The sequence below is a fragment of the Euprymna scolopes genome, chromosome 27, assembly GCF_053919585.1.
Source record: "Euprymna scolopes isolate OS-2025 chromosome 27, ASM5391958v1, whole genome shotgun sequence".
Lineage (NCBI taxonomy): Eukaryota > Metazoa > Mollusca > Cephalopoda > Sepiida > Sepiolidae > Euprymna > Euprymna scolopes.
The window spans coordinates 93,741,028-93,868,955 of record NC_136508.1 but is presented as its reverse complement, the minus strand read 5'-3'; the positions used below and the strand labels follow the sequence as shown (position 1 = coordinate 93,868,955).

Below are 127,928 nucleotides of genomic sequence, written 5' to 3'. Positions count from 1 at the left end.
GATACGTGAAAGTTCCTGTTCTGATCGCCTCTTGATGGGATGTTATTATGTGCTCACTGTTTTAGTGTTTTATTACAAATGGCCAGCTTGAATTATCGAAAAAGCGAACCTACTCGATAATTCTATGAAGAGTTTTACTTATCTTCCACCTCTAATTGGTGTATTGTCCTTATTTAATAAACGAACAAATCTATATACATTAGTATATATTTTTTATATTGTCGTTTCTTTGATACCCCATATAAACCCCAAAACCCGATAAGTCTCCTCTTAAAGAATCGATCTTATTATTCTTTATACTCCCCCATATATATATATATATATATATATATATATATATATATATATATATATATATATATATATATATATATATATATATACTAGCTGTACCCGGCCACGCGTTGCTGTGGCTCAGTTTGTTAAAATGGAACACATTCCTCAAGAAAAATTGCATTTTGTTCGTTTATTTACTTTTATTATTTTTTGCAATTTTTTTGATCATTAAAAGTTGTTATTTCCCCCCCCCCCCCAAAAAAAAAGATTAATTTTTTACCATAAATTGTTAGGTGAAAGTTTTTTTCAGGAAAACTTGCACTTTTTTTTTTAAAGAAATTTGGCAGTAAACGTTTCTCTTTGAAAACGGAATTTTTATTATAAAAAAGAACAGATGAATGCTTTACATGAACACTGTAAATAGTTATGTGAATGTAGAGAAAATTTTGATTCTTTTTTCAAGAGAATGTACAAATTATTTTTTTTTAACAGATGTTCAGAAAATAAACAGAAAAATACTTCCATCATTAATTATGCAGAAAAATAAATAAAATGTTGATTTAGTGTTTCAACATTATGCTTATAAATTACGATAAAACTTGCTGAGTATGCGCTGTTTTACGGTTGTTACAAAAATGGAACGGAAACTTAAATTTCGCTCCGTTTTAATCTTTCTTAATTTTTTAATTGTGCCCCCCAAACGAATATAATCAAAATAGTAACATTCAACAATTGTACTTTATGTATATAAAACACAAAATATTAAAAAAAAATGTTAATAACGAAAGGGAAATAATTCCATTTTTAAACGAAAAAGTCAGTTTAGTATATCTTTTTGTTATTTTTTTACATAAGTCCAGCTTACCATTCACATTGGAAATGTCCGCATTTATAGGTTGTCGGGTACGTTTACAACGAATAAACACTCCAATCTAGTAGATGTATCAGAATTTTTGTAGGAAGTTTTGACACCCCTATCACGAAACTGCGAATAAAATATTTAAAAAAAAACTCGTAATTTCTCTTTTAAAAGTGGGTTGTTTATTTTCTTTATGGATTATACTTCCAAAATAAACTATTAAAGTTGTTTTAAAAGTAATAGAAATATTTTTTTTTTATTTTTTAAAAAACAGTAATGAATTTTACGAACTCAATATTTTTCAATTTTTAAACTTATTATTTAAATCTATCAAAATGCTTCTATTGATTCTATTTTTACGATATTTTCAGGATCAATGTGAAATTTTATGCTCTTTCCAATAAACCGAATATAATATTTTAGACAAACGTTTTTTTAATTCACGCCCCCCCCCCATTTTCAAGTATCTATTAAAAAGTAAATAATTAATTTACTCAGCAAAGTTTTATATATCACAAATTGAAGAGAAAAGGTCAATAAATAATATATTCAAATTTAAAACAAAAAAGTAATGTTTTTTAGAAATTTACCTGTAACGTTCGAAGTTTTTTAAAACCACGTTGTTTGTTTATTCTTTTGTTTTTTTTTTGTTAATGAAACCTTGGTCCTTGCTCCTTTAATTGAAAAAAAATTAGGGCTTGAATTACATTTTCGAGTAGTTATTAGCTTGGAAAGACAGGGGGTCGAATAATTCACGCCTCCCATTTTGAAATGCCTATTAAAAAGTAAATAATTAATTTACTCACCAAAGTGTTATATATCACAAATTGAAGAGAAAAGGACAATAAATAATATATTCAAATTTAAAACAAAAAGTAGTGTTTTTAGACATTTACCTGTAAAGTCCGAAGTTTAAAACTTAAAAAAAAAACACGTTGTTTGTTTTTTTCTTTATTTTTTTAATGAAACCTTGGTCATTGCTCCTTTAATTGAAAAAAAAATTACGGCTTGAGTTACATTTTTTCGAGGAGTTATAAGCTTAGAAAGATGGGGTGGAATTATTCACTATTTTTCACGAAATTTCTGACACACCTACCAATCTACCCATGTTAGAACGGCTTTCGGAATAGACACCCCTAACCTTTCCAGCATACCCGAAAAGCTATAAAAGTTGATGTGTCGAATGTGAACGATGAGTTGGACGTAATGTAAAAATGTACCGAATTTAAAAGGGAACGAAATTCAAATTTCCGTTCCATTTTTACAACAACCGTAAAGCAGAGCATTCTATGCAAATTTTACATAACTTACTGTATTAATGCTATTTTTTTTAAGCAAAAAAAAAAATTTAGGTTTGGCTATAAATTCCTAAACTCATTTCACCCTAAATAATTCAGGTGACTGAAATAGGAACCTAATTGAATCTTTAATTTCCTAAATAGTATGTGAGAAATTCATTTTTCTTCGAGTTATATCGAATTCATTAATACGGACTTTAGGGGCTTTTTTTTCGTAATTTTCCTGTAAAAATTATTTTTTATTGTTACAAATTACAATGCTTTATTTATATAAAAAAAGCAAAAATAAATTCTTGCGTTTTTTATTTACTACTGAAAACCATAACTTTAGTAAAGGTATTTTTTGTTTAAACAAAATAAAACATTTTCACTAAGAGTTAAGTAAAAATAATTAGTGCATTATATTCTGCGATCATTATTTGATAAATACTGAAATTTTCATTAAAATTGGTTAATTTTCTGATTTTTGGTGAATTTTTAAGTAAAGGGAGGGATCAAAACTTTGAGCGTCGGCATTCATTTTGTCTGTATCTACCATTTTTCGATGAATATTTGATAGGAAAGCGACCACGTGTGGTTAATTTAAATTAAATTTCAATCACATGATTACATTATCAATAATCATGTGATTAAAACCATTGAAAATTTACCGATATTGTAAACACATTCTGTGTAGTGGTGAGACCAAAATATCCTTTACATGCAGTGTTGGCAACTGAGATTTAAAAAAAAAACGCGAGATCAGGAGAAAGAAATCTCCAGAAAATCGCTAGATTTTTAACTTTTATCGTCTGAAATTTTCAAAAATCGCTAATTCCCCCCTCCCAAACTCCATATTTTAACTTCCTACCATAAAAAAAATTATAAATATTGTATATTCAATATATAAAATGTTCCGTGTTTTCTCACTATATGTTTCTGGAATTATATTGAAGCGGTTAGCTCCCCAGAAGGCTTATATATTTTATCAGCTAGTTTTACCTGTTTTCTCAGAGAGGGTATTTTTTTTTTGCAAGAAACAAATCATAAACTCAAACTTTTTATAATAAAAGTTAAATTGAAATATACTGCCAACTAAACATCACAATAATGGTTCAACATATTTTGAAATTAGAAAAAAAACAAAAAACTTTGTTTTAGCATGTTAAAAGTATTTAGGTTGGTAGATAATTAAATTCTACTGTATTGGTATAAGTTTTTTTTTTGCTGTTGTTTCTTGCTTTTTACAATTTTCGACTAAATACTTTTAAATTAAGTGGGGTTGCTTAGATCGTATTTTAAACTAAACTTCGATGCTTAGATCGTATTTTAAACTAAAATGTACTTGGAGAAATCGATTTTATAGCGAGATTTAAGAATGGTTAGCCGAAAAAAAGGTGAAAAACAAAACAAATAATCAATGAATAATTGTTACCAAAGGCAATAAATGCTACTTTTTTTTTACTTACATGAATGAGTTTATTTTATGTTTTAAAGTATTTTCAAGCGCTTTTCTTTATTTTTTAATCTAAAATTGCGGGTGTGTGGGTGCCAAATATCTCCAGATTTTCTAGAATTCCCGCTAGATTGCAAACGAAATCTCCAGATCTAGCAGGAAAACCGCTAAATTGGAAACACTGGTCACGTGACAGGAAGCAGTAATAAATAATTGTCCCTAAATAAAAAAAATGGCCTATCGGTACAAAGAAAACCACTTATTTATCATAGAAAAAATTGCCAACTCATCAATGATACAGCTGTAATGGAAAAAATCCAGGAAATAAACGAAGGTTATAAAAATGAAAACGTGAGTCTTCGAATTTTCAACAAAATTTTGCACTGTCCCTGTTAAATAGACACATTCAAAATTAACAGTGAAAGGTTTTAAAATAACAATCTAGACCCGTTAAACGAAAACGGTATACATTGAAAGTAACGACATTTCAAAAACAAGCTTAAAAAAAAAATTAAATATATATATTGTTGTGAAGACGCCTACTAATTAACATAGGCGGGTGAGTGAGATATATAAAGGTATCAATCACCAATACCGGGGGAGTCCGGCAACGACCGCCAAATAGGCAAGACGCCTATGCTCCATCCAGTAAAACATGCAACATGCCATCTGCCGGAATATCTCCAACTGAAGTATATCTGAAGACATGTAAATATGTATATAACTTTTCTTCCTAATATATTATTGTATACCTTTACTTTCGTGTTCTTGTTAATTATTTGTGCTGACACAACATATATATATGTATATATATATATATATATATATATATATATATATATATGTAAATTACCATTTTTGCTAAATATATATATATATATAGATATCATTCAAACATGCTAGTGTTTGAATATATGGTTAAGTGGCAGTTTTAGCCATTTAGAACTCCTTTAAAGCTTCATCACTCGCTCATTCTTAGACTAAATTTCAAACAATTATTACAATTTATAGATCACCTTCTCAACTATATTGTGAAAATTTTGTTTTCAATTTTCGTTCTGTAAAACAAAAGTTATGATGAATTTTCTGGTGTTCAAAAGCGTAAAAATATGTAAGGAGGTGAGCGACGTTTTTATAACTGGTTTCCATAGCAACCAAGTCGCTTCAGCGACTTCTGTTGCTACCAATTCACCATTCTCGCGATAAGAGAAGTAACAAGTGAAATAGATAGAATAAAAGAATGAAATGGAGACAATTGGAGGATTTTATTGAAAGCAGACGAGTGCCGTACATTGTTATTACATATGTGTATGTTATGTTATGATGTAATGGAATAACCTAACATCCCTTCATAGATGAAATGAACTATAGATATATTGACTCGCCCAGAGAGAGAGAGAGAGAGGAAAAAAAAGACAGGAAGAGGATGAGAAAAGATTTCGAGTAACTTTTATTTCACATGTATTCCCTTGTAAATAAACCCCTTTGTCTTTCACCCATAACCCCGTGTTTCTTGCTGTATTCTTATTTAAAGTAAGGATATAACAGTTTATTAGGTCAAGAAATTAAGACTGAAATTAAACAAAGAACAAGTGAATTTACTGGAAGCCTGGAAAAAATCATTGATTACAATAGAAAAATGCAAGCATGAAAAGTGATATGGTTAAGCTTAAACATGGAAAAGTAAAGGACTAGTTGTTAAAACTGGAAAAGAAAAGGACAAGATATTCTAGTAAAAAATATAATAAATGTATAACTTAAAATATTGCAGTATGGTCCTCTGCGAGTGCACAGTGAACGAAGCATAAAAAAAACTAAGTTCAGCATTTGTCCCCCCCCATTTATCCCCAAAAGTCCCTGGTGAAAATGAACAGACGGTACAGTTTTAGGCCTTAACATATGTAAATTTGAGTTCTGCACTATGCAAAAAAAGAAATTACTAAGTCTATCATTGCCCCCCCCCCCGCTTTTAGCCTCAAAAGTCCCCAAGGTTTTAACATATTTAAATTTGAGTTCAGCACCATGCAAAACTGCTAAATAGACATGCACAGAACATTTTGGATAAATATGGTAAAATAGTCCCAAAAATGGAGTGTTTTTATTAGCCCCAAAAGAGCCCCTGGTGTACACACAAGAGTTATCGCGAAGTATAGACAAACAAAATTATATAGAAATCAGTTAGTTACAACTTTTCAGAAAGTTTTATAAAAATCCAAGGCATCAATTTTTTTAATAAGCACAAAAGTGCAAATTTTAGCCATTTTGACCCGAAAGGCAGCCCTAGGGAATGCAACCGGAGTTTTCCCGGAAAATCCGTTCTGTTATGATTTTTACTCATATCATGTTTAATGTTTGTGCAAAATTTAAAAAAAATTCCAAGGCGAAGTTATTGAGAAAAGTGCAGACAGACGAACGGACGAATGGACGAACGGACAAGGGTGAATTTACAGATCCACCCTCCTTTTGTCGGACGACAAAAAAAAAAAAAAAAAAAAAGAAAAGAAAAAAGCACAACTAATCTTTCATCATTTTTCTATAATCTTTTTATAATTTCAACTTTTGTTTTCTAGTTGGTTTATTTATAGGAGGAGATTTTGGTAAAGCTAAAAGTTTGAACTTTTGAAACTTAATTCTTAATCTTAATCTTCATTAACAGAGTGGGGGATTTGATCGGAAATCTAAAGGGCTAAGTTTGTTGCAAAATATTAAGGACGATAACGAAGATAATCTTCTCGCGAACAGTTTGACCTTTCTTCTCACGTAAGTCAACATCAGAAAAATAAAATAAAGCAACGAAATGGCTACATACGAGAAAGCAGTAAAATTTATTTTATATTCTATTTCATAAGTATTTTTTATTAGAGATCACGTGTTTACAATATCTCCCCAAACAGGCGGTCGCCATATTGGATATGCGATCTCTTAAAACAAAAACAGACAAATGTCGGAAATAAACACTAAACTAACAATGATAAAGAAAAAGTCCTATTTTATATCGTTTATCTCCTCTCTATCAATCACGTGTTTGAAGTTTTTTTTTTTTTAACTCTTATTCAACCCAACCAAGCCACATTTGCCACTTTTAGGGGGCCAATATTTGTCTATAGGAACGCTATGTAAGAAGTTGTGTAATGAGATGTTTGTTTACATTACATTCAAATTTCTGCATTTTTAAAACAATCAGGGAAGCCGGAAGCAGAAAGAGAATTCTGTCGGAATTTTATCTTGCTTCAAGATAAATTCGACGCTAAAGTAACTAACCTGAAAAAAAAAAAAAAAAAAAAAAAAAAACAGCATGAAATAAAAGAGGGGGAGGGGTAAAGAATAAAATATAAAGGTCTTCACTTGAAACGGAGAAGAAATTTTATTTTCAATAATAAGTTGACAATTTTTCCCTTTGCGGGCATTAAACTTATGAAAAAAACCAACAACACTGGTTCTTATAAAGATGTGTGTATCCATTAACGAATTCAATAATAATATTCAAAATAGTATCTCCTAATTACACTCGCATATGAAACAAATTTTAGGAGCGTACTCATAAATTGAAAGCCAGTCAGGCACGTGCCTTTTTCTTTTCTTTTTTTTTGTTTAAAGTCCTTTTAGAATTTTCTCTCCCTCCATGCTTGCGTGCAAACCGTAGACACACACAGATGAATTTCAGAAGCAAGACCTCGTCGCTTGTCCGGATAGGAGATTCCAAAATTCCTTGTCATGTAAAAAGGTATTTTCTTTAAAATAATTTCACTCCTTCTAAAATACGTGCAAAAGCGTAGTCACGTAAATAGTTTCCAGAAGTACGTCTCGTCACGTTTCCGGATATTAATTTCTTGGCGGGTTTTCTTCTTTGAAGGAGGCTCGTCAAAATTCCATTTTTAGCGCCGGGCAATGAAAAACACGTTCACTCTCCACATCAGCAGAATTTCAAAAAAGTAAGAATCTCGCGCTGGGCTCATGACGTCATCACGGAGCTAGCATTTTCCTTTTCTCAAATTAAAGGGAGTGTCGTACAAACCCAAAATATACGAAACTAAAAATCATAAAGGATACGAAATACAGAAAATCATATATAAGAACCAGATAAAAAGTAATAAACGTAAACAGGGGGGGGATGCACCATTATTGGTACAAAAAAAATTCCAACAATTCCAAAATCTAGCAGTTCGCGGGAAGAAACTTAAATTAGAAGGCTTTCCGTCATCTAGGGACCTTTACAATGAAGGAATGGGATTTTGCTGCTTCTTATGATAGTAAGGGGTATTTATGTCGCAGGGGGGGGGGCAAAAATACTACGAGTTTGGAAATTGGCCCTTTTTTACGCTCTTTAATGGAACCATGCTTTTATCAGCCATATATTTTTGTAATGAAAGAGCGTAAAAAAGGCCAAATTTGGCCTTAAAACGGCCAAACAGTCAAACATTAGAAAGACCAAATTTTAAAAGCAATATGTCGATCTCAAATATCATTCATTTAGTCTAAAAAAAAAGTTATGAAAAAATAATAAAAATGATTTTTTTTTTTGGCCTTTGGGTCTAATAATGTGTTTTATATAAAAATAAATAATTTTTATAATTTTTTTGTTTGTCAAATAATTCATGCCACTAAAGTACGCATTTACCCTTCTTTTTTTAATATAATTTTACGCCTCTAAACTACACATTTACCAAAAGAAGCTTTTTTTCGAGCAATAAAACTCGAGGACATTTAATCCTTGGAAGGTTTTGTATATATATATAAAAAAAAGAGAGTTTAGTTGGAACCGACTTATTTGTAAGAATATGATTAAAAAGAAAGCAACACCTGAAGACAGTTTAATGAAAGACAATTTACAATGAACTGTTGTTGCACATGTCCTTTGTTTTTAGCCTTTCTTTTTTCAAGTAAGATCACTATTGTTTTATTGTTGGTTTTTTTTTTTGTTTTTTTGTCCTGCCCCCTTGTTTTGTAGTAGAAAGGCGAAATTACTTCCCGCTTTTCGCCATTATATTGTTATAGTTTTGGGGGCGATAAAGTAACCTTTGTTGCCCGAAGTGATAATTCATTCAAAAACTGTCGGTGCTTCTACACTACGAATTCCTCGTATTTTTAAGACGATTAAATCCAAAAATTACAAAAATTAATAAGATAGAAAATTATGTATTAAAGAAAATAAAAATAATAATTTGATGAAAACGATCGTAAGACACTGGAGAGTTCAAAAGATAGGTAATTTTCTGCGTCGATTTAAACAAGATGGCGGAATTTTTCACCTGCTACCACGATTAAAAATTTTTTTTAATAATTCAGCAATATTCAGGTAATTTCGACCGCATAATTTGGAAGCTACCATTGTAACTTATTAGAATTGACAAAAAAATCAGTTGAAACAATTGTTTTTTTTTTTATCTGAAAACTCCATTTATCGACTACAAAATCTCGTCCCAATTCTGTAGAAGAGCCTAATTGTCTCTTATAATAAAGACTCCCATTTTTTGTGTGTTAATTTTATGTGTTTCTTTGTTTTTAAATCGTTATTTTGGTTAACTTTGTTAACCATACTTTGGGAATCAAAAGCAACAACTTTTTTTTTCTTTGTATTAATAAAATTAGACTTAATTATTTTCAGGGTCCAGTTTGATATTTACTTTTTTTCTTTTTTTTTTTTACAGCTCCTTCGTTGTTTCCCTCATTTTCCTCATTTATTGTTACCTACAGACGAATTTTGATAAAAAAAAATAATAATCTCATCACGAGTTGGTCGGAGCACATTCCAATTAAGTACTTGTAAAACAAGCACATAGATTTTGTTTTGACAAGCTTCTGGGCTTGAACTTTACTCCCGATCTGAAATGGAGCACGTACATCAAATCCATTGCCAAGGCTGCTGGAAAAATGGTGGGATCTTTCTAACGCTCCAGTAGATATCTCGCTACTGATGCAATTCTCTACCTATATAAAAGCCAGGTACGACCAACGATGGGGCACTGATGGAGTACAGGAACTGCTGGGAGCAGCTTATCCTGCTTTGACAGTGGTCAAAATAGACTTCGTAGCTTAATGAGGAATGCCCTTTTCTCTTCTCTGCAACCCCTTTCCCACAGAAGAGACGTTGCGAGCCTGTCTCTGCTTTATCGTTATTTTCATGGCAAGTGCTCACCTGAGCTTCAATTTATGGTCCCCTCTCGCTAAACTTTCACGAAAAACACTCGTCTAGCCAAAACCACCATCAATAATTTCCCACACTCTTTATCTGTGCCTAAACCTAAATGTAGATTCCATAAATAAAGCTTCTTTCTTAGAACTGCACGCCTATGGAACTCTATTCCGATTGCCTGCTTTCCAGCTGACTACAATTGGATTGTCTTCAAGTCCAATGTAAACAAGTTCTTGATGAACCGTCCCCCTAAGTAAACTAATTTACAAAATTCCCACTACTTATGTTTACTACACTATAATCACATTGACTAATGTATACTCATTAACCCTTATCCTCGAGTGGCCTCCAGACCTTGATAAGTGGTTGGACAGAGTTTGGTTGAAGCTTCTTTTGTACACACTGTTGCCACATCTGGGCAGGAGCTGCTCTACACGCTCTATACTATCTTGATGGAGTTCAAAACCAGCTTCGAAACCTAGTAGGCGATGCCATTTTTTCTTCCCTGCAACCCCTTTCCCACAGAAGAAACGTCGCCAGCCTGTCTCTACTCTATCGCTATTTTAATGGTAGGTGCTCGTCTAAACTCCAATCTATAGTTCCTGTTTGCCAAACTTTCACAAAAAACACTCGACTAGCTACAACCACTAATATATATGATTTCCCCCATTCTCTATCTGTGCCTAAATCTAAACGCAGATTCCATGAACAAAGCTTCTTTCCCAGAACTGCCAGCCTTTGGAACACTGTTCCGCTGGCATGCTTCCCGGCTAAATACAGCATAGTAGCCTTCGAATCTAATGTAAACAAGTTATTGTTAGGTCATCCTCATAAATGATCAAATTCCACCCAATTTACATCATTAAGGATTACTTCACTACAACCTTGCATTCATTAACCCTTATACTCGAGTGACCTTCTGGCCTTGATAAGTGGTAACTCTTAAGTAAAAGAAGAAAAGAAACAAAGGAAAGAAATTCGTCTCAGCTTTTCTTGAGTTTTAACAAAATATATTTATTACCGGTGCTGTTCAACAACGCATTGCATATTGTTTTAAAAATCTTTTATTTCGCCATGTAGTTAATAAAACCCTGCGGTCTCAACACGTGCTTAAAAGTCTTTAACGCTATCTTGAGGCTACACGTCCATCTCACTCCAGCACGCCTTTTTTTCTCCTCCTCGCCAACTGGTACATTCTCTCTCACTCTTTTTTTTTCATTTCCTTCTCTTCGTCTGCTGTGACGTTACATTGCACACCGGCTTGGGCATTTGCATATGTATCATGCGGCGACTGTAGCTGCTGCTGCTGCTGCTGCTAAGCACTAGCAGCTCTGTTACATAGGGTCACCATATTGGATATGTGCTTCATTGGAAAGAGGCGAAGGTTGAAAATACACAGGAGAAATGACAACATTAAAGAAACGGTCATATTTGTTCTCCTCGTCTCTATCTCTCTATCAATAATCAATGTAATTAGGAAAAGAAAGAATAAAAGATCGATAAGAAAGGAAGAGAGTGATTGGCAAACACTTAAAGCAATTAAAATTAAATTATTTTCAAATATAACTCAATCCCAAAACTAAAGAATATTTTGGCATGTATTTTGTATGAGTAAGATATATAGTTTAAAAAAAAATGCGTTCACTTATAGATGAATGTAAACTAAGAATGATTTAGACGTTTTTATAGCGACCACGTGTTGGAGTTTTTTTCTCCGAGCAGGCGGTCACAACACTGCTTTCTTTAGAACACACGACAGCTGGAAGTAAACCGGGGGGGGGGCGGTAATAATATAGAAATAGTTGAATTTGCATAAATATATAGTGATGATGATGATCATGATTATGATGATTTTATTTATCCTTTAAAAACATCACAAGATTTGGCACTTCTGCATTAAATGGACCGGGGGGGGGGTGATAGCTCCAATTTCTTCTTGGTCAAATAACACGGATAATAAATAACAAACAAGATTTTTTTCCGAACACAAAAATATTTGAAAACGAAAACATTTATTTTATAAAAATGTATCAAAATATAATTGTAAAAATATTTATTGAAAAGTCTGCGTAAGAAAATATAATTTTAATAAAACAATGTTTGAATTCAATCAATATTGGATTTTGTTTTTCTCCGAAATATTTTTTGAATTAAAATAAAATTGGATTTTTTTTTCTGGAAAATTTAATAATTTAAATGAAACATTTTTTAATTAAAACAATGAAAACAATTACAATTTAATAATTTAAATGAAACATTTTTGCATTAAAGCAATTAAAACAATTAGATCTTTTTATTCCGAAATATTTTTTGAATTAAAGTAAAATTGTCACTGTAACAAAATATGATTTTAATTTTTTGACCGAGAAGCGAAGACAGTTTATTGAAACACACAAAAATGGTGCCGTCCGTTTAATGAAAAAGTGCCCAAGATGTTTGTTTTTTTTAATATGTGGCACAAGACCAAAGTGCATATGGGGGTCGGGGATCGTTCGTTAACTTTGTCTAGATTACAGGCATCACAATATCTCATTCACTTACCGAAAGAATGACAGACCATCGTATAGACCGGCCTATGAAAAACAAGTGATAATAGCCTCGCCGTCACCCTAGCAAACAACGGCGAGGGCAACTCAACTAGAACAATAGCAGCGCGCACAACGCATGATGCTCGTCAACCGATTGTCGACGCCTCAACTTCTCTAGACGAAATGCGTAAAACCCAGCTGCGTGCGCACGGGCACGGCCGTATAAAGGGCATTTCGGTTGCGCGCACAATTGTTTCCTACACCCACACAAATATTCCACCATAAATAGCAAAACTTGGTAATTGTCGCGGACAGTGTTGAAAGCACTTCACGTGACAGAGGTGTTCGAAAGAAAACGCATTTTTGTAAATAATTTTCTGACTGTCTCCACGAGGCCCTTATAAACTCACCACGCGACAAAAATAGGCAGTCGAGGCCAGCCCAGCATGCTGCAAACAAACAACATTAACTGCGTCCTTGTGATGTTAAACATGTGTGCACCTGTCATTTAATTCTCCACGTGGGAAAGCATTTTACCCTTATCTGATGTTTTTTTTTTATGAAGTAAGCAATTTAATTCTAATTGTTTTAATTTCATGTAAAAGAACATTACTTCACCAGCCAGGATGATTTTCTTGTTAAATTTAATGCTTTTAATTATTTCTGAAAAGAACTGCTTTACCCTACCTAGAATTTTAGCTTTTCCTACTTCATTTCCCAAAGAACATTTATTACCTCGATCACAGGAAGAGACACTCTATTAAAGGGAAACTTTCCGGCTTTTTCCATTTATATTTCAATTTTGAGGTATTAAATTTTATCCAAAATTTATTCTCCACTTTGGTCATCTTTGTGTTGGTTGTTTAACTTATTTTTTTTTTTTACACAGAGATCACCACTTATCAAGGCCCGGAAGCCACTCAGGGATAAGGGTTATTGCAAGTACATTACGTTAGTGTGGAGATTTGATGAAGTGTTTAATTAAGGGGGCGGTTCATTAGGAATTTGTTAACATTGGACTTGAAGACATCCACGTTGTAGTCCGGAGGGAAGCAGGCAGACGGAACAGAGTTCCACAGGCGTGCAGTTCTAAGAAAGAAGCTTTGTTCATGGAATCCACGTTTTGATTTAGGCACAGATATAGAGTGGGGGAAATTTTCACAGTGGATTCAGCTAGACGGGTGTTTTTCGTGAAAGATTGGCGAGGGGGGGACCAGAGATTGGAGTTCAGACGAGTTTAATTTTTCCTGGGTTTGCGGGGTTAACACCTGTAGCGACACGCAAGAAACATAACTTCTGTAAACACCCACGCAATTTCCACGATCATAAAAAACTAAAACTCTGCCTCTTCACGCGGACGTATTTCAAAGCAGCTTACGTCACAAAAATGCTGTGTTTTTTGTGTTTTGTTTTTGTTTTGTTTTTTTCAATCGTATTACGAAGAAAGTGAATTTCAAAAATATTTTTCCCAACAGCTTTGATGGAACCGGTTTGAAATTTATATTAAAAAAAAGGGTACCTTGCGCCAAACCCAGTCAGTCAGCCACGTCGAACCAGCATACTGTAATCACTGACTCCGTCGGGTCCGACGTAAAACAACCAACATCGTTTTGCACGCGTCACGCATCTCAATTCTCCACGTGGAAGTACCGGATTAGCGAGAATTAATATTTACCCTTCTTGTTTCATTTGCCTCAGTCAGAACAAGATTTCTCTCTCTTTATTTTGCTTTACGCATTTCATTCAAAACCTATCAGATTATATACAAATATATAGAGAGTCCCAGTGACCATACCAGAAGTTATAAACATTAACTTTATTACCAAAATATTCCTTTCCTGAACAGTTTAACTTTATCACCTTCTTGACTCCCGTGCTGAATCAGGACATGTACACACAAAAATAGGTCAACACCATAGCGCCATTTTTCCTTCTTGCTATGTTAAATAAAAATCGAATTATTGATTTTTATATTCGATCTTTGTTGTGATAACTGATTTTGACACCAGTTTTTTTTTATATTTTGATTGCGTCGAGGGACTAGAAAAACGTACCATTAACAGAGTAACACCGGCGATAATTGCCGACTTATAATAATTATTGGAATTACCGTGCTGGTACTCTTCGTTGATCTAGTGCAACACACCGATACACACAGTCCTGCAACACACTCTATGGACCTAAACTATTTAAAATATCCCCACATGTTATGATGTGCAAGTATTTATAATGCGCGCGCGTGTGTTTGTTTTTAATAAAATAAAACATGAAAAGTTCATTTTGTTGTGATATAAAAAAAATTGATGGTAAAAAAACAAAAACAGTTCGTGGTATGTACGAATGTGTAATGTAAGGGGAGATGATGAGAAATAGCTAAGCCTTAAAAGCACACCAAAAATAAGAAAGATAACAATAATTAAAAAATAAACGAACAAAATAAGATGCTAATTACAGTTCTGTTAGTGATGTCGGAAATTTGTCGCTTTCAGATAAATTTGACGCGAAAATAACTAGCCTGCAATAAATAAATAAATAAATAAATAAATAATAATAATAATAATAATAATAATAATAATAATAATAATAATAATAATAATAATAATAATAATAATAAAAGGATGAAATAAAAGAGGGGTGGATAAAGAATAAAATATAAAGGTCTTATTTCAAAACGAAGAAGACATTTTATTTACAATGAAGTTGGTTGCAAATTTTTCCCTTTGCGGGCATTAAATTCAAAAACAAAGAACGCCAAAGTAACAACATATAATGAAAAAAAACAAAACAAAAACAAAAAAAAATAAATTAAAAAAAAACGCTGGTTCTTATATTGAAAATGTCGCATCAATGAGCGAATACAATATTATGATTCAAATAGTAGTTCCTCATCACACTCTCATATGCAATAAATTTTAGGAACGTACTCACTAATTGATGGCGGTCAGGCATGTGCCTTTTTCTTTTTTTCTCAATTGAAAGTCCTTTAAAATTTTACACTCCTTCTAAGTACGTGCAAACCGTAGCCACGTAAATAAAGTCTTCAGAAGTTCGCTTTCGTCGCGTCCAGGGTATTCTTTGCCGGTTTACTTCTTTGAATGAGAGCTCTGGAAGTTTCCGTATCGGCGCTGGGCAATGAAACCACGTCCAATATCCACGTCGCTGGGATCTAAAAGAGGCCGAATTTTGCGATGGAACTCGGGACGTCATCATCAGGGGCTAGCAGCGCCCTCCCATTCAAATTAAAGGGAGTTTCGTACAAACCCAAAATATACGAAACTAAGAATCATAAAAGATACGAAATACAGAAAATCAAATATAAGAACCAGAATAAAAATATAAATGTAAAGAGGGGGATGTATAATTATTGGTACAAAAATTCCAACAGTGAGGGCTCTCCCAACCTATTTAATATCTGAAATGCTCGCTGTTTTCCGGCTATCACCGATTATAAGCCAGTCACTTCCTAACTGGAAGTGAGTAATGTCTAAAGGTTAAAAAGAAAAAAAAATGTGGCTCATTAGCGTCGTTGTAGTCGTCATTAGGCTGGAGATATCTCAACAATCCGGAGTTTTCTCTGACATGGCGATTAGTTCGCATACGCTCCAAATTTGGTTACTAAAACAAAACAAATTAATTGTCTATATGATTATTTTGGACAGGGACACTTTTTATTGGCTAGAAATTAATTTTATGACTATTTTCCTATTTTGATTGGAAGAATGTGTGGAGCCCAGCTACGCACTGACGTTTTTAAACATTTTGTATACGGCAGTTGACAAATTAACATCCGGTTGGGAGTGCAATTTTATTTACTAGTCTCAACAGTTTACTATATTTGAAAATACGAAGGTAGTTCCAAAAATGAAACCTTATATTTTTGTAACATTAAAAATTGAAGATCTACGAAGATGAGAGTAGTTCCACTAAAACGAGTGTTGAAGAATTTATTTTTTTACATAATCATCACCATTCTCAATATACTTTTGTCAGCGATAAACAATGGCTGTGCATGGGCATTCGGAGCATACTTTGTAATACGAGGGCCGTTCGATAAGTAAAGAATCCTATATTTTTTTTAATCAAAAAGTCGAAGAGCTACGAAAATGTGAGGTGCCATTAACACGAACGACCTTTTGTGCTCCAGAATTTATTTTTTTTACATAGTAAGCATCATTCTCAATGAATTTTGACAGGAATTCAATGGCACATCTCTGCTTTTGACGCAGACCATGACAGGAGTTGCTTTCTTAGAGTCTCTTACCGTCAATATCTGCAAGAGATGTTATGTAATGCTTGTTATTTTCGAAGTACCAAATACGAGAGTATGTTTCGTTGTTCTTATTTAGATGACGACTTATATATTTGTTGTTGTTCATGTTAGGAAGAGTCTTAGAGTGATCGAGACAGTCTTAGGAGTGTTGGAGAGATTCATATGATATATATTCATTGTGAGTGTTCATATTGTCTTAGGATGTTCATGTTTGTAGAGATATCATATTAGAGACATAAAACAGGGTATATATAAAGAGAGAGAGAGACAGTTCTCTCTCTCTCTCTCTCTCTCTCTCTCTCTATATATATATATATATATATATATATATATATATATATATATATATATATATATATATAGACAGTGTACATGTTACTACAAGAGCACCAATCCTGTAATTCAACTGGAAGAGATTTTTTAATATCTTGATAGATAGACTGAGAGTGCGTTTGGCATTTACGTTTAACATGTACATATTTATAACATGTACATATTTATAAACACAAAGTTCATATTAATGCAATTTCACTTTACCTTTGTTTTGGTGATGATGATTTTCACAAAGTTCTTATAATATAAATGGACAATACCTTTTCTGTTGAATAACAACACGAAGACGCAGATACAAAACCACATGATGGTACGTTTATTTCTTCTTCGACCGGTCGGACATGATTCTGTATTTCAGGGATTCAAAGTTGTTACATGGTCATTTCTAAACCCTATCGCTTTCAGAGGGTGCCGTGACTCTAACGGAGAATCGGTCTGATCTCCTCTGCTTCTCTGATCTGACTCCCTTCTCTGGCTTCTTCTTACTGACTGATCCTGATCCTCACTTATTTAACTAAATTCATAACTCATGACGTCATTGCATGACCGAGCACGTGTATATGAGACCCATGGCATGAATCCTTCTCTAACCTAATTTTACGTAACTCACTTTACAATAACATTTTCTATTCTCTTTTGTTTCATAAAGAAATTCAACCTATTTGTTAATTCTGTAACCCAAATTTTTATTATGTTTTCTTTTTTAAGAATATAAATAGTTTCCATCTAAATTGTATTTATTAAATATTTTAACAGAATCAACAATTTAACTGGGCATTCCATTTATAATAACATTCTGTGTTTATTTTAACTTATGATTGGAATTCTCAATTCCAAATCTAGCTTCACCAGTTCGAATCCTTGACTATCCTATTTCATATTTACATTTAACTAATTCCCTATTTTTTTTTTACTTACATAAAAAGGGGACAGCCCTTATCATGTAACACAGAGAGATGAAACTCAGGTCGTGAATGCATAAGTTCAGTCATCATAACAATGCTATTTGTAATCTCCTCTGAAACGACTGTATATATATATATATATATATATATATATATATATATATATAAAAAATTTATTTATACAAACATTAATGGCTAAATATGTGCATACATGTTTCTGTAATCACCCGCGTTGGGGGATTACGTCTTCAGGCCAAGAATTACCGTCGAGAACTGATATTTCATACAAAAACATTTTCTTATTTCGTTTACAAAGTTAGAATGTAACCTGGGTGGGAGTTATAAGCGGGGGGGGGAGGACATTGTTATATGCCCTGTAATTGCATTGAGCTTCATGAATTAAGGATTGGTATAAATAAAAGGTGAAATATAATTGAAAAAAATATTTCCACATGAATATATATATATATATATATATATATATATATATTAATCCTTCAGGGAGACTAGCCGCCCTCCTCACCAAACAAGTCTGGTGGGGGAACCAGTTTAGTCGCCGGTAACCCGACCATGAGGCAGGTAGTACTGGGTTACATGGTATCAGTAGCATATGACATGACCTGACATAAACAAGGATTAAAAACAAGACCTTCCAAAGGGCGAATGAACTCTTTTTCTGGGTCAACGGCCAACTAGCACCGTGCATATTTGTGTGTGTGTATATGTGTATTGGGGTGGAGAGGGCTCCCGTAAGCCGTAGTGAAGGCAACCTTTCTAGGAGAAGCAAATCTCTGATTTAAAAAACCATAAAGCGGAAGACCATTACCCGCATTAAGCTGGTCTGCAGTTTAATTTGTTGCTAGCTATCTTGCTCTTGGTTGTTGCTGGATCTCAACATTTTGAACCGAGAGAGAGACTTAACTGTCGTACAAAGCTAAGACTCTGTAACATCATATTTGTATAGATACTCCCTCAGACATTTGGGCTCATGGATTTTAAATGTCTGAGGGAGTGGCACTCGGCTGGCAAGACGTTGCAATCATCATAATCATCAGATATATATGGTATTTACAGGACAAAGGCCCAGTTGACTTCCGGTTCAACTGGGCCTTTGTCCTGTAAGTGCCTGCTATATATATATATATATATATATATATATATAGAGAGAGAGAGAGAGAGAGAGAGAGAGAGAGAAAGAAAGAGAGAGAGGTGTATTATTTCGGGAAAATATGTTTTTCAATAACATTTCACTCTTTGTGTATACCAATCCTTTTTGTTTAGCAGTTCAATGTATGTTAATATAATAACATATATAAAATAATGTATGTTAATATAATAACATATATAAAATAATGTATGTTAATATTATAACATATATAAAATAATGTATGTTAATATAATAACATATATAAAATAATGCATGTTAATATAATAACATATATAAAATAATGCATGTTAATATAATAACATATATAAAATAATGTATGTTAATATAATAACATATATAAAATAATGTATGTTAATATAATAACATATATAAAATAATGCATGTTAATATAATAACATATATAAAATAATGCATGTTAATATAATAACATATATAAAATAATGCATGTTAATATAATAACATATATAAAATAATGCATGTTAATATAATAACATATATAAAATAATGTATGTTAATATAATAACATATATAAAATAATGTATGTTAATATAATAACATATATAAAATAATGTATGTTAATATAATAACATATATAAAATAATGCATGTTAATATAATAACATATATAAAATAATGCATGTTAATATAATAACATATATAAAATAATGCATGTTAATATAATAACATATATAAAATAATGTATGTTAATATAATAACATATATAAAATAATGTATGTTAATATAATAACATATATAAAATAATGTATGTTAACATAATAACATATATAAAATAATGTATGTTAATATAATAACATATATAAAATAATGCATGTTAATATAATAACATATATAAAATAATGTATGTTAATATAATAACATATATAAAATAATGCATGTTAATATAATAACATATATAAAAAAATGTATGTTAACATAATAACATATATAAAATAATGTATGTTAATATAATAACATATATAAAATAATGCATGTTAATATAATAACATATATAAAATAATGTATGTTAATATAATAACATATATAAAATAATGCATGTTAATATAATAACATATATAAAATAATGCATGTTAATATAATAACATATATAAAATAATGCATGTTAATATAATAACATATATAAAATAATGCATGTTAATATAATAACATATATAAAATAATGCATGTTAATATAATAACATATATAAAATAATGCATGTTAATATAATAACATATATAAAATAATGCATGTTAATATAATAACATATATAAAATAATGCATGTTAATATAATAACATATATAAAATAATGTATGTTAACATAATAACATATATAAAATAATGTATGTTAATATAATAACATATATAAAATAATGCATGTTAATATAATAACATATATAAAATAATGCATGTTAATATAATAACATATATAAAATAATGCATGTTAATATAATAACATATATAAAATAATGCATGTTAATATAATAACATATATAAAATAATGCATGTTAATATAATAACATATATAAAATAATGCATGTTAATATAATAACATATATAAAATAATGCATGTTAATATAATAACATATATAAAATAATGCATGTTAATATAATAACATATATAAAATAATGCATGTTAATATAATAACATATATAAAATAATGCATGTTAATATAATAACATATATAAAATAATGCATGTTAATATAATAACATATATAAAATAATGCATGTTAATATAATAACATATATAAAATAATGCATGTTAATATAATAACATATATAAAATAATGCATGTTAATATAATAACATATATAAAATAATGTATGTTAATATAATAACATATATAAAATAATGTATGTTAATATAATAACATATATAAAATAATGTATGTTAATATAATAACATATATAAAATAATGCATGTTAATATAATAACATATATAAAATAATGCATGTTAATATAATAACATATATAAAATAATGCATGTTAATATAATAACATATATAAAATAATGCATGTTAATATAATAACATATATAAAATAATGCATGTTAATATAATAACATATATAAAATAATGCATGTTAATATAATAACATATATAAAATAATGTATGTTAATATAATAACATATATAAAATAATGCATGTTAATATAATAACATATATAAAATAATGCATGTTAATATAATAACATATATAAAATAATGCATGTTAATATAATAACATATATAAAATAATGTATGTTAATATAATAACATATATAAAATAATGTATGTTAATATAATAACATATATAAAATAATGCATGTTAATATAATAACATATATAAAATAATGCATGTTAATATAATAACATATATAAAATAATGCATGTTAATATAATAACATATATAAAATAATGTATGTTAATATAATAACAGAGCATATATAAAAGAATAACACTGTAGTTATATTCCAAGATCCAAATGCTTATTTTTCATGCAGACCAGCTCCTCCAGTGTGTTGAAATTTCGGTACATTTTTTATAGATCTGTTTCGTTATGCAGCAAAAAACGATCATTATTATTATGTCAATACAGGCCATTTTCGTGCATATACATTTCAGAAAATTTATAAATTCTTTGCTTAGAAATATGAAATGCATGGCAATATAATGTCAAAATAGCGTAATAAAAAAAGAAAGATAATTACAACTTCTCTTTCAATTTTCGTATTTTGTAGTCATGCTTATATGCATTTTATTTTGGTGGGTTGATAGGTGCTATTACTTTTGAGGAGTTTAGGGCAGAATAGATTCATTGGTTGATATAATAATTAAATGAATGATTTTGTGCTACGAAACAGGTGCTGTCAAGAATTGTGAATGTTATTTAAGTATAAAATAATAAATTGTAAGATGGTCAACATCATGAAACTTGGAATATAGACTTTTACCATTTATTTATTATATGCCCTGTAATTACATTGAGCTTCATAAATTAAGGATTGGTATAAATAAAAGGTGAAATATAATTGAAAAAATATTTCCACATGAATATATATATATATATATATATATATATATATATATATATATATATATATAGTAAGTTATATAATATATATAGCACTTACAAGACAAAGGCCCAGTTGACTTCCGGTTCAACTGAGCCTTTGGCCTGTAAGTGCCTTCTCATTGGCTGATTAGTAAGGGTGCGGTGAAAACTAGAAAGCTGATTGGCTAACTAAAAACACAATAGAAGGTGCGTATATAAAAACGCGAGACAACCACAAGCTCCTCGCATGAGCCTGATGAATCCTAGAGTGGATGAAACGCGGAATATTCTGTGTAGCCTAAGTGCCATATATATTTTATAACTTACTACCTAGCTCTACTTACGTATTGAGCACTGTTGGAGTAAATATTCACAGTTTACGCATAAATTTATACTTTCGTATATTAATTTATGTGATTAAATTAAGGTATCATTATATATATATATATATATATATATATATATATATATATATATATATATATATGAAAATGTTAGTTTGTTACTTACTTATAATTTAAATGTATATATATATATATTAGCAATATATATATATATATTAGCAATATATATATATTAGCAATATATATATATATATATTAGCAATATATATATATATTAGCAATATATATATATATATATATATATATATATATATATATATATATATATATATATATATATATATTGCTAATTCCTACCCTCTGATGAGAAGGAAAGTATTTCTTCGAAACTCCGCGGATTAAGGACTATCCATTTATCTAGTGTTTCCTTTTCAGATTAAATATGTTTTTAACTCATTTCAAAGTGTTTTTAACATATTTTATTAACTGTTTGCTCATATATATATATATATATATATATATATATATATATATATATATATATATATATATATATATATATATAAATTTTGTTACTTATACTTTTTTTTCTATTTCGGCCATGTTAAAATTCCAACACAACAATTTGTTGGTTCTTCGTTATTGTAGCGAAATTCGACAGTTGAGTTTTCATTAAAAAAACAATAACTACTTACTGCTTTTTGTCAGTTTCACCAATAAGCAATGTTATCTACCTAATTGCAATGTCACAATTAGTTTAATATTTCTGGAATATTGCATAAAACACGTATTTCCATGATTCAACGAAAAATGATTTTGCGATGTTTGTTTTGCCACACGTGGCATAAGCACAAGGAGAATAACTCATAGTTTGAATTGACCTAAGTTTTTGACGGTTTCAAAAATGAATTACCTCCCCTGTTAATATGTGCACTCTTCATTTTTTTTTTTTTTACTTTATTTATTTATTTTTTTTTTTTAATATTTTTTGCTATTTCACGCCAAACAGGGTTTTTGATGTAGGGGGTTACTATCAGGGACATAATTTGCAGAGATACTATGTAGGGAGTTGAGCAACAAGATGCCCGTTTACATTACACTTGCACTTCTGCATGTCAATACAGTCAGGGAAACAGAAACCTAAAAAGGAATTCCAAAGTCTAGCGGTCCTAGGGTAGAAACTATTAGAGTAGAAGGCTTTCTGGCATCTGGGAATCTCAACTGTGAAGGGGTGGGATTTTGCTGCTTGTTGGGCTTGTCGGGGGTATTTACGTCGAGGGGGCGCAAGGGCTTGTAGTTTACCGGAGCACCTATCATTAAAATGCTTGTAAAACAGGCTGATGCAACAGTTCGTCGATGGGACAGAGGTTGAAGCCTAGCTGACAGTTCGGGTTTGTTAATTTATTCAAAAACTATTTTCTTTAATAATTATTTTACCTTATCGTTTTCCGTAATTTTTAGATATTTTCATTACTACGACATGACAATTCTGTAGATACTAGTGCTTTCACTTGAAATTTACCATTTTGATTTTCGAATTTCGGTACAATTACGAAGAAGAACCCTTTTTTTTTACTATCATACGTGTACTAGTCAACTTGCTATAACATAAGCGTTTTTTACTCAATAAACAAAAATAATTACAATGGCGTAAATTGTTTCTGAGATAAACCTAAAAATAATATTGCCTCTTTTTTTCAAAGGCTATTATTATTATTTTTGTTTTATTTTTTAACTAATGCACCAGATTAGTACGTTTAGTACATAAATGCCAAAATAAATCTATTGACCGACAAAGTTAACTGCTCCGAATTCACAATAACAAACCGCCATCAATAGACTGTATCTCCTGCCACCACAAACGATAATGATAATTTGGTGATACAGAGGAATAGGCGACTCAAAGTCAGCAACAAACAGTACAAGATAAAAATTCGCGGCGCTTCTACACTATTAGGACGAAATTTAGGAAATTGTAATACTGAATTTCACATGAAAACAATGTTATCTACGTATTCCTCGTATTTTTTTTTTTATCAAAAAATGACGAAAATCGATAAGGTAGAAAATTTTTGTTAAAGAAAATAAAAAATAGAATTTGATGAAAACGATTGTAAAACGCAGTAGAGTTTTAAAGCGAGGTAATTTTCCGTTTTGATTTAAACAAGATGGCGGCAATTTTTCACCTGCTAACACGATTAAAATTGTTTTATTTAATAATTCAATAATATTCAGGTAATTCCGACTGCATAATTTGGAAGCTACTATTGTAACTTATTGAAATTTACAAATAAAATCAGTTGAAACCATTGTTTTTTTTTATCTGAAAACTCCGTTTATCGACTACAAAATCTCGCCCCAATTCTGTAGAAGCACCAAAATCGCATTCTACTTAATTATTTTTTTTCATAAAAATAATGTTATTGTTTCATTCTTAGTATTATAAAAAAAATATACCACTTTATGAAATATTTATTGTTTTCAATTTTTTTTTGAGAAATATTTGACATCATCATCATCATCATCATCTTTATAATTCCCTTCCAGCAGCCTGCTACTCTCCTGCCCTCTGGAGAGGGAGGGGGAGGAAGAAAGGGCCTTTGCACATTTTCATCGGTTCGAAGATCACCTGCCTGCGAGGAGGAGGTTTTATTTCGGGCTCCGTCAAAGAGATTTGACGTTAAATTCGTCACGGTTTTTTTTTTTCTCCTTTAGAAAGACTTATCAAAATTTCATTGTAATTTTGCTCCAGTTATTAAAAAACAAGGTTTAATCTACTGGAAAATTAGCCCCAGTTATTAAAAAGCACAGGGTTCTATCGACTGGGAAATTAGTCTCTAAAGTATTAACAGAAAAAAACTGGCCGTGTTTTGAGGATTTCTTTTCTGTAAAGAACAGAAATTAATTTCGCCGTCAAGTCGAGCAGATTATCGGCACATGTGACCTCCAGGAAAGATTATTGAACGGAAGTTTCCTTCAAAAACAAAATATTTCATTAATACCAGAATTTATCCGTGAATTATTTTATTTGTACATATAAAGCCTACCAAAGCGGCTTCATTGTTTTCGATTCTTTCCTTTGAATTTAAAGGCATCTGAGCCTTCACAAAGGAAAAATATTTTACCTCTTTCTCCAATTTCAGGTCAAAGAGGCTTCATTTGCTTGTGATTCCTTTCGGAAAAGAAAAAAAAAACATTTTGTAGAAAGACTGAACATTTTGTTAAAAGAACGACTGAATTGAAACAAAGACTTAAAAGAACTGTTTTCTGTTTTTTATGTTCTTTTCTTTCTGCCTTTTTTTTTACATAGGCATCACTACATTATCAAGGCCAAGAGGCCACTCAAGGATAAGGGTTAAAGAGTGTACAGTAGAAATTGGGTAATATAGTAATCATTATTAATGAAAATTTGGTAAATTTGATAACTTATATGGAACGGCTCATCAAGAACTTATTTACGTTAGACTTGAAGACAACCATATTGTAGTCAGCCGGAAAGCAGGAAAACGGAAGACAATTCCACAGGCGTGCAGTTCTAAGAAAAAAGCTTTGTTCATGGAATCTACGTTTAGGTTTAGGCACAGATAAAGAGTGGGGGGAATTATTGATAGTGTTTACAGCTAGACGAGTGTTTCTTGCGAAAGTTTGCCTTTCTTACAAGTAAGAATTGTCGTCTTTTTTGTATTATCATTTTATTTATTTTAACTGTCTCATAAGGGTTTCTTTAAAACCCTAGCTTTGGGAAATAAAGGCAATTGATAACTTTTTATTTGAATAAATTTGGATCATTTTAAACACATTCGGGTCTGTATTTCTTTTACTCATTTCAATTAGCTTCCTATTTCAAACAAATTTGTTTTCCCCCTTTTTTTTCTTTCATTTTTGTTACCATGGAAAACGGATTTTGGTAACGAACCAAACACATTTCAGGTGATAACATTATTACGTTCTTATAACTACTTAATGGCGGAAACTGATAACGGAACATAGTTTTGAAAACCGGTTTATAATAATGTTTTTGTAGGTTTCCGATTACTTTTTGATTGTATTTGAAAAATTAAAACCTAAAGTTAATTTCCAAAAGGAAAAAAATATTTTTACACGTGAAAAAAACAAAAAAAAAAAACAAGTTATAATGCAAAATGCTTTCACGGTGACATTTGGAAGCTGACAAATTCAGCTAAATGTTGAAGTTAAATTAATTCACTGTAAAAAATCTGTTAAAAGATAAATATTAGTTTTCTGTGACTATTTCAAAGATAATTAATAAAGTCTTTAGATATTGAATTAAATAAAAACAAACACCTTGTTTGTATAAAAATAGCTTAATTAGCCCCACCCACCCACACCACAATGCAATAGATTCTGGCTTCGCACAATCAAAACAAACAAAAAGTAGTGTAGCATGGTTGAAGGGAGTGAGGGGATGCAAAACCGACTCGTTTTCGTGTTTTTTTTTCAGCCGTGCATCTATACATTCCTGTCGTGAAAGTTTGTATAATTGTACGATTTTTTAATCTAATTATTTTCGTGTGTTCTACAGAAGCCTAAAATGTTAGAAGTCAAAAGGCTATCTAAAAGTCGGGTGGTTGAAGAGATTGAGGGGATGCAAAACCGACTTGTTTTCTTGTTTTTTTTTCCAGCCGTGCATCTATACATTCCTGTCGTTAAAGTTTGTATAATTTTACAATTTTTTAATCTAATTATTTTTGTGTGTTCCTGCTTTTCAATTTTTTTTTTTTGAGATTATATAAAAATTATGTTACGCTGAAGATTACACATTCATCCATGCTATGAACGTATTAGAGTCTTACATATAAAAATTACGCTAAAAATGTAATCTTAAATAAAATATTCGTTTGCAATTATATATTTTGTGTGTGTGCGAAAATATTAAATAGACAATGCTTAAGTCAATGATAACATCGATAGTTCGAGAAATTAATTTTTCTTCGTGTTATATCGAATTTTGTGAAGACGCACTTTAGTTGTTTTTTTTTCGTAATGTTCTTTAAAAAAATATTGTTTTATGGTATTTTTTTTTTCGTAATGTTCTTTAAAAAAATATTGTTTTATGGTATTTTTTTTTTTTCGTAATGTTCTTTAAAAAAATATTGTTTTATGGTATTTTTTTTTTCGTAATGTTCTTTAAAAAAATATTGTTTTATGGTATTTTTTTTTCGTAATGTTCTTTAAAAAAATATTGTTTTATGGTATTTTTTTTTTCGTAATGTTCTTTAAAAAAATATTGTTTTATGGTATTTTTTTTTTCGTAATGTTCTTTAAAAAAATATTGTTTTATGGTATTTTTTTTTTCGTAATGTTCTTTAAAAAAATATTGTTTTATGGTATTTTTTTTTCGTAATGTTCTTTAAAAAAATATTGTTTTATGGTATTTTTTTTTTCGTAATGTTCTTTAAAAAAATATTGTTTTATGGTATTTTTTTTTTCGCAATGTTCTTTAAAAAAATATTGTTTTATGGTATTTTTTTTTTCGTAATGTTCTTTAAAAAAATATTGTTTTATGGTATTTTTTTTTCGTAATGTTCTTTAAAAAAATATTGTTTTATGGTATTTTTTTGCTTCCCCACGAGAGCAAATTAGGCATGAGGCCGATTTTTAATGTCGAGAGGTGGAGGGGAAGGGAAAGGAGAACCAGCTCCCCTGGGAGGAGAGGAGGGGGAGCTGGTAGTGAGAGCATCTTGTCACCGCATCGTCTATTCATTTTACATGGATCTACTTTCTCAGGACAAATTCTCAAAAAAAAAAAATCAACGGCTAAAATATAGTAATGAACACCATCTCGGTGAGGCACAAGCCTATAATATATTCCTCTGCAAAGGGCGCTTTTAAAACAGGAGTAAAATAGGCACGTGCTTGGGTAGGTGTGTCAGAAAATTCGTGAAAAATATTGAATAATTCCACCCCATCTTTCCAAGCTTATAACTCCTCTAAAAAATGTAATTCAAGCCCTAATTTGTTTTTCAATGAAAGAAGCAAGGACCAAGGTTTCATTAAAAAAAAAAACAAAAAAAAAATGTTTTTTTAAAAAAGGTTTTAAACTTCGGACTTTACGGGTAAATTTCTAAAAAACACTACTTTTTTGTTTTAAATTTGAATATATTATTTATTGATCTTTTCTCTTCAATTTGTGATATATAAAACTTTGGTGAGTAAATTATTTACTTTTTAATAGACACTTGAAAATGGGGGGGGACGTAAATTAAAAAAAAAAACGTTTGTCTAAAATATTATATTCGGTTTATTGGAAAGAACGTAAAATTTCACATTGACCCTGAAAATATCGTAAAAATAGAATCAATAGAAAAATTTTAATAGATTTTTAAAGTTTAAAAATTGAAAAATATTGAGTTCGTAAAATTCATTACTGTTTAAAAAAATTTTAAAAAAATATTTCTATTACTTTTAAAACAACTTTAATATTTTATTTTGGAAGTATAATCCATAAAGAAAATAAACAACCCACTTTTAAAAGAGAAATTATGAGTTTTTTATATTTTATTCGAAGTTTCGTGTTAGGGGTGTCAAAAATTCCTACAAAAATTCTGATACACCTAGTGCTTGGCACCCCTAGCAGCCTTCTTGATAAAAATAGAATTTTTACTTGACTACTTGAAAAGCAATCAAATAATTCGAATAAATAAAATCGATTCTTTAATTATTTTCATTGTGCAATCATTTATATCGATTTTAATGTCTAAATTGAACTTAAAATGCTGTTCAAGACTGTTTAAAACAATCCACAGCTGGTTACATACGACCATGAATTTAGAATAGCGGCGTCTAGATAAGATAATTCTATATAACCAGAAAAATAATATAAAGATGTTATTCGTATGTTGAGGTTTTAAGGGAGTTGAGGAAGAACTCCAAATCGGGTCAGTGGAATTTCCAGCAGGACAATGCACCAGTCCAAAGCCCCATCCTTGTCACAGAATATTTGACGAAAATGGGCATCAAGACATTTCCTCGCCCTCCCTATAATCCAGACCTTGCTCCCTGTGACTTTTGTTTAAAAACCTTAGAGGTTATTGTTATGAGACAATTAAAGAGATGTAGGAGGCTGTGATGACACGCTCACAGAGGAGGAGTTCCATGGGGCCTTCCAGAAGTGGTTGGAACGGTACAAGTGCATTGCAGCCAGAGGAGATTACTTCAAAGGGTACTAGAGTCTCATGTCTCAATAACAGTGCCCATACGAAAAAAAGTCTGGAAACTTATTAAATACAACTCGTAGATGTTTAATTCTTGTTCATATTTTAAGGGGGTTTATTTAAAATTCAACCTAATTTAAAAAAAAAAAAAGGAAAAGAAAGAAAAATCTTTATGATGTTCGTATCTGTCACGGGGCAAAAAAGCGCATATTCCAAAAATCACGTAAATTGATCAGGCAATTTTTTTTTTTTTAACTAAGGAAATCAAATTTTATGAGTAAGTAAAAAGGCATTGTCTCTCGTCGCCATCTTAGAAAAAAAAAACAAGCGCAGATAAGTCTACAATAATTTAAACTTGCAAGATCAGCCTTGTTATGCTAACGATTTCACGTTAATCGCTTTAAATCATTTAAAATGATCTTTATGAAAATAAAATCACTTAATTGGCGGGATTTTTGAAATATAACTTTTTTTTGTGCCGTGACGAGCATGTACAGGGTAAGAAAGATAAATTTGCCGCCCTAAAAAAAATAATTTTTTTTTAAAAACTTTTATTGAAAAAAATGAATTCAGGAAACTTGATTATGTAATAGAACTGACATCTATTCAATGTAGCCGCCTTCAGCTTACGGCATCACCTTGATACAGGTCCGGAACTAGGAATATGCCTTTTTCACAAGTGCCGACAGAAACTCGGCAGATGGCGATAATCTGGCTGGCTTTGGTGTTGTGGTAGGTCAAGTTGGTGATGTATTTGACATATGACTAATCGAAGTAGTCCAGCGAGTTCAGGTTATGGGGAAGAGGGGTCCAGTGAGAGAATGGTACAAAGTCGTAGCACTCTTTCTGAAGCCAAGCCTGGGTCTCTTTGGACTTGAGGGCCGGCACGGAGTCCTGCTGCATCACTCAGTCTGCCAGCGGCCACTTGATTACAACAAGGAATCACCACATTCTTCAATACATCCAGGTACACTTTCATGTTGACTTTCAAGCCGATTTTGAAGATGTGAGGTGGCATGATATGGCCCTCATTTGAAACTACACCAAAGATCATAATCGTGACCGGAAATTTCGTTGAACTGTGCTCTCATCCGGATTTGCATTTTGAGGGTGCTGGCAATGGTCCTGTTGTCATAACTTGGATCGGTAGAAAGCATGAGTTGTACAGTGGCACAATTCCGATCTCGCTCGTTGAACATTGTGTCACTTTCAGACATGATAGAAGGCTCCGACTGCTCTTGGGATTCATACACAACATAAGAAGAAGAAAAAAAAAAAGAAAGAAAACCGGTTTTCATCAAAGGAAATGGAATCCTGTCGTCTTTTCTATGGAGATAATTTTATCGTACCACCTTGTACATCATAAAGATTTTTTCTATATTTTTTTCTTTTAAATTAGGTCGAATTCTCAATAAGAACCTTTTCTTTCTTTCTTTTCTTTCTTTTTCTTTTTTTTCTTTTTTTTTTTTTTTTCGACCGTTACTTACCTTTTTAACTTGTTTTTGTTTTGCGGAATACAAAGTTGTAGTATTAAGCCAGATTTGCAAAACACGAAAACAAAACAAAACAAAACAAAACAAATTAAAACAAATAATCCAACCTATTATATATTTTAAAAAAATGCAAACTAAATCTGTTGAGTTAATCTAAAGAGATTAAATATTTGAATTACTAAACAGCATTTGGCAAATCTACTAAGGATTATTGAGTACTGGTGCAGCTTTTGAACCAGCCAAACCGATTTTTGCTGATGTAGGTGTATCAGAATTTTGGGGGAATTTTTGACACCCCTAACAGAAAACTGCGAATAAAATATAAAAAAAAACTCGTAATTTCTCTTTTTAAAGTTGATTGTTTATTTTCTATATGGAATATACTTCCAAAATCAGCTATTAAAGTGGTTTAAAAAATAATTTAAAAATAAATATTATTTTTTATTTAAAAAAAACAACAGTGTTTACAAAGTGCCGGTGGGTGCGCGTTCAACCAGCCATTTTTTTTTTTTACGTATGAAAATTTCAATTTTATAAGTGAAATTTTTTTCAATTTTTAAACTTTAAAAATCTATCGGAATTTTTCTATTGGTTCAATTTTTACGATATTTTCAAGGTCAATGTGAAATTTTATGCTCTTTCCACTAAACTGAATATGATATTTTAGACAAACGTTTTTTTTTTTAAATTCACCCCCCCCCCATTTTGAAATGTCTATTAAAAATTAAATAATTAATTTATGTACCAAAGTTTATATATCACAAATTGAAGATAAAAGATCAATAAATAAAATATTCTAATTTAAAACAAACAAAACAGAAATGTTTTTTGGAAATTTACCTGTAAAGTCCAAAGTGTAAAACCTTTTTTTTTTGAAACCACGTTGATTTTTTTTATTTTTTTAAATGAAAGCTCATGTTATGCTTATATCGTCAAGTAAATACCCGACGCTGACGGCAATTTTTTTCTGTTTCATTCAAGGCTTTCTTTTTTGAGATATTAAAAACAAAATCCAGTCGATAAAGTAGAAATAAGATATAATAATCAAAAACTCGTGTATTTCATTAAGAGAATTAAAAAAAAAAAAAAACGGTCGACGGGATTTTTTGTTTAACGGGAAAAACTTATAAGTGAATGTGTGCTTTTTTTTCACTACGGAGGACCAAAAATACTAATTTTGGTTAACAGCACGCAATAAAAAAGAGACATTAATTATATCCCTTGACGAATCCGTATTTTATAAATTGCAAATTAGCAGCAGCAGCATTTTAAGCTTATGGCACAAAACGCGTTACGAAAATGCGATTTTTTACGACACTCGCTTTAAAAAATCCTTTTATTAAAAAAATACATGGAATATAAAATATAAACATGGACAATTCTTATAAATGAAGAATTGAACCAGTCATTGCTTAGTTTTTGTTTTTTTTTACAGGTAAGTACATCTATTTGGCATTTATATATACTTAATAGATTTAGGTACCATTTAAAATTTGTGGAATTTTGTGAAATCTTTTTTAAAGAAAAAAAATTGTATTTTTTCGATTAAACCTTTCATTATTTTAAAATTTGGTCTTTCCTCATTTTATTGAAAAAAAATTATGGTTTGAAATTACATTTTCATATTGATTATAAGCTTCGAAACAGAGAGAGTTTATATAATCAGATGTTTATTCAAGTTTTTAATAGCGCCTTCTGATACTCCTAGTGATGCAGAAATACGTAAACTGTCGGAAAAGGCCGAATCCCAACGAACCGCTGTCAAAATCAAACCGAAGCCATGGTTCTCCCCAGAATGTGCTGCTGCTATCGCGCACAGAAATCACTTTTTCCATAGCTACCAACGTAATAGATGCACTGAGACTAAAGCTGCTTTCAGGACTACCAGCAACCACTGTAAAAGAGTAATAAAAAATGCAAGAGAGCTATATGCCCAGTCTGTTAAATCCAAGCGGCTTGGTTCCCACTAGTTTTGGCAAATAGCAAATAGGATCCTGAACAGAAGTGTGCGTTCTATCCCAACCATTATCAATGGACCAGAGGTCATCTCGTCAGCGTCAGACAAGGCCAAACTATTTGCCAAGAACTTTGCAGCTAATTCTACCCTATGCAACGAAGGCCATCAACTTCCCATATTTCCTCCTATAACACAAAACACGCTAGGTAACATACAAATATCCGTGCATGAGGTCGCCAAGCTAATCAAGAACCTTGATTCCAGTAAACCAACTGGCCCTGACGGCATCCCAATTATAGTGTTAAAAAAGCTTCAACCAGAACTTGCTCCCATACTTACGAAACTATTTAAGCGCTGCCTTAAGGAGAAGTGCTTTCCGACTCCCTGGAAGACCTCATCAGTTTGCCCAGTATTTAAGAATTCAGGTGATAAGTCACCTCCCTCTCAGTACAGACCAATAAGTCTCCTGTGTGTTATGAGTAAGTTGCTGGTATCCATATTAAATAGAGAAATAGTCAACCACCTCAGCAGAAACAACCTTCTTAGTGACACACAATATGGTTTCCGCTCTGCAACATCTACCGCAGATGTGCTCACAGGATTAGTGAATCTCTTGACAAAGGCTTCCTTTCTAGGGCAATTGCTCTTGACATATCAAAGGCCTTCGACAAGGTATGGCATAAGGGTCTACTTCACAAGATTTCCAGTTACGGTATAACTGGAAATGTTTTCTCAATCATTAAATCATTTCTCTCCGATAGGCTCATAAGAGTAGTGGTCGATGGACAAAAATTGGAGGCCTGCAGTATTAATGCTGGAGTCACTCAGGGGTCAATCCTGGGCCCAACTCTCTTCCTGATCTACATCAATGACCTCCCTAAACACATACTTAAATCATTCGTTGACATCTATGCTGATGACACGACCATCTACGGCAACACATCAAAGGCTGTAAATGACAAAGTTCTCTCTAATTCTCTCTCCTCTGATCTCAAGCGCGTGGTTCAGGGGGGAAGACGTGGCTGGTTACCTTTAATGCATCTAAAACCAAACTCCTATCCATACATCATCAACGCTCTGATCCCCATCTGGCATCAATTGGGATGGATGGCTCTCGTCTGGGAGAGGCCCCATGTTTCGACAAGCTTCTGGGCTTGACCTTTACTCCTGATCTGAAATGGAACACGTACATCAAGTCTGTTGCCAAGGTCGCTGGAAAGATGGTGGGATCCTTCTACCGCTCCAGAAGATATCTCACTACATATGCAGTTCTCTATCTATATAAAAGCCAAGTACGTCCAAGGATGGAATACTGCTGCCATATCTGGGCAGGAGCTGCTAAAAACAGCCTATCCTGCCTTGACAGAGTACAAAATAGACTTCATGGCTTAGTGGGGGATGCCCTTTTCTCTACCCTGCAACCTTTCTCCCACAGAAGAGACGTTGTGAGCCTATCCTTGTTTTATCGTTATTTCCATGGCAGCTGCTCGTCTGAACTCCAATCTCTGGTCCCCTCTCGCCAATCTTTTACAAAAAACACCCGTCTAGCTGAATCTACCGTCAAAAACTTTCCCCACTCTTTATCTATGCCTAAATCAAAATGTAGATTCCATGAACAAAGCTTCTTTCTTAGAACTGCACGCCTATGGAACTCTGTTCCATCTGCCTGCTTCCCACCTGACTACAACTTGGATGTCTTCAAGTCCAGCGTAAACAAATTCCTAATGAACCACCCCCTTAAGTAAACACTGCATCAAATCTCCACACTAACGTAATGTACTTGCAATAACCCTTATCCCTGAGTGGCTTCCGGGCCTTGATAAGTGGTGACCACTGTGCAAAAAAAAATAAATAAATAAAAATAAAAAAAATACGGTATATTTATTTTATGAGAATTTATTTATATATGGCATAATTCACCAAAGTTAAGCAATGTTAAGCCTAGTCAGTACTAAAATGGGTGGCCATTTGGGAATTCCAGGTACCGTGTGTCCTCCGCTTATCTCGACATTGTTTCCAGTCGACTAGCACTTCTTGCCATTGGACCCAATCAGTGCCGATTCAGAAGAGGCGTGGTTGGTAATTACATGCGCAGCTACCCTTACAAGGGGTATCCATTGTCTCTTGAGAATGAATGGGGACATTGATGCAATCCTCCCAGGTATTATCTCTCATTACTAACTGATGCGTTATCATGACATTTTAGATTTTCTTTTTATTATTCACTAGCTGGGCGCCCAGCGTGGCCTGGTCGTACAATACGCTTAAATATGATATTTTAATTTATGCAAATTGCAGATGTATTCTTATAGAATTCATCCTCTATTTATTATTATATGTTACGAGGAATAATTTGCCCGGTGAACAACTTTGCGATTTAAAAAAATGATAATAAATAATGATAATGTCTTTCATCAAATTTCGTCTGTGTTTGTTTACAATATCACGTCAGCTGATATTTAGGTTTTATGATGAATGCCCTGGAAAAGTCACTTCTGATTAATGTTTAGTTTTAAAATATGCGAACGAAGAAATGATTTGCGGCGATTTTAAATCACATCTCTTCTATGATTGTGAATTTAACTCGGTAATAAGAAGAAATTGAAATAAAATGGTGAGATACACCCGGGCTTGAACGATGTGTAGTTGAATACTCTACCACTGAACCCAGCTGACTATAGTTCTGTTTTTTTTTTTTTTTTTTTTTAAGAAGAAATGAATTGCCAGAGTTGAATCTCCCTTGATTTGCTGAGAATTATCTCCCTTGGCCGGTGTAACGTAAAATATTCCCCTATAAAAATTAATTTATATCTATAAGAAAGACTATTTTTAGTATCGGGTTTTTTTTTTTTTTTTTCGATTTTCGATACGTATCGGATGAATTTCTATACAAAACATCAAAGTACACTGCCAGACATATAAATTACCTTTATGCAAATTTTTCAAAAGATAGGCCAGCCGTTTCGGAACCTATGAGTAAGGAACGTTCTTATACACACGCGCACACACACACACACGCGCGAGCGCGCACACACGCACACACACGCGCACACACACACACGCGCGTGCGCATGCGCACACACACACGCGCGCGCACACACACACACACACGCGCGCACACACACGCGCGTGCGCGCATACACACACAAACACACACACACAAACACGCACACACACACACGCGCGCACACACACACACAAACACACACAAACACACACACAAACACACACACAAACACACACACACACAAACACACACACACACAAACACACACACACACACAAACATTCGATAAAATAAAATAAAAAATGCGTTCCTCACTCGCTATAACCCAAAACAAAACTTCATCGTCGCTTACAGAAGAGGGGCCTGTATCTTATACAATAAATGCCCAAAACAAAATGATTTCAAACATGTCAAAATCTTTTTTCCTGACAAAAAAGCACTATTCATAGATGGAGAAAAAAACTCTTGCTGTTATCTAAACGAATTTTTTAGGTACGACAAAAAACAATTATTAGGTACGACAAAAAAAAATCACAAATAAAGACCAGCGAATACAGTTTTTCTATTAGTGATGACGTCCTATTATACAACGAGAGGGCTGGCAGCCTGAAAGTATCACAAAAAAGGATAATGAAAGATTTTCATATGGGCCACCCAGGAATAAACAGAATGAAGAGCCTTACGCGTAGTTAGGTATATTGGCCGATGATGGACGAAGATATCAAAAACATGATCGACTCATGCAAGGGTTGTGCTTTGACGGCAAAGGAACCTGCAAATCACGTTGAGCCATGGCTCAAAACAGATCAACCTTCGTCTAGAATTCATATAGATTTCGCAGGGCTACTAGAGGATCGGTATTACCTAATTGTGGTGGATAGCTACACAAACTGGCTAGAAGTGCTCAGGTGGAAAAGACTCACCAAAAGGGGTAGTTATTAATTTTCTCCGTGAATTAGTTGCATGGTTTGTAGTTGTTGATTGATTAGTAAGTAGCAATGAGACTCAATTTACGTCCACGAATTTCAAGGAGTTCTGTGAGACTTTCCAAATTAATCATGTCACTGATTAGAAAGGAAAAGGAAATTCATGTATCCTTTAACTATTGATCCATCCAAAAAAATGTACTAAGTACTCCTTGCAGAGTAAAAGGCTTGGGAGGAGGGGGGCAATCTTCTAATCATGATAAAAACTCCGTTTATACAACGTATATTTTTACTCTTCTCTTCTATCAATCTCGTTTACAAAAAAAAAAAAAAAAAAATCAGTAAATTTAAATGAATTATAATGATTCAAAAGGGTGTATACAAGTGATGGGGCGATATTAACATTTTCCTTGATTCCAATACAATTACCGATTCCAATTCTTTTAATATTTATAAAATATTCTGCTTGTTCCTTCTTTAGTAAACCCGTACGTTACACTTTGTTATTTCGTTATTTGCATGGCAGGTGCTCGTCTGAACTCCAATCTCTGGTCCCCTCTCGCCAATCTTTTACAAAAAACACCCGTCTAGCTGAATCTACCGTCAAAAACTTTCCCCACTCTTTATCTATGCCTAAATCAAAATGTAGATTCCATGAACAAAGCTTCTTTCTTAGAACTGCACGCCTGTGGAACTCTGTTCCGTCTGCCTGCTTCCCTCCTGACTACAACTTGGATGTCTTCAAGTCCAACGTAAACAAATTCCTGATGAACCGCCCCCTTAAGTAGACATTCTAAAATATCCACACTAACGTACTGTACTTACAATAACCCTTATCCATGAGTGGCTTCCGGGCCTTGATAAGTGGTGACCACTTTGTAAAAAAAAAAAAATAAATAAATAAATGAATACATAAATATAGTTTGAAGGCCAAACTGCTAAAAAAAAAACCACCAACTTCGCGAAATCTGGCTTTAAAAAGGCTAACCTGACAAGTTTGGACAAGAAAATGAGAATTACCTCCCTTTAATATAACATCGTTTTCGAATATCATAATAATAATATATGATTATTGTTGTAATGGCGTGAGAAAGGAACTCGTAGTAATTTCGATGTGTAGCGTGTGACGTTCCTGCGATGATCAACAAAAAAGCATTGCCATAAGACAAGACAGTCTCGTCACATACACGAAAAGGGAATTAAAACACGCCATCAATGACTCTTATTTGGTTGATTGACGTGCTGTCATCGGATGCCGGAAGATACGAAAACGTCGCTCGCATGCAAGAATGAAAGGGATGAAAAGAAAAACTCCACATGGACTAATGTCATAGTTTAAACAGAACAACCACTTATGTAATCGTGAAGAGGTTGATTCCCTAACTAGATGGTACAGAGCCATCAATTGGGACTACAGAACACGAAAAGAGGAGGAAGAGAGACATGGAACAATACTTCAATCCGAATTAAATTAAAGGAATGAATTCATTGCGACCTGAACTCCTCGCCAGGGCAATCAAACATTAGAGATCATCGGATTTTTTTAATTTTGTTTTGAACCAATAACTTTGCTGGATTGATTTTATATTACAGACCAGACTGTAGCAGAAACAAATAGAACTCTTTTCTTGTGTGTCAGTGCCTCTCCTGACTGTGCGATATGGCATATACTGACCAATCAGAGGCATAGTGCAGGGATCTTCCTTACCCCTTAAGGAATGATAACTGCTTCCGGCCCGGACGAATAAAACTCTTCCCTTTTCCAGCGAGACTTCAAAGAGAGCGGACCTGTTTCCTCTCTCTCTCTCTCTCTCTCTCTCTCTCTCTCTCTCTCTCTCTCTCTCTCTCTGCCTACACCGGTATCGACGATTCCCACTTGGGAATAACTACCGGGCAAAGGCAGACGAGTTCTATCCTAGATATATCTTTTTGGCATCTTACCCTTGCTTCAATAAACCTTTTCCTTGTGAAGTTTTACGAAGTTGTTTGCTCGTTTATTCAGTGGATTGTGTTGAAATATTTATTTTATTAGGGAGTGCCCGAAAAGCATTAACTCAACTCCTTAAAGGACTTACTCAAAGAGGCATAATGCCTCATACTTCCTATGAACTATATACATGGATTAATGCCCCACGTGAACTTACCCAATGAAACAAGTTGGTGGCTCATTGCACCTCGTTTTATATCTCTCTGAAATCTCTTTTCTAAAAAAAAACAAAATCTTGTATCATATTCGATGCTTGTTGATGAATTTAAATAACTCTGAAATTAACGTATTTATGTAATACGGTCGATCCACAGGTTGTTGATTCCTCCTGATATCTATACTTGGCTCAAAGAGAAATCCGTCCGGCTGAGGAAGTCATTGAGTGCCAGTTTCCGATGTCCTGTGAACTTTAGCCCCGATGGGTCTTCCTGGAACTGAGAATTTTGAAAGATTTTCTTTTATAATATTTGCGTTTCTTTCTGTTGATGTCATTTTGCTTGCAGTGCCATTGAGTTGTTGATTTTTCTAAAAGAATGAGAACAAGAAAAAAATATGATAGGACTAAATTCTCTGGATTTTGTGTCCTCCATTTTTTTTTTTTTTTTTTTTTTACTTTTTTTTACTTTTTTTTTTTTTACTTTTTTTTTTTTTACTTTTTTTTTTTTTTTTTACTTTTTTTTTTTTTTTACTTTTTTTTTTTTTTTACTTTTTTTTTTTTTTTTACTTTTTTTTTTTTTTTTACTTTTTTTTTTTTTACTTTTTTTTTTTTTTTTGCTTGTGTTGAACTTTGCTGCTTTCTACTCACCTGCAAAAATAATCTGACCCTTTTTTTTTGCGTTTTGTAAACGTATGCACAGAAGCTGGGGATACACACACTTTATCATATGAGGCTCTCTACCCCCATGGGTCTGACATTTGATGAGATTTAGTTAGGTGGGGAATTTCCGATGTTGGACTTGACCAAGCAAGAATAGAATGAAGCTATACCCTAAATTTTAGAGCTGGGACTTAGGTTAATCCAAAACAAGAAGAAAAATGTCAATGAAACATTACGTAAAATAAAAAGAAAGAAAGAAAACATTTGAAAAAGAACAGGGCAAAACAAAAGAAAAATACTGTCTACCAAGATTGTTGCTTACAATCTGATTTTATTATTTGTATTGAACTATGTACCACAATATTACTTTTGAGTATTTATTAGTAGTTATTAATTTATCTTAATTGAATCAGTTTTATATTTGAAATATAATGGACGCTATTTTCATAGAAATGTTAATAAACTCATATTTGCTGCGTGCTATCGAGTTTTCTGAAAAAAAAACTTTTATTTTTTTGCACAATCCAGAATTTTTCTGGGTCATGCAAAATATCAGCTTCATCAAAGCAGATTTGTTAATTAGATATATTTCTTATTCTGTAGAATTTTCATAGGTCATTCTAATTATGAAATACAGGGTGGCCCGCTTAAAAGAAGCCCAGAAAATGCAACAGAAAAGGTGTTCTTTTATAGTTTAAATTACCTGTTGTGTTACAAAAGATGCTGGAAGTGCTCCCCATTGACATCTATGTATTTCTGGGCACGTTTAACAACGTTTGCAGATACTGCCTATAGATCTTCTCTGGTGATTCTCATGATAGCCTTGGTAATGTTCTCCTTTAGTTGGTCTAGATTGTGAGGATTATTTGCATAAACTTTTCGTTTTCAAATCCCCAAAAGATAAAAATCACATGATGACAAGTCCGGGGAACGTGGTGGCCATAACCCTTTGCTTATTGTTCTCTCGTTCATAAACATGTTATGAACTCGTGTCAGTGATCTGTGAGACGTGGGGCATGTAGCGCCATCTTGTTGGAAAAAAGAATTTTAAGTGGACCACCCTGTAGTTAGCTATAATTTTTTTTTGTTTCTTTTTTATTTTTTTCGGATTACCATAAAAACCTATGTCATCTATAATATAAATCTCACATGTCTGTTTAAATGTATGTATGTATGTATGTATGTATGTAAAACTTTTGACAGACGCGACGGATTTTCATGAGATTGATATCATTTTGAAACTCAACGTCAAATATTGAAAAATTGGCTAAAAACATTAATTCCTTCGCCCTCAACTAGGCAGGTTTCTACAAGGAGGGGTCAATTTTTTGCGAGCCATTTTTGCAAGTCATCGTATCGGTTGGATAGATTTTGCCTTATTTTAACGTTCCAAACTTCCAGTTTCATCATAGAGTAACAGTAAGACGTCAGATTTTCTTTCACTTTCTTTTCCGCCTTCGCGTCACGGGTGCGAGTCTGCCTGCCTACTACCACATTTTTTTTGCTCAACACATACCTCCAAACACCCGGGCAACGCTGGGCACACAGACTAGTCTAATATATAAAAGCCTGTATGTCTGTCTGTTTATCTGTTTCCATATTTTCAAACTCTATCTCCTCTGAAACTAAAAGGAATAAATGGTAACACCTTAGTAAAAAAAATTTTTTTAAATGATGCACAGTTTTTAAGTTATCCTTTGTCAAATTTCGTACAGTCACAAAGTACAGGGGGAAATGATAAAATTGTCGTCATAGAAAAGACGACATGATTCCATTTCCATTTGATGAAAACCGATTTTCTTTTTTTTTGTTGCAGACCATTTACTAGTTGACCAGTTGTGTACACATCCCAACAGCGATGGAAGCCTTCTATCATGTCTGAAAGTGACACAATGTTCAACGAGCGAGATTGAAGATATGTTGCTGTACAACTCATGTGCTCTACCGATCCAAGTTATGACAACAGGACCATTGCCAGCACTCTAAAAATAAAAAACGGTTCAACGCTTGATGACACGGCTCAATGAAGTTTCCAGCCATGGTTATGGTCTTTAGTGTGGTTTCAAGTGAAGGTCACGTCATGCTGTGTCACATCTTCGAAGCTGGCTTAACAGTCAACACCAAAATGAAGAGTGCAGTGATCTCCTAGTGCAATCATGTGGCCGCTGGCAGACTCTGAGTGTGGCAGCAGGACTCAGTGCCAGTCCGCATCTCCAAAAAGACTCAGCTTGGATACAGAAGAAGTGCTACAACTTTGTACCCTTCTCTTACTGGCTCCCCCTTCTCCCCTGACCCGAACCCACTGGAGTACTTTGTTTGGTCATATATCGATAAAATCACCAACGTGACCTCCCACAACAGCAAAGCCAGCCTGATTGCTGCCGTCTGCCAAGTATTTACCAAGGTCCCACCGGCACTTCTGGAAAAGGCATGCTCCCAGTTCTGGACTTGTATTGAGGAAGTGATTAGGGCTGAAGACAGCTACATTGAATAGGTGTGAATAAATCTGTAGTGTTGTTTTCTTTATGCCACCAATTTATCGTTCCATTCTGTAAAAGCATGTCTGCCATTTTTGCTCACATTTTTTTTACAAAGTTTCTCCTGAGCTTATTAAGTACAGTTTTTCCTGTGCTTCTTAAGTAAAGTTTTTCCTGTGCTTATTAAATAAAGTTTTTCCTGTGCTTATTAAGTAAAGTTTCTCCTGTGCTTATTAAGTACAGTTTTTCTTGTACTTATTAAGTAAAGTTTCTCCTGTACTTATTAAGTACAGTTTTTCCTGTACTTATTAAGTACAGTTTTTCCTGTACTTATTAAGTACAGTTTCTCCTGTACTTATTAAGTACAGTTTTTCCTGTACTTATTAAGTACAGTTTTTCCTGTACTTATTAAGTACAGTTTTTCCTGTACTTATTAAGTACAGTTTCTCCTGTACTTATTAAGTACAGTTTTTCCTGTACTTATTAAGTATAGTTTTTCCTGTACTTATTAAGTACAGTTTTTCCTGTACTTATTAAGTAAAGTTTCTCCTGTACTTATTAAGTACAGTTTTTCCTGTACTTATTAAGTACAGTTTTTCCTGTACTTATTAAGTATAGGTTCTCCTGTACTTATTAAGTACAGTTTTTCCTGTACTTATTAAGTATAGGTTCTCCTGTACTTATTAAGTACAGTTTTCCTGTACTTATTAAGTACAGTTTTTCCTGTACTTATTAAATAAAGTTTCTCCTGTACTTATTAAGTACAGTTTTTCCTGTACTTATTAAGTATAGGTTCTCCTGTACTTATTAAGTACAGTTTTTCCTGTACTTATTAAGTATAGGTTCTCCTGTACTTATTAAGTACAGTTTTCCTGTACTTATTAAGTACAGTTTTTCCTGTACTTATTAAATAAAGTTTCTCCTGTACTTATTAAGTACAGTTTTTCCTGTACTTATTAAATAAAGTTTCTCCTGTACTTATTAAGTACAGTTTTTCCTGTACTTATTAAGTAAAGTTTCTCCTGTACTTATTAAGTACAGTTTTTCCTGTACTTATTAAGTATAGGTTCTCCTGTACTTATTAAGTACAGTTTTCCTGTACTTATTAAGTAAAGTTTTTCCTGTACTTATTAAATAAAGTTTCTCCTAAAGCACTTATAACAGAACCGGACTCTCCATGTGAAGGAAAAGTGATGATGGTGGTGGTGATGATGATGATGATGATGATGATGATGATGATGATGGTGATAATGATGGTGTAATTGGGAACCAACACGTTGTAGCCTCAGTTGCAAAGTAGACAAAGAATAAGAAAGAACTTCAACTTGCTTTTTTTTGTTGTACAACAAAATTTATTTTCTCATTCTCCTGCTACACATGACTTCTCATTATGGCTCTAACGCCTCTCACGTGATTGCCTCCATGAATGTGCTTTCGAACGTCATCCACATCTCTAACATAATCTCAAACATTATCCAAATCACTAACATAACATGATTTTCTCGAACATGTTCTCGAACGTTATCCATGTCTCTAACATGCTCTCGAACATTATCCAAATCACTAACATGATTTTCTCGAGCATGCTCTTGAACGTCATCCACATCTTTAACATGATCTTCTCAAATGTGCTCTCTCCATTTTATAGTTTTCTTATTTCTGTGACGTCATTTCGCTTATGGCTCAGTATTTGCATATAGCCATCTCTGCTGGTCTGAAACCGAAACCATACTATTAATTCTGAATCTGAAATTGAAGCTATATTATTAATAGTGAAACAACAAATCCTCTTAGAAAAAAAAGTACAACAAAAGGTTAATTTTGGTGGTCGAAAGTTTGGACTGTGTCCGTTTGAGCAAAAAGGAAGGAGTAGAATGTTCTTTGTTAGTTGCAGATCAGCTAGCAGTTATGTTCAGTGCAAATCGTCGATACTGGAAAGTCCAGTGGACAAGGACAGGAGAGAAAGGGAAAGAAAAAGGAGAGAGGTCTGTCTTTGTTGATTGCCGGGTTCTCTCTGCCTGCTGACCTTGGTTCCAAAATGGACTAAAAAATTCCTTAGGAGACAGATGGAATCAAATTTTTTAGTACAAGAACCAGTTGGGGTGAGTTTTGCTTCTGGGTCATTCCACAGCAGAATTTTCATTGCTTTTTTATTTTCTTTTATTTATTATAGTTATTTAATTAATAACGGGGGTCTATCTTCATACTTATCAACTACTAAAAACAAAATAAAACATAACAAAACAAAATTACCTCAGTCTAGAAGGATCCCTTTTTATTACAATAATTGCATGATTGATTCAAATATTTCTTCATAAACATTTTTTATTCATTACTTTCCTTTATTGGGGACATGCACATTTTTTGTCATTAAGCACATTTACTTACTGTTAACATGCTTTTCAATAAACCTTTGATTTTATTTGTGACTGCTACACTAGCTTTCAATTCAATTTACACTAATTCAATTTAATTTACACTAATTCAATTCAATTTACATTAACTCAATTCAATTTATACTAATTCAATTCAATTTACACTAATTCAATTCAATTTACACTAATTCAATTCAATTTATACTAATTCAATTCAATTTACACTAATTCAATTCAATTTATACTAAGTCAATTCAATTTGTACTAATTCAATTCAATTTATACTAATTCAATTCAATTTACACTAATTCATTTCAATTTACACTAATTCAATTCAATTTATACTAATTCAATTCAATTTACACTAATTCAATTTAATTTACACTAATTCAATTCAATTTACATTAACTCAATTCAATTTATACTAATTCAATTCAATTTACACTAATTCAATTCAATTTACACTAATTCAATTCAATTTATACTAATTCAATTCAATTTACACTAATTCAATTCAATTTATACTAAGTCAATTCAATTTGCACTAATTCAATTCAATTTATACTAAGTCAATTCAATTTATACTAAGTCAATTCAATTTATACTAATTCAATTCAATTTACACTAATTCAATTCAATTTACACTAATTCAATTCAATTTATACTAATTCAATTCAATTTATACTAATTCAATTCAATTTACACTAATTCAATTCAATTTATACTAATTCAATTCAATTTATACTAATTCAATTCAATTTACACTAATTCAATTTAATTTACACTAATTCAATTCAATTTACATTAACTCAATTCAATTTATACTAATTCAATTCAATTTACACTAATTCAATTCAATTACACTAATTCAATTCAATTTATACTAATTCAATTTAATTTACACTAATTCAATTCAATTTATACTAAGTCAATTCAATTTACACTAATTCAATTCAATTTACACTAAGTCAATTCAATTTATACTAATTCAATTCAATTTACACTAATTCAATTCAATTTACACTAATTCAATTCAATTTATACTAATGTTAAATTGTTGAGCCGTCCCCATAAATAATCCAAATTCTACCCAATGTACATCATTAACGATTACTACACCTTACATTCATTAGCCCTTACCCTCGAGTGGTCTTTGGGTCTTTATAAGTAGTGACTCCCAAGTAAAAAAAAAGAAAAAAAAGAGAAGGAATGCATGAAAACATGAACAATTTTGGCCCCTGATGATGAGGTCCATCAGAAATTTACATAATGAAACAAAATGTGAAACGAAAGTAAAAATCAATATATGCCAGCAATAAAAGCAAGCAATGCAAAATCCTTTTTGTGTTTTTCGAATCTTCATTTGTCTACAAACTTTACTGAAGGAATTACTTCAGGAAATACTAAGCAAATTCCTCAACTGAAAAACGACAAGTAAGCATCTCTTTTTAGTCTCAAGTAACGTGTTGTTCTCAACGAAGAGATTGGCTTCATGACACATAACTATAAAAAGCAACATCATGCCTAACCATTTGAGGAACTTTGCAAGTTTTTCTTATGTGACAACTGCAAAGCACAAAAGTGGCCAATATGTTACAGTAAATCAAAGGAACACATAACATTCTGAATATTCCGGCGTCGTATCAAAAAACGAAATCTTGTCCTTTTATTTTGGATGATCGTCTGGTTAATAAAACGTTCTCTAGCTTAATGCCTTTGGTGCAGGCCAGTTGATAGACGGGGCAGGTCCTCTTGCATGCCACATGCTTCGTTGGCTTGAACAAGGAGTTTGGACAGGAGCATGTTCTTTTACCACATTCATCCTGCCTGAGTCCTGGAGTGGGGTCGATGGCTTTTCCTTCTGAGTCTCAACACCAGATTTCGGTGACGCTTCTTCTGGATCTTTGAAATTAACACCTTGTTTCAAGCTCATCTCCCTTTCGGTAAATTCTTCTGAAGTCGGTCGGCTTGATTTCATAGTGGCATCAGGATCTTGCAGACCCAAAGGAGTTGGGACGGTCACTTTATTGAGAGAAGGTGATGTGTATTTCTCATTTAAAGGTGTCTTTGGTGTCTGTGACTTCGAGTCAGGAACCTTTTCGGCCAGTACCATCTCGGCGTCATTTTCGGAATTGCAAGAACCTGTTTCCTTCTTTGCTTTTGTGGACTGCTCCTGTCAAAAATATTGAAGAAAAGATGTTAGAATTAAGTGCATCAATTTATATATTTACGAGAAGTTCCTACCTAGCGTTACCTGGGAGAAGACATTATGCTAGGTGAAGGACCTCGAGGAAATAATTAAAAATATTTTAAATGTCATACACACACCCATATTCTTTGATTCTCTCTATCTGTAGCTAACAGGTACTATTCACTAGTATTTATTTCCTTCTCACTGCAAAAAGATGTGACACAAGGTCGGAAGGTGAAGTGAATCAAGCCAGTTCCCCCTAAATGAAAAGTATTCTATTCTATTAAAAATTGCCTAAGCAGCCCCGTCGGTATTCCTCAATTAGGACACCTAAGGCAGTAGACATAAACTTATTCTACCTCAAAGAGGGGAGGCAAGGACGGGGAATGTAGACCGCCTAGGACTTACTCAGGACCAATACCACATTATATAAAAGGTCACCATAATGGTCCAGTTTCTGATTATTGAGAACAGATTTTCGACTGGTACTTATCAGTTCAGAGAGACTAAATACAATTGACGCCGCATGAGGAACTGTTTCTTATCCACTTTTGTTCTTCTTTTTACTTTGCTTTCCTATTTTTGAAATTTTAATTAAACCAATTATTTTTCCTAAATATTATTTTTTTAAAATTATTTTTAAGCTTAATTTGAAAGTTAAATATAATCATTATAGCAGAGTTTGGTTATTAAATTATTCAACCAAATTCTTTTAAAACTCTAATTATTTGTAAGAAAATTCTGTCTCCCTCTCTTTCCTTTCCTTCTGTCACTCTTCATCTGTTTCTCCCTCTCTTTTCCCTCTGTTGCTCTCTCTCTCTCTCTCTCATTCTCTCTCCCTCATGTTTTTCCCTCTGACCATCTCTTTTCCCTCTGTCGCTCAATGAAGAGATCTTCTTTTTAAGATTCTAACCCTCTCATTAATCGTGTGTATCTCTCTTGCATTTGGTTCACCAGGTATATTTGCCAGGAAGTTTTGTAAATTCTTTTTTATTAGTTCGGTTGCTCCTAATAGAAATCTTCCTAAGATTCCAGTTTCTTTTCATGTTGTACATAAGACCTTGGTATTTTCTTATTTTGTGTACGTGTATGTGTGTATGTGTATATGTGTGTGGTATCTTGATAAAAAAAACATCATGCGTCAGTTTTACTTACGACCACATTTATAATCGAGCGTGGTTTCACTTTTTTATCAAATTCCTCTTTCATTATTTTCAAATTCTTTGCTGATGAAGGATGACGCGCCATTGTGTTTAAGACATTGTTTCCTGTTGAGAATCAAAGAGAAACACTCGTGAGATACGGAAAAATGAAATAAATTCAAAATTCCAGTAACCGGATTGGATAAACAGGTCACATGACCTCACACATAACTAAATCTATAAAAAAAAAAAAAAAGTGTCACATGACCAATTCAAAATTAATTGAATGCTTGAGTACCACTTTTTACTGTTATTTCATTTTTTTGTTGAAGACATTGTTTTTTATTGAGAAACAAAAAAGAAACACCTGAGAAATCAGAAATATGAAAGAAAATGAAAATAAATTCAAAATTCCAGTAACTGGATTGGATAAACAGGTCACATGACCTTACACACACAACTAGGTCTATCAAAAGAAAAAAAGAAGAAAAAGTGGCACATGACCAATTCAAAATTAACTGAATGTTTGAATGCGACCACCTCTTACTGTTATTTCATTTTTTTTCTTAATCTTTCCCAGCTGAAGTGTTGACTCAGAGCCAGAAGTTATAAATATAATCTTTAAAAAATGAAGCATGCAGATATGTAAAGATGCCCTTATGATGTCAACTCCTTAATTATATGCCCCAAAGGCTAAAGTATAAGTCCAAGTACTAGTAAATTTTATGAGAAAGAAAACTCATAGAAACTGTTACATAATGAATACTCGTTTTGGCTTGGAGTTATCTGCCTTTGAATGATCGTTAATTTGGAGTAGTGATTGTTAATAGGTTGCACTGTTGGTGGATTTGCATGGAAGTGACATTCCTGGTTTCATGACCAATCTCAGAGCAATCAATGCCAAAGTGATCAGATGAGACTTTCTCCATTTTACAGGGATTGGAAACGGAAGACGCCGTTCATTTGGAAGCATTTGCAATAAATTAATGTCAACATTAAATGAAATCTCAGAGCAAATAAAAAAGTAATTTGTTGTTCATTTTTAATTACTTCTATTATCCCGGCCATCAAGATGAGAAGGAAGAGGAAAAGATCAACACTTGCTTTATGCCTGCCACATCACCACTACGACCATCTTTACAACTAGACAACACCAACTACTTCAGAAAGACAAACAGCTATTTTCTATCAATAGAGAAGATGATGACTGTATGTATTGAAGAACTCCCCCCTCCTACATGCTTTTTTATATGTTTGCATGTTTGTACGTTTGTATAAAGAATTCAATCATTAAATCATTTCTCTCCAATAGGTTCATAAGAGTAGTGGTTGATGGGCAGAAATCAGAGGCCCACAGTATTAATGCTGGAGTCCCTCAGGTCTCCATCCTGGGCCCAACTCTCTTCCTGATCTACATCAATGATCTCCCAAAACACATACTTAAATCATTCGTTGACATCTATGCTGATGACACAACCATCTATGGCAACACATCAAAGGCCGTAAATCACAAAGTTCTCTCTAATTCTCTCTCCTCTGATCTTGAGCATGTGGTACAATGGGGGAAGAGGTGGCTGGTCACTTTTAATTCATCCAAAACCAAGCTTTTATCTTTACATCATCAACGCTCTGATCCCCATCTGGCATCAATTGAAATGGATGGCTCTCGTTTTGGAGAGGCTCCATGTTTTGACAAGCTTCTGGGTTTGACCTTTACTCCTGATCTGAAATGGAACACATACATCAAATCTGTTGCCAAAGACGGTGGGAAAATGGTGGGATCCTTCTACCACTCCAGAAGATATATCACTACTGATGCAATTCTCTATCTATATAAAAGCCAAGTACGTCCAAGGATGGAGTACTGCTGCCACATCTGGGCAGGAGCTGCTAAAAACAGCCTATCCTGCCTTGACAGAGTACAAAATAGACTTCGTGGCTTAGTGGGGGATGCCCTTTTCTCTTCCCTGCAACCTCTCTCCCACAGAAGAGATGTTGCGAGCCTGTCTTTGTTTTATCGTTATTTCCATGGCAGGTGCTCGTCTGAACTCCAATCTCTGGTCCCCCCTCACCAATCCTTTATGAAAAACACCCGTCTAGCTGAATCCACTGTGAAAAATTTCCCCCACTCTTTATCTGTGCCTAAATCCAAACGTAGATTCCATGAGCAAAGCTTCTTTCTTAGAACTGCATGCCAGTGGAACTCCCTGCCGCTTGCCTGTTTCCCACCTGACTACAACTTGGACGTTTTCAAGTCCAACATAAACAAACTCCTGATAAACCGCCCCCTTAAGTAGGACACTAACTAAACACCCAATACGAATGATTACTACAATACTATCTCATTGATTACTGTACACGCAATAACCCTTATCCCTGAGTGGCCTTCGGGCCTTGATAAGTTGTGAACCCCATGTAAAAAAAAAAAGATAAGAAAAATTAAAGTAAATTCGAAATTATTTTTTTTTTTAATTTTCTTATCAGTTTGTTCAAGCTGGGGATGGGGCATCCTACTGAATGTCAAACATTCACCCGCTAACTCAGATATTCCAGCCGAGAGATCTTTTTAAGATTCTGACCATCCCTTTAAGTGCAATTGTTTGGATCTCTTCTACACTTGGTTCACTGGGTATATATATTTGCTAAATAGTTTTTAAAATTCTTTTTCATGAGTCCAGTTGCTCCTATAATTACAGGAATGATAGAGATCTTTCTAACATTCCAGTTTCTTTTCATGTCATATATAAGACCTTGGTATATCGTTATCTTTTCATGTCATATATAAGACCTTGGTATATCGTTATCTTTTTATGTCATGTATAAGACCTTGGTATATCGTTATCTTTTATGTCATATATAAGACCTTGGTATATCGTTATCTTTTCATGTCATATATAAGACCTTGGTATATCGTTATCTTTTCATGTCGTGTATAAGACCTTGGTATATCATTATCTTTTCATGTCATATATAAGACCTTGGTATATCGTTATCTTTTCATGTCATATATAAGACCTTGGTATATCGTTATCTTTTCATGTCATGTATAAGACCTTGGTGTATCGTTATCTTTTCATGTCATGTATAAGACCTTGGTATATCGTTATCTTTTCATGTCATATATAAGACCTTGGTATATCGTTATCTTTTCATGTCATATATAAGACCTTGGTATATCGTTATCTTTTCATGTCATATATAAGACCTTGGTATATCGTTATCTTTTCATGTCATGTATAAGACCTTGGTATATCGTTATCTTTTCATGTCATGTATAAGACCTTGGTATATCGTTATCTTTTCATGTCATGTATAAGACCATGGTATATCGTTATCTTTTCATGTCATATATAAGACCTTGGTATATCGTTATCTTTTCATGTCATATATAAGACCTTGGTATATCGTTATATTTTCCTTCTGAGCTCCAAGGATGGAATACTGCTGCCATATCTGGGCAGGAGCTGCTAAAAACAGCCTATTCTGCCTTGACAGAGTACAAGATAGACTTCGTGGCTTGGTAGGGTATGCCCTTTTCTCTACCCTGTAACCTCTCTCCCACGGAAGAGACGTTGTGAGCCTATCCTTGTTTTATCGTTATTTCCATGGCAGGTGCTCGTCTGAACTCCAATCTCTGGTCCCCCCTCACCAATCCTTTATGAAAAACACCCGTCTAGCTGAATCCACTGTGAAAAATTTCCCCCACTCTTTATCTGTGCCTAAATCAAAACATAGATTCCATGAACAAAGCTTCTTTCTTAGAACTGCACGCCTGTGGAACTCTGTTCCGTCTGCCTGCTTCCCACCTGACTACAACTTGGATTTCTTCAAGTCCAACGTTAACAAATTCCTAATGAACCGCCCTCTTAAGTAAACACTTCATTAAATCTCCACACTAACCTACTGTACTTGCAATAACCCTTACCCCTGAGTGGCTTCCAGGCCTTGATAAGTGGTGACCACCATGTAAAAAAAAAAAAAAAAAAAAAAAAGTTAATAACCCGAGACACAATATAAAGATTTGAGATACGGAAAAAAATATTTTGTACCAACTGTATCACTTAATAACCTTCATCGACACGGTTGACTAATGATTTCTTTCTTTTTTTTTTTTTGTCAGGTGAGTTTAGTAATTATATGTTTAATAAAAAATAAGAAATGACAAAAATGATATCATTAATTTGTATCTTTACCTGGTATTTTTTTCGGCATATCCCAGGTACCAACAAAGCCACTAGAGGAAGACTTTTTGCTTCGGGCAGCAGTGTCCAGCAAATGACCACTGTCATTGGCATTGAAAACGCTGAAGCCTACATATTTGTTTGGTCTTTTCTGATTAAAAAAAAAAAGGAGAAAAAATTAGGAAATACATCAAAAGAAGATGGGAACGGTAATATTGTGAGCCATGCGTCAATTGATGTTTGATTTTCAGAAATTTAAAATGAAACTGTAACACAAAACGGAAGAAGAAAAAAAAGGCAAGAAAGCAAAATGACTCAGCAACACACAACAACAAGTCTCCAAGGATTCATTCTCCAACAAAAGTCTGCATTCTCCATGTAGCCTACTTTTATGCGGTCCAGACTCACCCAATCTGCACACAAACAGCAAGATTTTGCATCACTTTATGAAATCACTAGCAATAAAAGTTGTGGGTGCCGCCATCCTGATTCTCCCCCCCACCCTCCCAGCAGCTTGATTCCACATGATGCACACACATATGGATGCTTTAACGGTAAGCCCTGTTGTGGGTTCCCACAATTTTTCCTACAGAAACTAAGTCAATCATATTTGAAAATACTTTGTGGAAAGGAAAAAATACTGCCTCAAAGCCTAAAGTACTGATAAATTTTATGAGAAAGAGAGAAGCTCATAGAAACTGTTACATAATTAATACTCGTTTTGGCTTGGAGTTATCTGCCCTTGACAAATTTAACCTAACCTTTTAAACTAATTTTCGAACTGTCTATAGAGAGGCGCCAATCTGTTCGACACAACAGTCCAGCAATGTCTTTGCAATGTACTATATCGTTTTCTGAGTGAAATATGGCAAGAATTTAATATGGCGTATTCTATTGAAGTTTAGGAGAGTTACAGACTTAAGTAATTTTTTCCTTTAAGTCTTGAAGCTAAAAGTTTAGAATATTTTTTGGAAAAATTGAGATCTCTAATTAGATCATTAAGTTCTCCTTGAGAAAAAATGTTGTGATAGTGAAAAAAGAGGATAATCGGCGCCTGAAAATATAACAGCCTGAAGTTGAAAAAATATCCAGTGAAGGACAATTCTCAATGACTGATGGGAGAGTTGGAAGTAGACATTTTTTTGAGAGAGTGAAACTACATCCACTTCCTCTAAGTATGACTGATTTGTATGAGTCAGGATGGTGGGAACTAATGTAGGAAATTATAAAATCCCATTCCTGCATAGATTTAAATGTAATGTAAACAAACACCTAGAAGCCTATTCGAAAATGTTTGATTTTCTAAAATTTGGAAGGAAATTAAGTCAGTCAAATAAATGCTACCAAAATAAAATATAGTTTGGTTGAATATAAGATGTATGCCCAATTGTTGACAGTTATTAGTTTTACGTCTGCTTAAATTTCCATTTTTCAGCAATTCTCGAGACCTCGCATGGTCATCTGTCGCCATCTTGTTTTTTTTATTTGAATTTTAATGTCGTTGACACCATTTTTTTTTTTTAATTAAGTAAAAACGATTGTAAATAAGTCAAAACATACAAAAACAAACAGTTTTTTATTTATTTATTTTTTTTTTTATTACATTTTCACCCCAAACAAGGCACATTGCCACTTTATTGTAGGGGGCTACTATCAGGGACATAAGCATCAGGGGTAATGTGTAGGAAGTTGTGCAGCAAGATGTCGGTTCACGTTACACTTGAACTTCTGCATGTCAGTACAGTCGGGGAAGCAGGGACCCGGAAGGGAATTCCAAAGTCTAGTTGTTCTGGGGAAGAAACTACTGGAGTAAAAGGCTCTCTTGCATCTAGAGACCTCGACTGTGAAGGGGTGGGATTTAGCTGCTTGTCGGGGGTATTTACGTCGAGGGGGCACGTGCTTGCAGTTCATCAGAACATTCACCGTTAAAATACTTGTAGAACAGGCGGAGGGATGCAACATTTCGTCGATGGGACAGAGGCTGAAGTTTAACTGACAGTTCACTTAGGTTCAGTCAGGTAGAAGAGTAATTGATCTTGCCTTTGGTAATATTTAAATTGCTGCATATTTATTTGTTTTCTTATGTCTTTTTCATTTTTGTTTGTTTACTGTTAGATACTTAGAATAACAAAAATAATAAAGCAATTCAAAATAAAATAAATAAAAATCCTTCAATTAGAAAATTGTACTCTGTCTGATCATACTAACATAAGTAAAAAGAATGTTAAAAGAAGGAAATCAAGTCAATAATACTTAGTATGACAAAAATAATACAACCCCAACATAAAATAATCTAATATATAAACGACTATACGTCTGCCTGTCTGTCTGTCGGCAGTCGGTCTCCATATTTTCAAATTCTATCTCCTCCTAAACTAAAGTCAAATGATTGGATTTTTTACAAACCGCTATTTTATGGTCTGTAAAATCATTCTTTTATGACGGGTTAAAATAGTTTTTATGGTCTGTAAAAACCATTCTTTTATGGTCTGCAAAAACCATTCTTTTAGGGTCTGTAAAAATCATTCTTTTCTGGGCGGTTAAAATAGTTTATTATTGTCTGTAAAAAACATTCTTTTAGGGTCTGTAAAAATCATTCTTTTATGGCCGCTTAAAATAGTTTTTATGGTCTGCAAAAACCATTCTTTTAGGGTCTGTAAAAATCATTCTTTTATGGCCGGTTAAAATAGTTTTATGGTCTGTAAAAACCATTCTTTTATTGTCATTAAAAAATCATACTTTTATGGCCGGTTAAAATAGGTTTTATTGTCTGTAAAAACCAATCTTTAATGGTCTGTAAAAACCATTCTTTTATGGTCTGTAATAATCATTCTTTTATGGCCGGTTAAAATAGATTTTATGGTCTGTAAAAAACATTCTTTATGGTCTGTAAAAACCATTCTTTTATGGTCCGCAAAAATCATTCTTTTATGGCCGGTTTAAATAGTTTTATGGTCTGCAAAAACCATTCTTTTATTGTCTGTAAAAATCATTCTTTTATTGCAGGTTAAAATAGTTTTATGGTCTGTAAAAACCATTCTTTTATGGTCTGTAATAATCATTCTTTTATGGCCGGTTAAAATAGATTTTATGGTCTGTAAAAACCATTCTTTATGGTCTGTAAAAACCATTCTTTTATGGTCTGTAAAAATCATTCTTTTATGGCCGGTTAAAATAGTTTTATGGTCTGCAAAAACCATTCTTTTATGGTCTGTAAAAACCATTCTTTTATGGTCTGTAAAAAAATTCTTTTATGGCTGGTTAAAATGGTTTTTATTGTCTGTAAAAACCATTCTTTTATCGTCTGTAAAAATCATTATTTTATGGTCTGTAAAAACCATTCTTTTATAGTCTGTAAAAATAATTTTTTTATGGCCGCTTAAAATAGTTTTTATTGTCTGTAAAAACCATTCTTTAATGGTCTATAAAAACCATTCTTTTATGATCTGTAAAAATCATTCTCTCATGGCCGGTTAAAATAGTTTTTATTGTCTGTAAAAAACATTCTTTTATGGTCTATAAAAATCATTCTTTTATGGCCGGTTAAAATAGTTTTTATTGTCTGTAAAAACCATTCTTTTATGGCCGGTTAAAATAGTTTTTATTGTCTGTAAAAACCATTCTTTTATTATCTGTAAAAATTATTCTTTTATAGCGGGTTAAATCATTATTTCATGGTCTGTAAAAAACATTCTTTTATAGTCTGTAAAACATTCTTTTATCGTCTGTAAAAATCATTCTTTTATGGCCGGTTAAAATAGTTTTCTGGTCTGTAAAAAACATTCTTTTATGGTCTGTAAAAATAATTCTTTTATGGCCGGTTAAAATAGTTTTTATGGTCTACAAAAACCATTCTTTTATGGTCTGTAAAAATCATTCTTTTATGGCCGGCTAAAATAGTTTTTATGGTCTGTAAAAACCATTCTTTTATGGTCTTTAAAAATCATTCTTTTATGGTCTGTAAAAATCATCATTTTATGGCTGGTTAAAATAGTTTTTATGGTCTGTAAAATAATTCTTTTACGGTCTGTAAAAAGCATTCTTTTATGATCTGTAAATATCATTCTTTTATGGTCGGTTAAAATAGTTTTATTGTCTGTAAAAACCATTTTTTATGGTCTGTAAAAATCATTCTTCTATGGCCGGTTAAAATAGTTTTTATTGTCTGTAAAAAACATTCTTTTATGATCTGTAAAAACCATTCCTTTATGGTCTGTAAAAATCATCATTTTATGGTTTGTAAAAACCATTCTTTTATGGTCATTAAAAAATCATTCTTTTATGGCCGGTTAAAATAGTTTTTATGGTCTGTAAAAAACACTCGTTTATGGTCTGTAAAAACCAATCTTTTATGGTCTGTAAAAATCATTCTTTTATGGCCGGTTAAAATAGTTTTTATGGTCTGTAAAAAACACTCGTTTATGGTCTGTAAAAAACACTCGTTTATGGTCTGTAAAAACAATCTTTTATGGTCTGTAAAAATCATTCTTTTATGGCCGGTTAAAATAGTTTTATGGTCTGTAAAAACCATTCTTTTATGGTCTGTAAAAACCATTATTTTATGGTCGGTTAAAATAGTTTTTAAGAGGTCAAAAGTGGGTAGTTTGCTTTTAATTTTTAATTGGTTTATATGCGTGTCACGTTGGTACAATGGTAACGTCGCCAGTTTTGAATGCTACAGTGTCGGTTTCGAGTCTAGCACCTAAATTTTTTTTTTTTACTTTCGAAATCACGACTCTATAATAATAACATGTACGAAATCTGGAGCAATTAAAATATGATATTTAAGCATATTTTATGCCCGGGCAAAACCGCCCCTCCCTGCTAGTACTTATATAGATATACAATGCAGAGGTGTAACCTACCTTATCCCACCATAAAATGATTTTTGCCTGATGTATGGTTTGATCCTCACTACTAATCTAGGATTTTGACATTTTCCTAATTTTCAAACTACACACCAGGCAAATATGAGCTGTTTTATGATAGTAAGAAAGAAAATCAACTTCCATTGCTCAATCCAGGTTCAGGCTAATCACATCGGCTATACTAACATAGAAAACCAAATACCTATACTAAAAATTGAATAATTTTCATTTTTGTGTGAAAATTAACACTTTCATATTTCAATTGTATTAGAAAATGATATTCTAATTTTAAATATATTTTTAATACTTTTGAAATCGTATTTAACAAAGTGAAAACAACTTTTTTTTCAGTTGTTTCTGTTGATTTTAAGATTGTAATTTTGCATTAGTCATGTCTGTCCCTATGAAGTAGCTTGTAATATAGTGTTGTAGCTGCCTGCTGGCCACATATATGTCAATTCAGATTGCAGAGGCGTCAGTATTGGGTGGTCCAGATGTTCAGTCACGTACATGGCTTTTTATATCGCAGTCATGACCACGATAAGAGATAAATTGATAAACGTTTGACTTTTTGAACTTTCAGAAGGAAATCAAGTCAATAATACCATTGGCAAAAAAAAAAAAAAAAAAAATTATGGTATCTAAGATGTTTCAACTGTTTTTACCTAATTTGATGATTCCAGAAATACTGTTACTTTTTGTCTATCACGTTTAGTTTTTCTGCTTTGGTTTAAACCCCCCCCCCTCTGTAGGAAGCCGATAGCTACAATAAAAACAGGCAAATCAAAGAAACAATATTTTTATGTATCTTTAAGACACATATCCATGAAATCACACCAAAATATTCACAATTAAAGTTTGAAGTTGTAAAAAATGCTAAGCATACACGTCATCATCCATAAATTGATGTTTTAATGATTTCTTCGAACGGGGAGTCTGGCATCATCGCGTTTGATAGACCAACAACAGTCTGCACGTATGGTGGCATCCCAATGACGTTGATAGCAAACTTCCATGTCGCTGATGGCTTGATGGAAGCGCTCCCCTTGCCCGTCGCTCACATCACCTAAATTTTCTAGAAAACGGGCAAGATGGCCGTGCAAAAGACATAACTTCATGCTCACATTTGCACCCAGTTGATGGAGACTTATGAGCAATGTTTCAACAAATTCTTTGTAGTTGGGCGCCTTTATTTTTCCCAAGAAGAATTTTACTAAATTCGTAAATGCCGTCCAGTCACTAAATTCTGCAGGATTCATAAAATTACAGAAATTTGCATCATTCATTAAATTTTGAATCTGGGGTCCATCAAAAATTCCAGCTTCTAATTTGTGTATGGGTAGGCCTGGAAATTTCATGCAAATATATTTGAAACAGTCGCTATCTTTCTTAAGAGCCTTCACAAACTGTTTCATGATGCCACGTTTTATGTGAAGAGGAGGATCTTGCCCATTTCCGGAAAATCTATGTGACGTGAGTGACGAGCAAGGGGAACGCTTCCATCAAGCCATCAGCGACATGGAAGTTTGCTATCAAGGTCATTAAATTTTGGAACACTCCACTAAAGGAAAAGCCAGAACCCTGAGAGAGCCAGGAATCAGTTCACTGCGCACAGGCCAATCTTTTTTCATTCAGTGTTCGTGCCCTACTCTCCCACAAACACAAGGAAATTTTTTGTAGCTTGAGGAGAAACCCAACCATTTTCAAATCGACTCATGATCCATTGGTGCTGTCTGTATGAAATCTTTTCCAGAACAAATTTGATTTCATCATATTTTTCTTTGAGGGTCCTTGAATGACCTTGAGGAACTAATCCATATTGCTATTGTGAAGAAGAACACATGTTAAACTAATTTTGGAACTGTCTATAAAAAGGCGCCAATCTAGAGAATAATACTGTTTGACACTAAGTTGCCACAGCAGGCTATCAACGTCATTGCAATATACTGTGTCATTTTCCTGAGTAAAATATGGCAAGAATTCAATATGGCGTTTTCTATTGAAGGTGTCCCAGACTGAAGTAGATTTTTTTTCTTTAAGTCTTGAAGCTAAAAGTTCAGCAGATTCTTTGGAAAGGTTGAGATCTCTAGTCAGATCATTAAGTTCTTCTTGAGAAAGAAAGCTGTGGTAGTGAAGAAGGAGGAAAACCGGCACCTGAAACAGTGGTTTCACTGCTGTTAGTGGACAAAACAGAGGCTTGGTCTTCTTCAGAACAAGACAATTCCAATTCGGACAAGCTTTTAAACACTGGAACAGAAATTTCATTGCAGCGTAGAATTGGCCTAATTGTAGTACAACGCTGGCTGGCACTTGTCTTTATTAGTGGCAGTTGGAATGATAAAAGTAATACCAATGTTAACCTTAAAAAGAAAGAACTTCATTTGCTTTTTTTACATGTTGGAGAGAGTACATCTCTTGTTAATAAAGTTGGCCAGCAACGTGCGTCGTGTTAGTTTGGTGGCTAAATGTGTACTGCTACTTGCCTGCCATGCTGGCTGGGGCTAGGTTAAGAAGAAAGAGAGAGAGAGAGAGAGAGAGAGAGAAAGAGAGAGAGAGAAACAGTATAGGAGTAGGAGAGAGAGGTGAGGAAAAGTCTTTTAATACGCAAGTTGACAACTAACTCAATCACAACCTACTTTTCGATCTGACCCCTGCTAGTTGCTAAGCAAAAAAAGAAAGAAAGAGAAAGGCTAAGAAACTATTATTTTGGGGGAATGGTATTATTTTCGTCCTACTTCTTGGCTTTAAGAGATGACTCAGGTCAGTCCTACAGTAGATTTGAGGTTTGGATAAACCAACGAATTCCTGTTCTTCCTGTTGATTCCTTTCGTTTTGACTGCACAGAAATGTCATCAGAATGGTTTTTTGGTTCACACCATACAGATTGACTTTCTATCCTTTTTTTTCTATTGTCGAAGATACTCAACACATTGTTTGCATACAGAGTCGAACAATAACATTGTCACCATAGAAAAGACGACATGATTCCATTTCTGTTTGATGAAAACTGGTTTTCTTTTCTTGTTGCAGACTATCTACTAGTTGAGCAGTTGTGTACAAATCCCAAGAGCGATAGGAGCCTTTTATCATGTTCGAAAGTGACACAATGTTCAACAAGCGAGATTGGAGATGCACTACTATACACCTCATGCTCTCTACCAATCCAAGTTATGACAACAGGACCATTGCCAGCACCTTCAAAATGCAAATCCGACGTTTGAGGGTACAGATCAACGAAGTGTGTTTTACCTCAATTTTGCTCTTTGGGATTCATGCAGATGTGGGGGAGGCTTTTTGCTACCAAATTCCAGTGAAGACCAATGGTCGCTGCCAATGAAAAATCAATGGTAAGTGGCTGTTTCGATCATGCAAATTCTTTTGCAAAGGTTATCGAAAGAGGTGGAGAGTACTGGAAATCTGGGGAAACCTGTTGCCACTCAGACGCCAGAGAACATCACAAGTTGTTATCAAAGAGAAATCTTAATTAATTAAATTAAAATTAATTAATGTGACTAAACCTAATGAATAAATAATAATAATAGAAATATTATGTCATTTTATATATCAAAAATATTTTGCTATATTAAATATTAAAATATATCAAATATTAAAATATGTCAAATATTAAGATATGTTAAATGTTAAAAAATGTCAAATATTAAAAAATGCCAAATATTAAATTAGGTCGAATATTAAAATAGGTCAAATATTAAAATAGGTCAAATATTAAAATATGCCAAATATTAAAATAGGTAAAATATTAAAAAACGTCAAATATTAAAATAAGTAAAATATTAAAATAAGTAAAATATTAAAATAGGTCAAATATTAAAATATGCCAAATATTAAAATAGGTCGAATATTAAAAAACGTCAAATATTAAAAAACGTCAAATATTAAAAAACGTCAAATATTAAAAAACGTCAAATATTAAAAAACGTCAAATATTAAAAAATGTCAAATATTAAAAAACGTCAAATATTAAAATAGGTAAAATATTAAAATATGCCAAATATTAAAATAGGTCGAATATTAAAATAGGTCAAATATTAAAATATGCCAAATATTAAAATAGGTCGAATATTAAAAAACGTCAAATATAGGTCAAATATTAAAAAACGTCAAATATTAAAATAGGTAAAATATTAAAATATGCCAAATATTAAAATAGGTAAAATATTAAAATAGGTAAAATATTAAAATATGCCAAATATTAAAATAGGTCGAATATTAAAATAGGTCAAATATTAAAAAACGTCAAATATTAAAAAACGTCAATATTAAAAAATATGTCAAATATTAAAATAGGTCAAATATTAAAAAACGTCAAATATTAAAATAGGTCAAATTTGTTTTACCTCAACTTTGGTCTTCGGGATTTCCCAATTCTGCAGATGATTTGATTTGAAGGCACCTTCATACTGACAAAAAAAAAAAAAAAGAAAAAAAAACAAGATAGTAAGAATTAACGAAAGCAATAAAACAGTCGTTGGTCAACGTTGATACATTGTTTTTCATGGTAACAAAAAGGAAAGAAAAAAAAGGAGAAAAAAGCATTTATGGCAAATTTCTCGGGGAAAGAGTAACTAGTGGAAATGAGCAAAAGAAATACAGACCCTAATAAGTTTAAAATGAATCATCAGTGCAAGGTGTCATGATTGACACCAGTCAATAGATTCGAACCCGGCAACAGAAGCCATTTCTAGCTTTATTAGTAATATAATATATATATATATATATATATATATATATATATATATATATATATATATATATATATATATATATATATATATATTTAAAAGAGTGTAGGCATCAACAATTGTGGCTTTTTCAGATTTCTATCATTCTTTATTTAAAAAATAAATAAATAAGATAAAAATAAAAAATAAAAAATGATAAAAATCTGAAAAACCCACAATTGTTGATGGCTACACTCTTTTAAATATACATTTTTTTCTTTCGTTGGAACTACATAACCATCACTTTATAAGTATAAATATATATATATATTATCTTTACATAACACCAAAAGATGGAGGAAGTGAGGAAGCATGGCTGTGGAAATCTTTTTACCCGAATACGATGTCCAGCATGTTAAAAATATACCATTTGTTGTAAAAATCTAATGGATAAACATCTGAAGAAGTTGGTGGGGACAGGATATTTTTACGGAAACATAAATCGTAAAATTGCCACTCATTAATGAAACAGCTGTAATGGAAAAATCCAGGAAATAAATGAAGGTTATAAAAAAGAAAACGTGAATCTTTGAATTTTCAACAAAATTTTGCACTATATATATATATATATATATATATATATATATATATATATATATATATATATATATATATATATATATATATAGCTTTAATTAAAAGAGAAAAGATGAAGGTCAATTCCACAAAAGGAGACTTATCCGGATAATGCCAAGCTCAACAATAATTATTGGAGCTTATACAATAGGACAACAAGAGAACGAAATGAAGACACAAAACTATATATAGGTAGATATAGAGTGGATCATTTATTGAATAATGGAATACAAGCAAAATTTGGGGGATAGAAGGGACTCTTTATGCCAGGGCATTTCGAAGCCTAACGCTTCTCATCAGAAGAGTAGAGAAGGTGCTAGGTAGCATGGTGGAGATGCGGTGTCTAGCGTAAGATTCGTTAGGGATGAAAAAGATTAAGAGGAATTATAGAGTGTAGGGGGAAGCTTTAATGAATCCTAAATAAATAAGGAGAAGCTTATCATATATAGTATGATATATAAGAATATAAATTGTCTTTAACATTGTATTGAGATTAAGGAGTAAATGTGTTATGGTTGAATAGGGGGTGTATTGCTGCTGTGTGGTGATTTATTTTAACGGTTTATAGGGTGTCTATTTTTTATGGAGCGGGTAATTTTTTATTAATATGGTGGGTGGGGGGGTTATGTAAGGATGTAAAACTGAAAGGTAATATGTTGCAATATATTTATAAGTTTCTACTGTTATGATATATGGAGTATGATCATAAGGGGGCGGTTGGAGATTAGGGTGGCAATGACTATGAGTGCGAATAACTTGATGTAAGAGGTTAAGTATACATATTGATGTTAAAATGGGGGAGTAAGGGAACCATAGCTACTTATGAGAGTGGTAAAACATACCAAATAATAGTAGGGTAATTATAATAGTACGAAAGATAATAGTAATGACAATTATAATAATAGTAGTAATGATAAGGTTGGACATAAATTAGATGTAAAATTAAATATGAAAAAAAAAACAAAAAAACATTTAATATTAAGAAGAATAGGATAAAATAAATAAAATAAAAATAAAGGCAAAATTAAAAGTAAACATTAAATTTAAACATTACATAGCATTATATTTATATATATATATATATATATATATATATATATATATATATATATATATATATATATATATATATATATATGTTTATAGTTTTAACGAAGGAAGAAAATGAATCAATCAAATGAATGTCAATAAGCAGAATACCAGATTATGAGGCACCTAAAATCCATGCCAAGTTCATGCTAGTCCAATGCACCCAGTTAAAGTCGCAGTATGGTGTAGAGTAACCTCAGGAAGGGTTATTGGACCCTTCTTCTTTGAAGATGCAAATGAAAATGCTGTGACTGTAACTGCTGAGAGCTATAGAGATATGCTAGTGAACTTTGTTCAATCTCAGCATACATGTCAGAGTATTCGTGGCAACAAGATGGAGCACCTGCCTATTCAGCTAGTGCCACAATGTAGTTGTTAACTGTGATGTTTCAGGATTGGAAAATCTCTCAAAATTCCAATTTTGAATGGCCTCCACGTTCACCTGATTTGACAGCACCAGACTTTTAAAGAATCCTAGAACTTAAGGCAAACATATGACAGGGAATTCTCTTTCTACAACCTCTGATATTAAAAACTGTCATTGAGAATAGCTTAGAAAGAGCTCGACTTTGTGAAATGGAGAATGGTGGCTACTTAAGAGACATTATATTCCATAATTTAGTAAGAACAAATTTCCACTCTCGAAACGTTTTCCTGCTTTCCAGCTGACTGCAATACGGTTGTCTTCAAGTCTAATGTAAACAAATTTTTGATGAACCGTTCCATATAAGTTAACAAATTTACCGAATTTCCATTATTAACAATTACTATATTGTCCAATTTCTACTGTACACTCTTTAACTCTTATCCTCAAGTGGCCTCTTGGCCTTGATAAGTGCTGATACCTATGTAAAAAAATAAATAAATAAATAAAAAAATAAAGTGTAATAAAAAAAATTAATTGAATACAGTTATTTAAGAAAAAGTTGTTTTTATTTTTCAAATTGTAAAGTGACTTATGGGCCACCCAGTATATATATAGCAGCATTGTCTCATCTGTGATGTATGGGTGTACATAAGTCTTCATGGATTCGAGTATGTGTATAACAGATTCAAACACACTTCATTGACGAGACAATAGCATACAAACAGTTCTTTAACCAAATGATGAATAACAGTTTCTGTGGGGTTTACATCTGACTGAAAGGGGGGAACATACCTTCGTCCATCGGTTAGTCTTGATCAATGGGTCTGTAATGAAAATTCATCCTAAGGAACCATCATCGAGACTCAGGTAATATTTTCATTCAAATTTTATTTCCTAATGTTCCTCGACCTTGGAGTTGCACACTTTTCCTTGTTTTTATATCCTGGCTATTTCCTGCACCCGATATCTTCCATGGTGTACAGGGAGCATTATCCGTCCACTATCTAATTGGATCACTAGCTGACTACGCCTTGTCTGTCCAACTCTGCCTGTCTATATTCCATTCTCCCTCTCTGTTCGTTATCTGACGTTACGACTAAGTCCTCTTTATTTTGTTTTTCTATTATCCTAAATTTTTGTTTATGTTAAAAATTCCAACATTATGTAGAAAATATTTTATCTCTTATTTGTATTGATAACATTGTTTTGCCATTCAAACATTTTTCTATACACAATCGCCCATGATTAAGTGCTTGGCATTTTCTAGAATACCCACAATATAACTGCCTCCATCACCAGACAAACCTATCTTTTCTTGCAGCTCCAAGAAAACTGTCAGCAACCAAACTTTATTGCTTTTCTATTCCTTTCTACATCCAAACAGTACAAGTCACTTAAATAAATCGTTTGTAATTCTGAATTTTTTATATTTTTTAAAGGTTTTTTCTATGACTCAATTTTTCGGAATATCTATACTAATTGTTAATATCAGTGAAAAAATGTTTTACGAAACAGAGGATTGATATCCATGCATATTTTTTTTTCTTTTTAAATATCCTGAAGATTGAACTTTCTTTATGATCTACGACCCCACCCTCAAACCAACGGTTCGAATTCTTGTAATGCTGAGCCAACCCTCTTTTCCTTAGTAGAGAAAAAGAAACATGTTTTCAACACCTGAAGAAGGTCGCAGGTTGGAGCAACCGAAACGTTGTGCCAATAACACCCAAGATGAGAATAATAGTCTGATTAATCAAAATAACATAAATCATTTGTATATTATTTATTTAATAGGAATTTATTATTGAGATGAGTATTATTTATTAATTTATTTATTTAATAGGAATTTATTATTGAAATGAGTTTTATTAATTTATTTATTTAATAGGAATTCATTATTGAGATGAGTATTATTTATTAATTTATTTATTTAATAGGAATTCATTATTGAGATGAGTATTATTTATTAATTTATTTATTTAATAGGCATTCCTTATTGATATGAGTTTTATTTATTAATTTATTTATTTAATAGGAATTCATTATTGAGATGAGTATTATTTATTAATTTATTTATTTAATAGGAATTCATTATTGAGATGAGTATTATTTAATAATTTATTTATTTAATAGGAGTTCATTATTGAGATGAGTATTATTTATTAATTTATTTATTTAATAGGAATTCATTATTGAGATGAGTATTATTTATTAATTTATTTATTTAATAGGAGTTCATTATTGAGATGAGTATTATTTATTAATTTATTTATTTAATAGGAGTTCATTATTGAGATGAGTATTATTTATTAATTTATTTATTTAATAGGAATTCATTATTGAGATGAGTATTATTTATTAATTTATTTATTTAATAGGAATTCATTATTGAGATGAGTATTATTTATTAATTTATTTATTTAATAGGAATTCATTATTGAGATGAGTATTATTTATTAATTTATTTATTTAATAGGAATTCATTATTGAGATGAGTATTATTTATTAATTTATTTATTTAATAGGAGTTCATTATTGAGATGAGTATTATTTATTAATTTATTTATTGAATAGGAGTTCATTATTAAGATGAGTATTATTTATTAATTTATTTATTTAATTGGAATTCATTATTGAGATGAGTATTATTTATTAATTTATTTATTTAATAGGAATTCATTATTGAGATGAGTATTATTTATTAATTTATTTATTTAATAGGAATTCATTATTGAGATGAGTATTATTTATTAATTTATTTATTTAATTGGAATTCATTATTGAGATGAGTATTATTTATTAATTTATTTATTTAATAGGAATTCATTATTGAGATGAGTTTTATTTATTAATTTATTTATTTAATAGGAATTCATTATTGAGATGAGTATTATTTATTAATTTATTTATTTAATAGGAATTCATTATTGAGATGAGTATTATTTATTAATTTATTTATTTAATAGGAATTCATTATTGAGATGAGTTTTATTTATTAATTTATTTATTGAATAGGAGTTCATTATTGAGATGAGTATTATTTATTAATTTATTTATTTAATTGGAATTCATTATTGAGATGAGTATTATTTATTAATTTATTTATTTAATAGGAATTCATTATTGAGATGAGTATTATTTATTAATTTATTTATTTAATAGGAATTCATTATTGAGATGAGTATTATTTATTAATTTATTTATTTAATTGGAATTCATTATTGAGATGAGTATTATTTATTAATTTATTTATTTAATAGGAATTCATTATTGAGATGAGTATTATTTATTAATTTATTTATTTAATAGGAATTCATTATTGAGATGAGTATTATTTATTAATTTATTTATTTAATAGGAATTCATTATTGAGATGAGTATTATTTATTAATTTATTTATTTAATAGGAATTCATTATTGAGATGAGTTTTATTTATTAATTTATTTATTGAATAGGAGTTCATTATTGAGATGAGTATTATTTATTAATTTATTTATTTAATAGGAATTCATTATTGAGATGAGTATTATTTATTAATTTATTTATTTAATAGGAATTCATTATTGAGATGAGTATTATTTATTAGTTTATTTATTTAATAGGAATTCATTATTGAGATGAGTATTATTTATTAATTTATTTATTTAATAGGAATGCATTATTGAGATGAGTATTATTTATTAATTTATTTATTTAATTGGAATTCATTATTGAGATGAGTATTATTTATTAATTTATTTATTTAATAGGAATTCATTATTGAGATGAGTATTATTTATTAATTTATTTATTTAATAGGAATTCATTATTGAGATGAGTATTATTTATTAATTTATTTATTTAATAGGAATTCATTATTGAGATGAGTATTATTTATTAATTTTTTTATTTAATAGGAATTCATTATTGAGATGAGTATTATTTATTAATTTATTTATTTAATAGGAATTCATTATTGAGATGAGTTTTATTTATTAATTTATTTATTTAATAGGAGTTCATTATTGAGATGAGTTTTATTTATTAATTTATTTATTTAATAGGAATTCATTATTGAGATGAGTTTTATTTATTAATTTATTTATTTAATAGGAGTTCATTATTGAGATGAGTTTTATTTATTAATTTATTTATTTAATAGGAATTCATTATTGAGATGAGTTTTATTTATTAATTTATTTATTTAATAGGAGTTCATTATTGAGATGAGTTTTATTTATTAATTTATTTATTTAATAGGAATTCATTATTGAGATGAGTTTTATTTATTAATTTATTTATTTAATAGGAGTTCATTATTGAGATGAGTTTTATTTATTAATTTATTTATTTAATAGGAATTCATTATTGAGATGAGTTTTATTTATTAATTTATTTATTTAATTGGAATTCATTATTGAGATGAGTTTTATTTATTAATTTATTTATTTAATAGGAGTTCATTATTGAGATGAGTATTATTTATTAATTTATTTATTTAATAGGAGTTCATTATTGAGATGAGTATTATTTATTAATTTATTTATTTAATAGGAATTCATTATTGAGATGAGTATTATTTATTAATTTATTTATTTAATAGGAATTCATTATTGAGATGAGTATTATTTATTAATTTATTTATTTAATAGGACTTCATTATTGAGATGAGTATTATTTATTAATTTATTTATTTAATAGGAATTCATTATTGAGATGAGTATTATTTATTAATTTATTTATTTAATAGGAATTCATTATTGAGATGAGTATTATTTATTAATTTATTTATTTAATAGGAATTCATTATTGAGATGAGTATTATTTATTAATTTATTTATTTAATAGGAATTCATTATTGAGATGAGTATTATTTATTAATTTATTTATTTAATAGGAATTCATTATTGAGATGAGTATTATTTATTAATTTATTTATTTAATAGGAGTTCATTATTGAGATGAGTATTATTTATTAATTTATTTATTGAATAGGAGTTCATTATTGAGATGAGTATTATTTATTAATTTATTTATTTAATTGGAATTCATTATTGAGATGAGTATTATTTATTAATTTATTTATTTAATAGGAATTCATTATTGAGATGAGTATTATTTATTAATTTATTTATTTAATAGGAATTCATTATTGAGATGAGTATTATTTATTAATTTATTTATTTAATTGGAATTCATTATTGAGATGAGTATTATTTATTAATTTATTTATTTAATAGGAATTCATTATTGAGATGAGTATTATTTATTAATTTATTTATTTAATAGGAATTCATTATTGAGATGAGTATTATTTATTAATTTATTTATTTAATAGGAATTCATTATTGAGATGAGTATTATTTATTAATTTATTTATTTAATAGGAATTCATTATTGAGATGAGTTTTATTTATTAATTTATTTATTAAATAGGAGTTCATTATTGAGATGAGTATTATTTATTAATTTATTTATTTAATTGGAATTCATTATTGAGATGAGTATTATTTATTAATTTATTTATTTAATAGGAATTCATTATTGAGATGAGTATTATTTATTAATTTATTTATTTAATAGGAATTCATTATTGAGATGAGTATTATTTATTAATTTATTTATTTAATTGGAATTCATTTTTGAGATGAGTATTATTTATTAATTTATTTATTTAATAGGAATTCATTATTGAGATGAGTATTATTTATTAATTTATTTATTTAATAGGAATTCATTATTGAGATGAGTATTATTTATTAATTTATTTATTTAATAGGAATTCATTATTGAGATGAGTATTATTTATTAATTTATTTATTTAATAGGAATTCATTATTGAGATGAGTTTTATTTATTAATTTATTTATTGAATAGGAGTTCATTATTGAGATGAGTATTATTTATTATTTTATTTATTTAATAGGAATTCATTATTGAGATGAGTATTATTTATTAATTTATTTATTTAATAGGAATTCATTATTGAGATGAGTATTATTTATTAGTTTATTTATTTAATAGGAATTCATTATTGAGATGAGTATTATTTATTAATTTATTTATTTAATAGGAATGCATTATTGAGATGAGTATTATTTATTAATTTATTTATTTAATTGGAATTCATTATTGAGATGAGTATTATTTATTAATTTATTTATTTAATAGGAATTCATTATTGAGATGAGTATTATTTATTAATTTATTTATTTAATAGGAATTCATTATTGAGATGAGTATTATTTATTAATTTATTTATTTAATAGGAATTCATTATTGAGATGAGTATTATTTATTAATTTTTTTATTTAATAGGAATTCATTATTGAGATGAGTATTATTTATTAATTTATTTATTTAATAGGAATTCATTATTGAGATGAGTATTATTTATTAATTTATTTATTTAATAGGAATTCATTATTGAGATGAGTTTTATTTATTAATTTATTTATTGAATAGGAGTTCATTATTGAGATGAGTATTATTTATTAATTTATTTATTTAATAGGAATTCATTATTGAGATGAGTATTATTTATTAATTTATTTATTTAATAGGAATTCATTATTGAGATGAGTATTATTTATTAGTTTATTTATTTAATAGGAATTCATTATTGAGATGAGTATTATTTATTAATTTATTTATTTAATAGGAATGCATTATTGAGATGAGTATTATTTATTAATTTATTTATTTAATTGGAATTCATTATTGAGATGAGTATTATTTATTAATTTATTTATTTAATAGGAATTCATTATTGAGATGAGTTTTATTTATTAATTTATTTATTTAATAGGAATTCATTATTGAGATGAGTATTATTTATTAATTTATTTATTTAATAGGAATTCATTATTGAGATGAGTATTATTTATTAATTTTTTTATTTAATAGGAATTCATTATTGAGATGAGTATTATTTATTAATTTCTTTATTTAATAGGAATTCATTATTGAGATGAGTTTTATTTATTAATTTATTTATTTAATAGGAGTTCATTATTGAGATGAGTTTTATTTATTAATTTATTTATTTAATAGGAATTCATTATTGAGATGAGTTTTATTTATTAATTTATTTATTTAATAGGAGTTCATTATTGAGATGAGTTTTATTTATTAATTTATTTATTTAATAGGAATTCATTATTGAGATGAGTTTTATTTATTAATTTATTTATTTAATAGGAGTTCATTATTGAGATGAGTTTTATTTATTAATTTATTTATTTAATAGGAATTCATTATTGAGATGAGTTTTATTTATTAATTTATTTATTTAATAGGAGTTCATTATTGAGATGAGTTTTATTTATTAATTTATTTATTTAATAGGAATTCATTATTGAGATGAGTTTTATTTATTAATTTATTTATTTAATTGGAATTCATTATTGAGATGAGTTTTATTTATTAATTTATTTATTTAATAGGAGTTCATTATTGAGATGAGTATTATTTATTAATTTATTTATTTAATAGGAGTTCATTATTGAGATGAGTATTATTTATTAATTTATTTATTTAATAGGAATTCATTATTGAGATGAGTATTATTTATTAATTTATTTATTTAATAGGAATTCATTATTGAGATGAGTATTATTTATTAATTTATTTATTTAATAGGACTTCATTATTGAGATGAGTATTATTTATTAATTTATTTATTTAATAGGAATTCATTATTGAGATGAGTATTATTTATTAATTTATTTATTTAATAGGAATTCATTATTGAGATGAGTATTATTTATTAATTTATTTATTTAATAGGAATTCATTATTGAGATGAGTATTATTTATTAATTTATTTATTTAATAGGAATTCATTATTGAGATGAGTATTATTTATTAATTTATTTATTTAATAGGAATTCATTATTGAGATGAGTATTATTTATTAATTTATTTATTTAATAGGAGTTCATTATTGAGATGAGTATTATTTATTAATTTATTTATTGAATAGGAGTTCATTATTGAGATGAGTATTATTTATTAATTTATTTATTTAATTGGAATTCATTATTGAGATGAGTATTATTTATTAATTTATTTATTTAATAGGAATTCATTATTGAGATGAGTATTATTTATTAATTTATTTATTTAATAGGAATTCATTATTGAGATGAGTATTATTTATTAATTTATTTATTTAATTGGAATTCATTATTGAGATGAGTATTATTTATTAATTTATTTATTTAATAGGAATTCATTATTGAGATGAGTATTATTTATTAATTTATTTATTTAATAGGAATTCATTATTGAGATGAGTATTATTTATTAATTTATTTATTTAATAGGAATTCATTATTGAGATGAGTATTATTTATTAATTTATTTATTTAATAGGAATTCATTATTGAGATGAGTTTTATTTATTAATTTATTTATTGAATAGGAGTTCATTATTGAGATGAGTATTATTTATTAATTTATTTATTTAATTGGAATTCATTATTGAGATGAGTATTATTTATTAATTTATTTATTTAATAGGAATTCATTATTGAGATGAGTATTATTTATTAGTTTATTTATTTAATAGGAATTCATTATTGAGATGAGTATTATTTATTAATTTATTTATTTAATAGGAATGCATTATTGAGATGAGTATTATTTATTAATTTATTTATTTAATTGGAATTCATTATTGAGATGAGTATTATTTATTAATTTATTTATTTAATAGGAATTCATTATTGAGATGAGTATTATTTATTAATTTATTTATTTAATAGGAATTCATTATTGAGATGAGTATTATTTATTAATTTATTTATTTAATAGGAATTCATTATTGAGATGAGTATTATTTATTAATTTTTTTATTTAATAGGAATTCATTATTGAGATGAGTATTATTTATTAATTTATTTATTTAATAGGAATTCATTATTGAGATGAGTTTTATTTATTAATTTATTTATTTAATAGGAGTTCATTATTGAGATGAGTTTTATTTATTAATTTATTTATTTAATAGGAATTCATTATTGAGATGAGTTTTATTTATTAATTTATTTATTTAATAGGAGTTCATTATTGAGATGAGTTTTATTTATTAATTTATTTATTTAATAGGAATTCATTATTGAGATGAGTTTTATTTATTAATTTATTTATTTAATAGGAGTTCATTATTGAGATGAGTTTTATTTATTAATTTATTTATTTAATAGGAATTCATTATTGAGATGAGTTTTATTTATTAATTTATTTATTTAATAGGAGTTCATTATTGAGATGAGTTTTATTTATTAATTTATTTATTTAATAGGAATTCATTATTGAGATGAGTTTTATTTATTAATTTATTTATTTAATTGGAATTCATTATTGAGATGAGTTTTATTTATTAATTTATTTATTTAATAGGAGTTCATTATTGAGATGAGTATTATTTATTAATTTATTTATTTAATAGGAGTTCATTATTGAGATGAGTATTATTTATTAATTTATTTATTTAATAGGAATTCATTATTGAGGTGAGTATTATTTATTAATTTATTTATTTAATAGGAATTCATTATTGAGATGAGTATTATTTATTAATTTATTTATTTAATAGGAATTCATTATTGAGATGAGTATTATTTATTAATTTATTTATTTAATAGGAATTCATTATTGAGATGAGTATTATTTATTAATTTATTTATTTAATAGGAATTCATTATTGAGATGAGTTTTATTTATTAATTTATTTATTTAATAGGAATTCATTATTGAGATGAGTATTATTTATTAATTTATTTATTTAATAGGAATTCATTATTGAGATGAGTTTTATTTATTAATTTATTTATTTAATAGGAATTCATTATTGAGATGAGTTTTATTTATTAATTTATTTATTTAATTGGAATTCATTATTGAGATGAGTTTTATTTATTAATTTATTTATTTAATAGGAGTTCATTATTGAGATGAGTATTATTTATTAATTTATTTATTTAATTGGAATTCATTATTGAGATGAGTATTATTTATTAATTTATTTATTTAATAGGAGTTCATTATTGGGATGAGTATTATTTATTAATTTATTTATTTAATAGGAGTTCATTATTGGGATGAGTATTATTTATTAATTTATTTATTTAATAGGAATTCATTATTGAGATGAGTATTATTTATTAATTTATTTATTTAATTGGAATTCATTATTGAGATGAGTTTTATTTATTAATTTATTTATTTAATAGGAGTTCATTATTGGGATGAGTATTATTTATTAATTTATTTATTTAATAGGAATTCATTATTGAGATGAGTTTTATTTATTAATTTATTTATTTAATAGGAATTCATTATTGAGATGAGTATTATTTGTTAATTTATTTATTTAATAGGACTTCATTATTGAGATGAGTATTATTTATTAATTTATTTATTTAATTGGAATTCATTATTGAGATGAGTATTATTTATTAATTTATTTATTTAATAGGAATTCATTATTGAGATGAGTATTATTTATTAATTTATTTATTTAATTGGAATTCATTATTGAGATGAGTATTATTTATTAATTTATTTATTTAATTGGAATTCATTATTGAGATGAGTATTATTTATTAATTTATTTATTTAATAGGAATTCATTATTGAGATGAGTATTATTTATTAATTTATTTATTTAATAGGAATTCATTATTGAGATGAGTATTATTTATTAATTTATTTATTTAATAGGAATTCATTATTGAGATGAGTATTATTTATTAATTTATTTATTTAATAGGACTTCATTATTGAGATGAGTATTATTTATTAATTTATTTATTTAATTGGAATTCATTATTGAGATGAGTATTATTTATTAATTTATTTATTTAATAGGAATTCATTATTGAGATGAGTATTATTTATTAATTTATTTATTTAATAGGAATTCATTATTGAGATGAGTATTATTTATTAATTTATTTATTTAATTGGAATTCATTATTGAGATGAGTATTATTTATTAATTTATTTATTTAATAGGAATTCATTATTGAGATGAGTATTATTTATTAATTTATTTATTTAATTGGAATTCATTATTGAGATGAGTATTATTTATTAATTTATTCATTTAATTGGAATTCATTATTGAGATGAGTATTATTTATTAATTTATTTATTTAATAGGAATTCATTATTGAGATGAGTATTATTTATTAATTTATTTATTTAATTGGAATTCATTATTGAGATGAGTATTATTTATTAATTTATTCATTTAATTGGAATTCATTATTGAGATGAGTATTATTTATTAATTTATTTATTTAATAGGAATTCATTATTGAGATGAGTATTATTTATTAATTTATTTATTTAATTGGAATTCATTATTGAGATGAGTATTATTTATTAATTTATTCATTTAATTGGAATTCATTATTGAGATGAGTATTATTTATTAATTTATTTATTTAATAGGAATTCATTATTGAGATGAGTATTATTTATTAATTTATTTATTTAATTGGAATTCATTATTGAGATGAGTATTATTTATTAATTTATTCATTTAATTGGAATTCATTATTGAGATGAGTATTATTTATTAATTTATTTATTTAATAGGAATTCATTATTGAGATGAGTATTATTTATTAATTTATTTATTTAATAGGAATTCATTATTGAGATGAGTATTATTTATTAATTTATTTATTTAATTGGAATTCATTATTGAGATGAGTATTATTTATTAATTTATTCATTTAATTGGAATTCATTATTGAGATGAGTATTATTTATTAATTTATTTATTTAATAAGAATTCATTATTGAGATGAGTATTATTTATTAATTTATTTATTTAATTGGAATTCATTATTGAGATGAGTATTATTTATTAATTTATTCATTTAATTGGAATTCATTATTGAGATGAGTATTATTTATTAATTTATTTATTTAATAGGAATTCATTATTGAGATGAGTATTATTTATTAATTTATTTATTTAATAGGAATTCATTATTGAGATGAGTATTATTTATTAATTTATTTATTTAATTGGAATTCATTATTGAGATGAGTATTATTTATTAATTTATTTATTTAATTGGAATTCATTATTGAGATGAGTATTATTTATTAATTTATTTATTTAATAGGAATTCATTATTGAGATGAGTATTATTTATTAATTTATTTATTTAATTGGAATTCATTATTGAGATGAGTATTATTTATTAATTTATTTATTTAATTGGAATTCATTATTGATATGAGTTTTATTTATTAATTTATTTATTTAATTGGAATTCATTATTGAGATGAGTATTATTTATTAATTTATTTATTTAATAGGAATTCATTATTGAGATGAGTATTATTTATTAATTTATTTATTTAATTGGAATTCATTATTGAGATGAGTATTATTTATTAATTTATTTATTTAATTGGAATTCATTATTGATATGAGTTTTATTTATTAATTTATTTATTTAATTGGAATTCATTATTGAGATGAGTATTATTTATTAATTTATTTATTTAATAGGAATTCATTATTGAGATGAGTATTATTTATTAATTTATTTATTTAATTGGAATTCATTATTGAGATGAGTATTATTTATTAATTTATTTATTTAATTGGAATTCATTATTGATATGAGTTTTATTTATTAATTTATTTATTTAATTGGAATTCATTATTGAGATGAGTATTATTTATTAATTTATTTATTTAATAGGAATTCATTATTGAGATGAGTATTATTTATTAATTTATTTATTTAATAGGAATTCATTATTGAGATGAGTATTATTTATTAATTTATTTATTTAATTGGAATTCATTATTGAGATGAGTATTATTTATTAATTTATTTATTTAATAGGAATTCATTATTGAGATGAGTATTATTTATTAATTTATTTATTTAATTGGAAGTCATTATTGAGATGAGTATTATTTATTAATTTATTCATTTAATTGGAATTCATTATTGAGATGAGTATTATTTATTAATTTATTTATTTAATAGGAATTCATTATTGAGATGAGTATTATTTATTAATTTATTTATTTAATTGGAATTCATTATTGAGATGAGTATTATTTATTAATTTATTCATTTAATTGGAATTCATTATTGAGATGAGTATTATTTATTAATTTATTTATTTAATAGGAATTCATTATTGAGATGAGTATTATTTATTAATTTATTTATTTAATTGGAATTCATTATTGAGATGAGTATTATTTATTAATTTATTCATTTAATTGGAATTCATTATTGAGATGAGTATTATTTATTAATTTATTTATTTAATAGGAATTCATTATTGAGATGAGTATTATTTATTAATTTATTTATTTAATAGGAATTCATTATTGAGATGAGTATTATTTATTAATTTATTTATTTAATTGGAATTCATTATTGAGATGAGTATTATTTATTAATTTATTCATTTAATTGTAATTCATTATTGAGATGAGTATTATTTATTAATTTAATAGGAATTCATTATTGAGATGAGTATTATTTATTAATTTATTTATTTAATTGGAATTCATTATTGAGATGAGTATTATTTATTAATTTATTTATTTAATTGGAATTCATTATTGAGATGAGTATTATTTATTAATTTATTTATTTAATTGGAATTCATTATTGAGATGAGTATTATTTATTAATTTATTTATTTAATAGGAATTCATTATTGAGATGAGTATTATTTATTAATTTATTTATTTAATTGGAATTCATTATTGAGATGAGTATTATTTATTAATTTATTCATTTAATTGGAATTCATTATTGAGATGAGTATTATTTATTAATTTATTTATTTAATAGGAATTCATTATTGAGATGAGTATTATTTATTAATTTATTTATTTAATTGGAATTCATTATTGAGATGAGTATTATTTATTAATTTATTCATTTAATTGGAATTCATTATTGAGATGAGTATTATTTATTAATTTATTTATTTAATTGGAATTCATTATTGAGATGAGTATTATTTATTAATTTATTCATTTAATTGGAATTCATTATTGAGATGAGTATTATTTATTAATTTATTTATTTAATTGGAATTCATTATTGAGATGAGTATTATTTATTAATTTATTTATTTAATAGGAATTCATTATTGAGATGAGTTTTATTTATTAATTTATTTATTGCAGACTATTATCCTCATCTTTTTTTTTTTTAATTGTTTCACAAACAACAACTAAAAAAATATGAGGATAATAGCCCGCAATAAATAAATTAATAAATAATTTGTGTCTATAAAAGGTCATGTAAAAAGTATCGTTTGGACTGGTGAATCTTTATCTCATTTGAGGGCTCGTGATAAGATGCAAAAACATATCTGTAATCGGATTGGCCCCAGCTTTTCCTATTCTTTGTGTCCTATCTTTCACCGACGTGATGTTGATAGTCTCAGTCTTTTCTATAAATACTAATATGGTAAGTGTTCTTCAGAATTGTCTGATCTATTTCCTGCTTCCTTTGTTCCAGCTCGTTTGACTTATTGGTCTAGTGGTCTCCATCAATTCTCTGTTTTGATGTCACATTGTAATACAGCTTTCGATTTCATAAGCTTCTTTCAAAGAACTGCATGCTTATGGAACTCCCTTCCTGCTGACTGTTTTCTTCCTACCTAAAATCTTGGCCCTTTTAAGACTAAGGTCAATAGGCATCTCCTGGCTTTGTGATAAACTTCCATTCTTGTTAGCTCTTTACAACAAGTCACTTCATGCTTTGTCTGGAGCAAGACTAGGAGAAATTGGAATCAAGGGAAGACTGAGACTATATAACAGTCTATATAACAGAACACTGAGACTGAATATATATATTATTTTTTTTTCAGCGGTAATGCTGAAAACAGCTGAAATCTCTGGAATGTCGAAACGAACTCACATGAGCTACTAATACTGATTGGACATATGGAAACTGCAACACAAGTAAAACAAAAAGATAGAGGAACAGTACTTGAAACCAAGAAAACTGAAACCGCAAAATTGTAAATTAACTATGCCCCCCCCCCACCAAAAAATAATAGCAAATGATAGTATCAGTATCGACTGTCACCACATCAAATAGTCATAAAAGGCCAAAGAGGATAGAAAGACAGAGGAGAGAGAGCACTAACCAGACTTCCACTTGATGAGTGCAAAGAGGACTTTGACCTTGAGAAGGCTTATACCACCCAAATTCCAGTGCGGACCAATGATCATTGCCATCGAGAACTCAATGGAAAGAGGCTGTTGCGATAATGCAAAGATATTTGAAGAGGTTATCAAAAGGTGGAGAGTACTGGAAATCTGGAGAAACTTATTGTCATCTAGATTCAAAGGAACACCACCAATTGTTGTCAGTGAGTAATCTCTGATGATGTTCTGTGTGAGAACCCTCAGTGAGTACAAATAATACAGGGATTTTTTTTTTTTTTTTGACGATCTTTTATTGCAAAAAATATAATAAGGTTTGGTCTTAGAGTTTATTTCAAGATAAAGAAATGGGACAAACTTTTATGCATTAGTCGTATATGATGAAAACGGTGAAACGAAATGAAGAACAAACGTTTTTTTTTGTTGTTTTTTTTTTATATATATAACAATGGAAGGATTTATTTAATTACATACACCGTTCGGTGTAGGTGGAAGAAAATTGGACATTTTTTTTTTTTTTTTTTTTTTTTTTTTTTACAAAGGCATCACCACATTATCAAGGCCCAGAGGCCACTCTAGGATAAGGGTTAAAGAGTGTACAGTAGAAGTTGGTCAATATAGTAATCATTAGTAATGAAAATTTGGTAAATTTAATAACTTATATGGAACGGCTCATCAAGAACTTATTTACTTTAGACTTGAACAAAACCATATTGTAGTCAGCCGGAAAGCAGGAAAACGGAAGACAATTCCACAGGCGTGCAGTTCTAAGAAAGAAGCTTTGTTCATGGAATCTACGTTTAGGTTTAGGCACAGATAAAGAGTGGGGGAAATTATTGATAGTGTTTACAGCTAGACGAGTGTTTCTTGTGAAAGTTTGGCGAGGGGGGACCATAGATTGAAGCTCAGTTGAACACTTTCCATGAAAATAACGATACATCAGAGACAAACTCGCAACATCTCTTCTGTGAGATAGAGGTTGCAAGGAGGAGAAAAGGACATCTCCTACGAGGCTACGAAGTCTATTTTGAACTCTATCAAGGCAGGACAAGTTCTTTCTAGCAGCTCCTGCCCAGATGTGGCAACAGTATTCCATCCTTGGACGTACCTGGCTCTTATATAGATAGAGAATAGCATCAGCAGTGAGATATCTACTGGATCGATAGAAAGATCCCACCATTTTTCCAGCGGCCTTGGCAACAGATTTGATATACGTGTTCCATTTAAGATCAGGAGTAATGGTCAAGCCCAGAAGCTTGTCAAAACTTGAGGCCTCCTGAAGACGAGAGCCATTCATTTCAATTGATGACAAATGTGGATTAGAATGTTGATGATGTAAAGAGAGAAGCTTGGTTTTAGATGCATTAAAAGTAACCAGCCACTCCTTTCCCCATTGTACTACGTGCTCAAGATCAGAGGAGAGAGAATTGGAGAGAACTTGCTCGTTTACTGTCTTAGATGTGCTACCATAAATGGTAGTGTCGTCAGCATAAATGTCTACAAATGATGTAAGGATATGATTTGGAAGATCATTAATGTAGATCAGGAAAAGAGTTGGGCCCAGGATGGATCCCTGAGGGACACCGGCATTAATATTGTGAGCTTCTGATTTTTGCCCCTCAACTACTACTCTTATGAATCTATCAGAAAGAAATGATTTAATAATTGAGAAGACTTTTCCAGCTATACCATAGCTAGCGATCTTATGAAGTAAACCTTTATGCCATACCCTATCAAAGGCTTTAGATATGTCAAGAGCAATTGCCCTAGAAAGATTGCCACCGTCGAGAGATTTGCTAATCCTATGCGATATAACTGTAAGGACATCTGCTGTAGATCTAGCAGAACGGAAACCATATTGAGTGTCACTAAGAAGGTTATTTTTGTTGAGATGTTTGATTACTTCTGTATTTAATACAGATTCTAGCAACTTACTCATGACGCACAGGAGACTTATTGGCCTGTACTGAGAGGACATAGAAATTTCTTTGAATTCTAGAAATCTGTCAGCAGTTATATCCAGGCAAAGATAGTTGATGCTTTAGTGTACAGTAGCAACCAATGAAGTTTTAACGAGGTTAATACAAAAGTGCTCAATACCGAAGCAAAGCAATATATACTATTATCTGTTTTACATAAGCATTAATATGTCACGGCTACACGTTCATGGGCATGTTTTGGTCAGTCAGTCAGATGTACCTCTTCACTGTACTGTATATCGATACTCTATGACTGACTGGGATAGCTTCCGTACATTCATATCTGACCTACCTCTGCATTCCATGTTTAAAAAGGATGTGTCCTCTATAGTATCAGACCTGACCGAATGGTTAATTGTAGGCATAGACCGATTCATACCATCCAAAAAATTTCAACAAAAACCTAACAGCCAGCCATGGTTCTTCCCTGAATGTGCTGCTGCCATCGCGCACAGAAATCACTTTTTCCATAGCTACCAACGTAATAGATGTACTGAGACTAAAGCTGCTTTCAGGACTGCCAGCAATCACTGTAAAAGAGTAATAAAACATGCAAGAAAGTTATATTCTCAGTCTGTTAAATCCAAAGTAGCTGAGCAGCAGCTTGGTTCCCACCAGTTCTGGCAAATAGCCAACAGGATCTTGAACAGAAGCGTGCATTCTATCCCAACTATCATCAATGGACCTGAGCTCATCTCATAAACATCAGACAAGGCCAGACTATTTGCCAAGAACTTTGCAGCTAATTCTACCCTATGCGACAATGACCATCAACTCCCTGTATTTCCTCCTATAACAGACAACACGCTAGGTAACATACAAATATCTGTGCGTGAGGTCGCCAAGCTAATCAAGAACCTTGATTCCAGTAAAGCAACTGGCCCTGATGGCATTCCAGTTATAGTGCTGAAAAAGCTCCAACCAGAACTTGCCCTCATACTTACAAAACTGTTTAAGCATTGCCTTAAGGAGAAGTGCTTTCTAACACTCTGGAAAACCTCATCAGTATGCCCTGTATTTAAGAATTAAGGTGAAAAGTCATCTCCCTCTCAGTACAGACCAATAAGTCTCCTGTGTGTCATGAGTAAGTTGTTGGAATCCATATTAAATAAAGAAGTAGTCAGCCACCTCAACAGAAACAACTTTCTTAGTGACATGCAATATGGTTTCCGCTCTGCAAGATCTACAGCAGATGTGCTAATGGTTATATCACATAGGATTAGTGAATCTCTTGACAAAGGTTTCCTTTCCAGGGCAATTGCTCTTGACATATCGATGGCCTTCGATAATGTATGACATAAGGGCCTACTTCACAAGATTTCAAGCTACGGTATTACTGGAAATGTTTTCTCAATCATTAAATCATTTCTCTCTGATAGGTTCATGAGAGTAGTGGTTAATGGGCAGAAATCAGAGGCCCACAGTCCTCCAGGGGTCCATCCTGGGCCCAACTCTCTTCCTGATCTACATCAATGATCTCCTAAAACACATACTTAAATCATTCGTTGACATCTATGCTGATGACACGACCATCTATGGTAACACATCAAAGGCCGTAAATGACAAAGTTCTCTCTAATTCTCTCTCCTCTGATCTTGAGCGCGTGGTACAATGGAAGAAAGAGGTGGCTGGTCACTTTTAATGCATCTAAAACCAAGCTTCTATCTTTACATCATCAATGCTCTGATCCCTATCTGGCATCAATTGAAATGGATGGCTCTCGTCTTGGGGAGGTTCCATGTTTTGACAAGCTTCTGGGTTTGACCTTTACTCCTGATCTGAAATGAAACACGTACATCAAATCTGTTGCCAGGGACGCTGGGGAAATGGTGGGATCCTTCTACTGCTCCAGAAGATATCTCACTACTGATGCAATTCTCTATCTGTATAAAAGCCAAGTACGTCCAAGGATGGAGTACTGCTGCCACATCTGGGACGGAGCTGCTAAAAACAGCCTATCCTGCCTTGACAGAGTACAAAATAGACTTCGTGGTTTAGTGGGGATGCCCTTTTCTCTTCCCTGCAACCTCTCTCCCACAGAAGAGAAGTTGCCAGCCTGTCTTTGTTTTATCGTTATTTCCATGGTAGGTGCTTGTCTGAGCTCCAATCCCTCGTCCCCCCCCCCCTCGCCAATCTTTCACGAGAAACACCGGTCCGGCTGAAACTACTGTCAATAATTTTCCCCACTCTTTATCTGTGCCTAAATCCAAATGTAGATTCCACGAGCAAAGCTTCTTTCTTAGAACTGCACGCCAGTGGAACTCTCTGCCGCTTGCCTGTTTCCCACCTGACTACAACTTGGACGTCTTCAAGTCCAACAAAAACAAACTCCTGACAAACCGCCCCCTTAAGTAAAACACTCTATCAAAACCCCCAATACTAATGATTACTACAATACTATTTCATTGATTACTGTACACGCAATAACCCTTATCCCTGAGTGGCCTTCGGGCCTTGATAAGTGGTGACCCCCATGTAAAAAAAAAAAAGTAACTAGACCTCTTCAGGCGATATTGCTTATACAAAAATTTAGTCAGTAATCTATTGACTAAACTTATAAGGATCATTTTGATCTCAATAATTCGAATTAAGTTGTCTTCCCTTTATTTATAAACAAAAAATAATGCCTACTAAGAAGCGAGTGCCTTTTTTTTTTTACATAAACGTCACCACTTATCAAGGCCGATAGGCCACTCAAGGATAAGGGTTAAAGAGTGTAGAGTAGTCAAAAGGACAATATAGTAATCGATAGTAATGGAAGTTCGGTAAATTTGTTAACTTAAGTGGAAGAACGGCTCATCAGAAATTTGTTCACGTTGGACTTGAAGACAACCATATTATAGAAAGCTGGAAAGCAGGAAAACGGAAGACAATTCCACAGGCGTGCCGTGCACTCGTGCAGTTCAGTTCAGTTCTAAGAAAGAAGCTTGCCTCCTCGCTTCTTAATAAAATTTGATTTTCCTATTTTTTAATTACGTTAAATTCTAAATAGGAAATGTGTGTGTGTGTGTGTGTGTGTGTGTGTGTGCTCGTGCGTGCGTCGCGCGAATAAAGTTTAAAAATATTAAAAAAGGAAAAAATGAAATCACTCACTTGATTTGCACTGAAATTTTTTGACATTTTCTTTTTAAACAACTTTTTGTCATTAAAATCTTCCTTCTTAAAGGGACAAACTTCTAGTTTTTACATTAATTGTTGCCTTTGGAGACCGTTGCTAAGGAAATACAATGCCGCACTATATATATATTTTCTTTTAAACAAGATTATTGAAAAAAAAAAAAAAAAAACTAATATGAATAGAGTTTTAAAAAATAATTAAAATATTTTATAATAAAAAATGTAAAACTTATATTAATTTTTCTAAACAAAAAAGCTATATTATCGTGGGAAAAAAAGAAGACAGAAAAAAATATACCGGTCACGTTTTTCATTTTACCGTGCTTAAAATAATCCTAACTATTTACATTGAAGAAATTGAATTTTAATTCCCTCGAAAATATTTTTACAGAAACCAATTCATTTTATTTCGAACTTAAAATATGTTTTGATGTGCAAAAGTTGTTTGTTTTTCTTTTTTTTCTTCTTTTTTTTCTTTTCATATTTTAAAACTAATAGATACATATTTTTAGAAGGGACATTTTTCGATCTTCACCGTCTTGCACAGCTGAGAAAATTTCGTTCAGCCGACAAAATGACTTTATTTCATTTTGGAAACTGTGTTGCATTGGCTTATGTGCCTTATGTCATTGTATACAAATGCTCGGGGATGTAAGTAATTTTATTTTTATATTCAACGTATCCTAAAATAAGGAAATTGGTCGACGAAAATTCGAAGTGTTTTAACAGTCGACTCGGGATATGAATTTCCACAAAATTCCACCAATACACGTGTCTGTATTCGGTACAAATCCCCTTTTTTTTCATAACAATGTCTAGTTTTAATGTTTCTAAACACAGTTATTCCATTCTATTTATTATTTATTAATATTTGTGTTGCCTAGTAAAGGTTTCTTTAAAACATAAAAAGAAGGGGGGGCGGATTGGTTCCGGTCTGTTGTCATACCTGTCAATGTTTCACTTGGTATCATCGATTCTGCTAATTTAGTGTTTGCCCTGAACCATCGGCCCCTTTGACGAGACAAGGTATGGTCCGGCTTGAGTCTAAGAGGTACACCCTCCCAGTCATTACTTTCTTCAGGAGCGTAGGTTATTGCCGTGAAATATCAACTAGCTCATTTTCGAGTATTTTTATAAACCCTTCCGAGGTGCCTCTTTGGGGGAGCTGGATTATTATTTGCATTGGATATAAAGAAAACTCGTTGTTTTTGATGAATGGGTGGAGGCGGCTAAAAGTCAGAACTACTACACAAGATACGCCAGTGTGACTATACAATGGTTAAAAAAAAAATGGTAGTATTCATGGAATGACTTGTAATAATAAGTCATTCCATTGAGGGGCCAAATTAGTGCGATGGGGTGGGGTAAAATAGTTCTTCCCCCCTCCCTTTTTAAAATATTTATTGATAATTGTTTCAAAAACACTGAAATTAGATCAAGCAGTCAGTCCTTTTTTTTTTTTTTTTTTTTTTCATTTTATTGTACCGGTTTAGAGGAAGGTAGGTTTGAATATCTTTGCCAAGTTCGTAATTTGCTGTCAAAATATCCGTTAAATTCTTGGATGCACAAATACGAAAAATTCTTGTTACAACTAAATATTAAACGGTGCTTCTTAAGATAGTGTTGACGACAGATCGATTTTTTAAAAAAAATATGTTTTTAAACCAAAACAATTACTTGATTGTCGTGTTGAAAATAGTAATACATCCAAAAATTACGAAAGTTCACAGGATAACAACTGCTATAGTGTTTTTGGTGAGAGTGAGTGATCCGTGCTGAAATAATAACGTTATTATTTAAAAAGCCATTCTTAACATGGGGAGGGTGTTTTGTACCTATTCCGTACTTTAACCTTACAATTGAATAAAAAACTAAAACTTGGATATACGAATTAAAAAAATAGCGCGGATCACTCTAATGCATTAGCACCGTGTTTTTAGTTAAAAAAAAAAAAAGAGTGGTGAAAAAGAGAGATATGTCCCCTGTATTCGCAATCTTCCATGTGTTCACATTTAAGGAAAATGTGATTTCCCCCAATTTTCCGTAAAAAATTACTTTTAACTATAATTTTTTAATTGATGAATTTTCATAATTTTTGTATATGTTACTATTCTCGACATGACAAGTATTGTCGTTTTTGCTTAAAAGAACATTTTTAAAAATCGATCTGTCGACTAGCTTATCAAGCACCTATTAAGCAATAAACTAACCACATTTTTTTTTTATATATATATAAGGGTTAAATACTATTTTAATCACCCAAATTATATAGAATAAAATGGGCCGTAGCATATCTCCCAAACAAATTATTTTGACTTAAATCATTTTTTAGTTTAGAAGAAGAAAAAAAAGCATTAAAAACATCCAGTTATTAAATCGTCATGTGAAATTCTGAAAAATATAGTTGCCATCTTTATAAACAAGCTCAAAGACGGTAATTTATATTTTCCTCTAGGTTTTATCTGATTTCAGTGGGTTTTTTTTTTTTTCAGAATAACTCACAAAACAATAAAAATAGGTAAAATAAATAAATATACAATATATGTTACCAAAAGCAAACTAAGTTAATCTTCTATCCATATAAGTATTGTTGTGTTTTAACTTATTTTAAAGTGTTTTTTTCTTTTTACTTAAAAATAAAGGTAGTGTAAAGCCAATCGAGTTAGAATAAAAAACAAAATGGCGGTCTCATCAGAGCTATAGTCGAGCCTCGATAGTTCTCAGAATTGAGAATCAAACAAAATGCTGGTCAAAATATATTTTTGTGCATTTTTGGTGATATTTATTGGATGGGTTGCTAAAAAAAACAGCTAGAAGATGCCAACAAAAAATCTGTTTCAGTATTGGTCACAGACTGTACCAGTACTGGTATTTCACATACTCAATAGTTCTATAGAATAAAGACAAGAAAAGAAATCTCATTCTAACATTTAAAAGCAACTTTATTGGTTATCTTCGTTAGTAACATGTATAGGAGAGAAACGGGTTAGTAGCTGAAAATGTTCTTGTGTGGAAACGTAGATTAAATATTAGACAAGCATGTTGAAGGAGAACAATATTCATGCGCGCTTGTATCTATAGTAGTCGTGGAGAGTTTCTGCTGTGGAGACATCAATTTAATGAGAAAGAAAGAGAAAAGAGTACAGTTGGTAATAGGAGCATGTGTCCATGTATGAACAAGGGCAGTCCACTAGCATGAGAAAGAAAGTTTGCGTGTACCGCATGTGGAAGTTCATGTTTGAAGATAGCCATGTAGGCTTGTTTGTACTCGCGCTAGCCCGAGGTGCAAAGGACCCGGGTGATGTTTGCTGTCAGCAAAAGCCAAGAAGAAAGGGTCTGTTGCCGGTTTCACGTTTTATACACACAGTCATGTGTAGCTTCAAAATCTCGAACCGTGAGAATTTGCTCCTGTTGCTTCTTGCAGTTTTCGTTTGCTACAGTTCCAAGCTCAGTTTTAGTCATTTTCTATCATAAGATTGCTCTCCACTGCCATAATCAGACCCAAAATTAGCTATATATATATATACTAGCAGTTCAGCCCAGCTTTGCTCGGGCCCTACATACTGGTCATAACTTTGTGTGTGTATATATATATATATTTTAAAGAAGTGAACCATCGCGTAAATTCAATCAACTAAAAAAAATGGAAAACGGGGTGAGCAAAAGAAAAAAAAATATAATGGGGCAAGTTATATGTACAATTCAATAAAATAAATAGGTCGATTAAAAACAAGATCGTTAAAATACACCCGAAGCTCTTTTCGTTCAGACTAACATTTTCAAGGGTCATAAGTCTGAAAATTATTTTTTTTTAGAATATTTGGTAGTGGTATGGAGTAAGAGCGGAGAGGAGGTTAAGAAAAAAAACCAAAAAAAACTGACTACCCAAATAATTCTCTCTCCTTTTCTAATTTTCACATATTACACATCATGTGGATGATAAAAGGTTTTAGCAAACATACAAACACACACAAACAGGTCTTCTTTATATAATAGACTAGCATGGATACTCGGCGTTGCCCAGGTGGACATGAAGTTCAGTTTGGACACAGCTGCTATGCTAAGGATATTAAGCAAAACCTCACAAAAGAACGGAATCGGCCCAAAAAGGGAATAGGTGACAACTTCCCCACTTTTTGTCCCCCAACTCCATTTTTGAAAAATGAATCAAAACAATTTTTCTTTCAATCAAAAAAGCAGCTAATGTCTATGCGACTGCAAAAAAAAAAAAATTAGCTGCTGTAGGTAAGTTCGAACCTGAAACGCAAAAGAAGGAAAGAAGGGAAAAACGTTGCTTTTGCCCATCGGACCACAATGACTTATGACGTCATGACTCTGCAAAATAACGTTTATAAACATAGTTTCAGTTTGATACACGTGTGACTTGCGAAAATCGTGATGCAAAAAGTGATCCCCCTTTGCAAGAAATGGTCCAGTTGACCTCCACAGAATTTTTTTTTTTTAATTTTCTCATATTATACGTCCGAGACATCGCTCTTTCAGATGATACCAGTTTCGACCTGGTCTGATGAGGTTGAGGAAAGTTTTTAGTAGACATACAAAACCAAATCGACGTTTGAGATTTATATAATAGACTAGCGGGAGTAGCCGGTATTGCCCGGGTGTGTAGAGGTGGTGTAATAAGGATATTGAGCGGGGGGGGGGGAGAAGCGAATGGAAAAAATCACATCAACAAAAACAAAAAACAACAATCTGGCGTTGCCTGAGTGTGTTGAGTAAAAAGAAACAACAAAAAAAGTGGCGAGGGTTAGGGTTAGAGAGGTGTTAAAAAAAGTGGTAGTGTTGTATATTGTAGGAGATTATATTAACAGAGAGATGATATTAAAACGTGTCATGTATTATCTAGTGGATGTGAGATATTGTTCTTTTAACAGACAGATAATAAACGTATAAATCATATCTCTGTTGTTTAGCCAGGAGGACATGATATTGACGTGTAACTGAGTCATGTTGTATTAGACTTATCACACAGGATATTTTTACAGTTCATAAATATATGCTTCATATCCTTTTTCTTGAAGAGTTCTATCTTCCCGCTGCTCCGTGACGAACCATGAAATGATCAGCACCATCCAATTGAGACATCTGTTCTTACTTGTAAAACCATAAAACAACTCTTTATATTTTTATAATATAAATTTATTATAGCTGTCTCAAATGGTTTTCACAGGATCTGCAGTTTGTCTACATTTTCTATTCTACAGCCTGCTCCGAGCTGTCTGTCCACCCCTGTCTAGACGTCCGTCCGCTTTGGTGGTCAAATCTCAACTCTCTCAATCTTTCCAAAACTAACTACATCATGTGTTCTCTTATGTCACCTAATTACGTGTCTCAGTCCAACCTAATATCTACATCTAGGTATTTGTTTATTCAAACCCCCAAAATAATGTTTACATCTATTTTCTATTCTCACATTCCTTTTGCGATTCACACGTCAATCATCTCTTCCCCAATTTAATTGTTTATTCTTCTAATCATAATAACTGTAAAATGTTTTTGACTCCTAGTGGGGGTATGAGACGAATGGATTCGCCAATCATTTTTATAACCACCGGCTGTGCTAAACAACCAATGAAAACCTTTCAAAGTTACTATAAAAATTGTCGAATTTTGGATTCAATCAGTTCACTGTTAACTACGCCACGAACCGCATTTGATTCTTGGCCGCCATCTTGGTTACTCCCAATTATAATAAGGATCTGATCTGAACTACGCCGCCATCTTTGTTCAACATAATGTCTCAAAACTTAACAGGTTATGGGCCCAGCCATCGTCTTTTCTTTGATGGATCGGAATCTAAATTCGAATTGTGGCAGGTAAAATTTCTGCGACAACTAAGGATTCGAAAACTACACAAAGTGATACAATCTCCAACGGAGAATCCTAACGACCACGAATTTCTTGAAAAGAATGCGACTGTTTTTGCAGAACTGATTCAATGCTTAGACGATAGAAGTCTGTCTCTGATTATAAGAGACGCATTGGATGACGGACGGAAAGCATTAAACATATTAATAGAACATTATTTATCAAAAGGGAAACCAAAAATTATATCACTATATACAGAACTAACATCTCTGAAACGTAACGAGGATGAAACTATTACCGACTACATTATAAGGGCAGAAACAACCGCCAATGCCTTAAAACTCTCAGGCGAAATAATAAGCGATAGCTTGTTGATATCAATGACCCTCAAGGGACTTCCAGCCGATTTTAAACCATTTACAACTGTTATAACTCAAAAAGACAAACCCATAAATTCCAGCAAATTTAAAGTGGCATTGCGCAGTTACGAAGAGACTAATCGTATGTTCGTGGACAATAATAACTCCAGCAATATTATGAAGTTCAAAAATGCTTCTCGAAATTATGCACCTCACCTCAACGTGTTCCCCAAAAGTAATTTTCCCAAGAAAAAGAATAAAATTATCTGCTATAATTGTGGATGACCCAACTACAAAAGTTTCCAATGTCGATATAAATGCTCTAAAATGGACTCCGTAAAAAACGTTGAGAACTTTGAGGAAGAACATACATTTCTATTCACATGTAACTTTGACAATACCATAAACGGTAAAAACCTCCTTGTAGACTGTGGTGCTACAGCGCATATTATCACCAAGGAATCCGATTTTATTAATTTTGATTCAAACTTTAATCCACAAAGTCATTTTGCAGAACTTGCCGACAGTAGTCAAATAAATGATATAGTCTTGAAAAGGGTGATGCTAAAATATCCCTAAAAAATAATAAAGGCGAAATCTGTAACTGTATTCTAAAAAATGCTCTGTTCATACCTACATTTAAGCAAGACATATTTTCCGTGCAGGCTGCAATTAAACAAGGCGCGAATATAAAGTTTGGCCAAAACAAGTCAAAATTGATATATCCCAATGGAACTGTATTTGACATTAAAGAAAATGCCGACTATATTATTTAAAAAGTATGGTTCCCTCCAAAACTGCCTGTCACGACTTGGAAACCTAGCATAAAATTCTAGGACACTGCAATACAGCTGATATTAAAAAATTACCAAATGTAGTCGAAGGCATGAAAATAATACCTTCAGATGATCTCCCAAATTGTGATGTGTATGCACAGGGGAAAATGATAAAATATATAAGCCGAACGCCAGACAAAAAAGCTACGAAAATTCTCTCGCTTGTGCATTGTGACTTAGCAGGTCGATCAGCCCGATGGGGAGAAATAATCTAAGGTACGTTTTGAACTTTATTGATGATTTTTCCGGTTTAATTATAGTTTATTTTCTAAAAAACAAATCCGACACTATCCTCGCCACTAAGAAATATTTAGTGGATATTGCCCCATGTGGCTCAGTAAAATGTATTCGCTCACACAATGGGACTGAATTTACTAGTAAAGACTTTGAACTTCTATTAATTAACCACCGTATTAAACACGAGAAATCTGCGCCATATTCCCCCTTCCAAAATGGCACCACTGAAAGGACATGGCGAACCCTTTTTGAGATGACAAGATGCCTACTTATCGAATTGAAATTAGCGCATAGTTTATGGACTTACGCTTTAATGGCAGCAGCATATATCAGAAATAGATCGTTCAATACTAGATTAGGAAAAACGCTGTATGATGCGTTCTGCGGTGTAAAACCTAAAATGAACAGAATGCATCTATTTGGTTCTGATTGTTTTGCATTTATAAAAAATACCAGTATACTAAATACTAAAAGCGAAAAAGGTATTTTCGTAGGTTACGATAAAAACAGTCCGGTATATTTAATCTACTTTCCAACCCAAAATGCCATAAAAAGGGTTAGATGTGTAAAATTCAATGATACATTAAATTTAAAAAATGGCGATCCAGTGGATGAAAAACGTGAAATATTACCTAATCGATCACAATGAAAATATTAATAACGACGACAATTACAGTAGAACATCTGACGAAAATATTAACCAGACAAGTCGATACCCAATAAGGGAGCAAAAAAGGCCAGACTTCTTACAAATTGAAAAGATAAAAGATTACGCGGTAGATTACTGTTACTCATTAAACAGCGCACTGGAAAGTTATAATGAGGCGATTAATTCAGAAAATCACCAAGAATGGGAACAAGCTATGGTATACGAATTGAAAGCGTTATCTGAAAATTACACATATAAAATAGTGGCAAAACCAACAGTTAAAAATATTTCTTCACACTGGGTTTTTTCCAAAAAAATCACAGCTTCTGGCAGTGAAACTTTTAAAGCAAGATTTGTTGCAAAAGGTTTTTCACAAATTTCTGGAGTAGAATATTTTGCAACATTTTCACCAACGACAAATTTAATAACAATTAGAATTTTATTACAACTTACCACTCAATACAATTTAAAAATACATCAAATGGATGTAAAAAATGCTAAATTAAATGCTCCGATTGACTGTGAAATCTATATTTACCCTCGAGAGGGATTTAAAATGAAAAATAAAAATTGGGTGTGGAAATTAAATAAATGGTTATATGGACTAAAACAAAGTGCACACAATTGGAATTTAACACTCCATAATTATTTAATAGAACAGGAATTCAAGCAATGTCCCGTAGACACATGCATGTATACCAAAAATGTAGGTAATAAATTGTTGATTTTGTTTTTTTTGGTTGACGATATATTACTCGCCTCAAACTGTGACAACACTTCAAAAGATGTTAAAAATGAATTAAATAAAAAATTTAAAATGGCCGATCTTGGACAACTGTCATGGTTCCTCAGTATAAAATTTACCTGTGAAAATGAAACTATAACTATGAACCAATCACGATACATTGAAAAAATTCTGCTCAAGTTAAGTTCGGAATGCAAGATTGCAAACCGTGTAAAACTCTTGTCGAAATGGACATAAATAAAAATATAGAGACCGAAACAAAATCCATAGATAATCAATTATATAGGGAAATGGTAGGGAGCCTCATCTACTTGATGACCGCAACTAGGCCTGAAATGTAACAAAACTTACTGAAACCGACAATTAAAAACCTTAATCGTGCAAAACAAATCCTTCGTTACCTAAAAAGAACCCAGGAACAATCTTTAATATTTAAAAGGTTTACATATCCTCTAAATTTAGAAGGATTTCAGATTCAGATTGGGGTAACTCTGAGGATAGAAAAAGTATAACGGGGTATTGTTTCAGACTGTCAAAGACTGGGCCTATGATCTCTTGGAAAACTAAAAAGTAACAAATTGTTGCCCTTTCTACTTCTATGGTTTCTGTTCTGCTAGATCTGCAGCAGATGTGCTTACAGTTATATCTCTCTCTCTGATAGGTTCATAAGAGTAGTGGTTGATGGGTAGAAATCAGAAGCTCACAGTATTAATGCTGGAGTCCCTCAGGGGTCCATCCTGGGCTCAACTCTCTTCCTGATCTACATTAATGATCTTCCAAGTCACATCCTTATGCTGATGACACTACTATCTATGGTAGCACATCTAAGACTGTAAACGACCAAGTTCTCTGATTCTCTCTCATCTGATCTTGAGCAAGTGGTACAATGAGAAAAGAGGTGGCTGGTTACTTTTAATGCATCTAAAACCAAGCTTTTATCTTTACATTATCAACGTTCTGATCCTCATCTGGCATCAATTGAAATGAATGGCTCTCGTCTTGGGGAGGCCTCATGTTTTGACAAGCTTCTGGGCTTGACCTTTACTCCTGATCTGAAATGGAACACGTACATCAAATCTGTCTCCAAGACTACTGGAAAAGTGGTGGGATCCTTCTATCGATCCGGTAGATATCTCACTGCTGATGCAATTCTCTATCTATATAAGAGCCAGGTACGTCCAAGGATGAAGTACTGTTGCTACATCTGGGCAGGAGCTGCTAGAAAGGATTTGTCCTACCTTGATAGAGTTCAAAATAAACTTCGTAGCCTTGTGGGGGATGCCCTTTTCTCTTCCCTGCAACCTCTATCTCACAGAAGAGATGTTGCAAGTTTGTCTCTGCTTTATCGTTATTTTCATGGCAAGTACTTGACTGAGCTTCAATCTATGGTCCCCCCTCCCCAAACTTTCACAAGAAACACCCGTCTAGCTGAAAACACCATCAATAATTCCCCCCACTCTTTATCTGTGCCAAAACTTCTTTCTTAGAAGTGCACGCCTATGGAATTGTCTTCCGTTTTCCTGCTTTCCAGCTGATTACAATATGGTTGTCTTCAAGTCTAACATAAACAAGTTTTTGATGAGCCGTTCCATATTAGTTATCAAATTTACTGAATTTCTAATGATTACTTTATTGTCCAATTTCTACTGTATACTCTTTAACCCTTATCCTCGAGTGACCTCTTGGCCTTGATAAGTGGTTATGCCTTTGTAAAAAAAAAAAAAACCCATCCCCTTCTTGTATAAAATTGTCCAGTTGAAGGTGAAGGAATTAATGTTTTTGGCCAATTTTTTCGGTATTTGTCGTCCAAAGGACGGATTTGAAAACGATACTGGTTTCATCAGGTTCCATCACCTCTATCAAAAGTTTTTGCGAGACACACACACACACACACACACACACACACACACACACACACACATTTTGCCTTTATATAATAGACTAGTACCGGCGTTGCCCGGGTGTTTGGAGGCGTGTGTTGGGGGGGGGGGGTAGATCAAAACGTTGTAGGTGTAAAAGAAAAAAAAGTTTTAGTAGAAAGGTAGGCTTGAACCCCAATCCTTTGACGCGGAGGTGGAAAGGAAATGTTAAAAAAAAACCCTGTGACCTAACCATCTCGACCACGGGAATAGATGAATTGATAAGTGTTAAGTTGACATTTATAAAGCGAAATTAATAAATGTGGGAACGTTGCGTGATGTTTGACCTAGTTTTGCGCTGGAAGCCAGTTTCTATGCAGCGATCAAAAAATATCTTGAAAATAGCTGGTAAAAGTCGGGTAAATTAAAGATAGCTGCGACCAAAATTCCTTAGTCGTAGATATTATTATTTAGACAGTTTTAAGAAGGAGCGAGCCAACCGAGAATCACGGCGAAAAAAGCCTTTTGTAGACATACACAAAAAGCGAACACACATACATACATACATTTTCGCTTTTATATATATAGACTAGTAAGAGTAACCGGTGTTGCTCGGGTGTGGAGATGTGGTGTAGTAAGGAACCAGGTGGGGGGAGATCAAAACAACAGACAGCCCTGGTAGAGAGAGGTGTTAAAAAAAAAAAAAAGGAAAGGCTTGAACCCATAATGCGAAGGAGGAAAAGGTGTAAAAAATCTAACGTCTTAACTGATGCCTTCATCGCGAAACCGGAAGTTGTGATCGTTCGAATTAAGGGTAGTCAGTCCAACGGAAATGATGACTTGCGAAAATGTCGACACAAAAACCAAACCCTTCTTTGTAAAAAACGGTGCAGGTGAGGGTTAAGGAATTAATGTATTTCCCGGCGTGATGCCGACAACACCTCCGTTTGAATTAGTTTCGCTTTTAATACAAAAAAGCCGAATCAACACGTGAGAAGCCAAAATAGCAATAATTTTGTGAAAGTCGATGTAAATAAATCTATATGCTACGCGCTTTCCCAAATCCTAGATATTATTATCTAGAACCTATATAAACAGTTGTAAGCGATCGTAACCCCCCCCCCCCCCGAGATCGTGTGCGAGAAAAGCCTTTGCAAGACATACATGGAATGGTCACACACATTTTTCCTTTTATATATATAGAAGACTAGCCCGGGTGGTATACTAAGACTATTGAGCAACCTGATAAAGTGTTTCAATCAAAATAGCAGCAAGTACCATGCAAGTGCAAAAAAAAAATTAGCCGCAGTATGCAGGCTCAAACCTTTAATACGAAAGAGGAAAAAAAGGTGTCACAGGCCCTCAAAATAACATTTTATAAACGTACGTCTTAATTTGGTAGGTGTATGAAAATGTCGACGCCAAAAATGACCACTCTTTATAAAAAAATGGCTCAATTGACCAGCACAGAATTAATCTTTTTGGCCAATTTTTAGATATTTTTTATCCGAGAGATTGATCTTTCTAAAAATACCAATTTTTTCACGGTCCAATGCGTTTGCCAAAAGGTTTTGGCAGACATACAAGCATACAAACACACCTTTCGCCTTTTAGATATTAGAGTGTTCTCTAAAACAAAGTGAGATTTTTCACCAGCCCCATTTTAGAGGGAAGGGGGTGTAAAAAATGTTTTGTTTTAATCAAATAGAAGTAACTCTCTAACGGACAAATATATATACGTTCGTGGCAGCCATTGGAAAATAATTTTGATGTGGATAAAGTATTTTCTTGAAAAGATTAAATCAAATTAAATTTTGTTCTCAACATGCAGCAGCGATCCACAATAAAAATGATAAACCTGAATCTAATCTTGATTTTGTAGGAAGAAAGCTATCGACGACAAAGAAATGATTAAAAACTAACTTTACTTTATATATTAAAACTCCCCTGTGACCAATTTCAATTATCACTGTTGTCCCCGATTACCACAACCTTGATATGGAGGCAGGCGGATTAAGACTTTTGGGAACTCTTAAGCTTTTTAAAAGGATTATGATAATCGCAAATGATGTAATCCCTGTGTTAACAAAATTGTGTGTCATCGATAGTTACACATTTATCATTTTTGAATTATTAACTAGCAGGGTTACTCAGCGTTGCTCAGGGAAAATTTCTTTCTCTCTTTTCCCTTCCTTCCCTCACCTCCCTCTTTATCTTCTATTCAGCTTGTTCCTCTCTATCTGAACATACACACGCACACACATACAGACAAACGGAGCTATAAAACCCGACATTGTAATATGGGACAAGAAGGAGAAGGAAGCAACCTTGGTGGAAGTTAGTGTCCCGAATGATGCTGGGTTAAACAGAGCTGAGAGGGAAAAGATTACCAAATACCAGGGTCTTATGTATGACATGAAAAGAAACTGGAACCTTAAGAAGATCTCTATCATTCCAGTAATTATAGGAGCAACCGGACTTATGAAAAAGAATTTTACAAACTATCTTACAAATATACCAGGTAAACCAAGTGCAAAGGAGATTCAAACAATTGCACTTAAAGGGACGGTTAGAATCTTAAAAAGATCTCTCGGTTGGAGTGTCTAAAATAGCAGGTGTATGTTTGGCATCTGGTAGGATGCCCCATCCCTGGCTTAAACAAAATGATAAGAAAAATGAAAAAAAGAGAAAACAATTAGTGTGGACAATTTTTTTTTTTTAGATCATCTACTGAAAATTGTCCACACTTTTTCTAATGACATCAAAATGAAGCTCGGGCTGGATAAGTGTGCTAAGTGTACTCTGAAAGCTGGCAAGAAGATATCTACTGAAAATATACAGCACAATGAAAATAGTGTAATCAGAGAACTGGATGAACAGGAAACATACAAATACCTCGGCATTGATGAAAATAAGTCCATCCAGTATTCTAAGATGAGAGAGAAACTAAGCCAAGAATATTTACACCGGGTAAGAAAAATCTGCAAAACTGAAATCACAAACAAGAACAAAGTTACGGCAATTAACCAACTTGCCATGCCAGTACTAACATATAGTTTTGGAATTATTGACTAGCCTCAGAAAGACATAAATTGGCTTGACACAAAGACAAGGAAAATGTTAACCTTGTACCGAGTTATTTATCGAAATCAGTGCATGCCTCGTGTGTACCTACCCAGGCGAGAACGAGGTATGGGACTCTCGGAAGTCAATCATCAACACAGAGCCACAATCGTCAGCATAGGTCAGTACATAATAAGTTCCTGTAACCCCAAGCTTATGAAAATTAAAGACCATTATCAGAATCGAGCAAGTAGTACAACATTTATAACACAACTTGCCACTCATTTTGGAAAAGATTGCCTTACAAATGATACTGAGAACCCAAACAAGCCTGCCACTGACATAGCCCAGAAAAGTCGGAAAAAATACACTAGCCATTTCCATAGTGTTAAAACAGAAGAATGAACCAACCATAAACGGGCAAAATACCTACCGACTGAACTATCCCAAGAATATATTGATAGGGATGGTTCCCTGGACTGGCTCAAAAGAGGATCCCTCCATTACGACCAAGAGAGGTTGATATTGGCTGCACAAGACCAGGGCCTCATGACAAATGCCTTCAAAAAGATGTGTGGTCTAAGCAACAATAATAAATGCAGGTTCTGTAGCACTGAGGTTGAGAGTGTGGGCCACCTGATTTCTAGTTGCAAAGTCCTACTTGGAGATCGCCATAACGGAGTTTACAAATACCTTCACTGGAAGATATGTAAGAAACTAAACACTCAGTGTAGTAAAAAATCTTGGGAACATATACCCGAACGAACAGTTGGGAATGACAACTACACTATTCACTATGACTACATAATCCCTACTGCTACATATCTAGAAAACGCAGCTGTTAAACCAGATATAGTGATTTGGGACAGAGCAAACAAAAAAGCGACCGTAATAGAGGTCAGTGTACCCAATGATACAGGGCTTAACAGAGCTGAGAGAGAAAAGATAACAAAGTATCAAGGACTTATGTATGATATGAAACGAAATTGGAAATTAAAAGACGTTTCAATTATACCAGTCATTATAGGAGCAACTGGGCTTATGAAAAAGAACTTTAAAAAGTACATAGCAAGCATACCCGGTGAACCAAGTGCAAGTGAAATACAAACGATTGCACTGAAAGGGACGGCTAGAATCCTGAAAGATCTCTTGGTTGGACTCACTAAAATAGGGGTAAATGTCAGACATCTGGTTGGATGTCCCACCCCCTAGAAGAAAAAAGTTTAAGAAAAATGAAAAAAAAAAGAGACAAACAATTAGAAGTTGTTAGTGCCGCGAATGATGCCGGGTTGAATAGAGCTAAAAGGGAAAAGATAGCAAAATATCAAAGTCTTATGTATAAGACATGAAAAGAAACTGGAATCTTAGGAAGATTTCTATCATTCCAGTTATTATAGGAGCAACTGGACTCCTGAAAAAGAATTTAAAAAAAAAAAACTACCTGGCTAATATACCTGGTGAACCAAGTGCAAGAGAGATTCAGACAATTGCACTTAAAGGGATGGTCAGAATCTTAAATAGATCTCTCGGTTGGAATATCTGAGTTAGCTTGTGTTCAACTGATAAGAAAACCTTTTTTAAAATTCATTTTTATAGATTCTTAGGCGAATGAATCGGCATAAGGGAATTAACTCTTTGGTTTTAAAAAAAAATCAATTACTTTCCTTTAGTCAGTACATAATTTGTCTGGAAAACTGCCCCCCCCCCTACACACACACACAAAATCTGTGTCAGTTTAGGGTCCAAGAATAAATTTCTTTTTTTCTTCTTAGATGTAATTCATACAGGATAACACTGATAAAATATATACTAACCTTGCGGGTATTTGTTTTGTCGTTTTCAATTTTTAGCACAACATTCATACATTATAAAGTAGCAGGGTTACCTTATATTGCCCAGGACATAAATGTAACATTTCTATTAAAACTTCTATATCTTCTTTTTCCCCTCCCAGATTCCCACCTTCTATTCTCCTTCTTTGTCCAACCAATTCATCTTTCTGGGTACACACACACACACACACAACTCGTTTTTATAGATTCTTTGAGGAGCTTATCAGCATAAGGGAATCAATTCCTTGTTAAAAACATCAGAGTTATTTCCCCTTAGTTGCCACTCTGACGAAATCTGTACCAGTTTAGAGTCAAAGAGTAAATAATTTTTTTCAAAACTTTAGATATTATTCATCCGGAGCAATACCAATCAAGAAAATGATAAAAATGTAACCAATTTCTATTAAAACTTTCTCTTTCCCCCTCACCCGGTTTATCCTTTTCTCTCTCCAACTCCCTCTTCATCCTCTGCCAATACTCATCGTTTGTTTTTTAATCTGATCCAATATGATGCTTTCTCTGCTGCTTTGTGTACGTCTGTCATAATTTTCTTTTTTTTTTTTTTATTTCTGTGTTTGTATAACCAAAGAAAATTTGAAAAAAAAAATGGCATTACAAATTAGAAATGTATATTACAGAATATTAGTTTACTAGCAAAACCTGTGAAAATTTCATGGAACGAGGAACATATTTAATCAAAAAATCTGTTTTAATATATTGCCTGGGACATTATTTTATTATTGGAATCCTTTGAGATGAGTAATTTTGTATATTTATTTATCATGCAGACTGTTATCCTCACCTTCATAGCTGTTGTTGTTTCACGTTTCGGCCAACTATTCCTCTGGCCTTCGTCAGGTGGTTAACCGTGAAAGGATAGGAATGCTGAGTCTTAACTTAATTTCTGATTAATTTGCATAAAATTCTCTCCCATATTTATTTATTCGAACTGTTATCCTCATTTTCATACTAGTTGTTGCTTCACCACGTTTCAGCCAACTCATCCTTCTTCAGGTGATTAACTGCGATAGTAATGCTGAATTTCTTAACTGTATCCCCAGTAATTACTGCCTTCCATAGTTGTCGTCGTCTCACCACATTTTGACCAACTAATCCTCTGGTCTGCTTTGGGTAGGATTGAAACCGCTATCTTCAGACAATGCTCACCTGGAATCATAGAAATTCATCGTCTCTATCCACTGCACCACAGGCCTCGAAGGGCTTAGTGCAGTGGCTAGAGACGATGAATTTCTATAGTTCCAGGTGAGCATTGTCTTATCTTTCTTGCTTTCGATGAAAATCCACCAGGTCAAACTACAAAAATGTCAGACCAGTATTATCTATGATTTTTTTTGGTAATAAAAATAGATCTAATACATCTACAGAATTATTTTTCATAATCTTTGGAATTTATACTAATTTAACATGACACGGGAGTACATAATCTTTTGAACTGAAACGTATTGGTTTTGAAACCCAGTTATATTGCAGAAGCACTCTTGTTTATTTCCTAAGGAGTTTCAACTCTTTGTGGTGTAATAATCCAAAACCTTTTCATTATTTTTATGTTTCTGTGATGTTTAAAATAAATAAAATATCGGAAAAGTATTAATTTCAGCAAATAATAATACAGGAAAGAAAATTAATTTCAACGAATGTTTAAACTTGCTTAATTTTGTGTTGGTGGATAAAAAAAAAAAGATTGATTTTGAGGCGATTTTAATGAATCTCGGTTGATTTGACTGGAAACGCCTTGAAAAAACCTTGACATATTGTGGATGTTGAGGAGGAACTAGTTTCTCATTTAACAAGATTATTAGCGTGAAAATATTGATCATTTCTCAATACATAATCAATTGTAACAAAAACAAATTTTGATTATTAAAAATATGCATTCCCTCCCCCTCTCTACTACAGGGTGACCCCCCAAAAAAACAAAAGCTAAATGGAGGCCATCTAGAACATATGCTGTAGAACGGAGAAAAAAAGGGCAAAGACCCTAGTGTTTTGATGTGATGTTTTGAATATAATAAACTAGTTATGACTAAAGTTTCATTTCATTCGGACAAAACACTAAGAAACTGGGCTTTAATAGAGTTAGGGCCCGTTTTTTTTTGGGGGGGGTCACCCTGTATTATATAAAAGGTCTTTGTTCCCTATGGATTCGGAAATGGCTGGGTCGATTTTTATGAAATTTCACTAACTTATTTTATATAGCATCAATCACTCATTTCCATCTCTCTCAAGTGAGTCTGTTGCTCCTTCCTTTAACGTCTTTTGTACTTATACAGAATAAGGACCATACAATTGTCAGAACTTTTGGGGCATTTTATGTAAAACATCAAAAAGTGCTGCAAAGTTGAACCAATGAAATCGTAGCATCCAACGTCATTTACGAAAACATTTATTTGCTGTCATTGGTTTATTATAAACAAAAAAAATTTTTTTTTTAAATAAATATTTGGTACTCGTACAGTTTAATGAAGACATAAAAAAATGAAAATATCGAAAAAAGGTTATATTGCACGTATCCGTTTTGGACTGAAAATCTCTGAAAAAAATTTCATTTAATTTGATTGAGTAGTTTTTTTTTTTGTTTTTTTTTTATAGCGGAAAAACACGTTCTTATGAGAGCGCGTTGAAGTCAGCCATTATGAAACTTGTTGACACGCCACGGGGAGATAACTCCATGTAAAGCGCCGATACTCCCTCCCCATCTTTATTACTAGTTTTTATTCCTAAAATTTGAACCTTTTTGCTCAGTATCATACATTGTTTTTTTTTTTTGCTGTAAAGCAAAAACTACTTGATGAAATTAAATGAAATTTTTTTTTTCCAGACAACTTCATTCCATAATGGATACGTGCAATATAACCTTTTTTTAATATTTTCAATTTTTAATGTCTTGATTAAACTGTACAAGTACCAAATATTTATCTAGATTTGGAGAAAAGAAAAATGTCATAAAAAAAAACATTTTTGGTTGCTATCATTATTATTAAAAAAAAAACAAATTCATCAAACTTACCTTACAATGAGTTTATTTTTCTTGATTTTAATTTTGTTAAATTGTTATAAAAATTCTCCTACAATTATTCATTGAACTTTCTTTGTAACAACAAAAAGATAATTGTTTTTATTCTTTCAATTAATTTTTCGTTGAATTATCTCCATCATAACGGAAATAATATAAAATGTATATTTTTTTTTTTTTGTTATTATAAAGAAATTGAAAAAAAATTGGCCATCGTTTGCACGAAACAAAAATAACAAAACTTGCGTTTGGCATCTTTCAGCATTTCATGTACACTGCATGGATAGTTTCCAACGATAGCACGGCTCTTATTCTCTTTCTATATTCATGAAGAATGCAATAATAGTAGAAGTAGAGCGGGCAGTAAAAGACTAGTTTTTATTTTGTTATTAAAAAATGATTTGACTTAGCACATTCACTCAACAGTCTAACCCGAGCTCAGTGAGTGACCCAACAGTTAACTTTTTTTTCTTTCTATTGCACATGTCTGTGTGTGTGTAATATATATATATATATATATATATATATATATATATATATATATTAGTTTCTTTGTTTAAATTTCATTCATTAAACTTTAAACAAAGAAACTATAAATTCCATTTGCCTTATCAAGCATATTGAATTATTCTCCTTTTGGCTGGGATTGTCTTATATATTGCCTCAAAAAAATATTGCATGAGACTCGATACCACACAATTAACCTGTGTTCCTATCAACCTCGGCATTCTGAGATATATATGATGTAAATGAACATTTAAAAATAAAAATGTTTAAATTCGACGTTATTTCACGCGGTTAATGGTAGCCGAATGGATTAAGTCTTCGCTAATCGAGCCAGAGATGTCTCGTGATGTGGGGTTCGAATCATTCGACTGGTATTAATCGTGACACCCTGCACTGAAGATTCCCGAAAGGAGGAAACACTAGTGTCTGTAGGTATTTAATAATTATTATAGTAAAAAAAAAATAATTATATATATATATGATGAGAATAATAGAAATAGTATTCTGACAAAATAGAGAAATAAAAAGGAACACTTTACATCATCAACGTTCTGATCCACATCTGGTATCAATTGAATGGCTCTCGTCTTGAGGAGGCCTCATGTTTTGACAAGCTTCTGGGTTTGACCTCTACTCCTGATCTGAAATGGAACACGTTCATCAAATCTGTTGCCAAGGTCGCTGGAAAAATGGTGGGATCCTTCTATCGATCCAGTAGATATCTTACTACTGATGCAATTCTCTATCTATATAAGAGCCAGGTACGTCCAAGGATGAAGTACTGTTGCCACATCTGGGCAGAAGCTGCTAGAAAGGATTTGTCCTACCTTGATAGAGTTCAAAATAGACTTCGTAGCCTTGTGGGGGATGCCCTTTTCTCTTCCCTGCAACCTCTCTCACAGAAGAGATGTTGCGAGTTTGTCTCTGATGTATCGTTATTTTCATGGCAAGTACTCGACTGAGCGTCAATCTATGCCCCCCCTCCCCAAACTTTCACAAGAAACACTCGTCTAGCTGAAAACACCATCAATAATTCCCCCATTCTTTAGCTGTGCCTAAACTTAAACGTAGATTCCATGAACACAGCTTAATTCTTAGAAGTGCACGCCTGTAGAACTGTCTTCCATTTTCGTGCTTTCCAGCAGAAGTCAGGTATATTTATATATTTGTATGTACAGGATTCGATCCCAAACTAATTATCCAATCATTATGAATTTTGGGATACAACTGCTAGGCATAAAATGTTGGCTACATTTAGTTATTAGGTTGGTGCAAAAGTAATACCGTTTATATATATATATATATATATATATATATATATATATATATATATATATATAGTTGAATGTAAAAAAAACATTATTTTCGCACCAACCTAATAAGTTTTATGCAGGGAGGATGGAGCCCTTTTTGAAGATTCAGATATTGCTGATTTTTGTTAAACTGCAACACTAGGTATTCAACATCAATTAATAAATGTCTTCCAAATTTCAATTTCTTTGGAATAGTTTAAAGAATTTCAGCGGACATGATATGAGCACGACCTCTCATTTGAAAATTAAAATATTTCAGATTCCAATTAAATTGGATTTATAGTCATTTAGACACCAATTTTTTTTTAATTTTTACAAGGGAATCCCCATTTATCAATGCTTGAAGGCCACTCGAGGACAAGGGTTAATGAATGTAAGGTGTCATAATCGTTAATGGCGTAAGTTGGATAGAATTTGATTATTCAAAGGGATGGTTCAGCAAGAATTTGTTTACATTACACTTAAACAGTGTTCCGCAGTTCCAGCTGTGCTCATGGAATCTGCATTTAGATTAGGCACAGATAAAGAGTGGCGAAGAATATTGATAATGGTTGTAGCTAGTCGTGTATTTTTTGTGAAAGTTTGGTAAGGAGGGACCATAGATTGGAGCTCAGACGAGCACTTGCCATTAAAATAATGATAGAGCAGAGACAGGCTTCCAATGTCTGTTCTGAGAGAAAGAGGCTGCAAGAAAGAAAAAAGGGCATCACCTACTAAGTTTCGAAGCCGGTTTCGAACTCTATAACGGGCAGGATAGGGAGTGCCGAGCAGCTCCTGCCCAGATGTAGCAACAATACTCCATTTTCGGACATACATGACTCTTATACAGATAGAGGATTGCATCCGCCGTGAGATACCTACTGGAGCAGTAGAATGATCTAACCATATTTCCAGCGATCTTGACCTTTTCAGTTTATTCTTGACTCCTTAAACTTAAATTATAGACATTTTCGTGAATCAAAATTTGGAATAAGAATTCCAGATATAAGGTTAAGTATCATTATATGTGGATTTCAATTTTCATAAAGGCATAAAAGTGATGCAAAACCTTTGTGTTTGAGGCAATTAATTTTACCCATCCTGGGGCGAGTATTCTAATATATATATTCCATACTTCGGGGTAATTGTGCCAAATCTGGGAGTAATTGCGGCGACTAAAAAAGTGCTCTTTATATGCGTGGTTGGCAAAAGAGCACTTTTAGCTAGTTAGCGCAATTACCCCAAAGTACGGTGTGTGTGTATGTATGTATATATATATATATATATATATATAAACAGACTTGTTTGGTGAGGAGGGCAGCTAGTTTCCCTGAAGGATTAAAAACAAGACCTTCCAAAGGGCGAATGAACTCTTTTTCTGAGTCAACGGCCAACTAGCACCGTGTATATTTGTGTGTGTGTATAGGTGTATTGGGGTGGAGAGGGCTCCCGTAAGCCGTGATGAAGGCAACCTTTCTAGGAGAAGCAAATCTCCGATTTAAAACACCATAAAGCGGAAGACCATTACCCGCATTAAGCTGGTCTGCAGTTTAATTTGTTGCTGGCTATCTTGCTCTGGATCTCAACATTTTGAACCGAGAGACTTAGCTGTCATACAAAGCGAAGACTCTGTAACATCATATTTGTATCGATACTCCCTCAGGCATTTAGGCTCATGGATTTAAAATGTTTGAAGGAGTGGCACTCGTCTGACAAGACGTTGCAATCATCATCATATATATATATATATATATTAGTGATGGGACGATTTTTTAATATATATGCTTATTGTATATTGTTCAAACATTTCTATTTTGATGCATCTTTTTTTGTTGTTCAAAGTACCGATACAATATGCTTTCTTTTTCATCCCTGCTAGTGATGGGACGATTCCAATATCCCCCCCCCCTGATTCCGATACAGTTACCAATTCCATACTAAATTTCCGATTCTGATACAATTACAGATTCTGATTCTTTATAAATCTCTAAATATTTAACTAGAAAAGTGTTATTTTGCCCCAATTACTGTAAAAACACATCTTAAATGTGCATATATTTTCTCAAACGTAAAAACACTTGTGAGGGGGGGGGTGATCTAGAGATTTTAATCTTACTGGAAATTTAAATCCATAAATATTTATTTTTACTACAAGCAGTGGAAGATGTTTCTTAAACCAAAATCAAATAAAAAAGATAATTTAAGGAATCGGTTTTGGCATTGGGAAAAATAGGCTCAAATTTTTCCGATACCGATTCCAATATCTCCAAAAGCTCAGATTTTTTTTCCGATTCCCAATTCTGATTAATTGTCACAACATTAATATATATAATATATATAAGAATGCATATTTCTGCGTAGTTTTTCTGACAATGTTTGTATTGATAACAAAAAAAAAATAATTGATCAATTCTTTTCACGCTAATAATCTTGTTAACTGAGAAACTAGTTCGTCCTAAACGTCACAATGTGTCAAGGTTTTTGAAGGCGTTTCCAGTCAAGTCAACCGAGATTCATTTAAACCGCCCCCATAACATTTGTCCTTGGTTGGCACTTAGAATTACTTCATACTTTTTTTTTTTAAATTCTCGTGCATCATTGTGTCCATATTCTTATTTATAATTTTGACAATTCAAGCTTGTTTGACATTGTTTTCTTCATTAATTATGAAAGGAGGCATAAAAGTAGTGTAAAATTGTTCTTTTTTGGGAATTAATTTTATTTATATTGGGATGGGTATTCTACTCTCTCTCTCTCTCTCTCTCTATTACACAATAATCACAACTTATCAAGGCCTAGAGGACGCTCGAGGATAAGGGTTAATGGATATACATTAGTCAATGTGATTATAGCATAGTAAACATAAGTGGTGGGAATTTTGTAAATTGGATTACTTAGGGGACGGTTCATCATGAATTTGTTTACATTGGACTTGAAGACAATTAGATTGTAATCAGCTGGAAAGCAGGCAATCGGAAGAGAGTTCCACAGGCGTGCAGTTCTAAGAAAGAAGCTTTATTTATGGAATCTACATTTAGGTTTACACACAGATAAAGAGTGTGGGAAATTATTGATAGTGGTTTTGGCTAGACGAGTGTTTTTCGTGAAAGTTTCACAAGGGGAGGGGGGCATAGATTGAAGCTCAGTTACATTTTTAGGGGAAAAAATTCCAGCAGAATACGCTATTATAAGGAAAACATGTTCAAAATAAGAACATATTTACATTTTTTATTTTCAGAAGTTTGGATCGGCAATCGGTACTGTAGGTTTTAAACCTGATATTAGGGAACCATTTTAGCTCTATTGGGACCTAAAATGGTTCTCTAATATCGGGTTTGAAATCAGCGGTACTGATGGCTTATCTCATCTAAACTTCGGAAAATAAAAAAAATATAAAATATATATTTATAGAGACAAGTATTACATACTCGCTACGTTGAACATGCTAATGTTTCGGAGCAAATTAGTTTATTAAAAAAACCAACTGTTCCTCATCAGGCGACAGAAATAAAGTTCATATCTGCTATTCAGAGCATCTTGTTCTTAAATAAAGAAATGAAATATATTTTTTATTTATAAAATAATAAAATATTAAAATGCTTACTTGGAGAGGGAGGGGTGATACCAAGTGACATTTTAGAGTTGAAAATAAATGACGGTGTGAGGAAAGGGGGGGTGCCAAAACTTAATAAGATAAAGAAAAAAGGGTACAAAGATATTAGGAGGAAGAGTAAGTGGCAGCTGAAAAAGAAGAAAAAAGGAGATAGAAGAAAGAAAGCAGAAAAGGAAAGAAAAAGAAGAAAGAAGAACTGAAAGACATAAGGAGTCAGTATAGTTACATTACATTTCAGTAAGAAAGGGGGAGAGGTTGACACAATATGGCAAGTTTAGAAGCGTTTAAAATAAATATATCTATATATCTATAAAAGTGAACGTGTCTGTGCGTTTGTGTGTCTGTGTACATTTCCCTACGCAATAACTCTGTCAATTTTTAGTCTACAGACTCGAAATTTGATATACAGGGTACTGAGATTTGGGGAAAATCGATGTGATCGGGTTTTGGCCAGAAATTTCGCAGTTAAGGGGTCAAAGTTCAACGATTTGACCCTACCAAACTCCTCTGACAATTTTGGACTTGACATTTTAGATATAAGTTCCTTGGACATGGATCTAACTTAATAACTTGATTTGAGCCCAAATCAATACATATTAAGGGGTCATAATAGGGTCAAAATTAAAAGAATTACGTTTTTTTTTTGCTCAGCATATACCTCGAAACACCCAGGCAACGCCGAAATGCTAGTATATATAACGGGCCGAAATGCTAGTATATATATATATATATATAGAGAGAGAGAGAGAGAGATAGGGGATGTGTATTTTTAACAAAGTCTGTTTCTCAATGTTTTCTTTATTGATTATCTATTTAAATAAAACAAGTGTTTGTGTGTAAATAACTGAATTTTTTGTATGGCATAATCACGTTGACACACTGGTTCCCACTGGATCACCGAAGTTAAGCAACGTTGAACCTGGTCAGTACTAAATGGGTGACCATTTGGGACTTCCAGGTGCTCTATGTGCTCTCTGCTCATCTCGGCATTGTTTCCAATCGTCCTGAACTTGTCCTTGCCACTGGACTCAAACAGTGTCGATTCAGGAGAGGTGTGGTTGGAGATTGTGCAACTCTTGCCTCACAATTACACATGCAGCTGCCTCTACAGAGGGTATCCTTTGTCTTTCGAGACTTAATGGAGGCATCGAAACTTTACTGGAAGTATCAATCATACACTAAGGATGGTTTATAAGAAGTAAAATCTTTGTTTGGATGGATAAATACTGCATACAGCAGTTGACAAGTTGAAATGCAAAATGTTCATTTCAACTTGCTGACATATTTGTATTAGTTTACACAGGCGTAAAACTAATCATAGCAAAAAGTGGTTTAATTTTAGAACTTTTTTATCTGCCAGGTTAGCTCAAATGGTAGGGAACACGGCTCAAGTGCTAAATGTTTTGGTTTCGATTCTAGCTGATCACACACAAATCATTTTTTTTTTTTTTTTACTTTTGAAATCAGTACTATGTATTAGGTACGATATAATATTCAATAGAGAATTGGCTCTGTAATAATAAATACAAAATGTACATGAATTAATATATTTAAGTATATTTTGACAAGGCCACACTGCCACTGCCCTCCCTCCTTGATAGTTGCATATAAATTGAGATATGATCAATCCTTTCACACTTATAATCTTGTTAACTAAGAAACTAGTTCCTCCTAAATGTCACAGTGTGTCAAGGTTTTTTTTTTGTTTTTTTTTAAGGCGTTTCCAGTCAAGTCAACCGGGATTCGTCAAAGTCGCCTCAAAATCAATTGATTGGGGGGGGGGGGGGGCTTTCCCCACTAACACAGAATGAAGAAAATTCTAAACATTTATATATATATTTTTTTTTGTCATTTTCTTCAATTTAAACTTTTATCCACTAAAACATTTCATCTATTGAAACTGAATTTTATAAAATTTCAATTACAACAAATTGCAATAAATGTTTTTTTTTTTTTTTAGGTTGTAATTTTTTAGATGAGGCTTAATAATGTGGATTATTTGAACTATTGTTTTCATCTTTGGTGTTATTCTTACAACGTTTCAGATGATGTAAACTCTGGCCTTCTGCAGTTGCATCTTATTGAACGCTGATCTGCATGGAATTTCCAATGGAATTCTTAATTTAATCTATACAGGTAGATTGTGTCTGCATAATCCTAAAAAGTAGGCAATATTCTCCCCCCCCCCCCCCGGTTTGAAAACTTTGGAGTAAGCAATAATTGGAATTGATAATTGCATCCTAGTGATCCCCACTGAAGATATACAGCATAATCACGTTGATTTTTTTTTTTTTTTTTTTTTTTTTACATAGGCATCACCACTTATCAAGGCCAAGAGGCCACTCGAGGATAAGGGTTAAAGAGTGTACAGTAGACATTGGACAATATAGTAATCATTAGTAATGAAAATTTAGTAAATATGATAACTTATATGGAACGGCTCATCAAGAACTTATTTACATTAGACTTGAACACAACCATATTGTAGTCAGCCAGAAAGCAGGAAAACGGAAGACAATTCCACAGGCGTGCAGTTCTAAGAAAGAAGCTTTGTTCATGGAATCTACGTTTAGGTTTAGGCACAGACAAAGAGTGGGGGGAATTATTGATAGTGTGTACAGCTAGACGAGTGTTTCTTGTGAAAGTTTGGCGAGGGGGGGACCATAGATTGATACATCAGTTCTTGGTAGATCACCAAAGTTAAGCAATGTTGAGTCTGACGAGTACCAGATGGGTGACCATTTGTGAATCCCAGGCACTGTATATAGGAGGGTATCAACACCTCCCTGCAAGAACAGCAAAAACCTAATGTCATTTCCCCTGACTAAGATATGCGACTGGGAACCGTTTGTGAACTTGATATTCCCATGAAACTTCCGCCTTGTGTGTATGTCACTGGCATGCACTGAAAATATCGACTTCCTGAATTAAAATGCACCAGACATTGATGTTATTGTTTATTTCACATAGGTAGATTGTTTTCATTCAGTCAGCCATGACTGGGGTAGAAGTCTTATGGAATGAATTATATTTGCAACATCGTCTGTACTGTAGACTTGTGTTGTAATGGATATAAGTGCTAATTTATAATCTGTTTTAAGTGACATTCAGGAGGTTGACGGTTCAATCTTTAGTACAGGCGATACTAAGGAATAAATTACTTACGACTTGTGAGTTAAATGAAGAGTTTGTTTGAAATCCTATAGAAATATTAGTTTGACAGTTATAGAAGACCAATCTGAAGAAGATCAGAGGTTACATTTGTTGAAACATTGTGCTTATAATAACATTTAAGATGAGAATAGTAGTTCGACCAATGTAAATTGTTTTGATATTTACAAAAAAAATAAAATAAAATAACTTTTCGGAAATATAAGTTGGTATTAAAAAAAAAACTTTTCAGAAAAAATATAAATTGTCTTGGTATTTACAAAAAAACATTTTTCGGAAATATAAATTGTCTTGATTTTTAAAAAAAAAAAAATCTTTTCGGAAATTTAAATTAAAAAAAAAAAAGCTTCTCAGAAATATGAATTATTTTGGTATTTAAAAAAAGAAACTTTTCGTACATGGCATGAACTGAAAATACCGACTCCCTGATTAAAAATGCACCAAACATTGATATTATTGGTTATTTATTTTTTTCCATTCTCTTTACAAAATCCGATCATGTTCTGAAACAGCAAAAACAATTTTCGTCTACAAAACAACCAAACGAAAAACCATAAATAAATATTTGAAGATTTAAAAATTAAAAACTTTTACCAAAACAACCAAACGAAAAACCATAGATAAATATTTGAAGATTTAAAAATTAATAACTTTTACCAAAATCACTGGATTTGGCATTATATACTCCAAAAAGGGTTCGATATGTCATAATCTTGCACACTCATTTAAAAAAAAAATTTGTTTTGTTTTGTTTTTCTTTGTAGGGCAGAGTACAGTGCTTTCTGGAAATGTGTCCAAGCAGGTACGGCCTATCTGTTCACCCAGCTGTGTAAGATGCTCGTATTGGCAACATTCTTCCCTCCCACGGAAGTTTCCACAGATTCTCTTGATGTTATTGGCGTGAGTTCTTATCAACATCTTAATTTTGGATTTTTTTTTTTCATTACTTTTTTCTTTTGGGTACATCCGGTTGTCAGTCCTATTTTATACTATACTATACTGAAGCAGCACTCACCCTAGGCATGTTGAACCAGCTTCCTCAGGAGGAGGAAGTTTCATGGGAGTATGAAATTCACAAGTGGTCCCTAGCTGCATGTATATCCCCTGTTAGAGGAGACAATGTAAGATTCTTGCAGGGAAGTGTCGACAGACTACATACAGCACCTGTTATTCCTAAATGGTCACCCATTTTTTTTTTTTTTTACATGGAGTTCACCACTTATCAAGGCCCAATGGCCACTCAGGGATAAGGGTTATTATGTGTACAGTAATCAAAGGGATAGTGTAGCAATAGTATTGGACGTTGCTCAACGTTGGTGTATCAATGTGATTATACCATACTTATAGTTTTATTTTGGACCTTTTAGGAGTGTCACCTCCTAGTTAACACTACTCCCAGGTCCACTCTTTACCTAGAGTGATAGTACATGTCAAAGCTCCATTTAGGAGTTAGATCTGTTTATCAACCTCAAACTATTTAGAAAATACATCCCTATTAAACAATATTGAAGGTTTAGTGGGCTGCATAGTTGCATAGCATAAAAATGACTGGCCTGCAATGGGATAAATATTTAGGTATTAATATATTATTAAAAGTAAAAAAAAAGTAAGTATGAGGATCGAACCCAAACCGTTGAGACAAAGTTGTAAATTAAAGTGTGAAAAAAAAAACGTGCGACGTTAACCATTGCCCCACCGCGAGATGCTAACGGAAACACGTTTGAATTTATTTAATTACTTGGATTTAGCAGGTGCCCGTTTTAATGAGTTAATGAGGTCAAGTTTGACTGCGGGATTTCATTTACTGCTGAACGCTTTTTTTCCCTCCCCCAAGATGTTATAGGAAAAAGACTAACCCACATGCGGCGAGCGACAAATATTGAGTATTTATCTTCCCGAAATCGAGCAAATTAAATAGACAGACGAGCTTCGTTGTTAACTGTGAGATATTACGATTTATATGTGATATAAAAAGTTGTGAAGCGAGCGACCGCTTCTCTGAAAAAAGCCTTTTGTTGACATACAGATAAAGCGAACACACATACATTTTCGCTTTTATATATATAGATAATAAAAAAAAAAAAAAACAATGTTTTGTTAATTATTTTGATATACAAGGGAAAATTTTGATAAACTTTTAGCATCAGGAAAGGTTATGAAACTTTTAATGTTGGAAATATGAAATAAAATTACCGATTATAGCATACATATAAGCAGTTTTTTTTCCCTTAGATTTGTTCGTTTGTTCTTGCTCTCTGCATAAAAGTAAAATACAACCAAACAAAAAAAGGTACTTGATATTAGAGTATTACATTTGGTAAGTGGTATACAGCAATCAAAAATGATCATGTAAGCAAAATTTTCAAAAATAAATGGTACTTATACAGTTTAATCAAGACATAAAAAAAATGAAAATATCGAAATAAGTTTAAATTGTACATATTTGTTATGGAATGAAGTTCTCCGAAAAAAAATTTCACTTAATTTCATCAAGTAGTTTTTGTTTTACAGCGAAAAAACAATTTATGATACCAAGCAAAAGGCTCGATTTTTAGGAAGAAAAGCTAATATTAAAGATGGGGAGGGAGTGTCGGTGCTTTAAATTGAGTTATCTCCCCATGGTGTTTGTAAACTCCAAACAAGAATCTAAAAAAATCCAAGATGTCTGTCTTCAACGGGCTCTCATAAAAACTTGTTTTCCTGCTGTAAAAAAAAACTACTCGATCAAATTAAGTGAAATTATTTTTGTGAGATCTTCAGTTCAAAACGGATACATACAATATAACCTTTTTTTTTTTTTTTGATATTTTCATTTTTTAATGTCTTGATTAAACTGTACAAGTACCAAATAAATAAAAGCAATGTTTTATCAATAGAGAATTGTTACCATATATATAATGATTGTTTCAAAAGTAAAGTCTCCTATTTTTAAAAAAAAATTTACTCAAAATGTTAAAGAGCCATGAAGACGGGATTGATACCATTTAAAACGAGTGATATTTTGTGCTCCAGGATTTATTTTTCTACGTAGTCAAAAAATAGAATAAATTTTTTGCACTATTTTTGATTTGTTTAAGTATTATAAAAAATACAGTGAAACAACAACATCAAAAAGTTAAAGAACTACAAAGACAGGAGTGGTATGATTAAAACGAGCAACCTTTTGTGCTACAAAATTTATTTTTCTACATAGTCACCACCATTCTTAATGCACTTTTGCCAGCAATCCAATGATGCATTGCTGCTTCTGATGCACATCCATGACAGGGTTGCTTTCTTAGAGTCTAATATTGTCAACATCTGCAACAAAAAAATGAAACATTTAGGTCATGAATGCATAAGTTCAGTCATCATAACAATGCAACTGGTCTGTAACATTGTACATATTTTTTTTTCTTTTTTTGACAGTGTTGTTACATTTTGACGGGCCCAACATATTATAGATGAAAGTTTCACAAAGAAACAGAGGAGAACAGGAAAGAAATTTGCTTTTTCAGTTTTAACAAAAGCTATTTATTCTTGCTCCATATAGCGAGATTGTTTGAGTTATGTCTCGAACACGTTTTGCCGAAAACCGCTTCTCCAAACACGTTTTTTATCTCTGCTTTTTCTTTCCCTTTGCTGTAACATCACATCATTTGAATATGTATTATGCGGCTGCTGCTGCTACCAGCATCGGCGACTCTGTTAGAGATCCATTCAGGAGTAATAAAAAAATAGGAGGCATTACTCTTGGAACATTGCTTGTAATATGTAAAGCGTTTATTAAACTTTATTTTGGATAAAAAAAAAAAGCAAATAAAAAGACTAACATTTTCAGCAATTAAAATGTAAAGACCGCCCCCCCCTCTCTTCATAATGATAAAAAACAACTTGTACCACTTTTATTTTTATATATATATATATTTATCTTTTTTTTTTTCTTCAGGAAACCATGAAATGTTTCGTGGATCTGGCTGATCTTATCGGACTCTATTTAGTCATGAACTCCATTGCTGGCAAAGGTCAGCTAAAATTCTTGATTGCTGGTATGGGCTGGGCCACTGCAGAATTAGTAATGACTCGGTAAGTATATTTTCTTGTTGTGGCATCAGATTATCATGAAAATAATTCAGCTCCCACCCACCCCCTCAAATAAGGGGGTGGCACTGTTGTTGGTTATAAAAATAACTTGGATTCAGCTGTCAGCATTCATTGGTAGGGGCACCTCAGATGATCAACATTAAGCAAATACCCACTCTTGAAATGGGTAATGCCTGGGAGTATAACATTGCTGTATATACGGCGTAATCATGTTGACACACCGGTTTCCGTCAGATCGCCGAAGTTAAGCAACGTTGAGCCTGGTCATTACTAAAATGGGTGACCAATTTGGGAATACCAGGCGCTGTATGTAGGAGGGCGTTGACACATTCCTGCAAGAGTTTCAAAACCTAATGTCATCTCTCCTAACAGAGATATGCATGCAACTGGGATTGCTTTTGAATTTCATACTCCCATGGAATTTCCTCCTTCAGAGGAAGCTAGTTACACCCAAATAGGGTTAGTGCCCTTTCGCACACACAACATTGCTGTGGAAATGAGCAACTTGCGGCATTGGATGCAGTGTTCTGCTATTCCTATTGTGAACAACTGGCCAGCATTGTAAAATGAATAGAAACAGCTCTTTGTCTCGCTGACACATGAGTGGTAGGCTCATTGGGTAGTGATGCCCGGTTGTACAGGTGGTCACAGTGGTGATGTAGCAGCCAAAGTTTTTGTCTTTTTCGCTTCTTGTAGTTACATAAAAAAAAAAAATACTGACATTGAGTGAGCTTCTCCTCTTTTGTACCCCAAACGGGCACATGAAGACAGCTTCAATTTCCAACATGTGCGAAAAAACAAGCACTTGCATATCCAAGCAAATGGCTGAATCCTTAGAAAATGATCTGCAGTTTGTAGTAGAATGATGACAGAATGAATGGTAACATTTGATGCTACTCAGCCAAAACTCCTTACCTTGAACAGTCATGAGAAACTTTTTAACCATCTTTTATTTGAATTAAAAGCCATGTTTACTTTTAGAAGATTTTCCAATGGAAAGCTAATCTGTATACGTTCTGAGAAGCAAAATAGTTTTCAGTGGGTAGCTAATCTGTATATGTCTTCAATTTTAAAAGTTTGCAGATGAAGAGCAAAGATCTTTCATGTGGACACAAAAAAATTATATGCATGAATTTTAAAAGATACAATATTTTTATGGAGTGATTCCGGTTTCTGATTGGTTGCTAGCAGAACGTGGCTCAATTTGATTGGTCAGTTCCTATTGTCAGTGTCTGTAAATGAAACCTTCCAACTTTCTTTAGTCATATCCTCCATTATATCAAAAATATTGCAACAGATTGCCATGGCTAATAGCGTCCTATCTGAGAGTTTATTCACAGCTAACATCAATTGAAACAAATACATGAAAGACATTGCCAAGTCTGCTGCAAGGAAAATTGGCTCTCTCTACCAAGTTAGAAAGCTCTTTGTACCTGCCAATATTCTATATCTGTACTCAACCATCATTTGCTCAAGCATAGAATATTGCTGTCCCATCTGGCCTTGTGCACCAACCACGACTTGAAGAGAATAAAAAAAAAAAAAAGGAGCCTGGAAGCTGCTAGATTCCGCACTATCTAACAAGCTTCAGCCTCTGCCCCATCGCTGCACTTGCATATTTGTGCTTGGTTGGACTGAACAGTCTTACTGGTAATCCTCTTGTTTGTATATGTTGTTTCACCCCTCTTTTATCTCTCAAAAAAGCTGCTAGATCCCGCACTATCTAACAAGCTTCAGCCTCTGTCCCATCGCTGCACTTGCATATTTGTGCTTGGTTGGACTGAACAGTCTTACTGGTAATCCTCTTGTTTGTATACGTTGTTTCACCCCTCTTTTATCTCTCAAAAAGGCCACACTATTAAGGAAAATAGATTTGTTTTTATTAAAAAATGACTTCCTGTCTCCATCCCTCACATATACACTGTTTTCCTTAATTTTGTCTTTGTTATTCAGGACAAAAAAGTTTCTGCACTGTCTCCTTTTTTTTTATACAGGCATCACCACATTATCAAGGCTAAGAGGGCACTCGAGGATAAGGGTTAAAGAGTGTACAGTAGAAATTGGACAATATAGTAATCAGTTCGGTAAATTTGTTAACTTATATGGAATGGCTCATCAAGAACTTGTTTACATTAGACTTGAAGACAACCATATTGTAGTCAGCCGGAAAGCTGGAAAACGGAAGACAATTCCACAGACGTGCAGTTCTAAGAAAGAAGCTTTGCTCATGGAATCTACGTTTAGGTTTAGGCACAGATAAAGAGTGGGGGGGAATTAGTGATAGTGTTTTCAGCTAGATGAGTGTTTCTTGTGAAAGTTTGGCGAGAGGGGATCATAGACTGAAGCTCAGTCGAACACTTTCCATGAAAATAACGATACATCAGAGACAAACTCGCAACATCTCTTCTGTGAGATAGAGGTTGCAGGGAAGAGAAAGTGTGTGTGGGATGGGAAAAGGTGTGGCTACTTGAGAATTTCATCTCTAGAAATACATCACTGGCACCACACCAGAAAAAAAAAAACACTTGAAAATAATGGCCAGTCATTTATGAACATAAAAAAAATTACTACCTCGTGGTTACATGTCTTGCTGGACATTAAATTTAGAAGACCCTCTTGGATCATAACCACAGCAGGAAACCTCGTACCTATAGAAACATTATTTATTTTAAAGTAGACAAATTGAATTCTGGGTGATCCAAACTCCAAACCAGAGATATTTCCCATTTTTTAGCTAATTTCTTTTTTCTTAGTTAAATATTTCTCATTTGCAGCAAGTCTGTTATTCACGTGCATTATAAACCTGCAATATGCAATTTAGTGCATGTTTACATCACGATGAATGTGTGGCGCTTGAAAAACCAGCTTAAATCTGATTATTTCAGAAGAATTGTGTGCTTGACAACAAATGATTTCTGGTTTGATTATGCTGAAAGAATGAGTTCTTGAGTTTGTAGATGTAGCACAGTTGAGGTAGCAGAGGAAAGCCAAGGAAGACATGGGAGGAAATGTTATGGATTGGTGAATTTGAGAAAAAGAGGGATAAAGACCTGGTCAGAGATAGGTTAGTTCAGAACTCAATTTCTAAAAGTCGTCCCACACATGTCAGCATGTAAAACAAACGTTATATCGAATGTGATGATTCATTGATAGCATCGGGAAAGCTATGGGTAAAACACTGACTTTTGTTCAACTAATTGTTGACAATATGTTTATCCTCATTAAATGGGCTCCATATGTGTTGTCATGTCATAAAATTAACAACGCAAACGATACAACTAATTTGAAACGAAAGAAGGTCCAATCCGTTTTTATTCCACAATGGAAAATCCAGTTTTCCGATCGATGGGAACAAAATATAGTTTCATTTTATTGATATTCTCCCGTGAATATGTTCATATCATCACTCAGTGTATGTTTACAAATTATTACTGATTTTTTTTTCTCTCTACTAAACGACATATTTTTTTTTCCCCCAGGTTCATTCCTTTGTGGGTCGGTGCACGTGGTATTGAGTTTGATTGGAAATATATTCAAATGAGTTTTGATTCGAATGTCAGTTTGGTAAGTTTTTTTTTTAGTTTCTACTTACTGTACATATCTGCAAACATCCATAAATTGCTAATTTGCATTAGATTCTAATAAATCCATATTCTGTGATTTACAACAATGTCATATTTTCTTATATATATATATATATATGATTACTTTATTTAATCACATATATCAATATATGAAGATATAATTTTATATGTACATTTTTTAGTATTTACTTCAACAGTGCTTAATACATAGGTAGAGCTAGATAGTAAGTTATGAAAATATATATATGGCAATTAAGCTACACAGAATATTCTACATTTCATTCTTGTGAGAACTTGACAGGCTTATACATAAGCCTGACGAATTCTCACTAGAATGAAATGCGGAATATTCTGTGTTATTTAATTGCCATATATATATTTTCATAACTTTATATATATTAAGGACTATCCACTTATCTTGTGTTTCCTTTTTTAAAATTAAATATGTTTTTAACTCTTTTTCAAGATGTCTTTTAACATGTTTTATTAATCATTTGTTCATATATATATATATATATATATATATATATATATATATATGTTTATAATAAAAGATCTGATGCTGAGAAGAGCTACAACACTTTGAAATATGTATTTGCACAAAATATATAAATTTACATTTGAACAATTTAGGCAGAAGGTCATTCAAAAGTGTGGGGAAAATGGATATCGTTGGTCATCCTTTACCACCGTGACTAGAAAATGTGTACTCTAGAATCATAACTAAAAAAAAATGTTTTTTCCTATTTTTAACTAGATTAATATTCTGTAAGATATATATGTAATTTACATTGTCATATATATATATATATATATATATCATCTTGGATTATATGGGTCATCTTGTGAGAATGGATGACTCGAGTTCCTAAGCAACTTTTTTAATTCTTTAAAATTCTTGCCGCCCAATAAGGCATCCCCTGATTCGTTACAAGGATAAATTAAAAGACAACCTGAAGTGTTGTGGAATTTCTCTGAGATCCTGGGAGAATGCAGCAGGGGATCACAGGGAATGGAGGAAGATATGTTTTCTAGGGACCAGAGAATTTGAACATAGCCACCTTCGTCATAGAGATGCCCTCCGTGCAAATATGAAGGTAAAACACCAGAAAAATCCACCAAAAAACAAATATGTTTGCCACTGTGGTTTTAAAGCACGCAGCAAAGCAGAGTTATCTGTTCACTTAAGAAGGCATCGTTGACCAATGAGCATGTGCAAGTTCACCATTTGCAGAGGGGTGTGCTGGATGTCTAGGATTGTAATTATGCATGTGGTGTCACAGAGCTTACAAGCTGCTGAAGATTGCATAGTGAACCCTGATTCATTTTCTTCAATGAGAGAATCCTCCCTATCTTAGGTTGAGCATTTGGGAAGTGATATACAAATTACCATTAGCGTATGGAGAGATGCTCTTTGTGTAAACAAATTGAGCTTAGGTACTTTGGACACTGTCAAAACATTGTTAATTCATTGCCCGCACAGCAGCAGCTGTATAGCGCAACAGTTAGAAGCTCCGACTGTCATTTGGGCAATCAGATTTTGATCCGGGCTTGAGGTAGTTGCTTGTCTAGCCGCACTGATGAGCTGTGAAACAGCAAAACAGTATTGTATGTGGATGACTCTGTCTCTCTCTCTCTCTCTCTCATATATATATAAATAATTATATCCGCAATAGTATTGAGCACTCTCTTCAGGTTTTTACTAATTACCATTTTTGCTATATATATATATATATGTGTGTGTGTACATATATATAAATGTTTTTTTTGATATGATACTAAAAGATCTGCTGCTGAATAGAGACAACACTTTCAAATATGTATTTGCAAAAAAATATAAAACAATTTACATTTAATTGTTAAAATGTTTTTGATTTCTGGTTAGGGTATGATTCCAATGATTCTGACGATCTTATAACTTACGGTTAGGACAATCGACCGATCAGAATTTTCAAATTTATTATAAAAAATATCGAATTTTGGATTCAATTCAGTTCACTGTCAAACCTCTGTCTTGAAATGTCGGAATTGTGACTTCATTGATTCTTTGCCGCCATCTTTGTTACTAAGAATTACTCAACACTCAAGATCGTGACTGCACTGATTCTTCGCAGGTTTGATTTACTATGGCGGCAAGAGAAAATGCGGCATGTGGTTGAAAAAGCGGAAATATTGTGGACTCTGCATTCGCGCCTGGTCCACAAAGACACATGCATTAAAGAATGTCTCAACAGGAATGTTTGATGCATGATATTTTGAAACACAGTAAAGTGTGTTGTTGGAAATTACTAGAAATGCTTTTTGCATTAACGAATGCTAAGTTGTTTTTTTTTTTATGTCCTTCCTTGTTTGTCTGGTGCTGTCGCATGGACAACCAATGTGTGGGTCCAAGTTGTTGAAATGTAACAACACGGTTAAAGCATAGCAGCCACGTTACAGTTATTATTCTGCTTAGTTTAATAATTTTTACTGAGTTATCTATATAATTGATTAAAATTAAACAAAATTTTTCTACTGCAATTGATCGATATTTTTCATTAGAAATTTCCAACTCTATAACTATGTATATTATTTTAATCAGAATTCATTATTGAGATGAGTATTATTTTATTAATGTATTTATTGCGGACTATTATTCTCATCTTTATTAGTTGTTGTTTTACTACGTTTCAGCCAACCATTCCTCTGGCCTTCGTCAGGTGGTAACCGCAACGGATAGGAACTTCGAATCTCGTAACTGCATTCCCGTGGTGCAGTTGATAGAGACGTTGAATCTCTACGGTTCCAGATGAGCATTGTCTGAAGATAGCGGTTTCAATCCTACCCAAAGCGTGCCAGAGGCTTACTTGGCCAAAACGTGGTGAGACGGCAACAACTACAGATGGCAGTGATTGCTGATAATACAGTTAGGAGATTCGAAGTTCCTATCCGTCGTGGTTACCACCTGATGAAGGCCAGAGGAATAGTTGGCCGAAACATTGTGAAACAACTAATAAAGATGAGAATAATAGTCCGCAATAAATAAATGTCTAACTCTGCTGTTAACTCTTTAGTTTTCTAATTTTGTTTCTAATTTCTTTTGTTTCAGATCCAACACATTAGCACAGCATTACTCGTGTGGTTGTGGTCTAGAAGTGATCTTCGAAAGACACTCTTCCCTGTTGTATTCCTTCTTCTCGTTCTCAGCTGTTTCCGACCATTGATTGTTGAGTAAGTAGTTTTCTTTTTGTGGCCACCTCAACATAAGTTTTACTTTTTTCTAAAGTCAGACTTTTTGGATAAATAAAGTCTGACCTCTAGAGTCGTTAACTGAAGGAGGAGGGGGGGGGATGCACCGAATATGTATAAGGCTATGTGCACCCTTCTCAAAAATCACCGACTCCCCCCCCCCCAACACTGTTTGTCATAGTTTTCTACTCCTTCATTTTCTCTTGTCATTCGGGCTGTGTCTAACGGTGCGAGTACTAACTGACAAGTGTTTAAAAAAAAAAAGAACAACGCAAACTCACAACAGAAAAACACAATTCTGAACATTGTGCATAAATCGGTTCTGAGTGTGTGTGTGTGTGTGTGAGAAACGGCCCTCAAATGTTGTCTGTTGATAGTTGTCTGTCGGGGCATCTTTTTTGTCAGTTGATCAGTTCTTCTCCTCATTTGCTAAAGCTGTCCAATCTTGTCTCCAATCTCTCTTCGTGGACCTCCAAGCCACAAACCGTCATCAAACAAAATTACACAAACTCCAAACTGTCCTAACACTAACTCTGACTCCTAAATTTATTTACTCAAAATCATCTTTTTGTAACTGCTATTAATAGAAACCGACGACTTCTGTACTTGCCTTGTCAGTTGATTATTCACAAACTGACCATAAGGTGTCTTCCTCTTGAGCGTTCAAAAAGAGCTCACCTCTCCCCCCCCCCAAAGTCATTTTACTAATCTCACTTCCTATACTCAGCTAATGAATCACTTCTTCCCATTGTTGGGGGGGGGGGTCTGTGTGGAGGAGGGCAGCTGGACATCCATAGTATCACATCTGAACATCAAAGTCTCTCTCTCTCTCTCTCTCTCTCTCTCTCTCTCTCTATCCCCTTATCCCCCAACTGCTCAGTAATTTGAAACAAAGATCCAGCAGAATAAGCCTCCTCTCTCTTCCAACAAGTTGTGTATTGAAAGTTCTTTCATATCTTGAAAAAAGAATAATTGCATACAGGGTCGAGGTCTCTAGATGGTCTGACCTTTAGAGTAAACCTCTTAAATAAGTGTCACTCAGCTCACAGAAGAATTGTATTCTTTATTTACATAACTTGATATATTTGTTTTTCTTAAAATTTCAATTTGATTTTTGCACTTCTTTTTCTAATGCAATGAGCGCCACTCACCAACAGAAATGCTGATGCATTATTTTATTGTTTTATTTTATTTTTATTTAAAATTTTTTTTTTTTTTTTTTTTTTTTTTAGGATTCTGATCCATGCATGTCAGCTCGGATCTTGGACTCTACTCTTCTCCAAGGCTCTATTTACCCTTTGTACCAGCGTTATTGCCTTGCAGATGTACCTTGGAATGTACAGACAGACTTCCAACTCTTATTATTAAAGACGATGCATTTTTTTTTGTCCGTCAACAATTGTGTGCGTTGCATAGAGTGAAAAAGAATGTGTTCCGATCGAATAAGTTTTAAAAATTTATTTGATACCAAAATTTTGTTCATTGAAATCTTTTTTTGTGTGCGTGTGTGTGTGTGTACCACCTGAATTAAAAAAAAATATATTTTAAATCTAAAAGAAAGAAAAAAGATTTTCTAATTCTTCCCATCATTCATTCTAAATGTAATCCATTCTAATTATTTCAGTTTGTTTCCGACACCCCCCCCCCCGTCTTTAAGAGGCACACTTGATACCCTGTATATTTCTTAAATTGTTAGCAGGTGCTTGTCCAGAATTTCTCCCATATTAATAAAAAAAAAAACAATAAAAAAACAAAAAACATTTGTATGGTGTATGTGCTCATAACAAAACAAAAATATCATATTCCAAAAATCACATAAATTGATCAAGTAGTTTTTATTTTTGGTCCCTCTGACAAAGGAGGGATTTGACCTAGTAATTCACTCCTGTTTGTTTATTCACACTTTTCTCAATTTCTGCACAAACATTAGTCATGGTGAAAGTAAATTTTTGCCAGTACGGATTTTCTGGGATAACTCTGGTTGCCCCTCTAGGGGATATTAGAGTGGTAAAACTGTACCCAAATCGTTCACCTGTTCATTTGTTTGCATTTTCTCAATAACTACGTCTTGGATTTTTAAAAAATTTGGCACAAACATTAGTCATGATGAAAGTAAATTTTTCACTTGTGGAGGGGTATCCTGCACGCTTGGCTTGTTAAATAAGAAAATTAAACAAACAGCAACAATATTGTGATTCCATCTTGAAAACAAGGGAAATAACACCAATAATTCAAACTGACAAGATTTTAGGAAGGCGTGTTTAACGTGAGGAAAATATTAGAAGAACTCAAACTCACTTAAAAATTATTTTTTTTATAAAAATAAAACTACTTGATCAGTGTATATGATTTTTGGAATACAATATTTTCATTTCATCACAGGTACATATATCATACAGAGTTTTTTTTTTTTTTTTTTTTATAGGGGGGGGGAGGATTCTGGACAAGCATTTGTTAATAATTGGGGACAAAATAATTTAGAATAGATTTAATTCTGACAAGCAATTATATTCCCGTCAATAAATAGTAACCAAAATGAACGCTAACAAATCAAAATGCTTAGCTGCTCCTGATAATCGGACTAAAACTTTTCCACGTTTGTTACGTTTGCAAAATCCCCCTCCCCCTACTGTTCTGAACCTTTTTGTTTTGTGTGGAACAATATTTTTTCAATTGTTCTTAGTATGCATTGGATATCCAAAGTATATATTATTATTATTTGTTGCCGCTTTGTCTTGTCATCTACGTAGTATGAGATCTACACTTCATTTTGCAATCAATAGGCAAGTAAGGAAAACACGTCTCGTAATTGTGTACCACCACCACCAGGCTCCTTCAGTCTTTGATGGACTATAGATCCCCACATAGAGGTGCCTGCGCATGAAATTTTTGTGGTAGGAGGTGTGCAATCTCCAACCACACCTCTCCTGAGTCGACATTGTTGAATACCAGTGGCAAGACGACTGGGAACAAATGCTCAGCAAGCACATACAGCGCCTATAATTCTCAAATGGTTACCCATCTGGTACTAACCAGGCTCAATGTTGCTTAACTTCGGTGATCTGACGAGAACCGGTGTGCCGTAAAATCTTGGATTTTTAAAAAATAATTGTGTCGTGTGGTCGTTAATCTTCTTCAACAGTGTTGTTACATTTTAACACTCGGACCCAAAACGTTGTGTGTCTGAGACAGTCTTAAGGAAACAAACTAAAGGAAATTCAACTCGGCATTTGTTTTTAAGTTCAGTAAATTTTTTAGTTTCTTTCCACCTTAATACTCTCATTTAAAAGGATGACATTTATAGGTTTCCGAGTATGCTGAAAACGAATATCACATTTAAATTTTGTGCAGACAAGTAGTTTCCTGGATATTTAGGCATTTTTTTTTTCTAATGTGTTAACTAATAAATATCAGTAGTATTCGCCATTCTTAACATAGGGAGGATAGTGTATTGTAACACACATGCGCATTAGTAATTTTCAAAAACATGGGAAAAACATGGCCTCCAGGAAAAAAAAATAATGGATTAGATTGGATAATAAAGATCTTAATATCCAGAAAACTACTTGTATACTCGAAAACCTTTAAAAGTCGTCATTTTAAAGGTGAGGGTTGAAATGGAAAGAAAGTAAAAAAATAAACCAAAAAAAAAAAACTTCTGCTTTAACAAAAAACTTTTTTTACCAGTCTTTTCTGATCCTAACGCATTTGCTCGTTTTAAAAGTATCTTGGTTTGCTTTAAAAGTTTCTCACGGTAGTCATGTGTTCCCCCCCCACACACACACACACATTTTTTTTTTTTTTTTTTTTTTTTTTTTTTAACTTTTCCTTCTCTCCCTCCACTGTGACGTCAGCTTGCGCAACCAGCTTGGTCATTTGCATATGTGTCATGCGATGGCGGCTGCTGCTGCTAAATATGCTAACATTTTTGTTATAATTGGTTTCAAAAGAATGTCTTGTGCTATCAAATCAGGCTGTCTGAAAATACTGTCTTCCTGACCAAAAATACACCAATCATTAATGTCATTGTTTTTTTTATGTTTTCCTTTCCCTTCATAAAACTCAATCATGTTCTGCAAAGTCAAAAAACAATTTTTCTCTACAAAACAACCAAACTAAACATAATGAATAAATATTTCAAGATATCGTTGGCATAACTTTGATACAAGTATACATTTTGCTCATTAGGATCGAGCCAGCCCCAGCTACAAAGTGTTTTAGGTGATACACACACTTCAGATGTCACCATTCGCTGCAGCAAATATGTGCTTGGCATGCAGGAAGGCATCTTGCAGCAGGTTGCTGGTACACAATTACATGGAGTACTCCCTTGTCGCCTACCTGCCAGGTGAGTCTATTTGGGGGTGCATCTCTCCCAATGAATTAAACACACTCCCAGATACCAACCTGGTAATTTCTATGATTTGGTGCGATACGAACAACGCCCAGCCTTCCCAAATGGTTATGCAGGCTCATCGTTGCTTAACTTTGCTGATCTAGCGAGAACCAGTATGTCAACATGATTGTGCTGTATATTGGGTTCATATTTGAAGATATAAAAAAAAATGAAACGTAAAATCTTTTACCAAAATGACTGGATTCTACATTAAATAACCCTGAAAGGATTGATATCCTATAAAACAAAAACAACCAAACCCAAATCTAAAGAATGCATGATTACCAAGCCTGAAACTCTAACGCTCAAAGAAGAAACCGTGTGACACTTCAACCAATTATTGAACAAGAAGTCGCTGAAAGTTCAGTAATCAATTCCAAATGGATAATATTTAATGCTAATTTTAAACAAATTGATTTCCGCCATTTTTTTTTTTCATAAATTATTTGCAAAATTTTGTCACACACGGAATTGAAAAATTATGGCTTCACACAAAGATTCGTGTATTGAAAAAAAATGTGAGGAGCATAGTGTAGATATCTTTTCTCTTGTAGATATCAAGTCAACATGGCACCTATTATTTTTATTATTGTCGTTCCAATCTTTTTCCACATCTTCTATTTGTATGTTTGGTCTATAAAACATTCTTATTTATACTTTGCTTGTGACATGTTTTTTTTAATCTATCATTATTCTAGTATTGATGTAGGTCTAAAGATTTTTTTTGTTATTGTTGAAAAGAACATTTCTTTAGTCTTTGATATGTCCTGCAAAAGAGACTTTTACCCTTTGTACCAGCGTTATTGCCCTGTAGATGTACCTTGGAATACACACACAGACTTCCAATTCTTAAAGACGATGCATTTTGTTTGTCCATCGACAATTGTGTGTGTTACATAGAAGTGAAAAAGAACACATTTGGATTGAATAAGTTTTATAAATTTTATTTGATACCAAAATTTTGTTCATTGAAATTTTTTTTGTGTGTGTGTGTGTGTGCCACCTGAATTTAAAAAAAAAAAAAGAGAAGAAAATATTTCAAATCTAAAAGAGAAAAAAAAAAAACAAGATTTTCTAATTCTTCCCATCATTTGTTCCAAATCTGATCCATTCTAATTATTTCATTGTTTCTTTCCCACCCACCCTTTATATTTCTTAATAAATTGTGACCAAGTGCTTGTCCAAAATTTCCCCATATTAAACAAAAAAAAAAAATTTATATGGTGTATGTGCTTGTAACAAAACAAAAATATTATATTCCAAAAATCACATAAATTGATCAAGTAGTTTTACTTTTGGTTCCCCCCGACAAAGGAAGGATTGGAATTCAATCTCGTTCGTTTGTCACTTTTATCAATAACCCTTTCTTCAATTTTTTAACAATTTTGCACAAACATTAA

The 127,928-nt window shown here is 32.0% G+C and overlaps 2 protein-coding genes and 1 pseudogene across 2 annotated transcripts; 2 read left to right on the top strand and 1 right to left on the bottom strand.

The window, feature by feature from the left end:
* Positions 1–46,413: 46,413 nt before the first annotated feature.
* Positions 46,414–84,335, bottom strand: LOC145249003 (uncharacterized). The gene is made up of 5 exons (XM_080110857.1): positions 84,188–84,335; positions 61,533–61,595; positions 52,319–52,457; positions 48,139–48,251; positions 46,414–46,965 (listed from the first exon to the last, which is right to left on the bottom strand). The coding sequence occupies exons 1-5, from the start codon at positions 84,212–84,214 to the stop codon at positions 46,495–46,497; spliced, it is 813 nt and encodes a 270-aa protein (XP_079966983.1). The 5' UTR covers positions 84,215–84,335; the 3' UTR covers positions 46,414–46,494.
* Positions 84,336–84,720: 385 nt separating this feature from the next.
* Positions 84,721–123,605, top strand: LOC145249004 (BOS complex subunit TMEM147-like). Its single transcript, XM_080110858.1, has 6 exons — positions 84,721–84,862; positions 112,002–112,137; positions 115,166–115,302; positions 118,800–118,884; positions 121,993–122,114; positions 123,365–123,605. The coding sequence occupies exons 1-6, from the start codon at positions 84,786–84,788 to the stop codon at positions 123,498–123,500; spliced, it is 693 nt and encodes a 230-aa protein (XP_079966984.1). The 5' UTR covers positions 84,721–84,785; the 3' UTR covers positions 123,501–123,605.
* On the top strand, positions 115,515–115,633 carry LOC145249291 (5S ribosomal RNA; annotated as a pseudogene).
* Positions 123,606–127,928: the final 4,323 nt, after the last annotated feature.

What these genes read in the sequence shown, in the direction of transcription:
- LOC145249003 (XM_080110857.1), bottom strand. Translation starts at nt 84,214, where the DNA reads ATGTCAAAAAATTTCAGTGCAAATCAA. An exon ending in AAAATTTCAGTGCAAATCAA is followed by an intron (nt 61,596 to 84,187) that starts GTGAGTGATTTC and finishes TTTTTTTGTCAG; the next exon opens with TATGAAGGTGCCTTCAAATC. An exon ending in GCTCGATTATAAATGTGGTC is followed by an intron (nt 46,966 to 48,138) that starts GTAAGTAAAACT and finishes TATTTTTGACAG; the next exon opens with GAGCAGTCCACAAAAGCAAA.
- LOC145249004 (XM_080110858.1), top strand. Translation starts at nt 84,786, where the DNA reads ATGACTTTATTTCATTTTGGAAACTGTGTTGCATTGGCTTATGTGCCT. An exon ending in ATTCTCTTGATGTTATTGGC is followed by an intron (nt 112,138 to 115,165) that starts GTGAGTTCTTAT and finishes TTTTTTCTTCAG; the next exon opens with GAAACCATGAAATGTTTCGT. An exon ending in GCAGAATTAGTAATGACTCG is followed by an intron (nt 115,303 to 118,799) that starts GTAAGTATATTT and finishes TTTTTCCCCCAG; the next exon opens with GTTCATTCCTTTGTGGGTCG.